This window comes from Schistocerca cancellata, chromosome 1 (genome assembly GCF_023864275.1).
Source record: "Schistocerca cancellata isolate TAMUIC-IGC-003103 chromosome 1, iqSchCanc2.1, whole genome shotgun sequence".
In the NCBI taxonomy this organism is placed as follows: Eukaryota; Metazoa; Arthropoda; class Insecta; order Orthoptera; family Acrididae; genus Schistocerca; species Schistocerca cancellata.
In genome coordinates this window covers 564,582,791-564,726,969 of record NC_064626.1, presented here as the reverse complement: position 1 = coordinate 564,726,969, position 144,179 = coordinate 564,582,791, and the positions used below count along the sequence as shown (strand labels likewise).

The window sequence follows — 144,179 nt, the reverse complement described above, 5'->3', positions numbered from 1 at the left end:
GAATCATCGCCAACATTTACACAACTATATCCCTACTCGATATTGTTATCAAAACCATTGTGCGGTAAGTGTAGTCCTGGCCGTTATGTCTGCACTTGCGTAGGCCGCGGATTAGATTCTCGGTTGTTCTGGCAATATCCAACCTCAGTAAAATATGCCACTGTATTATAAAGTGCAGCATTATGTAAAAGATTAAGCCTACATTTGTTTCCAATTTCTTAAATTATGAATTAACTTGAAATGGACATCATATTTAACCTAAAATTCTAGTTAATAGCATACCACGTTTCATTTTAAAACGCAAAGTTGGTGCCCCACGTGTTCCATATCCAAGCTGGGAATTCATTCCCAGCATTCATTGCGAATCACATTGGCCGTGAAGGCTTGCTTCGTATGCACTGAGCTGCATCATGTTCATGGGCTTTTGTCAGATTTTATTTATATGTCAAGTGATAAGTATACGTAAACATAAAGCTATATTGAATTGTTTACCTTCTTGATTAAGTGTAAATTTTAGGCTGGATTATAATTGTTGAAGACATGCCCAAAGGAAAACGAAAGGGAAAGTCAGGTAAGTGTCCCAGCAGCTTGTGAGGTTTTCTGAGCGCGAACGTAATAACCTCGCAAATTGCTGACGTATGAGATATATGTGTGTAACATATGATCGTACCTGTTATTGTTTATTGATCACGAAGTTTCAGGAAACCATCAAGGATGTATTTAGTGATATTAAAGTTTAAATTTAGAAGTTGCGTAATGCTACTTCTGTGATGTTATTAACTTGAAATTTCAGGGTCCACTCCGAAGCTACGGCCAGACGCTGTTGGCGTAACATCAGATGAAGATTCACTAAATGATAATGCAAGTGTCATCAGTCTCGCCTCAGAAAATCGTAGCATAGCCGAAGAAGGTAAGTTGTGTATACACCCCTTCTAGGTTATGTCACCCAATATCTCGCACATATTGACGACACCTGTTTTCGCTAGCAAGAATCTAACAAATGCAGAAGTTGTTTGGACACATTGTAGAGCAGTGACGACTTGACGTATTTAAGACATTCTGATTTGGCTCTGATGGTTGAACCAAAGTTAGTTCATTCATTTTAAAAAATTTGATGCACTAGATCCTTAATAGTCACATACACAAATATTCTCTCACAGTCCGTATCGATGTTGAACTACAATCTGTGTATGGTAAAATGTAATAAGCTACTCCTGTAAGAGTGACTGAAGGGAGGTATTTTCTGCTGAAGGGGGTAGCCCTCGTTTTAATAAATAGGTTAACAACTATGTTTATAATTCTTGGTTAAGAAAAAACAAACGCTTATTACAAATATTGTGTTTTACTGACCATAACGCCTATGCAAAGGTAAAGGAATTTACAAGCTCTCATTATCTCTTGTGTTTGTGATTAGTGGGGGGAAAAGTCTTAACAACATGCACCCAAAAGAAATATCTTCTTTTTGTACCCCAGTTCCAGGATAAACACTCCATCAGTGTGTCAGCTTCTTTTCTGTGCAATATATTCATTTGTATAGCTCCTAAGATAGGTTCTTGCATGTCGTTGTAGTGTTGCTGAAATGAAATGTTTCTTTTAAAAGATATAATTTACTATTTCTTGTAACTGAGGTATTTCACTGCAGATAACCTGTTCACTAAACTTCTTACAATACTGACAAAGGGATCACCATATACAAATAACCCCAACCACCATAAGTTCTGGAAGGCAGCACATTGAACCTCAAGGGTTGAAACTTCCATGATGTTATTTACTACTTCTGTTTCCCAGTTGTAAACATTGCCTGTTATCATTGCAGTAATTTGTAATAGACAAAGAACTTTTCATTTCTGTTGACACAGGATGCCTAATTGCTACAATACTTTCTGTGCACAATAGACAAAAAAGAAAAGTCACAGGTTTGGGAATAACCAAATAAGGATAGTGCTGGAAGCAAGAAAACAAACAGTCTGAGCAGTGCTTACAGAGTTATATCTAGCAACAGTACTATTTGTTCTGTTTTTGAACATGAAATTGATGAATGTGATATTGATTTATTGCAGGAGATGAAATTGATGAGCAGACACAAGAAGAAATATTTGAAGAAAAATTAGGAGAAGCCATTGATGGTTTAAATCAAAAATCGGCTCAGGGACGAACAGCTTCCCTTGAATCGGTTGCAAAAGCATTCATTAAAAAATGTGTACCTGAATATGTAATTGACAGGTGGGTTTTTCTCCTCTGTGCTTGTTCCTTTTTTCTGGTGTATCAGGTTGTTAACTTTCTTCTTACACTCTTGCTGTGGCTACGGATTTCTTACACCCTTTTGTTTCGAATAATGTAGGCGCTTCACGTTGACTGATGGTGTGGAACGCAGCCTAAAGAAGGGCCGGAGTGCGGAACAGGCAGCTGCAGCACAGTTGGCACCACTTCTTTGTGTACAATTGGGTGCTGGGGAGCATTCTGAAGAAGTTTGTCGAGAGTTATCACCAACGTTAAGTGTTGTTGCTCACGACAACTCTGCTTCTCCATTAGCTAGAGCAAAAGTAAGTTAGCAGCTAGTCTATTCTTCAGATGTATCTGTCTGTTACATTTTCACTTGTTTTTGAACATTCTGATGTGTTGGATACTTCAAAGTCTCCTACCAATAACAAAGGTTTTGGCTGCTGTTAAACTTTCAGCAGTCAAGTTGACCAAATATGGTGTGGTTTACTTTTCCATTTACTTTGTTATACATTTATGACTGAGCAGCTGTTGTGTTGAAACTTAATGATGGGGGAAAGTTGTTTTGATTTTTGACGTTGTCAGACTGTGAAGTAACTAAGATATGCTTTCCCTTATTTGTATATTCTATATACTGTTTTTTATGTCAATAGAAGGGCTTACCCATATCTTAGGCACTGTTTTGAGCAGTATAAATCAACTGCACATCACAATTAGGAAATATGGCAGTGTCAGATTCTGCCAGTCTGTTTCGACGTGCAATGTAAAAAGTCTGACACCCCCATTTGCATCATACTGCAAGATGACCATGACATCATTAAATACACCTGTGAACAAAGATATAAATGAACTGAAATATTTTACTCCAGCAGTGAAATGAAACTAATGGGACCATCATAGGAAGTAAGGCATTCAGAGTGGGAACAAGCTAAATATACGAGAAGAAGAATGTCAGTATTCCAAAACTGAAAATAATGCACACAAATACCTGTAGAATAAACCATACAAAAAGATACTCCCAATTAGAATTGAATATTTCATTTGACCTGTGCAGCTCAGACGAAGACAGTAATACCAAGAATCGACAACTTGTAGAACTAATTTTTAATTGCCGTCAAATGTGTTTCAGAGCTAGTACTCCATTTTCATGGACTGTGTGGCTATACTGGAGAAGTTCCATATTGTTTACTTTTTCACGTAACAGTAACAGAATGAAACACTCATTATTAGGTTTAATGAGATAGACTATACCTTAGTGATATTAATGAAAAAATGCTATATTGAATTTACTATTTAATTTTACAGAATAGTAAATCCAGAACACCATTGTACCACTGTAACATAGATTATATATGCAGCATTTGAGTCATGTAATACTGTCATAAACATGCTAAATAGAGGTCAAGGGAAATGACTGATTCCAATTTTTGTATTTTTATGTGTAGGTATAGGTGTTTTGATACTGTCAGCTGTGGTCAGGGGAAATGTCTGATTCCAATTTCTGTAGTTTTGCAGTAGGCGTTGGTGTTTTGGTATCGTCAGCTGCCGTTGACCTATAAAGGTCAAGGGAAGTGTCAGATTCCTATAGATTTTGTAATTATTTTTTTGTTCGTCATCTTGTGTGTTTTTTTTTTTTTTTTTTTTTTTTTTTTTACTGTTAATGTTTAGCTTGTCCTCTCCCTAAAACCCTCAATCTCCCGCAGTTGTCTCGTTAGTTTGATTGTATTTTTGGAGGGAGGTGTTATTGTCTTATTTATACGTTTTTTTGTGTTTGTTGCCATGTGTATGTAGTGATATCATAGGCGCCATATTGAAAACGCTTAGAATAGCCATTTTCGCCATATTGGTGATGACATGGGTCAAAGCAGACGGGTGGAATCTGACACTTCCGTATTCCCCTAAATAGTTTCAGAAAGTAAGTGCAAAATTGGAAGTTACTCATCAGTGCTGGAGACTGAATTATGTGGTCAAATGCAAGTAATATGTTTCTAGACTTTATTTTGCCCATTTCTAGCATTTTTCATTAATACTGCCTCAGGTGTAGTTTATTTTATTAAAGCTAACAACTGTCATTCTGTTACTATTAGATGATACACTAAAGCAGGTGTAACTGCAGTCTCTGGCTGCTGAGGCCACACTAACATTCTTAAACAAAGTTAAAACCATGGTTACACTGGGGTTGTAACCTTCTGCTGTAATGAAATATTTACTAACATACACTGCATGCCTGTTTTTCTTTTTTCTCACTTTTCTTTTTCTGTTCACTGAAGTATACAATTTGAGTTTCTATTTGCAGTGCTGCTGGGCTCTTGCCATGTGCAGTTTTCTCTCAGGTGGAGAAATGAATGATATAGTGCAACTGATGCGTTCTATGGAAACAATATACAGTGCTTCCTATCTCAAGGGCAATGGCACAGTACCTGTAGTATCAGCTGAAGTGGCTGCTTTACATGCAGCAGCTATTTCTTCATGGAGCCTTCTTTTGACTTTAATGTCACCAGGAGATGTGTATATGTTGTTATCAGACACTGATACAACATTTTCACCGTAAGTTTTAATATCTTTATTTAAATTAAGAACATTGCCACCTTAAATAAGTTATTAATGCAAAATTAATCAGAATTATTATTAAGAAGTTGGATAATGGTGTACAGGTCCACTAAACATTTGTACATTATTATACAAATAACTTGCATGTGGGATGTAATAGAAAATTTTGCAACTGTTCTAAAATATTTGATTGCTTGATCTCTGTTGTTAATTATTGTAGGGATGTGGACATAGGGTGAAATCATGGGATTTGTAGTGTTTGATGCAGCATTGTAGTGGCTAGTGTAAAAGTGAATGAGTCATTACCTGCTTTTAATCTCATCTAGTGAACAAATGCATTCTAAGGAATGGCCCAAAATTGGAAAAGTAGCAAGACAGTTATATTAAAGTTGCAGATTGATCAGCTACATCCTCAGTATATTTGTCAGTATCAGTTGACCAGAGACAACTGCTCTTTCTGGAGACAGTTGATTCTTAAGAAAATGAAATATTGATCTGTTTTGTATAGAAAATATTGAAATTTTTTATTGAGATTGTTTAGCTATGAAAGGAGCAGCAAATAAATTATAGTAACTTGTACTTGTTTGTTGTTAGATTTAATTGTAATATACAAATAATAAACTTTCATATACAGGCAACTTTGGCAGCTAGCTGAACTCTTAGAATCTGCACACTTAGATGTGCGTATGGCGGCAGGTGAAGCAATGGCTCTTGTGTTTGAGATGGGACGCACTCATTCCATAGACTTCCAAGAAGCTGCCACACCTCAGCTTATTGAACGTTTGCGAGAATTGGCAACAGATTCCCATAAATATAGAGCAAAAAAGGATCGTAAGACCCAGCGTTCAAGTTTCAGAGACATTCTGCATTATGTGGAGGTATTTATAATATGTATTATGTTCTATAATAATTTTGTGTTTCCCTCTTTCAAAAAATGCTGATGAAACCACAAAGTTGTTAAAAAATCGCAGCAGACACGTCATACAATATAAGCTTTCATGGCAGGTACTGACATCACTTAAAACTTCGAAGCTGCTAGGTTGTGGTTGATGTATAAAACTTTCTCCTAATGTTTCCTCTCTGACTGTGGGAAACATCTTCAGAGGTTAAATGGTGAACTGCAACCAGAACTTGAGAGAGTGCCGATCTTGTGGACAGTGTAGAGGGCACCACAGTATGTCGTGTGATATTGGCTAAGAGGTTATTGCTGTTAATGCCAACATTCTCCATTGAAAGTAATTGATCGTCATTCTTATGTTGCAGTGTTCACATCCAAATTTTATCTGTTTTAAGACCTTCATCTTTTCTGTTAAAATTGGTATCATTATTGATAAATCTCAGTCTCTCTGTGCACTTGCACATGATAATGTGATGTTTTTGAGATGACACTCGCCTCACTGAATTTTATTTCATGTTCACCCCCTCGATAAAGACGTTCTGCTATGGATGATTTATCCATATGTCCCAGACAACAATTCCTCTTTCATGTTCAACGAGACGGGTGTTAACATTTCTTTTTACAGTACCAGTATAAACCAGTTTACAACTACAAGGAATTTTATATACACCTAGTGTAGCCAAAGGATGTCGTATATCTTTTGCTGATATTAAACATTAATAATGTAGGAAAAGACGGAGTGCTAATTACTGTGAAGAAGAAACATCAAAGTTCCAGACAGGCACAATTAAGACACTTGCGTGTAGCTTTCGGCCAGTCTTCAAGTCTTCATTAGTAACACACACAATTCACACAAGCGTGCGCACGTGTGTGCATGTGTGTGTTTGTTTTATTAATGAAGACATGTGGCCTAAAGCTACATGTGAGTATATTTTAGTTGTGCCTGTCTGCAACTTGATGTGTCTTCTTCACAGTAAGTAGCAATCTGCCTTTTCCTACATTGTTGATATTCCTACCTGGAGTTTTCATTGTTTGATCTTAAACATTCGTTTATCTTTCTGGTGGGTCTGAAGATAGTTTCCACACTACTCGGTCAACATTTTCCCAGTGTGATCTGTGATTGTACCGATCAATTGAAGGAAAACTATCCCTTCGTTTTCCCTTCGGGTAGCGGTCATTCCTCTTCAGTCCTGATTCTCTCCCTAGGGTGAAGTATTCTTATCTAGCTCAGTGTTAGAGTGACCATTCTTCTTGAATGCCAATGTAGATGTTCAGGCTCATCTTTTAAATAAGTTGGTTCACAAATGTTGTGTGCCCCATCTACCAAGGTTTTAATTATTCCACTTTTTTGTCTGGGGTGTTGATTAGAATCTTAATGCTGGTAACAGTAGGCATGGTTTTTCTGTATTCGGTTGGCCTTTATTCTCCATCTCAATAGTAAATTGTATTTTTGAATTGATACCATTGAGATGTATCAGGAAGGCATCAAATTCCTCTGCACCGTATGTCCGTACTACGAAAGTATCATTGACTTAAGAGTACCATCTGGCTGGTCGTTTTCTGGCAATGTGCAATGCCTTTTGTTCAGAGCTCTCCATAAACAAATTGGCAATAGCCGGACTAAGAGGACTGCCCATAGCCACACTGCCAATCTGTTCATAAAAAACATCATATTGAAAATAGGTCGTGGTGATGCAGTGTCTGGATAACTTCACCATGTCTGCTGGAAAAATGTCAGCTATACATGAAATAACTTTGTTCAACAGAACCACGGTAAATAACACAGCGTAGAAAATAACAGGGATATCACTTTGTCCCACATGCATTTCTTTAAATTTGTTGGTGAAATGATATGAATTTTTAATGTGACTATCAGTTCCACCAACATAAGGTTGCAGCAGTGAGTCAATGTCTAGTTAAATCATGGGTGGAAGATGATATAGCACACACAATAGGCCTCAAAGGATTCTGTTGTTTGTGCACCTTGGGTAAACCATAGAACATAGGTGGGTACACTTCCGTAGCTTTGGATATCAACATTGTAACATAAGAATGACATTTGATTACTTTCAATCAAGAATGTTGACATTACCAACAATATTCTCGTAGTAGAAGTCATGCGATAGTGTGTGGAGCCCCCTAGATTGCATATAAATTGGTGGCTCTCTAGAGTTCTGGTTGCAGTTCGCCATTTTACCTCTGAAGATGTCTCCCACAGTTGGAGAGGAAATGTTAGGAGAAAGGTTTATACATTGCCCCTAATAGCCTGGAAGTTTTAAGTGATGACATAGCAAACAGAATTGTAATAACAATCATATTATCACAGTGATCACTGAAGATACTTTAAAATAAAGTTCATATACTCTTATTAAGACTTACATGACAGTCATAAAAGGTGGTATGAACCTGTATAAGTTATAGAAAAATCTTGCTCGCATACAGAGTTATTAAACATTTCATAGTTTGTATCTATAGCATTCCAGGGGGAGCAGGTATTATTTTTATCTGGAAAAATGAACCACACTGTAGAGGGAACTGGCAGTCGCGCGCGCGTGCGCGCGTGTGTGTGTGTGTGTGTGTGTGTGTGTGTGTGTGTGTGTGTGTGTGTAAAAACAAAAAACAAAAAAAAAAACAAAAAAAAATTGTGGATCCAAAGCACTGATGGCTGGTTACAAAAGTCAAGAAACAAGAAAAGTTTTTTGTACTCCTAGGTAATCTGATGAGATGGCATGTGTCAGTAAACGTCTGGAAGTATTGAGTAGGTTAATTTAAAAATACAGAGTTCTTATAATGTATTTCAGAAATAAAAAATGAAAACTGAATTATATAGAGGGGTCCAAAAAAATGTATCCACTGTTCAAAAGTCCATAACTGGCAAACTAATCGACGGAGTTGTCTCATCTTTGGTAGTGTAATAGTTTGTAGTTCCGGCAATCGCCACACAAGCATTGTATTGCATTGTTTTGTTTTGTCAGATGACTGTCACCAGATAGTCAGTGTTTTGTTCTTAGTTGCACCTAGTTACTCGAGTAAACATGGCTGGCGCAAGGCTTGCATTCGATGAAAGGAAGTCAGTTTTGAAGTGGTATTTTAAGTACAAAAATGTTAATGAAGTTAAACGACAATGGGGAAATGAGAGTCAAACAGAGCCACTGACACGTTTGATTCGTCGCATTCGAGACAAATTTGAAGCCGAAGGCTGTGTTAAAGATGTTCATAAACAACGATCTGGATGACCTGTAACAGTAACAAGTCCAGCTAACTCCTGTCATGTGTTACAACAATTCACTCGCTCACAACAGAAGTCTCTGAGACAGTGTGCCTCTGAAACTGGAGCGAGTCGCTCAAATGTTCGGCGAATTTTGAAGACAGCAAAGTGGAAGTGCTACATCCCACGATTGCTACATACAATGAACGAGGATGACACAGATCATAGAATGGAGTACTGTGAGTGGTTTACTAACTTGGTGCGCAACAGTGAAGAGTGTGAAGAGATGATTGTGTGGTCTGATGAGGCATATTTCAAACTCAGTGGTACAGTAAATTGCCACAATTGCATCTACTGGACCGCCGAAAATCCAAATGTCCGTGTAGACAAAGCTGTGAATTTGCCAGGAGTAAATGTGTGTTGTGGATTGTTTTACTGGGGCTTGATTGGGCCATTCTTCTTTGACAGCACAGTTACCGGTGAGGTGTACCTTCAGAAGCTTCAGATATCCATTTTACCTCCTATCCGAGACTTGTATGGAGACGGAAGAGTTTACTTTCAACAAGATGGTTCCCCAGCCCACTACCAAAATGTGTTGGGGAGTATCTTGACGAAAATCTACCAGGAAGATGGATAGGCCGTAGAGGTGCTGTGGAGTATCAACCATGTTCCCCAAACCTAACTCCTCTGGACTTCTACCTGTGGGGGACACTAAGGACGTCATTTATTGACAAAAGCCACGCACATTGGATGAACTTCGAGAATCCATCGTACATTTATGTGCAAATATCCAACTGAACACGTAGCAGTCAGTAGTTCGTGCTGCAGTTTGGCGGTATTATTTGTGTGTGGATGTTAATGGTGACCATTCCAAACACCTACAGTGATATTTTAAGTTAGACTTTAAGCTACACTTTCACACTTTCACCAAAAATGAGAAAACTCCGTCAATTAGTTTGCAAGTTACAGACTTTTTAACAGTGGATACATTTTTTGGATCCCTCTGTATAAATAATGACTAATATGAAAGGCGTTTTGTGTTTTTTTTTTTTTTAATGAATTAACATTGATCTGTGTTTTGGAATGAAACATTATAATATGTATGAGGAACAAATATGTACATAAACCTTATGGAATCACAAGAAAAATTGTGATTTGTCTTAGAGTGGACTAGTTTATTTCTCTACGCGCGCGCGCGCACACACACACACACACACACACACACACACACACACACACACACACCGGGGTGCGCTTACTCTTAGGCTGCTTTGTGATGCTCTTTCATTGTGAAGCCAATCAACGTTTGCTTCAATTTATTCATAGTCTTCTTAATATTTGCAGGATGGTGATCCACCAGATATACAAGTGAGATTTGGTCAAGAGGTGTTAGCATTAGACTCCTGGTGCAGGAAAAAGCAATATGATGCTTTCTGCCAGGTAAACATTCAGCTAATCATTAATATCTCTAAAGTTTGACGTTTTGAAATGCTATGTGATGTGCTAATACTTCCGTTCTGTACAGGTTTTAGGGTCTGGCATGAATCTTCATTTGACAGAAAATGATCTTGTTAGAGAGATATTTGAACTCGGAGAGAGGATATCACCTCTTAATGCAGCACTTCACAAGCAGACAAAGTTAGAAAGGGTAATATGCTTCTGTATTTTATATGAAATTTAATAGAATGTTGGTATTCATACACTTGCAGATAATTTGTAACTTTTGTAGCAACTATTTCCAAATGTAATGATTTCACAGTGATAAAAGTAACATGTAGTCAGTATTAATTTCTATTTTCATAACAAGTACAAAATTTTTAGTAGGTTTGAATACTTACGCAATGCTATTTTACAGCATTTGATGAATGCAGCAGCGTTTAAAGCTAGGACTATTTCGAGGAGTAAAAACAGAGATAAACGTTCCTCTGTAATGGCATGTTGATGGCTGTAATACGCTTACCAAAATAAATTTTCATAGGTAAGTTGATGTAAAAAATTTGTTTATCCAGTGTAATGTAGCTGGATAGGTGAAAAATCTACTATCCATGTGGCAGGAGAACACGTACATATAAAGGTTAAGGAAATTTGCAAACTTAACATTCATGTATGTGTGTTCTCCTGCCGCCACTTGGTGAATAGATTTTTTTATCTATCCAGTTACATTATATTTTAAAAAATAGAAAATTACTTTCGTTGTTCATCCAGTATGAAATTTATTTCAGTTGACAGAATTAAGAATGTAACATTATCTGATTAGTTATCTTTCTAAGCATTTCAGTGAAAGACTTTTCACATTAAAGATTTTTTAAAAACTGACAAATTAGAAGGAAAAACAATCTCTCACTAAGAGGTGTTTTCAAACACACATAGTCTCTCTTACAAGGGCTAATGTAAAGGGTCACCACAGTGTTGAAGACCAGTGACTGGTGTGTTACTGTTTAACCAATGCTCTACAGCTGTCAGTTGGGCCTTAAGACATGTGATATTACTAGCACATAAAACTGAAAAGTATTTAGTAAAATCCTTTTGGACGTTACTATAGTGTTTTGAAATAAAACCGCCATTTTGAGAACCTTTGCAGTGGTCTCTTCTCAACAGTTCAAACAATCAGTTTGAAAATTTTGCAGCCTAATGCCCAGAAGGATTTTACTCGAATTTACACTTGCTGTAAAAGCCTGTGTACTGAAAGCCTATTACTTTTTCTTCTGAGCCTTCAGGGTGTCTTACCTCTTGTGGATTAAGGGTGAGGTTGTAGATCCCACTTGAAATTACAGATTTCGTTGTGAGTGGAGCAGTGGAACAGACATTTATTGTATTTGTGCACTGTATTTGTGTTTTTGCCAAAGAGTGTGCTTGTTCTGAGCATTTTAGCACTGGAATGTTTGTGATGTAAGAGCGGTGTGCATGACAATGTCTGCTGAAAGTTACTGCTACATGGAGGTCACACTACCCAAAGTTCGAGTGGGAATCTTCTTCTGCGTATGAAAATGCCCCAGCACATAAAACTGCCAAAACAATGTACTTCTTGGAGGAGGAAAGAAGTGGGCGTGCTATTGCACCAGCTCCGTTCACCTGACCTGGTCACTTGTGATTTCTTCCTGATCCCAAAGATGAGTGAAAAAAATTGTTGCCATCATTTTTCTTGCGATGAAGAAGCTATCACAGTGTAAAATTGCTGTAAGTGACTTCCTAAAGAAGCTTGGAGTGAGACATTTTTGAAGTGGTTTCAAAGTACGGAAAAATGTATAAGTGCTCATGGAGAGTACCGTATTTACTCGAATCTAAGCCGCACCTGAAAAATGAGACTCGAAATAAAGGAAAAAAAAATTCCCGAATCTAAGCCGCACCTGAAATTTGAGACTCGAAATTCAAGGGGAGAGAAAAGTTTTAGGCCGCACCTCCAAATCGAAACGAAGTTGGTCCATTGTAATATGAGACACAATTTAGGTCGAATGAATGACGATACAGCTACAGTAGTTTGGTTCGCGTCGTAAGCTTAGCAGTTAAGCTTTACCATGTAGCCATTGCTATGCGTCAGGCACTCCGTCCGTATTTTATACGGGTACCCTTCCTTTTTCACGTGATTCGTCTGTTTTGAATCGATTGCTTATTTTGCTTTGATCTGATAAATGCCGTTTTCTTTGTTATAGGTGTTTGCGTCACTCTTAAGCTGAAAATGCATTACTGCACTGTGTCATGCATTGTTTGTCGCATTCTGATAGTGTGTGTTTACAGCCTGTCGCGGCACGCGGCATGGCTTGCTTTTGTATGCGCTACCGCCGCGTACAATTAAAAAAAGAGGAATAGTCTCATTAGCGAAACAATGGCAAGAGACTGGTATTTGTTGTTACTTACACTGCTGCTTTCTTTGATAATGATCAACAAGAATCAAATAATAGACTGCGTATGATAGAACATGTTCTGAACGAGAGTTAGGCGAAAATTTTTCTCCGTTTGAAAATATTTGCGGCCGCTTCTTTATTACATCAAATTCTGCACATAAATTAGAGTCATCTTAGATTTAAAAATCTAGTCACTTGCTGTGCTTCATTTCTGACTGTAAGAATAATACGAATATAAACATGACACGATACGTATATTCTTCCGCGTTTGCTGTTGTCTCACTCTAGTTTCGTAGTTTATTAGGCAGACAGGATTTAAATGAGATAGCAGCAAACACGAAAGAATACATGGCAAAAAGTTTATATTCGTATTATTCTTATGGTGAAGAGAATACTGTATGTGATTCATATTTCATCAGGTTCCTATTAGCAACCATCTCTTCTCACAGATAGGAAAAAATTCAGAACGTAGAGTTGGCCATATTGACAAACATCCCAAACAGTCTTGCCAGTCAGATTTTCGTAATACACTGAAATTGTGCTACATTCAAAAATGAACAATACGGAATTTGTATTTACTTCGTTGGATAATGTATGAAAATGCAGTGGTCGAAACTCGTGGCGGAGAAAAAAAGCTCGTCTTCCACTTTTTTTTTTAAAATTTATTTACTGACGCAGAGGTTTTGGCGCCACTATTTATCTTTGTGCCTACAAAGCATGCCTGCGTAGCGCTACATATATTTGACGGCAGAAGTTAGTTGTGGCGGCACGTACCAACATAACTTCCGCTTGCTTTGCACTCGATTCTAAGCCGCAGGCGGTTTTTTGGATTACGAAAACTGGAAAAAAAGTGCGGCTTAGATTCAAGTAAATACGGTATTCTGAAAACTTGTAACAATTAAATTGTAAGTAAACTTTTTTAAATTCCTGCTAAAAGCTTTTGGCATAACCACTGAACATTGACTGTGCAGTGTGTGTCAAAGATCACAGAGGTGAGATGACCCATATTGGTGAACAAAGTAGTCTCTTCGGGATCGTAATGGCACACCAATGTTTTGCCACTTGCGACGATTTGCAATTACCTGTAGACCATCCTTTGTCGAATTTTTTCAATCATAAAATAACACCAGTTCATTCTTCTGTATTTTTGGACTTGCCAGAGAATGTGGGATTTAACAGGAACATACCTTGGTTAGGCCGAAATAATTGTGAACAGTGGTTTATGCTGCATTCGGTCCAATATTTATGGTCCCTTCAATTTCAGAAAATGTGAGGTGATCATTTCAAACATTTTCCTCACAGCAACAGTGTGTCCACAGCTTGTGGTCCAGTGGCTAGTGTTGCTGCCTCTGGATCACTGGGTCCCAGACTGAATTCCCGACTGGTTTGGGGATTTTCTCTACCCGGACACTAGGTGTTTGTGTCGTCATCATTTCATCATCATCATCATCATTCGTGGCAGTGGCTAGATTGGATTGTGTAAAAACTGGACTGTCAAAATTGGGACTTTGTACATGCACTGATGGCTGCACAGCTGAGTGCCCAACAAACCAAACATCAAACAGCATCAATGTTTCCTTGAGTGACTTTCGTTGTTGGGTGCCTGGGACAAGATTTATATTCAAGAGACTCTGGACCTCCTTGAAAATTGACAAAACAACTTTCCAGTGGTGGCTCTAAAAGGGGCAGTCGCTGAAATGTATACCAGATAGGGTAAATTCTTCTGTATTCAACTCCTCCTTTGCAGCCATAATAACCATTTGATGAAAATGGTGGCTTGACGGATCCACCTTGCACTCTGTCTGACCTAGCACTGCTTGCATCTTCACTTACCATTCACAGCATCGTTTAAATCCAGCAATTGGGAACCACTGAGTGCATGCTCTGATGTTGAAAAACAATGCTCTTTCCAACTGAAATAATCCCATTGTCATCAGACTTCTGGTTTAAGAGCTGCTAAAGCTTGGTGGCATAGCCCTTCTGTTTAAAGGATGATGCTGTGGAGAGGCTCGGTAATTTGCCTCCAGTCATTATATGTGCTACAGGTATTTGTACAACCTATGTTTTACGAACTTATCCTCTTCATTAAAGTCAGAAAAATTACATTGAGAACTATGAAAACTGCTATATTGCTGTTAAACTAGCCAGCTACAATTTTCTATGAGCATGTTCTGAAATGGTTGCTAGTTGACATCTGTGACTTGTGCTTCTGCTAGCCTGCTTAACTGGAGATTAGCATCAGTGCTCCTGTATCACATTGCTCAGTACATTACTACATATATGAAATTTGGGAGGTACCTTAATATTTACAGGATGTAGGAAGCTTTCAGTCTCCAGTAAATAACTTATTTTTATTGTTGAAAGAAAATTGTGGGTTACTTGAAGGGTCTACTTCAGAAATGAATGTGTAACACTTCTTTTTAGTGTGTAGCAGATTTAAAATAAAATCTCTTTTGTTCCAGGGGATGTACAACCATGTTCTTCCGTAAACACAGCAGAATTACCTTGCATTATGAAGTGGTAAACTACAGGAAATAATTTATTGCCGAACTCGTTTCTTATGATAACACAGATGTTGCATTTTAATAGTTTTGGTATTATACTTTGATGACAGAAATATTAATGGTGCTAGACAATGACTGCTGTAATTCTTTTTCTTTGGGCACGAGTCTTCATTTTAGAAGTGATTTTTACAATTTAAGAATGTTTGAAGTTGTTTTGAAATGTATCCAGAATCATATATGTATAGTAAGTATTAGGAACATTGTCAGTGTAGATAAATTGTAAACTTTTTATTGTTGTGGATTGTGGCTGTTCTGTGGTTGTAATTGTCTTGTGAGCTGGTTGATGATTTCTACTGAATTACATTCTCAAGACTAGGCTGTACAGTATGAATTGCTTACATGTTAAGCAACCTGGAATATCTAATACTCTGAACTTTTTTGTGGTGAGAGAATTTTATCTTCCTTGTATTATCTTATTGACAAAACATTCATTATTCTTCATTTTGCTGTTAGAGGAGGCAAGACAGGTCCCTGAAACTGTGGATATGTCTCAGAAAAAATTTATTCTTTCCATGAACTTCTGTCATAGTATATGTGACAGACTATGAAAATTGGGATATTAATGCATTCCAAATTGAAATAAATACTGTACTGTGGGAAGATTGTGAATGTTGAACACAATTAATTTATTTTGTAGACTGGTTTAGTTGAGGTATTTACAGTATTCACTGTTGAAGTGATAAATATTATGTGCTTAGCAGCTTCGTTTTATGCAAGTGTGTCAATGATCAGTGTATAAAATGCATTTACTTCATCACTGACTTTTCCCCCCTTCCCCTATTGAATGATTTACAGAAGAGAAACAATAGATATCATATGAGGAGCATATCACTTCAAACTTGTTTTTTGTTTTTTTAGTAAAAAGCGGAAATGTTTGACAGTAAAGAAACAAATACATTGAAACTGATTGGATTTCTAATGGAATTTTAGGATTAAACAAATTTAAGAAAGGCATGATATACTGTATTTTCATAACACTTGTTTTCTGCAGTCGGAGGTTACTGTTCCAGACAAAAACTTTCAGCCAGGTTAATTTTACTAACATTTGTAATGTAAAGAGTATATTTGATATTTCAAATGGTCTGTTGTGATTTTTATAAATGTAATAACTTAACCACAAAACTTTACAGAAAATAAATTGAAAGAGATTTCATTGAAGCAAATCAAGCATATTTGTTTTACCAGTTTCAAGCAATGAACATAATGGTATCACATCTTATGAAAGTTGAAGTCTTGTTGGCAGAATGGCTTCATATGCTTGTATTTATTATCACGATGAAAATGAGTCATATTTGTTTTACAAAGAAAGGCAAGGAGCCTGCTTCTCATGTTTGTTAGTTGTACTGTGTTGTTCTGTTATCTATGCAAAGTAATTGTACTAGTCCATTTATATAAAAACCATGTTTGTACAGGTGATAGATACTTGGAATAACTTCTCAAAAGAGACAACAGTTTTGAACCTAAATCATTGTATTTAACAAAAGTTTAGTTGAATGTTCTTCCACTATTTTGTTTTGGAATTGTGTAGGCTTTGCTTGTCCTTTGTAAACATAATAATTTTATTAGCCCTTTTGATGGTATTTTCAAATTATTAACTTTGTTACAACTCCTTGACAGAAATCTCCTAAGGAAACAACCCACAGAAAAATTGAGAGATTCTGTTCTGTCTCAATATCTAAAAAGGTAGTGCCTCTTTCGTAAAATGTATATAATAGAAAACGAAACATGGGCAACATTGTGTACAGATTCGCTAGAGTTGGGTTGTGTTCATTTTACTTGTTATTGTTCTGTTTTATATAATACCATTAGTTAATGGTAACACATAATTTATTGTTGGCTTAATTCCACGGAATATATTGTGTACAGTCAAATTTTAGTTCCTGAAACATTGTACTGAATGTTCCACATTTGTTCCAAGCAGACAAATGGAATCTGTTAAGCGTGGTTGTATATTTACATTAAATGCTATTATATTGTACATTTACATTAAATGTTGTACAATCAGTAAATTAATAAATTGTTTCAGGATTCTGGTGTCTTTGAAAATTTATGGATAAGGTCTTGTGGGAGAATAATCAGGTTGAAATTCTACATGGTTACATGCTACATCTGCAGTGCACCTTGGACTGGAAAATAATTGTCCAGAGCTGCATATTTATTTAATCCTAAAGTATTTACATTTCTCATTTATGTTATTTTTTATTCTGTCACTGGCTATGGTCATTATGTAGTTTGTGATCTTTTTAATTTATGGTAGAGCAGAATGTATGTTAAATGTGCCCTCTTTCACATATACTGAGTGAGATGGTTCAAACCTGTGTGTGACCATCCAGATTCAGGTTTTCCGTGATTTCTCAAAATTGCTGCAGGCAGATGCCGTGATGGTTCCCTTGAAAGGGCATGGCAGATTTTCTTCCCTATCCTCTACACAATTGGAGCTTGTACTCGGTCTCCAGTGATCTCGATGGCAATCTTCCTCCTTTTCTTTTTTCCCCCCTCTCGCATACACACTTTATTTGTTAGCACAGTAAAGTGGTTTGCAATTCATGGTTGCTGACAAGTGCAGACAATCGAGATGTGAATTGCTACATCACTCCAGATAGATCTAAGAGATAATTGTGTATATTTAGGCAGGAGTTGCCATATTGCGATGCATGCTTGTGCTGAAAGATATTTAACTTTGCCCATAATTCTTCCATGTCCATCGTACCAGAAGTAAATGGAGTCGATTCATTTACTAAGTGGGATGCTAACAACTTCTTATCTGCTCTTTCCAATAAGAATATTCTCCTAGCCTTCTTGGCCTACTTTTTAACTTTCGTAACCATAGTCGTAATGACAACATCATGATCACTAATCCCTTGTCTCAACACTGACACCGTCGATGAGGTCTGGTCTGTTCGTGGCTACCAGATCTAAAATATTTCCGTTACGCATTGGCTGTCGATTTAGCTGCTCAAGACAGTTTTCAGATAATGTGTTCAAAAGTAATTCACACAACGGCTTGTCTGTACCATCTGTAATGAATCCATAGACATCCCAGTCTATACTAGGTAGGTAGAAATCACCTCGGACTAATATAGCATGATCCAGGTATTCTGCGATACAGAACATAGACTCCCTTTGAATGATTCTAGAACTGTCACGGTGGAACCTGGTGGCCGGTAAGAACACCCAACAATTAACTTTATTTCTCCTAGCCCTGTTAAACGTGCCCAGATAACTTCACAATCACACTCTACTTCGACCTCAGTAGACACAATATTTTTGTCAACTGCAATGGAGACACTACCTCCTATGGTGTCTCATCTGTCTTTCCGATACACGTTCCAACCCTCACGAAATATTTCAGAACTTCCTATCTCAGGGTTCAGCCAGGTCTCTGTCCCGAGAATAATTTGCGCGCCACACGCTTCCTGGAGGGCAGTAAATTCAGGAACTTTATTCTGAACACTCTGAAAATTTACTGCTAATATCTTGATAGCTGAAGTGTCTTTACACTGAGCACGTCCTGATTTCCCTGCCTGCACATTGACTGATGAGTGTTCATCAGGACACCTCGCACTACTGCCTAGCCTGAAAAAAAACCATGTGCACGCCACAAGTACTCTGCTACCCGAGTAGCCGCTTCCTTTGTGTAGTGCACCCCTGACATATCTCGGGGCGTCCTACAATTCCCCACCCAATAGCACAAGTCTACAAATCTGCAGCCAAGACCGTCACAGAGCCGACGAAGCCTCTGGTTGAGACCCTCCACTCGGCTCCAAACCAAAGGACCCCGATCCACTCTGGGGATGATGCTCCAAATAAAGAGCTCTGCTTATATCCCGCGTGTGAGGCCAGCAGTCTTCACCAAACCCGCCAGCCGCCTGTACGAACTGAGGATCGCCTCGGAACCTAAGCGACAGGCATCATTGGTGCCGATGTGAGCAACTACTTGCAGACGACTGCACCCCGTTCGCTCGATAGCCGCAGGCAAGGCTGCCTCCACATCTTGGGTGAGGCCCCCCGGCAGACAGAGTGCATGCTGGAATTCTTTCCAGCTCTGTACGCTATTTCCCTAAGGGGCTCCATCACCCGCCTCACGTTGGAGCTCCCGATAACCTGTAAGCCTTGGCCCCCGTGCACCTGCTCGGGCCCTGCTGAAGGAGCGGCCACCTGCCCACTGACAGGATGAACGGGCGAGGCCAGCCGGTCAGTCTCCACATTGATCCTCTGCCTCGAGTGACGCGAATACGTTGCAGTCCGCCACTCACCCTGAGGTGAGGGCGGCCCCAACGCACTGGGGGCACTAGGTGCCGCCTCGGCGGCTGAGTCAGCGGACGCAGCAAGCGACACCTGGGGTGCGTCAAGCGACGCGCCAGACCCTCCACTGTCGCTTCACCTTGAGGCAGCAGCCTGAAGACGGCTGACTGTGGCCAACAGCTGCTCGCGAACCGCGGCCAGTTCCTCCTGCGCCCACACACAGCATGTACACACCCTATCCACCCCTACTGCTAATATCTGGACTTATAGAGTTGCGACAAATAAAACAGCAACATGCGGCAGTTGTGTCACCAGCGCCAGATTGAGCTGTGATATATGAACAATTACTTACGATCTATGCAGTCAAATGACCACGACTACGCCACTATACAGAAATTACAAGGCGATCCTACCCCTGTCTTAGTACAAATGACAACCGCCTACACCTGCTTTGGCAGCACTGTCTTCGATAGTATATCCATTGCAGAGAAGGCATTGATTGTTTCTTGCTGCTAACATACTTCACATACGACCAGAATCTCTTTGGATTTTCTGCCAGATTTTGAGACATTTTCGTTGTGGAAACTGTTATAGGCATCTTGCATCGACGTCCGCACTAAATTTCGAGCTTCTGTAAAAGATTGTCAACCTTGGGGACTTTGTGCCTGTTTAAATTTGGCATGTTTGTTTCGTTGAATTGTTGTTTCTGCAACAGTGCCCTAACCTGTTTTGTGTACCAGGGAGGATCAGCTCCATCGTTTGTTAATTTATTTGGTATAAATCTTTCAATTGCTGCTGATACTATTTCTTTGAATTTAAGCCACGTCTGGTCTACACTTACATTATTAATTTGGAATGAGTGGAGATTGTCTCTCAGGAAGGCGTCAAGTGAATTTTTATCTGCTTGTTTGAAAAGGTATATTTTTCGCTTATTTTTAAGGGATTTGGGGATTACAATATTCAATCTCGCTACGACAAACCTGTGTTCATTAATCCCTGAATGGGTTTTGATGCTCGTTATTAACTCAGGATTGCTAAGAGATCAAATGTGTTTTCACAACCGTTTACTATTCGGATGGGCTCATGAACTAAATGCTCGAAATAATTTTCAGAAAATGCATTTAGCAAAATTTCAGATAATATTTTATGCGCACCTCCAGAATTAAACATGTTTCCGCCAACATATTGAGGATAAATTAAAGCCACCACCAACTATTATCGTATGAGTCGGGTATGTGTTTGAAATTAAACTCAAGTTTTCTTTGAACCTTTCTGCAACTGTATCATCTGAATTGGGGGGTCGGTAAAATTATCCAATTATTATTTCATTCTGGTTGCCAACAATGACCTCTGCCCATACTAACTCACAGGAAGTATCTACTTCAATTTCGCGACAAGTTAAACTACTTCTGACAGTAACAAACACACCACCACCAACCGTGCTTAGCCTATCTTTTCGGAACACCCTTAGGTTCTTCGCAAAAATTTCGGCTGAGCTTATGTCCAGCTTTAGCCAGCTTTCAGTGCCTATAACAATTTGAGCATCAGTGCTTTCTATTAGCGCTTGGAGCTCTGGTACTTTCCCAACACAGATACGACAATTTACAACTGTTATACCAATGGTTCCTTTATCTACGTTCCTCCGGTGTTCAGCCTGCTCCCTTTGTGACTGAAGCCCTTCTTGTGTTTTCCCAAGACCTAACCTAAAAAAACCGCCCAGTTGATGCCGCACAGGCCTTGCTACCTGTGTTGCCGTCTCCTGCATATAGTGGACACCTGACACATTCAGCGGAACCTGAAACCCTTTGATGCAAGTTGACGAATCTGCAGCCTTCACGGTCGCAGAACCTTCTGAGCCTCTGAATCAGACTCTCCACTTGGCTCTGCACCAGAGGTCCGCAATCAGTCCTGTCGACTATGCTGCAAATGGTTAGCTCTGCTTTCATCTTGCAAGCAAGACTGGCAGCCTTTACCACTTCTGTTAGCTGCTCGAAAGCAGAGAGAATCTCTTCTGATCCAAAATGACACACATCATTGGTACCGACGTGAGCAACCACCTGCAGTTGGCTGCACTCTGTGCTCTTCATGGCATCCGGGAGGACCCTTTCCCCATCTGGAATGACTCCATCCGGTATGCACATGGAGTGCAAATTGGTTTTCTTACCCTTCTTGTCAGCCAAGTCCCTAAGGGGCCCCATAACGCACCTAACGCTGGAACTCCTGACTACCAATAATCCCACCCTCTGCGATTGCCCAGATCTTGCAGGCTGAGTGGTTTCCTCTGAAACAGGAGAGGCGGCAGCATCTGGCTCAGCGACAGTGTCAGCCACAGAGAGCACCTGGAACCTGTTTGTCAGACAAACTGGGGAGGCCTTACGTGCGGCCGCCTGGGAAGTCTTTCACCACCTGATTCTCCCTGGGGCGACCACAGGTGAGGAGTCAGCCTCAGTACGAGCAGTAACTGGGCTGGCCATTGGTGAGGACCGATCGGAGGACTCGGACGTGGTGGACATCCGTTGGATCCCCACGGGCGGCCCACAACAGTGGTGCCCATCCACTGCAGCCTCAAGTTGTGTAACCAAAGCCATCACAGCCTGAAGCAGAGAGCGAAGTGTCACCATCTTGGCTCGCATCCGCACACAATCGTAGTCCCTGTCCATACTAAAGACCATGAAAAACTAAACTATGCAGATAAACGGACTATCAGCACGTCCTGCGCAAATCTACTGTAGACCCTGATGAAAATGCACGAACTGTGTCTAGTAATACGCAGATATTCAAAAACCTAACTACCGAAGCACTCAGGTGAAACTAAATAATTTGCCCCTGATAAGGAACTTGTAATATGTCACAAAATCGGTTTACTTTCTGATGCAAACGAAAACACGAGAACTGTGGCTATTCGATTTTAAATTTACACACAAACTCAAGAAACCAAACTATTAAAGCACACAGATATAATAAAATTCGCTCCTGGTTAGGAACTCGTAAATGTCACAAAAGCAGTTTACTTATGTTGCTGTGTCTGTCGCGGTCGGCTACTGCTGCCTGACTGAGCCGTGGAGTGCCTGGCCACATTCTGGGTCGTTTCCTTCTCACATTTTCTTGCAGGTGTTGCATTATGTCCTGATAGTACTATTGATTAACAGTTTCTCCTTGTCACATGAATTCTTGATGAATTAATCCTTCAAAGTCAAAGAAAACTGTCAGCATGGCTTTGACATTTGACCTGACCTGACGAGCTTTTTTTTTTTTGTCTTGGGGAACCTATCCCGACCCATTGTGAAGATTGAACCATGGTCTCAGCATCATAACAGTAGACCCACGTCTTATCAGCAGTTATGATTCTCATAAGGAACATCTCATTCTCATTTGCACAATCCAAAAGCTCTTCATAAATTGTGAGGCGAATGTCTTTCTGGTCTTGACTCATGAACTGTGGCAACCAATGCATTCCAAGTTGCTGTGTCTGGATTTCATGACATGATCCAGCTGAAATGTTACATTCTTCTGCAATCTCTCAGTCAGTCAGTCTTTGATTGACATGCACAGTTTCATTGATGTTCCTGAGATGAGTGTCGGTAGACACTGAAGGGCATCCAGAACGAGGGTCATCTTTAAACTACTCCCATCCAGTCATTTTAAACAACATGAGTACAGCTTAAGCTCTCAACACTGGAGGCTTCGTGCATCATTTTGCGTATCTCTGTAAAGTTTTTCTTGAGTTTCAAGCAAAATTTAATGCAGATGCGTTGCTTTGCTAGCTCTGCCATCTCGAAATTTGCAAATTGTGCGAAACAACTTCCTATTCAATACAGCACTGAACAATAACTAACAGACACACAACAATGAAACTTCCAGCAATTACATATTAACACAGCCGTGTGCAGGGACACCAACTGCATTTTGCTCTAACACACCACTGGTGTGAAATTCTGAATGTTCCGAAATTTCTCGAACAGATCTTGTACAAGTTATCCTGTAACTATGCGCAGATAACTAGGCATGGAAGATACCAAAAATAAAACGCATAAACAAAATCAAAACACACATATAAAATAGTGCCTCTGGTGCTTGGCATGAAATGTTGGACAACACAGTGTTTGTAAACACATGCATACAGCATGTGAGACACAACACAATGTAATGGCATACAGTCACTACAATGATATGAAGTAGTGTTTGGGTGATCCTGATGATGGTGAGTCTACTGAAGAGAGTGAGCCAGAAGAATTTGTTCCTCTATGCAGTTATTTATATCCCAATGAATCTGAAGGGTTTTGTAGCTTTTTGGTAAGGGGTCTCCTTTAATCTTGAAGTATTTATTCGTGTTAAAGCAGAAAGTGACAATATGCGGTCTGTTGCACGTAACTAGAAGCTTTATGATGGTTATCTTAACCAGTTCCTGTGCACTGTGGTGTCAAACCTATGGCCAAATATAGTTGCCAGTGAATATTTTTGTGGTTCAGCCATATTACAGCCAAACAATATTCTTCTGTAAAAGCAAAGGATCTTCAAATTTGTAGTAGTACTGACCTTTCACTGTTCACCAACTAAGAAGTGGGGTGAATCGCACACTTCCTTCTGTACATGTAGAAGAAGGAGGTACATTCCAGAATTCTCTTTGAAGTACATTATTTAGTGCTACTAAAACGACTGCAAGTAGCTGTAGAAAAACAAGTGTTTTGTTTCAACTGATTGGTATGATGTGTATTAACAGGAAACATTTAACTTCACTTACTACTTTGTGCAATTATTTAACGTGTGTTAAATTCCTGCTAAAATATCAATATTCATTAAAAGAATTTGTATTATTTTGTGGTACGTAACAGATATTAATTTACTTCAGCACTTTGAAACCAACTGACAACAGCAAAGAGGAAAACTGTTGATGACCACTGAAATGTTAAAAAAGTGAGAGATATTATTTTTGTTGGGAACTAAGAAATGAAATAATCTTCATTGCTTAGAAATGTTTTTAACATACTAGAGGGTTTATTTTATTTTATTTCCATAAAGCCATATCTATTATAAAAACAGTACATTTCAAATACACTGAAGTGCCAAAGAAACTGGTATAGGCATGCATATTCAAATACAGATGTATGTAAACAGACAGAATAAGGCACTGTGGTCGGCAACGCCTATATCAGACAAGTGTCTGGCACAGTTATTAGACCAGTTACTACTGCCACAATTGCAGGTTATCAAGATTTAAGTGACTTTGAATGAATGTGGTGTTATAGTCGGTGCATGAGCAATAGGACACATCTCCGAGGTAGCGATGAAGTGCAAATTTTTCCCATATGACCATTTCATGAGTGTGCTGTGAATATAATGAATCCTGTAAAACATCAAATCTCTGACTTTGCTGTGGCCTGAAAAAGATCCTGCAAGAATGGGACCAATGACAACTGAAGAGAATAATTCAATGTGACATAAGTGCAACCCTTCCACAAATTGCTGCAGATTTCAATGCTGGGTGATCAACAAGTGTCGCATGCAAACTATTCAACGAAACATCATCAACATGGGGCTTTCAGAGCTGAAGGCCCACTCGTGTACCTTTGATGACTGCATGACGCAAAGCTTTATGCCTCACCTGGGCCCGTCAGCATGACATTTGACTGTTGATAACTCGAAACATGTTGCCTGGTCAGACAAGTTTCAAATTGTATTGAGCAGATAGACATGTACGGATATGGAAACAATCTTGTAAATCCATAGACCAAGCATGTCAGCAACAGACTCTTCAAGCTGGTGGAGGCTCTGTAATGGTGTGGGGTATGTGCTGTTGGAGTGAAGGGGGACCCCTGATACATCTAGATATGACTCTGACAGCTGACTTGCACATAAGCATACTGTCTGATCGCCTGCCGCCATTCATGTCCATTGTGCATTGTGACGGATTTGGGAAATTCCAGCATGACAATGTGACACCCTGCTCGTCCAGAATTGCTACAGGAACACACTCCTAAGTTTAAACACTTCTGCTGGCCACCAAAGGCCAAGATATGAACATTATTGAGTATATCTGGGATGCCTTGCAACATGCTGTTTAGAACCCCCTCATACTCCAGCCCTGCAGGATTCTTGGTGTCAGCTCCCTCCAGCTCTACTTCAGACATTAGTCAAGTCCATGCCATGTTGTGTTGCAGCACTTCTGTGCGCTCACGGGGGCCTTCATGATATTAGACAGGTGTACCAGGTTTTTTGGCTCTTCTGTGTAGTTATTACAAATACGATCTTAAAAATTCATTTTTGGAATAGCTCAGTTTTACAGAGAGAAGCTATACTGTTATTTTTGAAGAAGTCAATAGTTTAAGTATTGTCTTATATACACGGATGGAGTTGCTATGAAGGACAATCAGAAAACCACAAGGTAGATGTCATACCAATGTTATACAATACATTGTCACTAAGACCAACACAAATCAAAACATGATAGTTTCGGGAGTTTAATCCCTCGACCATGCTCAATGAACTGAGTTCTGGCTGCTTGATGGCAGTGAGCTGCATGATTGTCAAGCTAAGCTTAGGCCCACAGCTGACAGCATTTGCAAAGTCTATAAAGTGTATTTATAGCTTTACACCACTTGCAAGGCTCCATTCCATATTTTAATATTCGTTTGGGTGAACAAATACGATGAACAGTTTGTAAGTTCACATGTGGGTACACTGAAACACCAGCTGCAGGTGCACAGATGCGTACCAACCAACGACTGAGATTTCTTTTTTTCATCTACAATGTTATTCCTACAAGACATAGTTCAGAAACCCAATTTTGAAATATATTACTCAAGGAAAGACTGTCAAAAAAATCAACTGTAATGTGATTATTTTCATAGTACACATTCCTGCTGCCAAAAACTTCATATTGTGGACAGCTTACAATCACAAAAATCACTTGATTTGAGAAAAATGCACCCAAACATGTCAGATTACGCCACACTGCAAGAAAATGAAAAAAGTGCAGTCATGCCCAGACTCTTCAAGTCAGTATGGTGTCGTAAGAAGCAGCAAAGTGAATATATTGGTAACAAATGCAAAGAATTTTGCTTGCAAGGAAAAAATGTGACTAGAGATGACAGCATTGGTTTCATATCTTTAGTACTGTGTCATCTGAAACTAGCTCTCCAAGTGTGCACTAGTGTATTAGGCTTACATATCTACACTGACATTTTTTCCAGCCATCAGCTTGCTCAGGAACAGGATAAAATGAAAATGTATAAAAAAAGGCACAGTTATGTTAAGAAGGAAGATTTTTCATCTGATATGAAAAAGAAACTTCAGCAATATGGACTATGCATCCGTCAGTCTAACATGCAAATGGTGTTTCTGTCTGTCATTGATTAAAGGATGGTAAAAATGCTGAGTACATTCTCTGGTCCTCAGACATGACTGATACCTAGTTACAGAAAGAAATGCCAGTTCAGTTTGAAAAACCAACAGTTATTCTAGAATTAACAGGGGTTTGTGGGAGGACTGAAGAGAACTGATCAGTGTTTGCATCTTATGGACAAACGAAGACGTTCTCATACAACTGACAGAAAAAAAATATTGTTCTGTCTTATAGAAGTTTTTCTATGGCCTTGCCACAGTGGTAACACTGGTTTCCATTAGATCACCAATGTTATGCACTGAAAGACCTGAGTCGAAACAAGGCCCCCGGAGAAGACAACATTCCATTGGAACTACTGACGGCCTTGGGAGAGCCAGTCCTGACAAAACTCTACCATCTGGTGAGCAAGATGTATGAAACAGGCGAAATACCCTCAGACTTCAAGAAGAATATAATAATTCCAATCCCAAAGAAAGCAGGTGTTGACAGATGTGAAATTTACCGAACAATCAGTTTAATAAGCCACAGCTGCAAAGTACTAACACAAATTCTTTACAGACGAATGGAAAAACTAGTAGAAGCCGACCTCGGGGAAGATCAGTTTGGATTCCGTAGAAATACTGGAACACGTGAGGCAATACTGACCTTACGACTTATCTTAGAAGAAAGATTAAGGAAAGGCAAACCTACGTTTCTAGCATTTGTAGACTTAGAGAAAGCTTTTGACAATGTTGACTGGAATACTCTCTTTCAAATTCTAAAGGTGGCAGGGGTAAAATACAGGGAGCGAAAGGCTATTTACAACTTGTACAGAAACCAGATGGCAGTTATAAGAGTTGAGGGACATGAAAGGGAAGCAGTGGTTGGGAAGGGAGTGAGACAGGGTTGTAGCCTCTCCCCGATGTTATTCCGTCTCTATATTGAGCAAGCAGTAAAGGAAACAAAAGAAAAATTCGGAGTAGGTATTAAAATCCATGGAGAAGAAATAAAAACTTTGAGGTTCGCCGATGACATTGTAATTCTGTCAGAGACAGCAAAGGACTTGGAAGAGCAGTTGAACGGAATGGATGGTGTCTTGAAGGGAGGATATAAGATGAAAATCAACAAAAGCAAAACGAGGATAATGGAATGTAGTCGAATTAAGTCGGGTGATGCTGAGGGTATTAGATTAGGAAATGAGACACTTAAAGTAGTAAAGGAGTTTTGCTATTTGGGGAGCAAAATAACTGATGATTGACGAAGTAGAGAGGATATAAAATGTAGACTGGCAATGGCAAGGAAAGCGTTTCTGAAGAAGAGAAGTTTGTTAACATCGATTATAGATTTAAGTGTCAGGAAGTGATTTCTGAAAGTATTTGTATGGAGTGTAGCCATGTATGGAAGTGAAACATGGACGGTAAATAGTTTGGACAAGAAGAGAATAGAAGCTTTTGAAATGTGGTGCTACAGAAGAATGCTGAAGATTAGATGGGTAGATCACATAACTAATGAGGAAGTATTGAATAGGATTGGGGAGAAGAGGAGTTTGTGGCACAACTTGACCAGAAGAAGGGATCGGTTGGTAGGACATGTTCTGAGGCATCAAGGGATCACCAATTTAGTATTGGAGGGCAGCATGGAGGGTAAAAATCATAGGGGGAGACCAAGAGATGAATACACTAAGCAGATTCAGAAGGATGTAGGTTGCAGTAGGTACTGGGAGATGAAGAAGCTTGCACAGGATAGAGTAGCATGGAGAGCTGCATCAAACCAGTCTCAGGACTGAAGACCACAACAACATGCACTGTCAGGCTTGGCTAGCATTTGTATGGGTGACCACTCAGGTCTGCTGAGCTATGTAGGAAAGCCTTGTGAGTCCAGTTGATGAGCTACTTGACTGAGAAGTAGCAAGATATTTTGACACTGAGGAGATGCTGAATGGGAGGATGCATTTTATGATGCCTAAAGGAAAGAAATATTTGCATCCTTCACAATTTTTATTTTTTAGGAGTTTGGCTGTTGTCCAAGCCATGTTTCTGCACCAAACATTTTGTCTGCTAATGCCAGAGACAGGGTCATTAAGAGAGAAAATTTTAGGCACAATAACATGCCTTGGACAATGGCCTAATTCCCATAAAACAAAAATCATCAAGAAGAAGAAATGATGGTTTCTCTTCTTTCACTTTTTTCTTCCTCTGAGATATGTATAAGATTAAGCTTGAACTTCATCCTAGAAACCGCTTTAATAAGTAACACTCACAAAATAATTATGAGGGGAATTTTTAAAGTAAGAACTGATTTGTAATGGAGTAAGAGAAACTTTGTTTATGAATGTAAATTGTATCACAAACTGCAATATCCATATTTTTCACTTTGCAACACAGTCACCATGAACATTTAAATATTTGTCAAGTCGTGGCACCAGCTTTTGGATACCAGCATCAAAAAACTCTGCCACCTGACCATTAAACCAGTTAGTAATAGTGGTCACCATTTTCCAAGTGCTTCCCACCAAGAAGTTTCTTCAGTTTTGGAAACTGATGAAAGCCTGATGGTGCTAAGTCAGGGCTGTCTGGTGAATTATCCACTAACTCCCAATTTGTTACATAGTTTAATTCTTCATTTCTTTGCGTGTTTTTGGTACTTGCATTGTTTAATTCATAAATTTCGGGCGTATTATAGTATTTGAGAGTTGTAGCATCGCGTTTTAGTACCTGAATAGTGTAAAATCGCGCAGTCTCCTTCCGCCGCCAAGCAGTGTGTCAGCAGTGTGCAAGTAGCGGCATTACTGCATTTACTAGGCAATCTTGTATTTTAATAACCGTTTAAATTTTGTGTCGATTTGTTTGCGCTCTCTGTAGATTAGTTCAGACGTTCTTTGCACAACAGTTTTTAGCATGGATAGGGACTGCAACTGCTGTGTTCGGATGCAGGCTGAGGTGGCATCCCTTCGCTCCCAGCTTCAGGCAGTGCTGGCTTCGGTCACACAGCTTGAGGCTGTTGCCAATGGGCATCACTGTGGGGGTCCGGATGGGGTTTGTCGGGGACTGCCAGCTCGTCCCACACATCCCCCGATCGGACCACGACTGTGGTTGCCCAGGATACTGCCCGCATTGAGGCTGATCCCTCACCTGTGGTAGAGTGGGAGGTCGTCTCAAGGTGTGGCAGGGGGCGAAAGACATTCCGGAGGGCTGAACGGAAGGCGTCTCCAGTTTGTCTGACGAACCGGTTTCAGGCTCTGTCTCAGGCTGATACTGATCTTCGGCCTGACATGGCTGCTTGTCCTGTTCCAGAGGTTGCCCCCCAGTCTGCAAGATCCGGGCGGTCGCAGAGGGTGAGCTTACTGGTAGTTGGGAGCTCCAACGACAGGCGCGTAATGGGGCCCCTTAGGGATATGGCAGCAAGAGAGGGGAAGAAAACCAATGTGCACTCCGTGTGCATACCAGGGGGAGTCATTCCAGATGTGGAAAGGGTCCTTCCGGATGCCATGAAGGGTACAGGGTGCACCCATCTGCAGGTGGTCGCTCATGTCGGCACCAATGATGTGTGTCGCTATGGATCGGAGGAAATCCTCTCTGGCTTCCGGTGGCTATCTGATTTGGTGAAGACTGCCAGTCTCGCTAGCGGGATGAAAGCGGAGCTCACCATCTGCAGCATCGTCGACAGGACTGACTCCGGACCTTTGGTACAGAGCCGAGTGGAGGGTCTGAATCAGAGGCTGAGACGGTTCTGCAACCATGTGGGCTGCAGATTCCTCGACTTGCGCCATAGGGTGGTGGGGTTTCGGGTTCCGCTGGATAGGTCAGGAGTCCACTACACGCAACAAGCGGCTACACGGGTAGCAGGGGTTGTGTGGCGTGGGCTGGGCGGTTTTTTAGGTTAGATGGCCTTGGGCAAGTACAGAAAGGGCAACAGCCTCTACGGGTGCGGGGCAAAGTCAGGACATGCGGGGACCAAGCAGCAATCGGTATTGTAATTGTAAACTGTCGAAGCTGCGTTGGTAAAGTACCGGAACTTCAAGCGCTGATAGAAAGCACCGAAGCTGAAATCGTTATAGGTACAGAAAGCTGGCTGAAGCCAGAGATAAATTCTGCTGAAATTTTTACAAATGCACAGACGGTGTTTAGAAAGGATAGATTGCATGCAACCGGTGGTGGAGTGTTCGTCGCTGTTAGTAGTAGTTTATCCTGTAGTGAAGTAGAAGTGGATAGTTCCTGTTAATTATTATGGGTGGAGGTTACACTCAACAACCGAGCTAGGTTAATAATTGGCTCCTTTTACCGACCTCCCAACTCAGCAGCATTAGTGGCAGAACAACTGAGAGAAAATTTGGAATACATTTCACATAAATTTTCTCAGCATGTTATAGTCTTAGGTGGAGATTTCAATTTACCAGATATAGAATGGGACACTCAGATGTTTAGGACGGGTGGTAGGGACAGAGCATCGAGTGACATTATACTGAGTGCACTATCCGAAAATTACCTCGAGCAATTAAACAGAGAACTGACTCGTGGAGATAACATCTTGGATCTACTGATAACAAACAGACCTGAACTTTTCGACTCTGTATGTGCAGAACAGGGAATCAGTGATCATAAGGCCGTTGCAGCATCCCTGAATATGGAAGTTAATAGGAATATAAAAAAAGGGAGGAAGGTTTATCTGTTTAGCAAGAGTAATAGAAGGCAGATTTCAGACTACCTAACAGATCAAAACGAAAATTTCTGTTCCGACACTGACAATGTTGAGTGTTTATGGAAAAAGTTCAAGGCAATCGTAAAATGCGTTTTAGACAGGTACGTGCCGCGTAAAACTGTGAGGGATGGGAAAAACCCACCGTGGTACAACAACAAAGTTAGGAAACTACTGCGAAAGCAAAGAGAGCTTCACTGCAAGTTTAAACGCAGCCAAAACCTCTCAGACAAACAGAAGCTAAACGATGTCAAAGTTAGCGTAATGAGGGCTATGCGTGAAGCGTTCAGTGAATTCGAAAGTAAAATTCTATGTACTGACTTGACAGAAAATCCTAGGAAGTTCTGGTCTTACGTTAAATCAGTAAGTGGCTCGAAACAGCATATCCAGACACTCCGGGATGATGAAGGCATTGAAACAGAGGATGACAAGCGTAAAGCTGAAATACTAAACACCTTTTTCGAAAGCTGTTTCACAGAGGAGGACCGCACTGCAGTTCCTTCTCTAAATCCTCGCACAAACGAAAAAATGGCTGACATCGAAATAAGTGTCCAAGGAATAGAAAAGCAACTGGAATCACTCAACAGAGGAAAGTCCACTGGATGTGACGGGATACCAATTCGATTCTACACAGAGTACGCGAAAGAACTTGCCCCCCTTCTAACAGCCGTGTACCGCAAGTCTCTAGAGGAACGGAAGGTTCCAAATGATTGGAAAAGAGCACAGGTAGTCCCAGTCTTCAAGAAGGGTCGTCGAGCAGATGCGCCAAACTATAGACCTATATCTCTGACGTCGATCTGTTGTAGAATTTTAGAACCTGTTTTTTGCTCGAGTATCATGTCGTTTTTGGAAACCCAGAATCTACTATGTAGGAATCAACATGGATTCCGGAAACAGCGATCGTGTGAGACCCAACTCGCTTTATTTGTTCATGAGACCCAGAAAATATTAGATACAGGCTCCCAGGTACATGCTATTTTTCTTGACTTCCGGAAGGCGTTCGATACGGTTCCGCACTGTCGCCTGATAAACAAAGTAAGAACCTACGGAATATCAGACCAGCTGTGTGGATGGATTGAAGAGTTTTTAGCAAACAGAACACAGCATGTTGTTATCAATGGAGAGACGTCTACAGACGTTAAAGTAACCTCTGGCGTGCCACAGGGGAGTGTTATGGGACCATTGCTTTTCACAATATATATAAATGACCTAGTAGATAGTGTCGGAAGTTCCACGCGGCTTTTCGCGGATGATGCTGTAGTATACAGAGAAGTTGCAGCATTAGAAAATTGTAGCGAAATGCAGGAAGATCTGCAGCGGATAGGCACTTGGTGCAGGGAGTGGCAACTGACCCTTAACATAGACAAATGTAATGTATTGCGAATACATAGAAAGAAGGATCCTTTATTGTATGATTATATGATAGCGGAACAAACACTGGTAGCAGTTACTTCTGTAAAATATCTGGGAGTATGCGTGCGGAACGATTTGAAGTGGAATGATCATATAAAATTAATTGTTGGTAAGGTGGGTACCAGGTTGAGATTCATTGGGAGAGTCCTTAGAAAATGTAGTCCATCAACAAAGTAGGTGGCTTACAAAACATTCGTTCGACCTATACTTGAGTATTGCTCATCAGTGTGGGATCCGTACCAGATCGGGTTGACGGAGGAGATAGAGAAGATCCAAAGAAGAGCGGCGCGTTTCGTCACAGGGTTATTTGGTAACCGTGATAGCGTTACGGAGATGTTTAGCAAACTTAAGTGGCAGACTCTGCAAGAGAGGCGCTCTACATCGCGGTGTAGCTTGCTCGCCAGGTTTCGAGAGGGTGCGTTTCTGGATGAGGTATCGAATATATTGCTTCCCCCTACTTATACCTCCCGAGGAGATCACGAATGTAAAATTAGAGAGATTAGAGCACGCACGGAGGCTTTCAGACAGTTGTTTTTCCCGCGACCCATACGCGACTGGAACAGGAAAGGGAGGTAATGACAGTGGCACGTAAAGTGCCCTCCGCCACACACTGTTGGGTGGCTTGCGGAGTATAAATGTAGATGTAGATGAAACTTGTCCAACTGCCTCTTTGTTCTTGCTGCAATGTGAGGACAAACATTGTTATGAAGCAGAAGAGAGCAGTCCCCGCAGGTGATTTTGAATACTGTGCCTAAGCTTTAATAATGTTTCTCAGTACCTCTCAGCATTTATTGGCATCAAATTTTTGTGTCAAGTCTTCATGTATGACGGTAGGCTGTCCAGATCATTCTTCATCATGAACATTTGACCTTCCTTCATTAAACAGTCTACATCATTTCAGCAGGGTGAACCTTTTTGGCATTAAGAACTGAATAACCAAGTGCACTTCACAATTGCCAGGATTACTGATTGTCATGGCAACAAATGAAGCAGTATGACCATACAAACAACACTGGCAAAGATGTGAAATGTAATGGCAGCATAGTGAGAGAGTGGCCAAGAGTGGCTGACCATGACTGGATGTCATGTGACAGGGTGCGCAGACACAATGCACTATCAGTTCTTACTTAATAATGACCCTCATATAAAAAACTGAACAAAATCAGTTCTTATAGTATGTAAACCAACACAGATAATAAAATTGAGTAAACTCATAATTTTCTTTTTCCTATTTTCACCTGTCAGATTATAAGTAATCCATTAATCCATTTCCCATCCAAAATAAATAATAGCTGGGGAGAAAATGACATAAAAATAGAACGTGTTGAAGTGTTATAGATTGTGATGGTATGTCTAGTAGCTCATTTCTTGCTACCTTCCCTTTCTTAGACAAGTGTCATTAAAGAAGCTCCAGTCATATTACTTCCACTTGATCTTTAGGTTTAATTGGGTCACTTACTTCACTAGGTGTGATGATGAATATAAACCTACTGGAATCAAACATATCAGACAGAGGTGTTCAGGCACCCACCATAAGAGCGTAGGGTGTGCGACCTTTCACCTCGTGTAATTCATACACACATAACAGCGGTCACTGACTCTGTGTGAGGCCACTGGCAGGGAATAAAAGCTGCCTATGCAGAATCTACACTGTCTGATATGATTTTGTCACAGCCAGGATGTCTGCACCTGGTTTAAGTTGGTAGGCCAGCAGGGCATTGACTGGATGCTTGTATGTATATTTTGTGGTAAGAATAAACTCAGGTGCTATTAACTGGACTACAGCTATTAGTTTCAATCACCTGCTCACCCTTCATACCACCACACTCCATCACTGTTCGTCCTGAATGAGATCCCTTACAAAAGGCTACTAGATGTGGGATCCTCAGTGTTCCTGTACCCAATATTGTTCGTGAGGGAAGAAGAAGAAAACATACAGTCTTCCCCGGGATGTAGTAGTGATTGGACTTTTTACAAAAGTCAGTGTGTCATATACAAATGTACACTCGTCTTCAGGAAAAATGGAACACCTTGAATGACAAGAGATAGAACATTAATATTCACAGGACATGTGCATTAGTATGTTCTGCAGAAATAATTATCATTTGAACCATGTCTGTCTATGAGTTCACAGTCAACTTCAATATCACGGTGCAACACCACCTACTGGTAAAATGTGTGGCTCTTGTTGTCACTATAAACTGAAGGTAATAGACCAGTGTGATTTGAGCAGATGTGCAGGATGCCTCGCAGATGTGTGCACAAACCATACTGTCAAATCAGTGAGTGTGAAAGAGGGTGCATTATTGCATGAGAGAATGTGGTGCATCCATCTGGGAAACTGCTGCTCCTGTGGGATGTAGTGTTTTGACACTGCAACAGGTGTGCCCAGAATGGTTCACAGAAGGCCATAGAACAAGCCAAGATGGGTCAGATCGCACCACCCAGACCACCCCCTCAAAAGATCGACACATCATCCGAATGGCGTTGCAAGACAGATCTGCATCTTTCTCAGCTCTGGTGCAACACTGAAACAGTGTAACACATTACACACTTTCAGGGTTGACAGTCCATTGTCGTTTATTATGGCAAAGGTTATGTGCATGTTGTCCACTTCTCTGCCTACCTTTGATGAATGCACAGAAACATGCTAAATGGCAATGGTGTATGGAACAATGTCATTGGGGACAGGAATGGCATTAGATAGTGTTTCTAGATGAATCTAGGTTCTGTGTGTTTGAAAATGATGGCTGCATTTTGGTTCGCCACAGACAGGGGGAGCAGCATCACAGTGACTAAATTTGCACAAGACATACAATCCCAACTCAAGGCCTTATGGTATAGGGTGCTACTGGGTGCAACCACAAATCACAGTTGGTGCGTGTCCAGGGCACTATAACCAGTGTGACCTATGTGAATGACATACTTCAACCCGCTGCCACACCCTTTCTGCATAACACCCTGGACACCATTTTTCAGCACGACAATGCCTGACCATATGATGCTGCATGAACACATACCTTCCTGGTGTCACAGGATGTCAGCCTTTTGCCTGGCCCACCACATCACCAGACTAGTCGCTAATCGAAAATGCGTGGGATATAGTGAAACGACAGGTGTAGCATTGTGACCCATTGCCAACCACCACAGATGAAGTTTCGAACTACATGAATGCAGCATGGATGGCTACAACACAGGATGTCATTCGTGCCTTATATATGCTGATGCTACCATGCATAGAACAAATTACCAGGGTCCATGCAGACCCTGTGCCTGCTAGGCAACAGTACACATGCTGAACCGAGATGACTGAAATGCTGATCATTTCTGCAGAACATACTAATATACATGTCCTGTGAATATGAATTTCCTATCTCTCGTCATTCAAGGTGTTCTATTTTTTCTGAACATGAGTGTAGAACTAGTGCAAGTTTGAAGCAGACAACATTCTTCCATTGGAGCACTTTTCTTCAACGATGCAGCGGAGCAAAACTCAGCACTGAAGGTAGCATTGTTGGAGATGTTGGCTTTGTTTTCCACTGCATACAAACATCAGTGATGGCAAATTATTAATAACTGGATAATCATTCGTGACAGACATGCAGCAAGACACAATTTTCAGGCAGTTATAGAGCCATTGCACTCACATATTTAGAAAGGCAGATTGAGGAAGCTAGGAGGGCCGAGTGTCATGCAAATAGCAGCCATCAGAATACAACCAATGAAAGTGTAATAGACTCAATAACAGTAAAGAACTTTTCTTAGATTCTGATTTTCTGTGGAAGATTGTATGAGAATGTTCAAATGTCTTTTTAGTAGAGTGTGAAAAGGCTGTGAATCCAAGATGATGCATTCAAATTTGTCACATGTGGTACCACATGCAGTCATGCAGCTACTTATGACAAACTTAAACAGTCACTTGTGTAATGGTGCAAGAGGAAAAACAGAGGAAGGTCTTAAAAGGAGTAACTCCACAATGTTTATTTTGTTCAAAGAATCTATCGAGCATTTTGCAGGCAGCATGAGTATGATTATGCTAACATATATGACCTCAGTGAGAATGATTCGCACAAGGCAATATTGTTTGGAGCTAGACAAGGGCCATTAGATATGTTTCTGAACAGATTGTAGGGTAAAGTTGGCCGAACAACAAGATTGGCACTGCGAGACATTTGAAGAAGCAACAGAAATGACAGTTCAGTTTGTTGAAGAGCTACGAAGAACTAAAATTAATCGTAAACCAGATGACCATGTGGTTGAAGATTACTCACCGACCAGCTACCATGAGAACAGGGAAAAAAGTACAACTGATTGTAAGAAAAAAGTTCAGTGTTTTATCACTGGAGTGGGACACACAGTGGGAAAGTGTAAGAATGGGAACATAAGGCTGAAAGTAGAGACTTTGGGAGCAATATGTTAAATGATGAAACATACAGAAAGGCCACCACTACTACTGTCCCCAAGAATCACTGGTCACTATGAGCTCTGCAGATAACAGTTTCAAAGGTCTGCTCATTAACACAATTTACTGTGGGCAAAAGTCTATTTCCTGGTTGACACAGAGGGCTCAGATTTCTTTGATTTGGTGCAATGTAGTTAAGGAAGGAAGTTAGTGGCAGTCAAGCTGTACAATGAAAGGGTTAAATGGTGGCAACTAGGTGCACAATTAAGAAAAAGCTGCAATTGACTTTGTGACAGGTCAAGATGAATAAGTGGCGGAAATGCAAATGACACGGAGCAGAGAAAGACAGTATGAAAGTATACTGAGGTTAGATTTCCTGGCAGCTAACAAAGCTCAGATCAGTGTAGCAGAAAGAGAAATCCAATTCAGTCATGGCTGCAATGGAAACTCTAAAAGATCAGACTCAAAGGTGAAGCACAAGCAGAGTAGTGATGCAGTTTGCTGTTCTGAGTTGATGTACATTTCACTGACTGTTGAACTGAAATATAATTTTTGTGTTGCTCTTGACTTCATGGTTGATATGTAACCCTGTAGCTTCAAGTAATCACATTTACAATTTTAATGTTTATGGTCATCTTCTTCTAGATTTCTTGATGATGTGGACCTTATATGCAGTACCACCAGTTTTGACCCTGTTGACTTCATGAAGGCATGTATGAGAGCCACATCTGTGGCAAATGGCTATGAAATGACGTAAGCTTCTTTCAGTGACTCTTCTATATTTTGCTGCTCCAATATTTAATTACACAGTTAGGTGAACAGATCTCTCATAGACAAGTACAACATAAACGAAGAGACGTTCATAAAACTACATGTCAACTGTCTTTTTAGCTGTTGACATCATAGGCCATGCGTCTTTCTCTCTGCCTCCCAAAACACCGCCAAGCCACGAAGTCAAACTGTAAGTGACAACTTCACAACAGGTGTAGATGCTCGGTCACTGCCATGCTTTGTCGATTTCCCATGTCCTCGCTTCTTTCATCATCTCTGCAGATATTTTAGCACAAAAGTGCACATAGTGGGACATGTTCCATTTACTAGCTACTTAAAAATATGTTACCAACCCTCATTAAAATCTTTTGTCAGTCTAAAAGAATAATAGTGGAACATGCCATCCCAAAGAATCTGAAGTTGCACTATAATGTGAGCACATCCCTCAGGAACAGGAAAAACTATGTACATCGAAATGATGTTTCTCCAGTGCTACTTAACTTCTCTGATAGCTTCTGAGATTGGGATAATCTTCCAGCAACTCTCTTAGTTCAACGTAAGACGCACTGAGAGGAGCAATACCCATTGCTCAATGGCTGTACAGAATTCCACAGTCAATGAGCCTTGGTCAGAGAGATGATTAATGAGCAGCTGGAAACAGGATTCATTGAACCTAGAGAGCTATCAGATCCATCCTGGGCATCAACCATAGTAATATTCAGAAAAGGCATCTAAAAGAGAATGGCAGTACAGGTTTTCTGTTGATTACAGAAAACTGAGTACTGTAACATTACTAGATATTTGCCCATTGCCAAATCTTGTACGCTCATTGAATTATCTTGATTCATGCAAAATCTTCAGTTTTTTTTATCTAACCAAATGGTACAATCAGCTGACTGTACCTCCCGATGACAGGTCTAAAACTTAATTTATTATACCTAAAGGCATACAGATGTAAACTGTCTTTCTTTCGGTCTTTAGAATGCACCAGTGACATTTCAGCAACTGATGGATACTGTTCTCACAGTATTAACACCTACACAACATCTGGTTTACCTTGATGTTGCTATCATTTTCTGCCAAGACATGCCATAACATGCTGAAAGACTATGAACCATATTTGAGAAACTGTTCAATGTAAATCTTTGCCATCCATGTCAAAATGTCATTCTGTTGTACGTGAAGTAGAATATTTCAGACATAGGATAACTAAAGATGGAGTATAACATAATTAAAAACTGGTAGAAACTGTAAAGAACTGTCCATAGCCGATGAATCAGAAAGAACTGCAGGCAGTCCTGGGCCTCACAATTTTTTTACTGAAGATTCATTCAAGGGTCAGCTAAAGCATGACCAATGACTCAACTAATGAAAATAGGAATAGTTTTATATGGAGTTGTGAATGTTCACAATTGATGGAAGCAATGAAAACAGCCCCTATATTTTTGTTTACCTAGATGTCAGAAAACTCTTCATCCCAGATACTGACAAAAGTAATTTTGCATATGGGGCAGTCTTTATCACAAGAAACCAATGGAGAAGAGCATCCACTTTCATTTGCATCTTGCCTTCTAAACAGAGCCAAATGCAATTACTTCCAACAAAAAAGGAATTATGTGAAAGTGCCTGTAGCATGAACTACAACTGATGTTTATTACTCAGCTAAGAATTCACTATAGTTACAGATCAGACAGCATTGAAGTGCCCCAGCAGCAGATCAGCTAGATAGGCCTTACATTTAAGTGATTACCAGTTCAAAGGTAGTTCATCAATCCAGGAAACTACAAAAAGCTATGCAAATTGATTAACTGCAGAGGTCAGAGTATGTTTCACAGTTGGCAGGGAAGAGGAATTAATGAATGCACAAGAGACTGAAACACAGTGTCAATCCTGGAAATAAGATCCTAAATTCAAAGTTCGTTGGTGGAATACTGTACAAGAGCACTGCCAAAGGGAACCATATCACTGTACCTGAAAGTCTACGATAACAAGTATTAAAAAGAGTGCCACAATAGTCAATTGGCAGAACACAGTAGCAAAAGAGCAACTAATGTATGAGTAGCATACATCTGTTGCTGACTAAACCAGAAATCATATGTTTACAGTTATGTTTCATGTTGTGATTCACGCAATAAGCAGATTGATGTGGGCAATGCAAAGCATCTCTGCAAGAACTCCCAGAAAAGAGCAGAACTTTTGAACAAGAGCTTTTATACTGTAGATCCATTACTAAAAACAAAAGATGGAAATCATTGTATCTTGACTATTCTGGACAACTTCTCCAGATATCTCTTAATGACAACAATTTCACATCAAAGTGCTGAGACAGTGGTGTGTGTGTGTGTGTGTGTGTTTGTTAAAAACTGGATTTTGAAATATGGCTCACCAGGGTTCCAATTTTTTTTTCCAAATTGCTACAGAAATTATGGCAACTGCTGAAAATTGACTGACTAAGAATGACATCAGCTCATCCGCAGGGAATGGACAAGTGGAAGGAATTCATCAAAACATCATGAAAATTACATCATCATGTTTGCAGAAAGTGTGATTCATGGGACACACATGTACCATACATGCTTAGCACTTACAACATGAAGAACCACACCAATGTGCAACTCAGCCCTTGCAAAATCATCTACGGCAGGTGAATGACTTCACATCAGCAAGAGACAGCAGCTATGAACTTGTCAGGGGTTTAGGCAGCAAACTACATGAAATATAGAAGCATATAAAGGCTCAAAATCATCAGCAATTTCTCCAGTGGGACACTCAATATGACTGTGGATATGTTCAGTCTAAATACAGTGTTGAAGACTTGAGTAATCCAGCAATGAAGAGGGGTCAGTCACATCAGGAAGTTTAAATTGCATGGGAAAGAACCACATAAAGTCCTTGAAATCAGCTCCCTCATTACATTAAAAGCCCAATTGCCATTTTGCTCTATCAAAGTGTATGTGAACAACATAAAGTCGTATTTGAGGAGGCCAGCAAATGAACCCGAGACAGACCCACGAAGCATCGGTGACAACTGGAGAATGTTTCAGATAGTGACCAACCAATGTCGAGATCTGCTGTTCAATGCTAATGAGCCAGGATTCCGCCAGATGAGCCAAGGGGTGGGCGTGAGCAGCACTATGACATGGTAGCTGCTATGCATGAGGCAGCTCTAAGTGTGTATACATCACCTGCAGATTGTGTATGAACGTCTAAGTGTGCACATGCAATTTACGCAGTTTCTCTCTCATCAGCAACAAGCTGATAAACTGAGTTAGGCTCTTCCCTCTCTTTCTCTCTCTAATTTTTTTTGCCTTCAGAGAACTGATTCACCTTTCTCAATGCCATTACATTAAGGATAAGAATAATGAATCAGTTGTCATCAATCATATGAGGTGCATTCAAGTTCTAAGGCCTCCGATTTTTTTTCTCCGGACTGGAAAGAGATAGAAACATGCACATTGTTTTAAAATGAGGCCGCGTTCATTGTCAAAACGTCCCAGAGATGGCAGCACCGTACGGCAGATGGAATTTTACCGCCAGCGGCGAGAATGAGAACTGTTTTAAATACTTAAAATGGCGACGTTCTCCTTACTTGAACAGCGTGCAATCATTCGTTTTCTGAATTTGCGTGGTGTGAAACCAATTGAAATTCATCAACAGTTGAAGGAGACATGTGGTGATGGAGTTATGGATGTGTCGAAAGTGCGTTCGTGGGTGTGACTGTTTAATGAAGGCAGAACATCATATGACAACAAACCGAAACAACCTCGGGTTCGCACAAGCCGGTCTGACGACATGATCGAGAAAGTGGAGAGAATTGTTTTGGGGGATCGCCGAATGACTGTTGAAGAGATCGCCTCCGGAGTTGGCATTTCTGTGGGTTCTGTGCACACAATCCTGCATGACGACCTGAAAATGCGAAAAGTGTCATCCAGATGGGTGCCATGAATGCTGATGGATGACCAAATGGCTGCCCGTGTGGCATGTTGCCAAGCAATGTTGACGCGCAACGACGGCATGAATGGGACTTTCTTTTCGTCGGTTGTGACAATGGATGAGACGTGGATGCCATTTTTCAATCCAGAAACAAAGCGCCAGTCAGCTCAATGGAAGCACACAGATTCACCGCCACCACAAAAATTTCGGGTAACCGCCAGTGCTGAAAAAATGATGGTGTCCATGTTCTGGGACAGCGAGGGCGTAATCCTTACCCATTGCATTCCAAAGGGCACTACGGTAACAGGTGCATCCTATGAAAATGTTTTGAAGAACAAATTCCTTCCTGCACTGCAACAAAAACGTGCGGGAAGGGCTGCGCGTTTGCTGTTTCACCAAGACAACGCACCCGCATATCGAGCTAACGTTACGCAACAGTTTCTTCGTGATAACAACTTTGAAGTGATTCCTCATGCTCCTTACTCACCTGACCTGGCTCCTAGTGACTTTTGGCTTTTTCCAACAATGAAAGACACTCTCCGTGGCCGCACATTCACCAGCCGTGCTGCTATTGCCTCAACGATTTTCCAGTGGTCAAAACAGACTCCTAAAGAAGCCTTTGCCACTGCCATGGAATCATGGCGTCAGTGTTGTGAAATGTGTACGTCCGCAGGGCGATTACATCGAGAAGTAATGCCAGTTTCATCGAGTTCGGGTGAGTAGTTAATTAGAAAACAAATCGGAGGCCTTAGAACTTGAATGCACCTCGTACATTATGGGCTCCAAAAACCTCATGGTACCACAGTTGGATTACAGCTAAAATGCAAGTGGAAATATTGTTTACGGCCTATAAAAAGGCAGTCAACTGGCTTTTTATAGAGTTTTTCATACATTATGCAATTTTTGAAAACGCAGTAATCAAGTCAAAAGGCACAAAAATAGAAAAAGTCCTTTTTATTTTCCTCTACACACACTCCCATTTAAGTGCACAAAATTATATCAGACATATGTCCGCCTTCATTGTCTCAGCCAGGGAGTTACTCAATCTATGAAGTTTGTGATGACCCTTTCACGTACATCTCTGTTGACACAGTGAATTTCTTCCTGAAGTTGGAGAACTGTTTATGGTTTGTTCTCATAGAGCTTGGGATAACATAACCCCATAAAAAGAAGTCACATGGGGTAAGGTCATAAGATCTGGGAAGCTATGCTGTGTCACCACAAAGCGAGATCACAGGCTAAGGGAGTTTTTCGTGGAGTGGGCTTACTGACTTGTGGGATAAATGACATGTAGCCCCAACCTATTGAAACCACATGCTGACTGTATCCGCCTCATTCGGAGCGGGCCAGCAGTTGTTTCTGAGCATTTCATGATAAAGCTCACTGTTAACAGTTACAGCATTACCGTCAAAATCTTAAAAAAATAAGGGGCCAATCACACCACCTGCCCATAAGCCACACCTGTGGTTCGCAGTGGATGCATGTGGCACTCTTGGATCACCCTTTGGTTATCTTGACCCCAAATACAGCATTTCTGTTGGGTAATGAACCCACACAGATGAAAATGTGCCTCGTCACTGAAGATTATTCTTTTTGCAAAATTGTTGCTGCTCTCTTCTTGTTTTGTGAGAATCCACTTGGCAAAATTTCTCTGTTTCAAATGATCTGTGAGTTTAAGATATTGAATCAACTGAATCCTGTATGGGTCCATAAGATCATTTTTCAAAATTCTTTGCAAAGAGGCTGTTGAAATTCCCAATTGTTGAGAATGAGTTTGAAGCGACTTGTGAGGACTCTCAGCCATACTATCCTGCACCAATGCAATGTTTTGTCTGGGTGATTTTATAGTTGCAACACACCCAATTTCCTCAAATTTCTTTATCAACTGCAGAACTGTTGATGCTGTAGAAGCATTATTACATCTGAAGATCCCACAAAGTCTAAGAGCAGTCTCTCCATAGCACTCGCTTGTTCTGTAATGGGTGTTTGCAATGATAACATGTTTCTCACTTGTTAACTGCTCTATGGCAACTGAGATTCTAAAATAAGCAAGATTTAGGCCGTAATCAGAATGACAATTGTTATTAAATACAGTGCTGTAACACTGAAAACAACATTTTATCACTCAATTTCAAAACTGTGTAATATATGAAAGACCCTGTAGATCCTTTACCCCAAAACAGTCTTATTAGATGTAAATGGGTGTGATTTGATTTTTGTGGCAATATGCTTAAAAGTTGTCTTTGGAACATTAACTAACAAGAAATTGGTTGATGTAGGTAACTAGTGGGAGCAGCTATGAAAAGTACACAATGCTGTAAAATCTTGGGAATGTTTAGTAATATTACACAATATTCAAGAGACAGTTACCAATAACACAATCTTGATTGGTAAGGTTGTTACATAGTTCATGTTCATTTCAGTAATATCTACAACTGGACCACAATGAACCAATAAATTTCAAAATGAAATCAATATTCTGAATGCACATGTAGAATTAAAAACTCTATTTAAAATTACCAATAGTCTGTCCAATGTGTGAAGGGATGCTTGTAATTTGAAGTATGATACTGAAACTAATGTAAGTAATCATATGAGTAGTGTTTTGTTACAGCCTAAAGACTTTTTAACATTCAGTTGGCTATAGAAAGGAAAGTAACTATTCCCATAACTATGGACTTACCTATCAATATGCAAAATCTGTAGGCATCTTACAAATTGAGTGGTGGTGATATCATGATGAACAATGAATTAACTTCAATTGTCACCAACCTCATAGCCGACTGCCAATATCACTTTCAAATTTTCTGTGTGTATGCTTATCCAGTATTTTGAGTGCCATTCCACGCCTTTAGTTAGTAACATCTACAGGAGCACTCTTACTCAGGATGGAAGGTACTTTTTAACTTTGTCACATATGGCTTTAAGTGAATGTGAGAATACAAAAGAAACTGGTGTGTCCTTTGAATATAGTATTTGACAGCTGAATATACAGCTGTGAGAGAGATATTTTCATGAATAACCAACCTTGAACTAATATCCCAAAAAACAGAAAACACTACCTGCAATGGACCGCAGATTGCATAATCTACTCTTTCAACTAAAAATCTGGCCTAATTTTAATGAACAGTCAATGTAATTCCCCCTTTACCAAAGAAATACAAGGTAGTGAACTTCTGTTGATGCAGAAAACCATGAATTGTCAAGTGACTTTTTCCACATACCTCAAATATGACACTCCATCTTATATGCGGTACACAGATGATCTCTCACTCCATTTCTGCTGTATTTCAGTTAAAATGGAACACACAACATGCAGAACCAGATAGTACAAGTGATAAGCACTAGTGGTAAAGTTTTGAATTTAGGTCATGGTTTTAACAGTACTGACCAAAATCAGAAAGTTATTCCGAGTACTATTACTTTTAAGCTTTCAATTGTGTTATCAACAAATTTCTTAATTATTTTGTCATGTTTGATCACTTTCGGTTTCTTTGAGTTAAAGTTAAATTTGTCAAAGCTCTCAATGGATACCGAACTTCAAACCGTTGCTGACAGTGAAATTGTGTTTGATTTGTCACCTATTACAAATGACATGAAAGAAGTCGGGTGTACGAGTGCACCACACTTTCGCCACAATTTTAGAATAAGTATGGTTGACAACTGACTTTAAATGAGCCACTGTGGTAAGTGGTGGTTTAAGGACCGTGGAAGTAGGGTGCAAAAGTGTTCACCTTACAGCACTCAGTTCACACATTTCCAGTCAACAAAATCCCCTATATCATGGAGTATCAATGAATGGTAAGGGAATTGCAGACCATGCTTTTGATACAGTTTGTACAAAAGTCAATGTTGTATTGTGCGAGGCCACCTCAGCTGCCTGTCAGCCACTGACCAGTGCTGTTCAAGTGTTCATAGTGCCACACTGCAGTACCCGAACTCCGAACTGAATGAGCAGGGAGAGTTCTTTATTTAAGCACGTGAGATTATGTGCAATATGGTTAAATTAATGTCACAGGAATACTTGTGAAAAGCTTCAGTTGTTGGCGATAGCCCCCCCCCCCCCCCCTCCTATTGTGTTGTAGCCACTATAGATAGAACACGTATTAGTACCGCTACTCCCTGCTCAATCATCTGTGCTGGCACTCTACATTTTACATACTCTGGTTGAACATTGAGTACAAAGACAATATTCCTTGTCCCATAAACACAGAATCTCTCTACTATAATCCAATATGCTTTACATCTGGGGTCACAGAGATAAACTATAGATAATTTAAATGATTGTTTTCAAACAAAATAACACTATGTACCAGTGTCCCACATATCCTGTGTGACATGAAAGCAAATTTCTTCCTATCTGAACACCTTGAATACAAATATTTCTGAGTGTCTTTGCAATATAAGATACGCTGACCAAACAATGCGCAGGGACAAGTGTGTAGGTCATATGTTTGACAGTAACATATATTTACATTTGTGTGCTACAATGTTCCCAAAAATGAGTTACATCACCCCTTTTCTCCATAATACATATAGTAAAATCACTTTTGCTCATCTATGTCCATAAGACTCAGTTAAAACAGGAAATATGATCATTGCTGTTATACTGAGCTACACAGGATGATTAATGGAAATACCTCAGATTAACATCTCTGGCTGTTCATGAAATGCAGCTCAACAGGATGTAAGAATACATTTTTACAATATGTACAGAAGTGATGTGCATAAATGATAAATACACATGTTTCAATTAGGACAGATTGCTACTCACTTCATGGAGGAGGCCTTGAGCAGCAGCTGGGCACATAGCTAAAAAACATCCATCAGTCTACTTTTAAATGTACCTTTCCACTACTCCATACCTCCTCTATGTGTAGTAATCTATCCTAATTAATACCGATATTCCAGCCCCAAGTTTCCTTTGTTAAATATCTGAGTTCAACATTTTATAGTATTTACTCATTGTTCACTGATATGCTAACATTTTACAGTAAGTCAGGTTAGGTGTATGTGTGTGTAACATAAAAAAAAATAAAAAATAAAATAAAATGAAAATAAAAAAAACTTCATAGCCAAACAAATGTTGCAATCACTGAAATGTTAACTCTTCTTTTCTTTGTCCATGTCTGTACAAAACAATACGGGACATGAGTACAAGACAGAATTCATTACAACTTAGTGCCCACAAAAACTGTATCAAAATCCAGCTGCAAATTCCTTTTGTAATAAAAAAATATGTTTTTAAGTTCACATTTTCACATCTTTGAAAAATGGAAACAAACATATGTCTGGAACCAAACAGTGCACATCCAGTAACATTTATTTTATAATTTAATTGCCACTGTTTTTTCATGTTTCAAACTAAAGAAACCCCATGAATATTATGGGATTTCTATGACACTAGTTTGCATCAAGGCAAATCCACAATCCCATATTAACCACTGTTAAGAGTGATTTGATTTGCTTTGCAACAAGTTGAGGCCTATTTGAAGTAAATTGTGAAAAGGCCTATTGAAAAGCAGTGGTCTTTTTTTACTTATTTACTGTCACAGCAACCTGGCACTGTCCAACTATTTATTTATATTTGTGTCCCTGCCCATACCATGCAGTGTCTGGCCTTGTGCTTAACGTTTATGAGGTTATAATTCCTGAACTATGTGTTGCACAATAACATAAATTGTAGGTACATTCAGTGGTTTATATGGATATTCACTGCAGAATTTATTGCGAATAGAGTCAGCAGTAAAGAAGTAAACAATGTAAACATCTTGCACAATGTGACAGTTTTTTGCCCATCTCACTGTTACTGATGTCGTATCTCCTGAACTATGTGACATACAATGATATAATTTTGCACCTACATTCAGTTGTGTATGTGCATGTTGTTCATAAAATGTGTCACAAATACAGTTAGTACTAAAAAAGTAATAAATTATAATGTCATGCCTCATGCGGTACTTTTACTACATTAACAGCAGAAAAGTTCCTTTTCATCATTTTGTATGATTTGTCAGCAAGAAAAATTTTTCTACAGGTTTTAAATTATGTGTAAACATTCTTGCAAGTTGCAAAGTCCTCTCATTCTCAAATACTGGACAAATGAAGTCACAATTAAGATGTCACAGGCTATGGTTCTTTTTCAACCTCCATCCCCACCCCTTTGATAGGTCGTTGGTTCTCACCCACACAGTAATGGTCACTAGACAGTAAGTTATATGAGTATGAAGTTTGGTTGAAATCAGTCCAGTGGTTTAAGAGGAAATGGTGGAAAACAAACAAACAAACAAACAAACAAACAAACAAACACACACACACACACACACACACACACAATTTATTTATTTTTTCTTTTTTTGCATGACGATGCACATCTACATATTGTTGTTCAAACTCTTCAGAATATGTATTTTGAGGTGTTGGAGAATCCTGCATACAGTCCTGCCTTGCCCTGTTGGATTTACATTTTTATTGTGCACCTAAAGAAAGTTTACGAGGCTACTGATTCATCTCTGATGAGGAGGTAAAGGTAATAGTGCATACTTGGCTTGTGCAACATGGGACCAAAAAAGCAGACTGGCTATTTTGAGAAATAATATATGAAGTCTTCACGGGTTGTCAGCCGAGTAGCATCGTTGTCTCGTAGCAATGTTTCGATGGAATGCGTCTCCATCATCTTCAGGAGAAGTCTGAAATGATGTCATTGTAAATTTTGTACTTTCTGTATTGCCCTCATGCATTATTTGAGACCCAAATCTGGAGATAGAAACACCTGTCATTAACATTCCTAAGTTTCAAGAGACATCAATTATTGGACACATTTCATAGAGTGACACCCTGGATACCTAATGTAAATCTCTAGGAAAGTTATTGACAAATTCAGTGTTAACAGCCATTCATTAATTCAAGATATAAGACAGAGTAGTCATAAGTAGACAATACATCATGGATTTCTGAAACTTCTAACTGTAGAACCATTCACAACCAGCAGCGGGACAGCAATCACCCTGGCTGCTGAGGTAATTGTTATGCAGTGGAGAAGAGTTCATTAAAGGATCTTGTGAGCTCAGGAGCACCGTGGTCCCGTGGTTAGCGTGAGCAGCTGTGGAACGAGAGGTCCTTGGTTCAAATCTTTTTTTATTTTCAGCCAATTATCAAAGTTCAGGCACTCACACATAATCAACTTCGCTCTCCAAAATTCCAAGAGATGCTCAGATTTGCTTGGAGATATGCAGGATTTGACGGTCTACACACGGAAAATTTTGAAAACGTTAAAAGGGAAAACTGTGCGACTGTGAAACTATTGCATTCATTTGTTGCAGTTTATGTGACAAACTCTTATGTTTTCATCACTTTGTTGGGAGAAAGAAAACCTAAATCGGGCAAGGTAGAAGAATCTTTTTACCCATTCGCCAAGTGTACAAGTTAGGTGGGTCGACAACATATTCCTGTCATGTGACGCACATGACATCACCAGTGTCGTATAGAATATGTTGAATGTGTTCTCCTGTGGAGGAATCGGTTGAACTATGACCTTGCGATCAAATGTTTTCGGTTCCCATTGCAGAGGCACGTCCTTTCGTCTACTAATCGCACGGTTTTGCGGTGTGGTCGCAAAACACAGACACTAAACTTATTACAGTGAACAGAGACGTCAATGAACGAACGGACAGATCATAACTTTGCGAAAATAAAGAAAGTAAACTTCTCGCTAGAGGGAAGACTTGAACCGAGGACCTCTCGCTCCGCAGCTGCCCACGCTAACCATGTGACCACGGCGCTCCTGAGCTCACTCTATCATTGATGTTGCCTATCTTGCGCATGGACTACTTAGTTTGTATATTTTGCTTATATTTTTCATAGTTCCACACAACTTCTTCCTGTTTTCTCGATTGATCTATGTTCAGTTTTTCAAGCCCTATCCACTGTGCCAACTTATAACTAAATCTGAGGCGGGTGCGATGGGGAGGTTCCCTTGTTAGTAACTCTACGCTCACTATGCACATACAAAATTAAAATTGTGGCAGTAATCTAAATAAAAGTTTTGCTGAAAACTGTATACACAAAGAGTGTTAATTTTCTAATTATTAATTGTCACTAGGCCCACATTGTTACAAATACTGGCACTTGTGAAACACCAAGACAGTACGTATGACCAAACAAACTTTTATGTTGTTGGGGAATCTCCCTCCGTATATTTACGCCAGCACATTAAGGACTAGCATCATGCTGTATGATTTTATTTAGAAAATTTATTGACCAATCATATCCTACACATCTTCAATTGAAGAATGGCCTTCACCATCACACCTTTCACATATGTTTTTGCCACCCAACAATGCAGGATACATGATTGCTGTCCACAGAGTGTCATTAACATATACAAGGGGTAATAAGAGTTTTAAGTATCAACTCATAAAAAATAAAGTTACATAATTCCACTTTATCAATGGGTTGCCTCATTTTATCATGCTACTGTTCTGTGGTGCTGGAATTGCAGACATGCAGCTGCAAACAAACCAAAATTTACATACATAACTTTATTTTTTCAAGATGATAGTGAAAACTTCAAGACTACCCCATGGCTGTGACAATCACCACAGCACACACTGAAATGGGTACTATTAGAATGATTACACTTTCCCACCAGCAAGCCAAGAATAGCATGTGTAAGATCATTGCTGTCTAAGCTGTTTGTGTTTTCTGGACAATGGAATCTGATGTGATAGCATGTGTGTCATCAAATACTGTTCACAGTAGACAGTGCTAAACCACTGAGACAAGAAGGTCCACATCCAATGCAGTGTTAAGCTAACACTGTGGATAAAGCTGTATATTCCATTACTGGTGTGCAGACAAGATGGTGGTCATCCCGAGTTGTTTAGCATTCCATAGCTCCGCTCCAATCCACTGTTGTGTATGACTCATCCACACACACACACACACACACACACACACACACACACGATCGCACATGTGCACACATTGTAGCAACACATCTTGTAAAACCCAAAATGTTACAATACTTAATAATAATAATAAAAATCTTTCTCAGAGACTGACTGTTCTACCCCAAACTGACCTTAATAACTTGCTGAAATCTTACTCTTTGACGCCGATAGGACATACTGGTACTTGCTTTCGCATTTTCACTTTGTACAATAGCTCTCTACTGGCTGAGCTTGGTGTGATACAATCCTTCTGATCACACAAGGGGCTACACACTGCTGTGGACACTATCAGAGTTTAGTTTCATCTGGGCCATTCTTTCTGGGTATTGCAGCAAACACCAGTGCATATTATAGCATGATTGAATGAAGATGGTTTTAGGTATTGTTTCACATATAAAATTTGTATGTTCACTACTCGATCAAACATACCCAAATACCCCTATACATTTACCTAAGTGACTACTGACATGGGAGAAATGCTTCTTTAATATACTCCAGAAAGGAAATAATGAAGGTAATAACAAAAGGCTGTCCACAGGGATCAGTGTGTGGTCCAGAGTTTTGGGATTTGGTATTGGAGCCCACACTACAGAAGTTACATGACTGCAGTAATGTAAGTGGACTGGCAGCATTTACAAATGACATGCTGTTCATTGCAAGTGGTGACTCCAGAAGAATTACAGGAGACAAATGTGATGCAGTGCTCCCTGAACTTGAAGGATGGTGTTGAAGTGTCAAACTGTCACTAGCATTGCACAAAACTATGTACATCCTGCTGAAAGGGAACTTTGTAAGAAATCCTAAAATAAAATCAAATGATGTAATTATTAGAAGAAACACATTAAAATATCTAATAGAGCAGGCAGGCAATAAGTTACAAACATGCTGAACAAAATTATAGCCATTGCAAATGGCAGTTTCAGTTTCCCTTGAAAACAGAGCATACCACCAGTCCATATTAACATCAGTTGTAGGATATGGTGCAGGCATTTGGGCTCACAGATTGCAGCTCATGAAGCCAGCCTTATTAATGAGAAGAGTTCAATGAGGAGTGCTGCTGAGATTAATGGCTGCCTACTGCACTACCCAGAATGATGCTTTGTTAGAAATTATACAGATATGCCTGCTGGGCTTGGAAATTAGGAAAAAGTGAGTCCTTCATTGGTTAAAGGAAGCAATCAAATGAAAGCATGAAGGATACTTGTAACTGAGGCCAATGTGGAAAAATTAATAAAAGATTGCATATTACAACTGTGAGAAAATGAATGGAACAATTCAGGCACAGGCAAGAGAACATATGAATTTATGCTTGCCATCAGGGAGAGACTAAAAATGAGATACCTCAGCCTAATGAGTTGACTGATACATTAACTGATTGGTCATGGCCTGCATGCTACATATTTATACAAAATCATAAGACAGATGAATGATAGTTACACCTGTGGCAGTGTGGGCACTCTGGAACACATACTGTGGGACTGTGTGCTCTACAACAATATCGTGGGTAATGGCAGTCTGGCATTAAGGATGTTGGATCCCATACTAACACTGAAAAGCAGGTAACAACCTGTCGCATCTTGGACAATACTGCAACCATAGTGTCCATGAAGGCCAAGGAAAACTTCATGAGGCAGTCAACCACACATCATCACACTGCCATCCTCATTAGAAAACATACACTGCAGATGGAAAGAAGATTACTGTGGTTGGTGACCACTGAATGAAATGCTTTCTCAAGTGTTTACATTGCATTGGTGCAAGTGATCACAGAAGTATTAATTCTAAGATTTAACAGTGAATCGTAAAATTGCTTGTTATAGTGGAAATGCTGCTGATGTGCTATCCTATGCCCAAGGAATCCAACAGACAATAGCTGTTGACCAGGGTAGTATGAAGGTGGATCCAGTAGCACAAAAAATCCATCTACAGTTTAAATGCACCGAAACAAAAGAACAAAAACAGAACAGCTTTTGTATTATTAAGAACAGTATTAGCAACTAGGTAATTGATTAAGGATTTTATTGCAATTGTGTAATGGTACATGTAGTTTTAGTATTATCTTTTTCATTAAGTACCAGGAATAAGTAATTAATTTAAAAATTAATTTGATAAATTATTACTATTATCCATGAAATTGTGAGTTTTATGGCCTAAATTAGCTTCTCAGATAATAGGCTGTAATTGCAAAGATAAATAAATAAATAAACTCACTACCTTCTCCGGTTTTGGTTCTGGTGGAAGAATGGACTATCATTCCTCCACAGACATTCAGACACTTCGTTGAAAGTGACCCCATCAGCATTCAAGCCATCATAAGGATGAAGGACACAACCTACATAAATGTCCACTAGTAAGTGTTCACATACTTTTGATCAGATGGTGTAGCCCACATAAGTATCCTTATTAATTTTGCAATGAACTGACACACAAGATTCACAGTGTCACTTCAAGCAACTGCAAGATAATGTTTTCAAAATGTATTACAATGTCTTACAGCTATGACCAAATAGTCCAATAAATAAAGTCATGGGGCATAAATTAATATTACTTAACACCTTGTGTTACTGTGTAATGTGTACATGGCAGCTCTCTTCAGCACCTTTATTAGAATTTGCTGTTTGAAGAGGAATATGAAAATGACCTGAAATAATACATCCAGCAAATAGATTTAAAACTTGTTGCAGATCACATTGTTCATTTTAGTTTGTGGAGTGTCAATATATACTATTTAAAAGTAACATATAACTAAAGTGAAAAAAGAAAGGCTGAAAACACTTTCCTATATTCTTACTCTAATAACAGATAAACACAGAATAGACTACCACATTAATACACTACTGGTGTTTTAGTTCCCACAGATACAATTAATACAACATTTCTCCATGGAACCCAATGAAGATTAAAATAAAGTCTTATGATGCAGTGTGTGAAAGAATACTTAAAATACAGTACAGAAAATAAAAGGGTTCCAGGCTAGATCATCCTGCATTATCAAAAATCTGTTTAAAGCGAGAACACAGGCTTCCACAGCCAGTGTCAGTTTGAATAAAACCCCTTTGGTTGTTTTGCCTCATCATTATGAAACAGCAGAATAACTATAAATCTGACATCTGAGATATTTTAGAATGGTTCTCTTCAGTGTGATTAAACTGAAATTTAGTCAGTATCAAGAGGACCGCTGCAAAGACAAACAAATTTCTGTCCATATCTGTTCTTCACATGGAATGAGTATGTTATTATGAATCACTTCCTGCTTCCCCTTTCTCTCTTTTTTCACTAAGTGATAAAATGTGACCCTTCAAGAATACCACAGCTGTTAACTCTCTCATGGCCCACTCTTTCTCACTGAAATCATTTTACTTAAAAAACAAAATTGATCTTGAACAGTTATATAACTACATCATTTGGAAATATGATAACAAAAAGAATTTTTCTGAATCCGTCCAGAAAATTGAGTCCACAACGCACAATCAGAACACGAGAAGACATGTTTTGCATAAATAAGGTTTAACATTGAACCCATTGTTTATGAAGTATTGACTTCCAGTTTGCTCTGTTTTATGGCTAGAACTGCATAACACCTTGGTGATGTGACCGGATCAAACAGTTGCACTAGATGAGCATCTGCAATTCCCTGCAATTGTACAATGTTTTTCTCATTAGACATGGAGCAACAATGATATTCAAAGAATGTAAGCAATATTAGAAAGAAATGTTCAGTGATTCATCAAGATAATATGGTAAACAAATATATATGACCTCCCTTCTACAAGCAAGGCCTGATGACTAAGGAACAATTGGTAATGCTGATTAGTCCATCCTTAGTAATATCACCTGGTATATTATGCATACAACTTCTGTTGTTTTCAGTCTATAATTTTCTTTTCTATGACTGAATTAAGTATGAAAATAAACAATCCTGCAGTTTGTTAAGTAAACTGCTAAATTCATTGTCAAGAGTGAAATGTAAGCTGGTCCGGTTCAAGAAAATTTTACCGGACAAGTAACATATTATTAGCCCCCACATCAGTTGCCTTTCCTTGTGCTCTTAATAAAAACTTTAAAAATAAATAAAAAATCTAGCAATCATGGAAGTGGGTTGTTTTTTATTTTAAAATAAATAATACACAGAATTTCTTCAGAAACATAAATAAATTTCTAAATCTTATTTCAGTGCTTAATATTAAGAGAAGAAACAATTCATTTCCATTTTAGAAAATTTCTGATATCTTTAAAAGCTTTCAGGAAATTTTTTTTATTCATATACATAGCGTGTTTCACAATTAATAGTGAAAACTGACCTGTAAAAGTATATGACAATAGAAGCAAAAACATCTACTAAACATGGATTTACAAATGAGGCATTTGAAAGACAATTGCAAATGTGTGGTTACAACCTGCCACTAAATCTGTGTGAAGTATTGTCATCATCATCATCATCATCATCATCATCGTTTCCTTCCAGCAAACCAGGTAGGACCTTTGCGAACAATATGTCTCCATTGATTTCTGTCCTTGTACAGCTTTTTTCTCTCCACTGAATCCCATGTTACTCCTCTCAAGATCTTTATCTGTCCATCTCTTCCTAGGCTGCTCAGTCGGTCTTTTTCCTGGTACCTCCACCTACAAACACTGACGTAGAGTTCGAGTCATGTGCATTCACTTCATATGACCTAACCATCTCAATCTTGCAGCACTCATTCTTTCCTCCGTGGTTCACCTGTAGATCCCTCCTTACATATTCGTTCCTGATTCTGTCTCTCCTGGCTTTTTGTAAGGCTGATCTAAGGAACTTCATTTCACATGCCTGTATCTGACTCTCTTCTCCCATATTTATGATACAGACCTCCAGATTATATGACATGATTGGCAGGAGATATGTTTTAGAATGGTTTGTGTAGCTCTGAAAGGTACTACTTTGTTCTAGATTAGATTTTGTACTTGGTGGAAGAAGCTGGATCATTTTGCTACTCTAAAATTTCTTGTTTGGCACTTGTCACTTGAAATGACACTAGTGACGTAATTTAAGCTTTTCAAAGATTCAACCCTCTCTCCTTCCAGTATGATCTTACAAGGCATGGGTGTCTTAACTTGAATTCTTTAATTTTTTTATTCCAGTAATCCAGCCTCCTCTGAATCTCCATTTCCATCTCTCCCCAAATGGTGATGTCATCAGCAAAAGCATAAGCACTGATATTTTCATTTTCTACTTTCTTCGTTTCTTTCATGACTGTATCCGTTAAGTGTAATGAAGAGTAATAGAGAAAGTGAACTGTCTTGCTGAACACCTCTCCTAGTCTTAAACCATTTTTATCTTTCACCTCCTATTTGTACACTGCTTTCACAACCTCCGTATAGCATCTGAACTTTTTTAATTAGTGAATTAGGGACATTATGTTTTCTTGAGCGTTCCCATATTTTACCACTTGGTATGCAGTCATATGCTTTTTCCAAATCCAGGAACACTATTATCAGATGTTTTCCTTTTCCCCAATACTTCCCCTTTAGCTGATGGAGGGGAAAAATGAGGTCTATCATTCCCCTATTACTTCTGAATCCATGTTGTTGTTCCTCAAATTGATGTTCTAAGATTTTTCTCAGTCTCTGTTCTATTATGTTTTCCATAATCTTCAGGCAATGTGATAGCAGTGTGATTCCTCAGTAGTCAGTGCACTTCTTTGTACTTCGTTTCTTAAATGGTGGTATTATAATTCTCTTTTTCCCATCATTCGGGACTGTTCTCTTTCCATATCCACTGTATTCTTTGGATTCAAGCTGCCTTAATCATACCTGCTATCAGCTCACCTACTCTGACCACCTCCCCAAATTTCATCTGTTTCACAGCATTTTCATTTTCTGCCGCAGAAATTGGATGCTGTTTTTCCTCTACTTCAGTTACTTCAGAGTCACTTTCTCGTTCATTTTCCCCATTCATTGAGACTTCAAAATAATTCTTCATCACTTCCCTGATGTGTTCCACATCCTTGATAATATTACCATCACTTGTTTCACTTTTATACCTTCTCTGTCAGATCTTTTACTTTTCAACAACCATGTAACAGTATTTGGTTGCTTTCTATGAAATATTGTTCTAGTTAGCACTTTCTGATTAAGTCGCCATCTAATTGAGCTCAAATCCCTGGCCTACCTTATCTTGTGCAACAACGGGAATGTTGTACCTGCATGATACAGCACGTTTTGCTGCTGATGTAACATCTAACAAGTCAATATGTTCCAAGATCGATAGGCCAAACACAGCCTGTACTATGGTCACCTGAACTCGATCCTTTGGATTTTTATGTCTGGGGCCATCTCTTCGGTGACATGTGCAGCACTCCTACTGATATGGCTGAAGAATTGGAGCAGCGAATTGTAGGCTCTTATCAATATATACAAGATGATACAGGGATGTCTGAAATGATTCGTAACTCACTGTAGAGAAAAATGTTTCAAAATGTGAGGAAGACATGTAAAAACTTATTTAACCAGTTCAAGTGAACAGTAATTTGTAACGTGTAATGTGCTGAAGAAGTATTGTATTTCTTGTTATGGAAGGCCTTGGGCAAAATCTGAGCACAGTTAGAGGGGGATTAATTTGTAGCAAGAGGTCATAATTAAAGTGCAGCTATTCACTGAGGTCCAGTGTGAGTAGTAATTATCGTATGGTAGTGAAACTTGTTAGATAGGCTAATGCATTAATGCAGAACCAATTAACACTCGAAAAAATAGTTCCAATTTTGGGAGTGAGGAGCAAATCTGGCACTATACACTGTTTGTAGAATAGTATGACATCCAAGCTGTCATTTGACAAAGCATAACGTCAATGAACACATGGCTATCGACAAGAGGGACTGTGTGCGGTTAGTGAAACTATTTATGTAAACAGCAGCAATTACGGTGCTACACTGAGAGTGTGTTACTGACCGAGGAGAGGCTCAATGTTATTAAATGGTTTACAGAAGATGATACTGAAGTTCGGAAACGTGGCAGGAGCCTAGTGTGACACCTGGTTGCTGTTGCTGTAACTGACCATGCAGCACATGCCTGGGTAGTGCTAGTGCTCATGCAGTGTCACGAGAATTGTCCATCCTATGTTCAACAGTACCAAAAGTTTTGCAATTTATTTTCCATTGTTAGCCATAATAGATCAGCCATACAAGATATAGACGGTGCAGCAGCTGAAACCTCATGATCAGCAATGTTCTGAATTTGCTCATTGTTTTCTGGCGTGCATTGAAGCTGATGACATGTGGCCAGGCAATATTCTGTGGGGGCACATTTTACACTACAGGGTGCAGCGAATACGCAGAAGTACGGGAGTTGGGGTATTGTTAGACCACATGTTGTGGTCTAACTGCACTCGATGTATGTGACTGCGTGGCGTGGATTCACAAGCGCCTGTATTCTTGGTCCAGTTTTCTTTGAAGAGAATACACCCAGAGGGCCAGTCAGGTGTATCGTGACCTCACTGTACAGTATATGATTACTCATTTGGAAGAGCACAACTGTGTGGAAAACCCTATTTTCATGCAAGGTGGAGCAACACCTCACGTTGCTTGCCAGTGAAAAACCTGTTTAATGCAACCTTCTATGAATTTGTTATCTCCAGAGGTTTTCCAGATGCGTGGTCTGCAAGATCACCTGATCTGAATCCATGTGACTTTTGGCTCTGGGGATATCTAAAAAATGCACTTATCAGGGACACTTTGGTATCTACCTGATCTGAAGGCCAGTATACAAGAAACGTTGCTTACATTCCACCGGAACTGCTGTGAGTAACTGCTGATCATGTCATTTTATGGATGCAGCGTCTTGTCAAAGTCTCCAGTGCCCATACTGAATGAATTGTGAGAGTGAGTGTAAATCAGGTCGGAATTAATGAATTATCATATCTACCAAGTTTTGCTGCCATACGATAATTATGGCCCTCACTGGACTTCAGCGTGTAGCTGCACTGTAATTATAACCACCCAGTACTCACTAGGACAATATTTCACACTCAAATTAGTAGCAGTTCGAAGCCATAAATTCAAAATTATCTTGTAAATGGTTCATTTGTGGCCCCAAGCTTACTGGAATATTTTGTTTTTAAGATTATTATATTATACTTTCACCCATGTCAGCTTTCACTGCTAATTATTTTTCACCCTATGTACAAATGTCACCTCTGGGCACATCCGACACTCCTCTCAGCTTGGCGCCCCAAGGGGCCACTTGTGTCACTTGAGCCTGGAACTGGCCCAGAACATACGAATGCAATTGATGAGTGCAGCTATAGACTGCTGGTGGAGTCATGTGCACAAGGAAACCTGAGCAGGAGTTGAAAACAAATTTTGAGGTGCTACCCAGAATTTCCAAGAATATGAATATTGTGTCCCAGTAATCAGCAGTACAAAGTTCTGCCACATGATGCTTCTAGTTGTGTCTTTCATGTGTCAGTCTGACATGTGCTATCACTGTGAGTGCAGTATGCTGATTTCTTTATACTGTGTTCTACTGTGTCTGCAAATCCTGAAATAGCAAGGATTTGCATTAATGTTTGTTTTCAGTCCTGCAAAACTGCAGCTGAAATGTACCACATGGTATGGGAGCCTTTTGGTGATCAAGCTTTGAGCCAAGACAGAATAATTGAGTGGTTTATATGATCTAAAGATGGCTGGAAGTCTGTGGCAGATGACAAACACTAAGGTCAACTGCAGTCACACACAACTCCAAAACTATCAAGAAAGTGTGTTACTTGATCCACAATGACAGAAGGCAAACAATCTGTGAAACAGTTAAGAGGTGATCCAGATTTCCTGTCCAGGGTCATAACTGCTGATATATCATGGGTGTGCACTTGTGACCCTGAAATAAAACAGCAATATCTGCAGTGCAATACACCGTCCTTTCCATGTCTCAAAAAAGGTGCATCACATCTGCAACAACATAAAGTAAATGGTAATTAATTTTTCTACTATTAATAAAGAATTTCTTCTGTGTGGTCAAAGGAAAATTCTACTGTGATGTTTTGAGGAGAAAGAGAGAAAATGTTAGATGCGAACAGCCTGACAGATGGGAGAACAAAGACTAAAGCATCTGAAGAAGATGGATGGGTCAGTCATTGAAATATTGTGCATAAAATTGAAGCACTAACTTGGCAGAACACCCTGAAAGCACAAAATTCATCAATAATTTAACATTATCAATGATTGATATCAATATAAACTTATCACTTTCTTTCACAGACAATGGCTGAATTTTTTGGAACATGTTGTCACTGATGAAAAATCATGGACCCACACAGCAATGCTGGAATCTATGCTGTCAAGTCAAGGCAGTTCATCCAAACCAAAAATACTTAACCTCATTCACCCTCAAAGGAAAATCATAACATTTGCTTCCTGATTCAAAAGTGTGTGCTTTTGGGGGTTTTACTGGAACTTGGAACAAATATTGAACTGCAAGTCGATTGGCTAACACTTTTGAAGCTGCCATATATATTTGATGAAAATAATTTCTAAAGCTCCTTGACAGCAATGCAAGTCTGCACACTGCTCTCCTCATAATAGAAGTGAAGCTTTAGGAGACTTTTTTTTTTAATAATATCTCATTTGTATTAACTCTTCCTGTACTGCTGCTGAAATACTCTTACTTGTCACAATAGACGTGCAACTGTGTTGTATTTACCATTTATCTTTTATTTCGCTGTCTCAACTGCACATTTATTTTTTAAAATAACTAGCTTCAATCAATATTTGATCATTTTGATATCTACATAGTTGCTTAAGCAACCTGTCAGTCATACCCATACTAAAATACACATCAGAATACTGACAGTATCTTCCTGTAATTACAGAAATGTCTCACACTTCATCAACTGGAGGGAGGAAAAAGGTTGACAACTTCCACAGAAAAGCTGACTATCTCAGAGTGGCAGAGTTTTGTGTAGGGCATTTGACAAAGATTGTTTTATGATATCAAAGCTGTGATCTCTAAGGTTTTTTTGGTGTGACTGGTCAACAATGTGCATCCAGGTGTTCTACCACATTAGAGTATCCATTTGATGCACAATATTTGGATGACTGACCCAGCTATCTTCCTCAGGTCCTGAGAGTTTCACCAGGCTGCAGCTGGGTCAGTCATTGAAATATAGCGCATAAAATGGGAACAATAACTCAGCAGAACAGCTGGAATATCATCACTGATATCAAAGCTATCTGCATCAAATGAGTCATTATATAGGAGGAGACATGACCAGTACCTATCTTTTGAAGGTGAATTATATACAAGCACATAGTGCTACTGACAGGCACACATAAAGAGACACATACTACCCCAGCTTTCAGAATTATTAGTTCCTTCCTCATGGAGAACAGGGGGATACATTGGAGAAGGTTGAAAGAAAGGGCAGGTCACTGAGACCCCAGGATGAAACGGATCCAGCTTGTCATGACATCAACAGGAGGCAAAGATAACTGAGGCATCAGAGAGAGAGAGAGAGAGAGAGAGAGAGAGAGAGAGAGAGAATGTAGGAGGTCAAAATAGTACACTGAAAACAATATGCCAGCTTCTTACCTGAGTTAAGAAAAGAAACACATCAGATTAAATTTTGTATATAGCGATTGCCTCACAGCTTAAAACACAATAAAAAAAATTAAAAAAAAAACAGTATGGCAGACAAGTGGTGAAAAGAAGGAAAAAAAAATCAATCCTACATTGGAGTGAGATGCACAAGGTACTAGAAATAACTAGAAAGTTATAATGGAGTAAAAGCTCAGGGCCAACATTTGGTTGCTTCTAAGTGATAGCTAAAGATGAGAGCTAAACTCAAAATAAACACCAGGCTGCAAATGGAAATGAAAACTAAGTAAATGAAAAAATCTGTGGGGAGAAGATAGGCTGTGGGAGGAAGGTACACAAAAACTTAAAAAAAAAAAAAAAAAAGGTAAAGGAGGAGTCACAAAGAGAATGATTATACAATAAGCAGAAGGAAAATGGGTGGAAAGAAGAGGGGAACCAAGGACAAAGTAAATACAATCATTTAACATGTGGATGGCAACATTTCTCCAGCATTTATGAGTCTTCTTTTTTTCTTATCTCACACGTCAGATTTCTGCATTTGATTTCTCCTGTCTTTCTTTTGGCATGTACAAGAGAACTCTTAATTCTGAAGGCTTATCTTAATATTTTGTTGTTTCATCCTGCTGATGCCAAATCTTCATATTCTCTACACAAAAGTTAATGGACTGTTTGACGTTTAAGGAAATAGTTTCCATATTTTGACACTTCGTTATCATGATTGTTCCACATGCTTTCACTCTTGTACACTAAACTAATACATACAAAATAGAACAAAAGAACAGAAGGAATGAATACACACACACTTGCCAAAACAGGCAGTGTTTGACACATTTTTTATGGTAACTGCAGTCTCTTCACAACAGTCTGGGAAAGACATTCACTCATTCTGTACAGCACTCAATGCGAACCTAACAGATACAAAAACAAGAATTGTATAGTAGCCAAGCAAACAAACTCATAGTTTAGGACACAGGTTCAGACTGGAGAAAGATGAGGAAGGAAATTAGCCATTTTTTACAATGGAAATATGTCATCATTTTCCTTACTTTATTTAGGGAAATCATGGGAAACCTAATTCTCTATGGCTGAGCAGGGAACTTAAGTCTAATGTCTTACTTACAGTGCCACCTTGCTTGGCAGACACACAAACACAGTGATCTGATTCTCCGTGTTGAAAGAATGTTTGTATATCACCAACTCTCTCATATATAAACGTAAGTTTGAAAGCTGTTTGACTTCCAGATTGTGCATCAGCTAATGCCAAACACTTCCTCTGTTCGGTGAGTTTCAGTGTTTATGCAAACTATTGTTTGTATTCCACCCAAGGTTTTCCATCATCATATTATTCTTTTAAGTTACCTGTTCATGGAGGTAAAGGAGACGATCCAGCAAAATTATTGTTTCAATCACAGGAGCTAATACTGCACGGAGCATGAAGAATACTGAGAGCTTCTGTTGGTGTGACTGATGACTCTTATAAAGACTTTCTATTTCATTCAATGAAACCTAAAAAGAAAACTGTAATAAGTACATTTTTGTATATAATATGTTATTAAGTAAATGGGCTGTAAAGCATTAAAAAGTTACCTAAAATGCATTGGAAAAATATGAAACAGTGACAATAATAAACATGCTTTTCTGTTTGTATTGTTACATTAAATGTTGGTAGTAAATTGTATCTTCATTTTAAAAAGTGTTCATTTCAATTCATTAAAAAGCCACCAGTTATGAGTACTGACGTAATATTTAACATATGAATTCTTTAGCCCTTTAGTACTGTTCGATGCGTAAATGGGTAACTACATGAGTATTGTGGAGACATCAGATGTTTGATAAAAACAGTGCAATTGTCTGTGTACAAAACAAACAATTTATACTGAGTAATATTACTTTGTGATTTTACTTTATGAAATCTAATATTGTGCCCACAGTCATTATATTCAAACCATTTTGTAATGATTAAAAATAATTAACGTGAAGAGAAAACATACCCTTGATCAGTGCATCAGTGTAAACGGTATTGGAAGGGCTGTGGAAGGGGGGGCGGGGGGGGGGGGGGGAGGGTCGGGAGAGAGCCATTTACAATCACACATGACTAATGAAGAACAAGTTAATTGTTTGCATTGGAAAAATTTCAGAAAAACAAGGGATTAAAACATTTTAAAGCTGAGAAAACGGCTGAATCCTTATATATGTAAAAGATGTATATCACATTAATGATAGCTGATGTGTATATAATTCAACACAGTCGTGACCAAGCTTATATTAATAACCCAAAAGGAAGTATTAATACCCATTCAAGTTGGACGCAAAAGGAACTGTTGCTTTATACAAAATGCTATGTCAGCTGTACTGGAATGTGTTTTACAGAGAAGAGACAGTGAAATAAAATTTGAAGAGACTAATGTTTTAGGCAACCTTGATCCAGATCATGAAGATGTCGTCAATGAATGTAAACCTGGTGAGGGGCTTGGGATTCTGCATCGTTAGGAAGTTTTCCTCTAGATGGCCCATGTGTAGGTTGGCAAATTATGGTGTCATGTGGATGCCCGTTGTAGGTGACATTGTTATGGGTGAGAATATATCTGGTCAAGGTGCCAGGAAGAAGGTTGTAGGTTTGTAGTTAGTCAGGTACTGGGAAAGGTTGGTAAAGGAACAGGAACTGCGGGGAGGAAATGGTGTCTTCTGTCAGGAGAGTAGGATATGGGTAACAGACTGAAGGTGTTGGTCCATGAGACCATATACTCTCTGTGTGGCAGCAAGTAACTGGCTGCAAAGGGGTGCCCTGGGTGGTTGGGTTTACAGACTTTAGGAAGCATTTAGAGGGTAGGAGTGTGGGGAGTGGTGGGCATAAGGGGTGATGGGAGGGAGGGAGGGGAGTGAGCGAGAGAGAGGGAGGCAGTGAGAGGGAGGGGGAGGGAGGGGGGTGGGAGGGGGGAGGGAGGGAGGAAGGGAGGGGTAGGGGGGGAGGTAGAGGTAGAGGGAGAGGGAGAGGGAGGGGGAGGGGGAGGGGGAGAGAGAGAGAGAGAGAGAGAGAGAGAGAGAGAGAGAGAGAGAGAGAGAGATCAGGGGAGAAATTCTGGAATGGACTTAAGGATTTGAGGACGGACTGGAGATCCTGCTAGATTAGATTGGTATCAGTTTTTAACAGGTGGATTGCTGCTCTTTCTGTAGATGTTAGGTTGGCCTCCATGTTGTCGGATTTGGGGGGGATGATGGTGAGGCGAAGTTTGAAGCTAGGAAATTCTCACTACGGATAGGACAACTTCTATGTACTGGCACAGATGAAAAGAGCAAGGATCCACAGTGAAAGATAAAAAAATACATAGAAATACAAAAATCACAAAAAGGATAAAAATGGATGAAGAATAGGAAAAAAGGTGACATCTAAGAGACAATGACCTCTAGTAAAAGGTGAAAACAAACTAAAATCAATGTGAAAACATAATGAGATCAATAAGGAAAATAAATAAAAAGATGATACAGTGGAATGTAGATTGGCGGGTGGATATGTGTGAAGGGAGGAGGCAACAGGCGTAACTTCATTAGGTGAAGTCAGTATGTGTGTGCTGGAATAATGGAAGAGAGAGGATAGGGAGAGGTTAGCAGGTTGTTAGGTACAGGGTTCATATGAAGTATATGTTGCACAGGAAGTTATAGAAAACCATGTGAGGGTGAGGGAGAATGTGTGATCAATTTCAAATCCATAAAATAATTACATCGGTGGTAAGAATGTGGGACAAGCTGTAGCTACAGTCCATGAAGTAACATAACTGTGTGTTGTATGCAGGTGTGGCCGTTGATACAGGGTGGCTGAGAAGTCAACAACAAAACACAGGAAAGAAGAGACAGAAAGATCAGACATTGAGTAAAGTAATGTGTTAGAGAACAGTAACAAGGAAAAACAGCAATGGGTTGGGATGAAGGGAGAGCTGTTAGGCAAAATCATACTATGGGAAGACATCAACCATTTCCTCCACCAACTCTCCATAGTTCCTGTTCCTTTATTATCCAGCACTCTGCTCATTACTGGCACTGCCACTTACATCTACACTAACATCCCCACTGCCCATGGGCTTGACACTACTGAACACTACCTGTTCCAAAGCCTGACTGACTACAAACCTATATACTCTTTCCCAGTTGCTATGACCAACTATATCCCCATCTACAATTACTTCTCCTTTGAAGATGTGGTGTCACCGCCAGACACCACACTTGCTACGTGGTAGCCTTTAAATCGGCCGCCGTCCATTAGTATACGTCAGACGCGCGTGTCGCCACTGTCAGTGATTGCAGACTGAGCACCGCCACACAGCAGGTCTAGAGAGATGTCCTAGCACTCGCCCCAGTTGTACAGCCGACTTTGCTAGCGATGCTACACTGACAAATACGCTCTCATTTGCCGAGACGATAGTTAGCATAGCCTTCAGCTACGTCATTTGCTACGACCTAGCAAGGCGCCATTACCAGTTTATATTGAGATTGTAAAACATGTACCGTCAAGAGCGATGTACACCAATTATGGATTAAAGTTGAGTATTCCAGAAGCTATGTACTAATTTTTGGCTACTATAATTCCTTGTCATTTTCCAGACCTCACGCCAGCCTGCGTGAGCTTAAACGCATGCCTTTCGGCTTCCTCCAAACTCCGTGAATTGGCTCCTGCCAATTCACTACAGAAGGCATCACTTACAAACATATACATGGTATAGCAATGGGCACCTGCATGGCAACCCATTCATCTGTCATTTGGAGGAATACTTCCTATCCACCCAGAATTCCAAACCCTTCACCTGAGTCAGATTTATTGATAACATCATTATGATATGGACCAAGGGTGCAGACACCGTATCCACTTTACTGCAGAACCTTAACATCTTCTTCCTCCTCCTATTTCAATTGGTCCTCTTCCACCCAACAAGCCACCTTCTCTGATGTCGACCTCCACCTCAAGGATGGCTACATCAGTACCTCTGTAGCTGTAGCAGTGAACAGTCCCTCTCCAAATATGCCAAGGGTGTCACTGACACCTCCAAGGTCAAAATACCCTCCCAACCTTGTCCAGAAATAGATATCCCATGCCTTTTGTCTCCAGTCACCTACAACCTCCCACATACCTACTGTCCGACCACAAAGCAGCACTCTTTTCATGGCTCAGTGCCACCCAAAACTGGAGCAACAGAATCACATTTTCCATCGGGGTTTCAACCACATCTCATCGTACCCTAAAATGAGGAATATCCTCCCTTCTACGCCCTACACCCCTCTCACAGTGGTATTTTGCCACCCACCAAACCTACATAATATCCTCATCCATCTGTACTCTGCCCCTGCTCTCCTCAAGGCTCATATCCCTGCAACAGACCTAGATGCAAAACCTGTCCCATACATTCTCCCACTACCACCTACGTCAGTCCTGTCACAGGCACCCCATACCTCATCAAAGCAGGGCTAGCTGTGAAAACACCCATGTGATCTACAAACTCAGCTGCAATCAATGCACCACTTTCTACAAGGCCATGACAGCTAACAAACTGTCTCTCCATGTAAATGGCTGCTGCCAGAGTGTGGCCAAGAAACAGCTGGACCACTCAGTGGCAGAACATGCTGCTCAGCACAATATGCTTCCTTATAATGACTGCTTCACAGCCTGCACCATCTATATTCTTCCTACCAACACTAGCTTTTCTGAACTGCACAGGTGGGAACTCTCTCTACAAACACATCCAGCACAGCATCTTCCTTCAGCCCCGGCCTGATATCCTTCCCACCGTCCTTTTGCTGCTCATGCCAGACTCAGTTGCAGTCAGGCTCCAGCAACCAGATAGTGGCCATTTGTGTATGAGTTATGAATGTGTGTGTGTGTTTTCTGTTTCAGAAGACTTTGTCCAAAAGCTTTATATTTTAGCAATCTTCTTCACTGACCCTGTCGGCGACTAAATGTCTCCTCTATATGGAGAGTAACTATCTATCCATCCCATATTATTGTTAGTTGTTAGTATGTATACTATCTAATTCACTTTCCTTTATGTCTTTACCTTAACAAGTCATTAGGTTTCCCTGTGAAAATCAGCCATAAGAATGGGCTGTGTTAACTCACTGGTAGAACTTAAGTAACATATACAATTACTTTCTGAAAGCTTCAACACTGCTTCACGAGTTTTGCATCCCACAGTATGTTCTTGAAGAACCAATAAAACGTACTGGCCTGCAGAACAATATCCTTGTCGTATATGATACGTGAGAAAACGCATTTCTTTGTTTTTAGATTCCTAGTGAAACTATTTTATGATAAAGATTCACACCAGATGTATGGCTTGATTAAATGTAAAGTAGTTACCCTCTCTGCAGCACTAATTTTCTGAAAAAATAAATAAATAAATAAAAACAGAACCAGATGAGGAGACAATCAGAGTTAGTACATTGGATCAATATGATAAAAAATTGAGTTCTGGGATAAATGATCAAGGACTATGGAAAGTACTGACCCTAGTGCTGTTAAAGCATCTTTTGATATGTTTTAAGAGCACAACTAAAAATCTAAATCTTTACAGGCATTTAAATCCTACTCTGATCACTTACAATCCAAATATTTTAAACACGGCTTCACTCACTCTATCAAAAACAATCATAACTCGTAGATAAATAAAATCAGAATGTTTCCACCAAATGAAAAAATAGCTTGCAGGTCTTCAAAGCTCAAGATTTGACATTGCTACAGCAAATGGGTTGTCCACAAGGTGTGGTGTTAGGGGTAATGCATGGTGATGTCCAAGTTCCAGGTTGAATTATAGCCTCCAGCCAATGATAGTAATTTAGTATTAAGAGTATTGAAAAATTCAACAACCTTCTCATTAGTAAAATTTTGTAATATTCAAGATCATTTTATGTTTACGATTATAAGTGTTCCCCACTCATGATGCAGTTAAGCTCCATTCACATTATGGGTTATTTTTGTGTGATAAAAGACACTTTCAGTATTAAGTGTTCATTCTCAGTGACAACCCTGCTCTACGATTTGGTATGCAATAGTTGTCATATACAGTACACTACGGTTTGTTTTATTTTGGCAAGCAACCTTGCCACAAGTGTCTTTACCCTGTGGAAGACCCAGGTGCAACTTCTGTCTGGTACACTCACCCAGCACATTCCTACTCCATAAAAAATACCAGCTCTGCTGTAGTTTCTGCACAGCATTTTATGTGGGCATAACCATCAACCGCACCATCGAACTTGGCTTATTGCAAAGTTGACCAACAAGTGACATAACACACTTTTGAAATGAGGAATCATACTCGATTTCATTGGTTGTTTCAAAATATGTGCTATAAAGATTCTTTCTCCAAACATCAAATTCTATTAATTATGTAGGTTGGAACTGTCACTGCAATTAATACTTTTATCCCATACTCCTCCTGGTCTCAATCTCCACTAGCCCCTACACCATGGTCCTAACTTCTCTCGTCATGCACTACCATCATCCATTCTGCAGTCTCCTCCTTCCTCAGTTCTATCTCAGCTTCCCAATCCACTCTTTCACACTATTATGTGCTCTACACATTCCTATCCCACGTGCCCAGTCAACAACCAGACTTCAACCCTCCCTCCTGCTACCTACTTCCTTTCTCCCCTAGCCCATTCCATCCTTCGCTCTAGTCTAGCTGCAGTTCCAACAGATTTTAGACAGATGGGACAATACAGCCATGCAGAGGTTTTTTGTTGCAGTGTTTACTGGCTTCTGAAGAAAAATTCATACAAAAGCTACCAATGTTCTCACACTTTTCTAAGTGCCTACTGATGACTTGCCACCTCAATTAGTTGGTATCTTGTTACCTTTACTCCTTAAATTATTTATATTTCACTTAACATTTGTCTACATAGTACAGTAGGCATAGCGTAAACATGAAAATACATACTAACCTCAGACGCTACTCCTAGTTTTGTCAATGCTTTGGACACATACTCTGGAAAGCTATTACATTTCGCTGCTAAACGGCCCACTTGCCCTTCTGGCAGATTGTGTCTACATTTTTCCACCAACAGTACTTGTAAGAGAGAGCGATACCACAAAGGCTCAACTGGTACCTGAAAGCAACTTAGGCATTACTCTTTAAATGTACTGTTCATATTATAAATAATTAAATTTTGTTATCCCCAGTAAAGATTTGGTAAATAATAGTTGAAATACCTATTATCTGAAATGTACACAATGGGATAAAATATATACAAAAAAAGTAAAGTATGCAGCCTGTAAAGAGTGCAGCTGCCCATGGTCAGCGGTAATGTGTGTCCGGGAAAAAAGGGGTACTGTCCTACCAGTAGACTTCAATGCTTGCCCTGTGGGGGCATGTTCATTCTTTGACATGTAAGTTCTCCAATTTTCTTTCATTATATTTTGTAGTTATTTATTTCTATGTTGCTATGTTGTTTTGTTACATAACTATCCCTCATTTGCAAAGAAAACTGCTTGATTGAGTCACTGCTGATTTAGTAGTCTGCCTCGATATTATTCAACGGGGGCTGTTATATTAGACACTATAAGACATTTCTACTTACTGGACAAGAGAGTCCTACTGCGCCAAAGCAAACAGGTTGGTTGGGTAGGGTTAAGAGAGAGTAAATCATGGGCCCTCAGCCAAGGGGTAACTCACCCGGAGCTCATCACAACTGTCAAAAATTTGATTGGATTATGGAATTATGAAGGACAGGTAAAACTAAGACACTGAAAGCAATATTGATGCCAGAGCTGAGTGATAACTGGACAAGTCAAAGTATGTGGGTCAGGCTGGTACAGAGGTCAGAGCAGACAAGGGATATACCAGGGCTCATCTGTGGGAAGAGAACCTCCACCTGATCTGACCCCCTGCCAGTCCGATTATGGGCAAAGACAGTTATTGAGTAAACAATGCCATCTAGCAGGGAGACTGGTATCAGTAAAAGTAAGAATGCTAAAAATATAATGGAATCTTTTGGGCCAGCAACAACGAAACAAGATGAGAGAAATAATTAGGTCCTGCACAGTGCTGCATGCACCAAGGACTATCCTGTCTACAGTTGTCCCACCCCTGATTCATTATAGTCAAAGTGTTAAAGAGGGGAACAACGCCCCTTACTCACTGGTTCATTGGAGTGCTATCCATAAAACAAAAAATAGGGTGCAGCTAACTGCTACCTAATAGCAATTAAAACAGAGTGGAAGAGGGATGACTGAGGCAGCTGGCAAAGGAGGTAGGGTCAAGGGCAGGAAATGCCCCATCGCCAACCACCCTACTCTGCCTCAAAAGCAATTTAAAAGGTTATATCTGAAATAACAATGACTTTCACAGAGAAAATAGAAAATCAGTTCAACTGTCCATGAGTCGTCCACCAGCACTGAGGCAAATAATCTAGAAGACCAAGCTTAGCCTGGAGAGTCAGAAGAAGGGTTCATCCTATCCTGATGCGAGCAACTGTCTGCAAAGCTGGGGAATCATAACATGGGTGTAGCTCATTACATAAAACAATGAGTTATTCTGGTATGACCGATACCGTTTCTCCTGGATTCCTTCCCCTTGGGAAATACAGAAACATCTGATACTGGCTCTCAGCTTCAACCAGTGACATCATCAAGATGGCACACAGGTCAGATCACTTCTATCAAATATGGCAACCGTAACATCAAAGCCTTACAGACTTTTGTGTGAGGAGAAACAAAACTAATAATATTCTAACCTAACATGTGCAGAAAAACAAAAAAATATATAAAAATCAATCATGCCAACATTCTACATCTACAGCTACATGGACTACTCTGCAATTCACATTTAAGTGCTTGGCAGAGGGTTCATCGAACCACAATCATACTATCTCTCTACCATTCCACTCCCAAACAGCGCGCAGGAGAAACGAACACCTAAACCTTTCTGTTCAAGCTCTGATTTCTCTCATTTTATTTTGATGATCAGTCCTACCTATGTGTACCGGTTAGGATGGCATGAAAGGTGTTTAACCCCTGATGCGAGTATGTATGTTGGGCTCAACAAAATATTTTCGCATTCGGAAGAGAAAGTTGGTGACTGAAATTTCCTAAATAGATCTCGCCGCGACGAAAAACATCTTTGCTTTAATGACTTCCATCCCAACTCGCGTATTATATTTGCCACACTCTCTCGCCTATTACGTGATAATACAAAACGAGCTGCCCTTTTTTGCACCCTTTCGATGTCCTCCGTCAATCCCAACTGGTAAGGATCCCACACCGTGCAGCAATATTCTAACAGAGGACGAACGAGTGTAGTGTAAGCTGTCTCTTTAGTGGACTTGTTGCATCTTCTAAGTGTTCTGCCAATGAAACGCAACCTTTGGCTCGCCTTCCCCACAATATTATCTATGTGGTCTTTCCAACTGAAGTTGTTCGTAATTTTAATACCCAGGTACTTAGCTGAATTGACAGCCTTGAGAATTGTACTATTTATCGAGTAATCGAATTCCAACGGATTTCTTTTGGAACTCATGTGGATCACCTCACACTTTTCGTTATTTAGCGTCAACTGCCACCTGCCACACCATACAGCAATCTTTTCTAAATCACTTTGCAACTGATACTGGTCTTCGGATGACCTTAGTAGACGGTAAATTACAGCATCATCTGCGAACAACCTACGAGAACTGCTCAGATTGTCCCCCAGGTCATTTATATAGATCAGGAACAGCAGAAGTCCCAGGATGCTTCCCTGGGGAACACCTGATATCACTTCAGTTTTACTTGATGATTTGCCGTCTATTACTACGAACTGCGACCTTCCTGACAGGAAATCACGAATCCAGTTGCACAACTGAGACGATACCCCATAGGCCCGCAGCTTGATTAGAAGTCGTTTGTGAGGAATGGTGTCAAAAGCTTTCTGGAAATCTAGAAATACGGAATCAACTTGAGAGCCCCTGTCGATAGCGGCCATTACTTCGTGGGAATAAAGAGCTAGCTGCGTTGCACAAGAACGATGTTTTCTGAAACCATGCTGATTACGTATCAATAGAGCGTTTCCTTCGAGGTGATTCATAATGTTTGAATACAGTATATGCTCCAAAACCCTACTGCAAACGGACGTCAATAATATAGGTCTGTAGTTCGACGGATTACTCCTACTACCCTTCTTAAACACTGGTGCGACCTTCGCAATTTTCCAATCTGTAGGTACAGATCTATCGGTGAGCGAGCAGTTGTATATGATTGCTAAGTAGGGAGCTATTGTATCAGCGTAATCTGAAAGGACCCTAATCGGTATACAATCTGGACCTGAAGACTTGCCCGTATCAAGCGATTTGAGTTGCTTCGCAACCCCTGAGGTATCTACTTCCAAGAAACACATGCTAGCAGCTGTTCATGTTTCAAATTCTGGAATATTCCATTCGTCTTCCCTGGTGAAGGAATTTCAGAAAACTGCGTTCAATAACTCCACTTTAGCGGCACAGTCGTCGGTAACAGTACCATCGGCACTGCGCAGTGAAGGTACTGACTGTGTCTTGCCGCTTGTGTACTTTACATGCGACCAGAATTTCTTCGGATTTTCTACCAAATAGCGAGACAATGTTTCGTTGTGGAACCTATTAAAGACATCTCGTATTGAATTCCGTGCCAAATTTCGCGCGTCTGTAAATTTTAGCCAATCTTCGGGATTTCGCGTTCTTCTGAACTTCGCATGCTTTTTCCGTTGCCTCTGCAACAGCGTTCGGACCTGTTTTGTGTACCATGAGGGATCAGTTCTATCTCTTACCAATTTATGAGGTATAAATCTCTCAATTGCTGTTGCTACTATATCTTTGAATTTGAGCCACATCTCGTCTACATTTGCATAGTCAGTTCAGAAGGAATGGAGATTTTCTTTTAGGAAGGCTTCTAGTTACACTTTATCCACTTTTTTAAATAAAATTATTTTGCGTTTGTTTCTGGTGGATTTGGAAGAAACGGTATTGAGCCTAGCTACAACGACCTTGTGATCACTAATCCCTGTATCAGTCATGATGCTCTCTATCAGCGCTGGATTGTTTGTGGCTAAGAGGTCAAGTGTGTTTCCACAACCATTTACAATTCGCGTGGGTTCGTGGACTAACTGCTCGAAATAATTTTCGGAGAAAGCATTTAGGACAATCTCGGAAGATGTTTTCTGCCTACCACCGGTTTTGAACAAGTATTTTTGCCAACGTATCGAGGGAAGGTTGAAGTCCCCACCAACTATAACCATATGAGTGGGGTATTTATTTGTACGAGACTCAAATTTTCTCTGAACTGTTCAGCAACTATATCATCGGAGTCTGGGGGTCGGTAGAAGGAGCCAATTATTAACTTAATTCGGCTGTTAAGTATAACCTCCACCCATACCAATTCGCACGGAGTATCTACTTTGACTTCACTACAAGATAAACCACTACTGACAGACACAAACACTCCACCACTAATTCTGCCTAGTCTATCTTTCCTGAACACCGTCTGAGACTTCGTAAAAATTTCTGCAGAACTTATTTCAGGCTTTAGCCAGCTTTCTGTACCTATAACGATTTCAGCTTCTGTGCTTTCTATTAGCGCTTGAAGCTCAGGGACTTTCCCAGCACAACTACAACAATTTACAACCACATTACTGACTATTCCTTAATTCAAGCACGTCCTGTATTTGCCATGCACTCTTTGACATTGCAGCCCACCTTGTACTTTCCCGAGGCATTCTAATTACATAAAAAACCCCAAAAAAACACACAATTCAATATTGTCACCTTCAATTAACTTTTTTACAGAAATGGAACTTTATGATATCAATGAATGAGTATATCTACAAAACATGATATGGAAAAAGTCACTACTCATTGCAGATTCATGCATCAAAAACTTAAATTGATCTATGTAACTACAACAATAAAATAGAATTAACACAAATGAAATCATAAACTCCTCTTAAATAAAGAAGAATAAAACAAAATCAGGCACCAACTTTAGTGAACTTCACGTACTTGCCACACATGTGGCACTGTATAAATTTAGTCAGTAAGCTATTCAGTTGTATAAACTTAATGGTGCTCGTCATATCATAACTCATTGTGATATTTGATGATCAACTGTTGAATTTCTTTGGCATATTCAAGACCATTATTAACAATTCCAAACCACTAAACACTGTACTTACCACTACCTATCTGCAATTGCAATTACTCGCTAATAACAACATAATGAACAAGTTTCAAAACATTGAAATTCAACATTACAGAATGCCACCACACACTGCTAAATGCCCTCTTCAAATACAGTACCCATCCATGATGCCACATAATACAACATCACTGCATCATGCATCAAAGCAGAGGCCTGGAACCATATGTTTTGGTTGACCCTCTCCTCGATAGTGCGGAGTTTATTACAAGAGGCAAGTAGCCCCCAGATGTTGTTCCATCTCTGAGTGAGGAGAGGTTTTTTTAGCATCTGCAAATCTTCATCCGTGGTCATCAAAGCAAATGCTGGGTGAGTAATTGTTATATTGCTTTTGGCAGTTCATTCCCTATGATATTCACATAGCCTGAGACCCAGAGAAAGACAACTGAGCAGGCAGGACAACTAACATTAGAGAGGGGCCCATGAGTAGCAGATATCACAGGGTGATAAGAGTCTCAATAGCCTTGAGACTGCTCACTGAATTCCAACAAATTAAAATGCAGTGAGGGAGGTCTGTTGGATTAAATACGGGACTCTGTTAATGTCTATCAGCTCTGTAGTAAAAACACTAAATGTTCCAGCAACAAATGTTATTCCTGACTCTCAGGTGGTGTAAAAGCAGATCCTGTTCTGCCCATGGTTTTAGAGCCATCAATGTAAATACAGACAGCGAAAGGTCATGGGAGTAACTGAAATTTACTTTAGGTCCCTGAAATGGAGGAAGGTGGGGATGCAAAAAACATGGGGAACACATTCTAGGGAGATTATGTAGGCCCAGTAGAGGGCCTCAGGCACCTTATAATTGGTAATCCTAACCAAGGATGGGTGTCAGGATGTTCATGCCCCCTGTATACAAAAAGCATTTATTAAGTTGGATGATCAGTATTTTGTCAAATGGTGATTGCATCAGTGAATAAGAGTTGGTACCATCAGAAATGAAGAGAAGATCTCCACTTTGGCAAGGAGATTGTCTGTGTGACTAGTCCAGAAGGTGCAAGTGGCCAGTCTTACTCCATGATAATTAACTGGGTCTAATAGCTTCAAAGTTGATAGTATAGCTGAACCCTAAACTTAGGAATCATAATCCAGCTGGGACGGGACAAGGGCCCAGTAAAAATGGAGGAGAGGTGTGTGATCTACACTCCAAGAGGCATGGGCAAGGAAGCAGACAGCATTAAACTTTCACATGCAGCAAGCCTTTAGTTGATGAATACTTGGCAGACATCAGCTTTTTATAAATGAGGAATCCCAAATTTTGGGACAATGTTCTGAAGTCCAATCCAAGGAGAGTTCTGGATCAGGATGGACCATGGCACAGTGATGGAAATGCATGACTTGTGCTTTTGTGGGAGAGAATTGGCAGCTGTGAGAAAAGATTCAAGTAGTAGCTCTTTGGATGGCACTTTGGAGCTGGCATTCAGCTAAGGCTAGAGACTGAGAGCATACCAAATGCAAATGTCATCAACATAGAGCACAGGGGTGACAAGTGGTCCAACAGATGCTACTGGTACATTGATAGCTATCAACAATCTGAGATGAACAAGCACGTGCATAGTATGCTAGCATATCGAAGATATATATTGTAGCAACTGGCAGCAAATGAATGTATATATATGTATATATATATATACTACTGACCATTAAAATTGCTACACCACGAAGATGACATGCTACAGATGCGAAATTTAACCGACAGGAAGAAGATGCTGTGATATGCAAATGATTAGCTTTTCAGAGCATTCACACAAGGTTGGTGCCGGTGGCGACACCTGTTACATGCTGACATGAGGAACGTTTCCAAGCGATTTCTCATACACAAACAGCAGCTGACTGGCTTTGTCTGGTGAAATTTTCTTGTGATGCCTCGTGTAAGGAGGAGGAATGTGTACCATCACGTTTCCGACTTTCATAAAGGCCGGATTGTAGTCTATCACGATTGTGGTTTATCATATCACATCATTGCTGCTCGCGTTGGTTGAGATCCAATGACTGTTAGCAAAATATGCAATCGGTGGGCTCAGGAGGGTAATACGGAATGTCGTGCTGGATCCTAACAGCCTCGTATCACTAGCAGTCGAGATGACAGGCTTCTTATCCGCATGGCTGTAATGGATCGTGCAGCCATGTCTCAATCCCTGAGTCAACAGATGGGGACATTTGCGAGACAACAACCATCTGCATGAATGGTTCGACGACGTTTGCAGCAGCATGGACTATCAGCTTGGAGACCATGGCTGCGGTTACCCTTGATGCTGCATCACAGACAGGAGTGCCTGCGATGGTGTACTCAATGACGAACCTGGGTGCACGAATGGCAAAACGTCATTTTTTTGGATGAATCCAGGTTCTGTTTACAGCATCATGACGGTCGCATCTGTGTCTGGCGACATCACGGTGAACGCACACTGGAAGCGTGTATTCGTCATCACCATACTGGCGCATCACCCAGCGTGATGGTATGGGGTACCATTGGATACACGTCTCAGTCACCTCTTGTTTGCATTGACGGAACTTTGAACAGTGGATGTCACATTTCAAATGTGTTACGACCCGTGGCTCTACCCTTCATTCGTTCCCTGCGAAACCCTGTGGGTCCGTCCACATCAAACCCACCAACAAGCAACAGTACCTCCATTATGACAGCTGCCACCCTTACCACATCAAACGGTCCCTTCTCTACAGCATAGGTCTTTGTGGCAAACGAATCTGCTCCAGTCCGGAATCCCTGAACACTTACACCAACAATCTGAAAACAGCTTTCGCATCCCGCAACTACCCTCCCGACCTGGTACAGAAGCAAATAACCAGAGCCACTTCCTCATCCCCTCAAGCCCAGAACCTCCCACAGAAGAATCACAAAAGTGCTCCACTTGTGACAGTATACTTTCCGGGACTGGATCAGACTCTGAATGTGGCTCTCCAGCAGGGATACGACTTCCTCAAATCCTGCCCTGAAATGAGATCCATCCTTCATGAAATCCTCCCCACTCCACCAAGAGTGTCTTTCCGCCGTCCACCTAACCTTCGTAACCTCTTAGTTCATTCCTATGAAATCCCCAAACTACCTTCCCTACCCTCTGGCTCTTACCCTTGTAACCGCGCCCGGTGTAAAACCTGTCCCATGCACCCTCCCACCACCACCTACTCCAGTCCTGTAACCCGGAAGGTGTACACGATCAAAGGCAGAGCCACGTGTGAAAGCACCCACGTGATTTACCAACTGACCTGCCTACACTGTGAAGCTTTCTATGTGGGAATGACCAGCAACAAACTGTCCATTTGCATGAATGGACACAGGCAGACAGTGTTTGTTGGTAATGAGGATCACCCTGTGGCTAAACATGCGGCCAGCACATCTTGGCACAGTGTTACACCGTCCGGGTTATCTGGATACTTCCCACTAACACCAACCTGTCAGAACTCCGGAGATGGGAACTTGCCCTTCAGTATATCCTCTCTTCTCATTATCCACCAGGCCTCAACCTCCGCTAATTTCAAGTTGCCGCCGCTCATACCTCACCTGTCTTTCAACAACATCTTTTCCTCTGCACTTCTGCCTCGACTGACATCTCTGCCGAAACTCTTTGCCTTTACAAATGTCTGCTTGTGTCTGTGTATGTGCGGTTGGATATGGGTGTGTGTGCGAGTGTATACCTGTCCTTTTTTCCCCCTAAGGTAAGTCTTTCTGCTACCGGGATTGATATATATATATATATATATATATATATATAAAATCAAAGTTGAGAGCACAGCTCCCCCCATTGCCATGGTTCCCCCCTCTGAGATGTCAGTGTCTGTTGGTGAGTCAGTATCTGGATGACTTGGGATGGGTCGTTTACACACAGACTAGTTAAGCTGCATTATTTTAGGAGGAGAAGGCGTTCACGCTTTACAGTTTATAAAGCTTTTGCGGATGTATCTATTACTACGAAGAGCGGAGTAGGTGCGCAAGTTATTCTTCATGGTCCTTCAGTGGTTTGTGGATGCATACTGAATTTTACACTTACTAATGCTGATACTAGTGCACATGGTAATGGTTGGGTAACTGTCTCTCTAATTCATGGTGGTAAAGTGGAGACTGTATCGGGGCTGGAGACTTTTAACAGCCAGGAAGTAATTGCTTATTGTACATTTCAGATATGTGAAGTGTATAACAGAGATCGTGGTTCATCTTACTGTTTGTCTTAGTGTCTGGTGCACTCTCTCAGCATGACCTTGAGTGAGACTTAGTCTCTGGCGTGCATTCTTGGCCGCCTGGGGGGACGGGGCCTCTAGTTTTACTAGGCCCCGGCTGCGCTATAACTCCCATCCAGGAGCGCATGACGTCAGAATAAGGCGTTGTGAGTGCCTGTGGCTCGCTGGAGGGGGAGCGATAAGCTTGTCACTTCTGGTCTGCCAGGAGTGCTCTACGCTGCAGCATGGAGCATCATTCGCTCTGCGAACATCGAGGAATGTGGAAGCTATGCTCTGGGCATTCACTGGGTGTTGGCTTGCTACGTTGGCTGTGTGTTAATGTGCCTCTGCAATGCCCCTGCGACGTGTTTCTCGTCGCCGATGGTGGCGCAGTGCTCCTGAGTATAAATCTCTGAGAGCAATAGAGATTGACTTGGCTGGTCAATTCATGGGTGGTGCAAATGTTTTTCATGGACTCCGAATGATACTAGTGCGCATGGTAATGGATGGGTAACTGTGGCTCTAGTTCATGGTGGTAAAGTGGAGATTGTATCAGGTCTGGAGACTTTTAACAGCTGTGAAGTTATTGCTTATTGTACGTTTCAGATATGTGAAGTGTAGAACAGAGATCATGGTTCATCTTACTATATGTGTACGATGCTGTTGGTTCTTAGGGCAAGGAATCGTCGTAAAGTAAATGAATCAGAGTCTCTGTCCGTATGGGTTAAAGGTACACTGAATCGTGCCAAGATTAAAGTCTTAGGTGATGTAACACATTACTATAGAAACTGAAATAAGGTACCTGTCCTTTCTTTGAGAAAATAAAAAAAATAATAATAAATATTACACAACAGCAAAAAAGAAACCTATTGGGTCATGGTAAATGACCCATCCCAAGTCATCCAGATACTGATCTACCAACAGACACTGACATCTCAGAGGGGGGAACCATGGCAATGAGGGAAGATGTACTCCCATCTTATGTGACTTACCAAACAAAAGCGCTGGCAGGTTGATAGACACACAAACAAACACACAAAATTCAAGCTTTCGCAACCAACAGTTGCTTCGTCAGGAAAGAGGGAAGGAGAGGAAAAGACGAAAGGATGTAGGTTTTAAGGGAGAGGGTAAGGAGTCATTCCAATTCTCACGTGGAATGTTTCCCTCTATTTTTTATATATATATATATATATATATATATATATATATATATATATATATATAGTTATAATAGAAGGAAACATTCCACGAAGGAAAAATATATCTAAAGACAAAGATGATGTGACTTACCAAATGAAAGTGCTGGCAGGTCGACAGACACACAAATGAACACAAACATACACACAAAATTCAAGCTTTCGCAACAAACTGTTGCCTCATCAGGAAAGAGGGAAGGAGAGGGAAAGACGAAAGGATGTGGGTTTTAAGGGAGAGGGTAAGGAGTCATTCCAGTCCCAGGAGCGGAAAGACTTACCTTAGGGGGAAAAAAGGACGGGTATACACTCGCGCGCACACACACATATCCATCCACACATATACAGACACAAGCAGACATATTTAAAGACAAAGAGTTTGGGCAGAGATGTCAGTCGAGGCAGAAGTGCAGAGGCAAAGATGTTGATGAATGACAGGTGAGGTATGAGTGGCGGAAATTTGAAATTAGCGGAGATTGAGGCCTGGTGGATAACGGGAAGAGAGGATATATTGAAGAGCAAGTTCCCATCTCCGGAGTTCGGATAGGTTGGTGTTAGTAGGAAGTATCCAGATAACCCGGACGGTGTAACACTGCGCCAAGATGTGCTGGTCGTGCACCAAGGCATGTTTAGCCACAGGGTGATCCTCATTACCAACAAACACTGTCTGCCTGTGTCCATTCATGCGAATGGACAGTTTGTTGCTGGTCATTCCCACATAGAATGCATCACAGTGTAGGCAGGTCAGTTGGTAGATCACGTGGGTGCTTTCACACGTGGCTCTGCCTTTGATTGTGTACACCTTCCGGGTTACAGGACTGGAGTAGGTGGTGGTGGGAGGGTGCATGGGACAGGTTTTACACCGGGGGCGGTTACAAGGGTAGGAGCCAGTGGGTAGGGAAGGTGGTTTGGGGATTTCATAGGGATGAACTAAGAGGTTACGAAGGTTAGGTGGACGGCGGAAAGACACTCTTGGTGGAGTGGGGAGGATCCTTCATGAAATCCTCCCCACTCCACCAAGAGTGTCTTTCCGCCGTCCACCTAACCTTCGTAACCTCTTAGTTCATCCCTATGAAATCCCCAAACCACCTTCCCTACCCACTGGCTCCTACCCTTGTAACCGCCCCCGGTGTAAAACCTGTCCCATGCACCCTCCCACCACCACCTACTCCAGTCCTGTAACCCGGAAGGTGTACACAATCAAAGGCAGAGCCACGTGTGAAAGCACCCACGTGATCTACCAACTGACCTGCCTACACTGTGATGCATTCTATGTGGGAATGACCAGCAACAAACTGTCCATTCGCATGAATGGACACAGGCAGACAGTGTTTGTTGGTAATGAGGATCACCCTGTGGCTAAACATGCCTTGGTGCACGACCAGCACATCTTGGCGCAGTGTTACACCGTCCGGGTTATCTGGATACTTCCTACTAACACCAACCTATCCGAACTCCGGAGATGGGAACTTGCTCTTCAATATATCCTCTCTTCCCGTTATCCACCAGGCCTCAATCTCCGCTAATTTCAAATTTCCGCCACTCATACCTCACCTGTCATTCATCAACATCTTTGCCTCTGCACTTCTGCCTCGACTGACATCTCTGCCCAAACTCTTTGTCTTTAAATATGTCTGCTTGTGTCTGTATATGTGTGGATGGATATGTGTGTGTGTGCGCGCGAGTGTATACCCGTCCTTTTTTCCCCCTAAGGTAAGTCTTTCCGCTCCTGGGACTGGAATGACTCCTTACCCTCTCCCTTAAAACCCACATCCTTTCGTCTTTCCCTCTCCTTCCCTCTTTCCTGATGAGGCAACAGTTTGTTGCGAAAGCTTGAATTTTGTGTGTATGTTTGTGTTCATTTGTGTGTCTGTCGACCTGCCAGCACTTTCATTTGGTAAGTCACATCATCTTTGTCTTTAGAAACAAAGGTGATGTGACTTACCAAATGAAAGTGCTGGCAGGTCGACAGACACACAAACGAACACAAACATACACACAAAATTCAAGCTTTCGCAACAAACTGTTGCCTCATCAGGAAAGAGGGAAGGAGAGGGAAAGACGAAAGGATGTGGGTTTTAAGGGAGAGGGTAAGGAGTCATTCCAGTCCCGGGAGCGGAAAGACTTACCTTAGGGGGAAAAAAGGACGGGTACACACTCGCACACACACACATATCCATCCACACATATACAGACACAAGCAGACATATTTAAAGATATATATATAATAGAGGGAAACATTCCACGTGGGAAAAATATATTTAAAAAGAAAGATGATGAGACTTACCCAACAAAAGCGCTGGCAGGTCGATAGACACACAAATAAACACAAACATACACACAAAACTCTAGCTTTCGCAACCAACGGTTGCCTCGTCAGGAAAGAGGGAAGGAGAAGGAAAGACAAAAGGATTGGGTTTTAAGGGAGAGGGTAAGGAGTCATTCCAATCCCGGGAGCAGAAAGACTTACCTTAGGGGGAAAAAAGGACAGGTTTACACTCGCACACACACACACATATCCATCCACACATACACAGACACAAGCAGACATTTGTATATATATAATCATTTGTCTACAATAATTGTAAAATAAAGATTACTGGTGACTGTATGTTCTATTACAGACACTAAAATGCATTATCTCCTTTCCTTATCTCCTCCATGTATATTTTTTATTTTTTTAAAATTCACTTATTTATGCTTTTAGTGCATGGTTATGCACTAGGCGTAGCGTAACCTTGAGCGGGACTTAGTGTCTGGCGTGCTTTCTCAGTGTGACCTTGAGCGGGACTTAGTCTGGCGTGCATTCTTTGCCACCTGGGGTCCGCGGCCTCTAGTTTTACTAGGCCCCGGCCGCACTTTAACTCCCACCCAGGTGCGCGTGACCGTGTGTTAACATGCCTCTGCAATGCCCGTGCGACGTGTTTCTTGTCGCTGATGGTGCGCAGTGCTCCTGTGTATAAGTCACTGAGAGCAACAGAGATTGACTTGGCTGGTCAATTCAATAAGCAGCAGCTCATGGGTGGTCCAAATGTTTTTTGTGGACTCCGAATGCAGTTAACGTGTGATATTTCTGCTGTGTTTGGTGGGCAGTACGTGGCTGACCTTGGCTGTTGTATGGGGCAAGCATTCTGATTATGGTGGCCTTGAAGCTTTCCCTGATGCAAACATCTTGGCTTGGAACACTTTGAGTATAACTGAGTCTACAGGACTGCTTGCTAAGGTTCCCTATGAGACCAACAGACACTGACATCTCAGAGGAGGGAATCATGGCAATGGTTTTTATATGTACACACACACACACACACACACACACACACACACACACACACACATATATATATATATATATATATATATATATATATATATATATATATAAAATAGAGGGAAACATTCCATGTGGGAAAAACATATCTAAAAAGAAAGATGATGAGACTTACCAAACGAAAACGCTGGCAGGTCGATACACACACAAACAAACACAAACATACACACAAAATTCAAGCTTTCGCAACAAACAGTTGCTTCGTCAGGAAAGAGGGAAGGAGAGGGAAAGACGAAAGGATGTGGGTTTTAAGGGAGAGGGTAAGGAGTCATTCCAATCCCGGGAATGGAAAGACTTACCTTAGGGGGAAAAAAGGACAGGTATACACTCGCGCACACACACACATATGTGTGTGCTTTGCAGCAGGATATTGTGTGTTGCCAGTATACACCCTCTGCCTATGGCCATTCATTTTGATTGGTAACTGGGTGGTAGTCATGCTGACGTAAAAAGCTGAACAGTGCTTATATAACAGTTGGTTATAATGTGCTGTTTCATTGGTGGCACTCCCTTTGAAAGTATATGTTCTACCAGTTACAGGGTTGGAATAGATGGTGGTAGAGGAGTGCATAGGACCAGTCTTGAAGCGGGGACAGTCACAGGGGTGGGAGCCATAGGATAGGAAGATGGGTGCAGAAGGAGCGCAGGGTCTGACAAGGATATTGTGGAGATTTAGAGGGTGATGAAACGCTATTCTAGGTGTGGTGGGCAAAATTTCAAACAGAAAGGATCTCATTTCAGGGCATGATTTTAGGAAGTCAAGGTCTTGTTGAAGTAGTTGACTAACACATTCAAGATTTGGATAATACTGGGTGACAATTGGTGATCTCCAAAGTTGTTTTTTGGAGGGTTCAACAGTACCAGGATTGGATGTGATGGCCTAGGAAATCTGGTTTTGAACTAGGCTGGTGAGTAATTACATCCATTGAAGGCTGAGGTGAGAGTGGTGGTGTATCGTTGTAAAGAGTCTGCATCTGAACAAATACATTTGCCTCGAATGCCAAGGCTGTATGGAGAGAATATTTGGTGTGGAAAGGATGGCAACTGTAAGTACTGTTGTTTGTTAGTAGGGTTAATGTGAACGGGAGTGTGTAGCTGGCCTTCGGTGAGGATGAGATCAACATGGAGGAAAGTGAAATGGGATTCAGAATAGGACCATGTGAAATTTAATTGGAATAAGTTATTTAGAGATTCCAGGAATTTTAACATGTCACCCTGAACACTTATGGATCCCAAGAAAGGTCCCTCCAAACTACCCATGAAAAGGTTAGCTTAGGGAGGAGCCATCTTGGCTCCCACGGCCATATCCATGATCTGCTTGTATAATGGGCATTCAAAAAGAAACAAGCTGGAGTTTGGAATGCGCAAACCGGTAACAGGAGGGTAATATCGTGGCGTGTGTTACAAGGTGTGGTTCCGAACAGAGCGTGGAAGTTCACAGCCCATCACTAGAGGGCACGCGTGCATGTCACGTGACTGCACAGAGCTAGCAGCAGCATGCATCAATCGTCCAACACTGCCAGTCGCAATTCAAACAGTGACATGGAGGCATCAACAGAAGAGCAAAGAGGTGCTGTTTGTTTTCTGACAGCAGAAGGAGTAGGAGGAACGAACATTAATCGACAAATGTCACAAGTGTACAGCAAACACTGCATGTCCCTTGCAAGGGTCAAGGTATGGCACAAGTGCTTCAGGGAAGGACGGGTGCCGTTAGCCAACGATGCACGGTCTGGAGCACCACACTGCATTACTGATAACATTGTCCAGCTGGTGGATGCACTCATTACCCAGGACTGCTGAGTGACAGTGAAAGCCTTAGCCCCATGGTTGGATTGAGTGTCGGAAGTGTTCACACCATTGTGAAGGAAAGACTACACATGCGCAAAGTGTGTGCCCCACAGTCTTCAACAACACCAGGAAGCATGTCAAATGGCCCACTGTCTTGCTCATCTGCAGCACTATACTAAGGAAGGGAATGTGTTCCTGGCATGAGTGGTGGCTGGAGATGAGTCACCTTTCCAAGGGTATGCATACTTCTTCATCTGTCTGCTGGGTTAGGCCCTGGTGAAAAATTAATCCCTGCATGTTATCAAGGTTCTTAAGGGTCGTGATGGTAACATGTACACCACCACATTGTTTACAAGACAGTAATGCCAGAACTGGATAGGATTTGCAGAAGAGAGTCGGTCATCCCATCTCAAGAGATCATGGGCCTCCTGCTCCTTGAGCTTCAATTTTCCTGTAATTTGCTGTGTGTGTGTGTGTAGACTTATCCTAAAAATGAATCTATGCAAAATTTTAAATCTTGAGCTTCAGTGTATGAGAAACAATGGCCTTCTATTTGGATGGCTTATTGATAAATGTGCCTTAAAACGAACAAAACTGATGTTTGAAGCTATTTTTATTTTCTTACATTTTATGGCCTTCATTGGACCACTCTAGCCAACTTTAGACAAAGAATTTTTCAGTTTCCTGTCAGCCCAGTACTTCTTCATTCTCTCAGATCTCATCCTTCTTTCTTCATCGGAAATGGCCCTTCCTATTGTCTTTTGCTGATTCTCATTTGCAGTCTCGTTTGTTTGTCTGTGAGTTTTCTGACTTTGTCAGTTTTGTCTTAGGGCTTCCAATGTAATCTGTAGCTCATCCATATCTTCCTTCATTTCTGTAATCCATGTAATGTTGCACTTACTATTCCAGAATTTTCCTATTATTCTCCTGATGATCCTGTTCTCTGGTGTTCTGATTAGATGTCCAAAAAATGAAATGCATTTCTCCTTGATTGTACTCATTACCGGTTCTATTTCCTTGTAGACTGTGTCATTTGTAGCTACTCTCCAGTGTCCAGTGAAGCTCTTTTATTACAAGACAAAAACAAGTAGGAAACTCTTACTTTCAGGTCCTGGGTAACTTTTGCCTATGAATCAGAAAAGTACTGTGTGACAGAATATAAAGCCTTTTGTGAACCAGCATGATGCATTAAAGTGACTCAAAAAACCTGCAGAGAAAAATGCACAGATTTTTTGACCCTTCTTGGGGCCAGATATCTAAGGAAGAAAAAATGCAAAGGATCTATAGCTTGGCATATTTGTTGACAATGCCCGGGACATGATTCTGTTAGCATATTTATGTGCTTAGCCAATCATTTTCAATTATACTTGATCACAAACAAGACATCAAATTTATAATTACAATAAATGAGCAAAATTTAGACAAATATGGCACACAAGTATCATTTCAGAAATTTTTCTTTCCAGCACCAGTGCAAAGAACACAACTTCCTGCACTAGCAACATCCTGTTGGATCTCAGAGTCATTTCACCAAATGGACCAAATATGAGCTGGGACTCCAGCAAATGTCATGTTCAATATGTTATGAGTGCAACGTGGTACATGTTGCTGAACCCCTAACTTCAAGACAAGCCAGAATGACAACTGGTAGGTTAATGATGGTGTTCCAGCTAACCATAAAAACCACAGAAATTTGATGACTCAACCAGTTCAAAACCATTAGTTGAGTCAGTTTCTGTTCCTATGTTAGTAGTGAGCATGTATGGTTGCAATGGCAAGTTATCAATCTTTGCTTATCCTGTTACATATAGATGGCCATGTTTGCTGGTTTCTTCACTGAGGTTCCAAAACCTCAGTTCCGTTTCTAGCCTTCATTCTCAAGCCGTGTTTGTTGGTTTCTTCATCGAGGTTCCAAAGCCTCATTTGGGCTTCTCACCTTGGTTCCCTAGATGTGTTTGTTGGTTTCTTCATGAAGATTGCAAAGCTTCAGTTGGTTTTTTTGTCACAGTTCCCAAGCCAATCTATGGGTACCTTCATGTTTGTTCCCAAGCCTGTGCTATTTAAAATTACTGCTTCATGGAATTAAATTTTTCTTCAATACTGTTCAATATGGCTTCTGGAAAATTATACTGATCTCCTGCTCCAGTTGCTGAAGGTGCTGCAACTTTCATGATAACGGAGTGTTAAGGAATCCAACATTTATCTTCTCTTTCAGGCCAATAGAATGACCAAGGTGGACCAAAAGTGACCACAGCATTGCATCTTCAATACCACCTTCATGTTACCAATCCACCAGTGATTGCCGTAGATGCAGGCATTGTATTGGCCTGGAATAAGGCTTAAAACTGACACAAAAGCCACACTGGTGTCAGCTGATTGATAAATAGAGGTCAAAAAAGAATTTGTATCACTTGAAATCTGACTAACATGAACATTGGTTCAAATCCATTGGTAAAAATTGGCAATTTTTGCAAGATCCGACTAAATTATGGCCATTTTAAAATTATTCTTCCTGTAACTTTCTATCGTGATCTATTTCTTGACATCAGTTTGCCAATCACCACTGTTGCCTGACCTGGCACTGTGTGAATAGCAAGCTGTACCATCTTGTGATGGTAGCATACTGTGCACGATTTTTGTTGAAGTTCAATCTTGCTTTTCATCCCTTTGCTGAATCAATGCTAAGGTACAAAAAAATGTTTCCAGTAGAGAAAAGTGTGCTCTTTCCAGTGATGCTGGAAGGAAGAACTCCTGAACTGACCTCTTTGCAGTATTTGTTCTTGAACTTAGCTCACTTTCTGCAGTTTTATATTTGGCACAATGTTACTATGATCCACAAAAATTGCTTAGTCAGGAAGTGTATTGACAGTTCTGTTAATACATATGCCAAGTTGTAGTTCTTTCGCATTTTTTCTTCCAGAGATATATGACTTCAAAGAAGGCTAAAAAAATCAAATTATTTTTCTCTGCAGGTTTTTTGGGGTATTTAGATGCATTATACTGGCTCACAAAGTGTTTTACACACTGATACACTGTCTTCTTCTGATTCAGGGTCACAAGTTGTGTAGGATCTGAAAACAAGAGATACTGGTTGTTGTTCCCTTGTATTAATAAATGTTCAAACAATGGGGTTTGCTCATTTTCACCACATCCTTGTCGAAGAGCTTCTCAGATATAGGGCCACAGTTTCCAACATATTGGGTATTACGAGCTAAAATTTTGCATAAGTTCATTTCCACGGTACATCTGAACTCATGGTAAGTTAACAAAATCAGAAATGGAAGAGTGGGAAACTTCTGAAAAATGTGGTCACTTGGGTTGGAATGATCCAGTTATCCAGATAAGTTTTCAACGTTCTCCATAAAAAACATTAGTTTAGTAGAGGGAAAGGACCCACCATCTGTTCAGGTGCAAACCAGAAACTGAGGAGGATGAGTTTAGGCCCTGGTGGTCCAGCAAACAAGAAAAGAATCAAATTTCTGTGATATGTCAGCACATTAAGAAGACAATTACTTACACAGCGGCTAGCAAGCACCTGGCCACACAAATAATGAATTTGACCATTATTATTCCAGAAGTATCAGTATTCTGAAAATGTGTGTTGATTTAATATGTTTACATTGCTTGTATGTAAACAATGTCACTCACACAATGTTGATACAATTATATTAATGACATTTTTAGAACAGCACATACTATTCTGCTGTAGATTGCAACCTGTGTCTATATTTCTGCTTCTCAGTTGTGGACAGCATTGTTCACCAAATAGTACATATTGTGAAAAAAATTGCGCCCTTTTATGTCTTTTGAAGTACTGAAGTGCATTTATGTCATTCACCTGTACAGGTATATGCTTAGGATGATACAGATGAGACTGTTCCATTATAGTACAAACTATGGATTTAAAATTAGGAAATAAGTTTCATCTTGGTGATTTGCAAGGAAATAAAGTTCCGAGTTTTACATTTCATTGATAGAGGGGACCTTAAATTTGAGAGATGCACCACAGTTGAATAAGGATGAGAAAGGAATAATGATGTGGCCTAATCAACATGATCCACCTGGCAATCAACTTTTGTAGGGAACTCATGGAAAACATAAATTAGGTTGATCAGCCCAGAATATGAACTATTTTGGGTAAAATCTTCTGGGTGGCTAAGACATATTACTCCTTTTTAGAATTTTCCAAAACCCAACATTTCAGCCCTTCTGTTGGACTCTTTCTAGGGAGTCTTTTGGTCTTCTTGGGTGACTGAACAAAATCAAAAACCAGTGTTGCATTTACTTATAAAAGATGTTATTTGAAAATTTTCCTGAAGAAGTGGAGTTATTGCGTGAAATTATTCAGGCTTCTTTCAATAGTGGGCCATTGCTACAGAGTAGGTTCTGACAGCTAGTAGAGAAGAAGAGTGGGAATGTTAGCACAACACTATTGTTGTCATGCCACTGTGATGGCTACCTGAGAGTTGTTTATATTTCTTCCATGCCATGGCTGGGCAGTGGGAAGCCTTGCGGAAGGAAACAGCCTACAATACACCTCTTGCAGTCGACTCACCCCTCTCCCAATAATACGCCAATGTCCAGGCTGCATACCTCCCACTTAGGTCAAAGTAAAACAAATAAAAAAATTGCTATAAAAAGAAACAGACTGCACACTTTTATTGTGGTCTTCAGGAGGGGAGGGGGGGGGGGGGGGGAGGAGAAGAAAGAAAGAAAAAAAACCCTTATTTGATGCAGCTATCCACATTAGTCTGATCTGTGGAGGTTTCTTCTTTTATTCATAACTACTGCAACTTAGCACCATTTGACCATTTGTACCTCATTATTGGAATTAGTGAAACCATCTCCTTTCTCTCATTACCACCACCACCACCACCACCACCACCACCACCACCCAACACAAACATGGCACCATACTATACACACACACACACACACACACACACACACACACACACACACACATTACACTCACCTACACTTAACATATACACATAAGACTCACCTCTCACACATACGCAAGGAAAGGGGACGATTGTACACAGTGGAAGAAAACTTTTTCTGTCTAGGGAGATCTGGGATCTCCCAGTGACTTTACTTTGGTGAAAGTATCATCACATATCAGACAGAATTGTGACTGGATTGAGCATTATGTGGTAGGGGAAACACAGCATGTAATCTTGGATGGGGAGTCACTAAAAGGTGTAAAAGTAATTTCACATGTGCCTAGGGACATATCTTACATGGCAGACATTTTGCAGATGATGTTAACAACGTAATATGTGATAAAAAGCTGAGCAAATATCCAACCAGATAATATCAAAAAATTTTCAGAAATATAAAATTGTTAATTTCATAAAGCATGACTACAACATCAATGACTCACAATTGGAACCAGTCAAAGGCAGCAATTCATTGGTAGGATACTGGGAAGATGCTGTCAATCTACAAAGGAGATATCTACAAAATACTAGTGCAACCTATCCTAGAACTTTTGCCCAATGCGTGGGACTGATGCCCATGGGACTAACAGATATACAGAACTTATGCAAAGAAGGGCAGTATAAATGGTCATTGGTTTGTTTGACTCAAGAGAGCGCACCACGGAAATGCTGTAAAATGTGAAGATACTTGAAGATAGATGCCAACTACAATGCAAAAGCCTATTTACAATGTTCCAAGAACAGTACTAAGTGAGGAATCTAGGAATACACTACAGCCTGCAACCTTTCACTTGCATAGGGACTGCAAAGATGAGATTAGAATAATTAATGTGCACACAGATGCATTTAAGTAGTCATTATTCCTGTGGTATGTGACGAAGCAAGCTGGGATAATTTTAATTCCCTTCTTGTTTTTCCATCTGCCTCCTTAAATTCATTTTGTTACTTTTAACTATTTACCATTAACATATGTGAATATAATCTACATTTTCATAAAAGAGAAAAACTGGCCCTTAGTTTTAAAGAATATAAAACCAGATCTAATTTTGTGCTTATTTTTAGGTATGTAATTGATTTTCTAATTTATTTTGACTATTCCTAGTTGGTATCTTTCAGTATAGGGTGAAATCAGTAATTGTTTCGTAATTTAAATTCTATTGTTGATGTATAAACAAATATAAATTCTGTACTAATTACAAACATTTGAAGGAACAACTAATAGTATTACTCAACAATTTATTTGGCTCTATTTCAAAACATGTTAGCAAAGTCAGCCCTTAATTAATTCCAAAGTAATTAACAGTTTTGTCCAAAGTACTGTTTGCATACTTATATTTGTTAATTTCATGATTTAAACAAATAATTCGGCCTAACTCTTGCAGTAGAAGAAACTGTTAAAAAGAATCAATGTTTCAATGTATTCAGTTTATTTAATGAGTTAAGTTTTAATTATTATATCTGTAAATTAAACATCAAACAATGTGAAGTTTCAGTACCTATTATTGTGAGGAAACCTAAGGGCCTGATTTTTGGTCACGAGACAGTCAGTCCATAGCTGAGTTTCAGACGAGAAATCTGTGTTGGTTAGAGCAACAACAATGCTTCAACTTAACAGTGAAATAAGTGTTACACCGATAGACCGTGTGTTAAAACACTGACAGTGTCTGCACCAATACATACTTTTCTATTCTTCAAGAACTGTGAACTTTGTGGATAGGTTTTACTGCTTGTAGATGTTCAATAGCAAACTATTGTAGCAGTATGTGGAGGTTTACCTGCAAACTATTAATGAGGGTTATCGAAAGTTAAACAACTGTGTACTGGCCAAATAACTGTGTATTATTGGGGGGTTGTGAACAGTGAAAGTCAAAGAGAGAGTAATGCAACTGTGCACCTGTCGGCTACATTATTTTCATTAGTCAGTGTCGGAATTACAAATCCCATTTTTCAGCCAGTGTAGCAATGCAGGACATCGACACCGATGGCAATCAATGAAGAGATAAACAGAGAAGGTGGAACTGCTACAGGTACATATACAAATGGAACAGGAAGACACCCTAAGATGTGGTACAATGTGAAGTAGCCTCTGCCATGAAATTCACAGCAATTTGCAGAATATAGATATAGACCTGTTTGCAATCTTTGCCTGCTCCCCCACCCTACAATTTCTATCCCTACCTCCTTGACTGACTGCACCTCTCTCCTCCTCCATTTCTATTATCAAATGAGTTTCTTGGTGCCCTAGAATATGACATTTCAGCTTATCTCTCCTTTTAGTCAAACAGTGCAATAAATTTCTTTCCTCCCCAGTTCAATAACACTGCCTAAAATAGCAATGAAATACAAAATTCAAACTTCTTTCATGAAAACCTTTTTTAAAGTCATAAAACAGCCTTCTTACAGTCCTATTTGGTATGGATCTCACACACTAGAACAATATTCTAGAACAGGTTTCATGAGTGATTTGTAAATGATCTCCTTTGTAGACTGATTGCACTTCCCCAGTATTCTACCAATAAACCAAAGTCTGACTGAGCCCTTGTGATCATTCCATTTCATATCCCTACAAAGTGTTACATCTAGGTATTTGTATGAGTTGGCCAATTCCAACAGTGACGCATTGGTATTGTAGTCATAGGATACTACATTTTTTCATTTTGTGAAGTTCACAATTTTACATTTTTGGACATTTTAAGCAATTTGCCAATCTTTGCACCACTTTGAAATCTTATCAAGATCTGATGATATTTATGCAGCTTCTTGGATCGCTTCCACTATCCTGTGCTTCACTAACTATTTGTCTCTAGCATGGAGCATGGATCCAATTCACCAACAGTCTTTTCTAATTTATTTTTTTTCATCTGGTTCACAGTGAGCTTTGTTATTCACCTTGGAATGTTGTACATTATCCAGATTTGAATTATTTGTCATTACATGCTTTATCATTACATGGATACTATAATGACAGTTAGTTAGTGGATATTTTATACTAGAGTGACAGTAATTAAAAACTTTCGCTGCAACACTGTGCACTCATTTCTGTGGTAAAGGCAACCTTAATGTGGAATAATGAATATCTTTTTCCTTCTGGTATTGTAACTATGTACACTGTTGTTTCTTTTGAACTGAAGGGGATTATTTACAAAAAGTTTAACAATGGAATAAATATACTGTGATGCAGTAGTAAGAATGTCCATCTCCGCAAACAGATGTCTACAAGATGATAGTGGGTGAGAACCACATGCCACGCGGGATTAGCCGAGCGGTCTAAGGCGCTGCAGTCATGGACTGTGCAGCTGGTCCCAGCAGAGGTTCGAGTCCTCCCTCGGGCATGGGTGTGTGTGTTGGTCCTTAGGATAATTTAGGTTAAGTAGTGTGTAAGCTTAGGGACTGATGACCTTAGCAGTTAAGTCCCATAAGATTTCACACACATTTGTACATTTGAGAACCACACATTATTCTTACAGCAAGGTTTTTACCAATGAAGACTTTCTTTTTTAAAGTGAGTTACCCCTGGACATATTCCATATGATATTACTGAATGAAAATATACAAAATATGTCAACTTACTGATTTCTCTCTCCCCAAGATCTGCGATGATTCTAAGTGCAAATGTGGCCGAACTAAGCTGTTTTAGAAGTTCCATCCAATTTATTATTTCTCATCATATGATGTGTTACACTTATCATTGTGCAGTACTCCTAGGTATGCAGAATTGAATATGTGGAGTCTTTTTAAAATTGAGAGTGAGCCCTTTCACAGAAAAATAGACAATGACAGTTTTAAAAACTTTGTTACCATTTCTTCTGTTATTGTATGTATGATTAGATTGATTACAATACTGGTGTCATATGCAAAAAGAACTAATTTTGCATGTTGTGTATTAGACAGGAGATCATTTACATGCATAAGGAACAGTAGTGGGTCTAAGACTGAGCCTTGGAGAACCCCATACATGATTTCTGTCCCATCAGAACTATGCCCCTGGACTGTCTTAGTTGAATTACTAAGTACAACTTTCTGAATTCTTTTGGTTAGACATTACATTATACATTGGTTGGCATACCATCCCTCCTATGTAATTTTTGTGAATATCTCACTGAAATAAGTGCTTATTGTACTTTGACCGCCAAAATGCCACTTGCAGTTCCCTACTGAAAAGGTTCTAGCATTTCAGTTACTAATCAAAAATGTTCTTTCCACCATAATTTCTGCTTTTAATAACAGACTAACAGATTGGCAAAATGCTTTCACTAAAATCCTTACTGGTACTGCAGAACTGGGCCTTTTTTGAAAAAAAGAGAGAGACAAAAGAACAGAGGAAAAGTAAAACACATAAATGTGATATTAAGATCAAAGGAAAAAGAAATCTATTAGCACCAGAAAAACTCCTCAGAATCACAAGTGTTGATGGGCAACTACTGCACAGATAGTTTTCTGGAGAAAATTTATTCTTACAATATCATGCCTTCTGTTTATAATGTCTTCTGAAATATACTGGAGACACTTAGTCCATGTGAAAAACTGACTCTTGAAAACTGAGGCTTAATTGTGTATTTCCTATTAGGCAATGAAATGACGTGTATACTGATCTTCTTTCCTCTACACCCTTTTGTAAGTTTAAAATTATAGCATTCCATCATTAATCAGAACATACAAATATACCTCTCTTTTTACTGAGATCCTTTGCACGCTCTGCGCTGACAGCATCCTGGCATTGCGCCCCAGAACAAATTTTTTTCTTATCAAATATTGGCTCAATGGAAACCCATGGTACAGTTTGTGTTCGCTATCACACAAAAGTCTTTTTGGAAATGGATTTTCACAAAAGTGTTCCTCAAGAAGATGATAACAGCAACCAACATTGCACACTGCACTTACATTATTCTCCCTTACAAACAACTGTAGGCAAGCAGGTGCCAGATTACCACAAGTGTGCAGCCCTGTTAAAAGAATATTACTGCAAGAATCATAGCTACCAAAATGTTCTGTCACAAGGGCAGCTAAATCAGTTTCTTCAGAGATATATGCTGTTGCTTGCTTGTACAAAGCAAATACACCCTCACTGGACTCAAGATTTTCAGTCTCACTCAGTTGCTGATTTTGAGAAGTTGAGGCATCAGCTTGCATCTTAGCTTTCCAATGCTTTCCATGACGAATTTGAGTCTTCTCTGTTTGAGGCTTCTCCACTTTTATTAAGGCTGGTCTCCAAGCTTTCTGTAAAGATCAGTTCAGAGTAATTACTTTTATATCGAGAATAAATTCAAAATATGATGGTCAACAATAAAACTAACATAGTATTAATGTTGAAAATCAGCTGTGAAGCTACAAAACAAACATGAGCATGTTATTTCTTCACCGAACAAGAACAGTGGAAAAAATAATAATGAAATGGATAGCACAGAATAAAGACAACATGTCACAGATGAGGAAGAATTTAAATTTAAAATCTGAAAGGCAAATATGCAGACTGACTTGATAAATAATAATAATGGAACATAACCACTTATTTTTGAGATGGTATGTTTCACTACATACAGGGTGCCCCTGCAGGAATGGTCAGTGTTCAGGGATATGACAGGAATGACCATTAGAAGCAAAAATGTCAAGTAAATGGTCTAAAATGCATACTTTAAGAGCTATGAGCACTTCTTCGTCTTTGATACTGTGAAACAAACCTCTTCTACTGCAAGCTCTTTGCTTTCCATATTTTTGGAGGATGTAGTATGTGCCAAAACAAGGAAAAAGGTCCAAAAAACTTAGGCCCTAAACTGCATACCTTAAAAGATATGAGCACTTGTCTATCTTTGCTACTGTGAAAATATATCTCTTCTATCGAACAAGTGCTTATAACTCTTAAGGTATGCATTTTACGGTCCATGTTTACTAGGCTATTTGGTTCAAATGATGGTTCCTATCATATTCCTGAAATTGACAGTTTCTTCTGGGACACACTGTAAATGCACAAGAAAGGTAATGATAAATTTCTGACTTTCGAACAATATATGTTCTTCAACACAGATGCAACACTGCATTAACTGATAATTAACTCTACTGCTTCCTCATCCACATGGCAGTTAGGTTGAATTCTACCCCTGACTCGGTTCCAATTTCAACTTGCTGCAGTTGCTAAATGAAAGTCGGGTGTGGCTGAAGTGAAGTAGTGTTTTCAAAGGTATTATAAATATGGACAGACACAAGTATGAGCAATGCTGCACCATCAAATTTGTGTACAGCTTGGTGGAATTGTTAGACCAGTATAGCACTCTGGTTATGAGGACAGAAACTGTCACACAGCAAATCTAAATCCAAAGACACTGATCAATATATATATAATCATTCTGGAAAATAATCAAAACTTCATGGAGATAACCACCGAATGGTATGTGAAACTAGAAAATTGAAGCTCTTTCAGTTGTTGTTGTTGTTGTTGTTGTTGTTGTTGTTGTTGTAGTCTTCAGTCCTGAGACTGGTTTGATGCAGCTCTCCATGCTACTCTATCCTGTGCAAGCTTCTTCATCTCCCAGTACCTACTGCAGCCTACATCCTTCTGAATCTGCTTAGTGTATTCATCTCTTGGTCTCCCTCTATGATTTTTACCCTCCACGCTGCCCCCCCAATACTAAATTGGTGATCCCTCCATGTCTCAGAACATGTCCTACCAACCGATCCCTCCTTCTAGTCAAGTTGTGCCACATGCTCCTCTTCTCCCCAATTCTATTCAATACCTCCTCATTAGTTATGTGACCTACCCATCTAATCTTCAGCATTCTTCTGTAGCACCACATTTCGAAAGCTTCTATTCTCTTCTTGTCCAAACTATTTATCGTCCATGTTCCACTTCCATACATGGCTACACTCCATACAAATACTTTCAGAAACGACTTCCTGACACTTAAATCAATACTCGATGTTAACAAATTTCTCTTCTTCAGAAACGCTTTCCTTGCCATTGCCAGTCTACATTTTATATCCTCTCTACTTCGACCATCATCAGTTATTCTGCTACCCAAACAGCAAAACTCCTTTACTACTTTAAGTGTCTCATTCCCTAATCTAATTTCCTCAGCATCACCCGACTTAATTCGACTACATTCCATTATCCTCGTTTTGCTTTTGTTGATGTTCATCTTATATCCTTCTTTCAAGACTATCCATTCCGTTCAACTGCTCTTGCAAGTCCTTAGCTGTCTCTGACAGAATTACAATGTCATCAGCGAACCTCAAAGTTTTATTTCTTCTCCATGGATTTTAATACCTACTCCGAACTTTTCTTTTGTTTCCTTTATTGCTTGCTCAACATACAGATTGAATAACATCGGGGATAGGCTACAACCCTGTCTCACTCCCTTCCCAACCACTGCTTCCCTTTCGTGTCCCTCGACTCTTATAACTGCCATTTGCTTTCTGTACAAATTGTAAATAGCCTTTTGCTCTCTGTATTTTACCCCTGCCACCTTCAGAATTTGAGAGAGAGTATTCCAATCAACATTGTCAAAAGCTTTCTCGAAGTCTACAAATGCTAGAAACGTAGGTTTGCCTTTCCTTAATCTTTCTTCTAAGATAAGTATTAGGGTCAGTATTGCCTCATGTGTTCCAACATTCCTATGGAATCCCAACCAATCTTCCCCGATGTTGGCTTCTACCAGTTTTTCCATTTGTCTCTACAGGGGGAGGACAATGCATATTTCGCCTGTTTCATACATCTTGCTCACCAGATGGTAGAGTTTCGTCAGGACTGGCTCTCCCAAGGCCGTCAGTAGTTCTAATGGAATGTTGTCCGCTCTGGGGGTCTTGTTTCGACTCAGGTCTTTCAGTGCTCTGTCAAACTCTTCACGCAATATCATATCTCCCATTTCATCTTCATCTACATCCTCTTCCATTTCCATAATATTGTCCTCAAGTACATCGCCCTTGTATAGACCTTCTATATACTCCTTCCACCTTTCTGCTTTCCATTCTTTGCTTAGAACTGGGTTTCATTCTGAGCTCTTGATATTCATGCAAGTGGTTCTCCTTTCTCCAAAGGTCTCTTTCATTATCCTGTAGGCAGTATCTATCTTACCCCTAGTGAGATAAGCCTCTACATCCTTACATTTGCCCTCTAGCCATCCCTGCTTAGCCATTTTGCACTTCCTGTCGATCTCATTTTTCAGACGTTTGTATTTCTTTTTGCCTGCTTCATTTACTGCATTTTTATATTTTCTCCTTTCATCAATTAAATTCAATATTTCTTCTGCTACCCAAGGGTTTCTACTAGCCTCGTCTTTCTACCTATTTGATCCTCTGCTGCCTTCACTATTTCATCCCTCAAAGCTACCCATTCTTCTTCTACTGTATTTCTTTCCCCCATTCCTGTCAGTTGTTCCCTTATGCTCTCCCTGAAACTCTGTACAACCTCTGGTTCTTTCAGTTTATCCAGGTCCCATCTCCTTAAATTCCCACCTTTTTGCAGTTTCTTCAGTTTTAATCTACAGTTCATAACCAATAGATTATGGTCAGAGTCCACATCTTGCCCCTGGAAATGTCTTACAATTTAAAACCTGGTTCCTAAATCTCTGTCTTACCATTATATAATCTATCTGATACCTAGAATGAGATTTTCACTCTGCAGCGGAGTGTGCGCTGATATGAAACTTCCTGGCAGATTAAAACTGTGTGCCCGACCGAGACTCGAACTCGGGAGTTCGAGTCTCGGTCGGGCACACAGTTTTATCTGATACCTACTAGTATCTCCAGGGTTCTTCCATGTATACAACCTTCTTTCATGATTCTTAAACCAAGTGTTAGCTATGATTAAGTTATGCTCTGCGCAGAAATCTACCAGGCGGCTTCCTCTTGCATTTCTTAGCCCCAATCCATATTCGGCTACTATGTTTCCTTCTCTTCCTTTTCCTACTCTCGAATTCCAGTCACCCATCACTATTAAATTTTCATCTCCCTTCACTACCTGAATAATTTCTTTTATCTCATCATACATTCCATCAATTTCTTCTCTTTCAGTACACTGTTGAAAATTATAACAGATTAGATTGGACGCCATTGGTGTGCAACTCAAGATGATTGCAGAATACGTCAATACTGTCATTCACATAATTTCTTACATAAACAGAGTCTGGGTGCTCCATTTCTTCCACATTCTTTGTGTAGCAAAAATGTGACATCAATATTTGCATCTTGATTGTTTTCCACACTCTAACACAAAAAGGGCATGAAGGGATAGTTAATGGAATTCTAATGCACAACTTTTATCTGTTTTTTACCTTCATAGCCTGTAATACTGACTACATGAATGAACTGCATTCAAAAATGCGTTGTCCTCCCCCTGTAGAGAAATGGAAAAACTGGTAGTAGCCAACATCAGGGAAGATTGGTTTGGATTCCGTCGAAATGTTGGAACGCGCGAGCAATACTGACCCTACGACTTATCTTAGAAGATAGATTAAGGAAAGGCAAACCTACATTTCTAGCATTTGTAGACTTAGAGAAAGCTTTTGACAATGTTGATTGGAATACTCTCTTTCAAATTCTGAAGGTGGCAGGGGTAAAATATAGAGCGCGAAAGGCTATTTACAATTTGTACAGAAAGCAGATGGCAGTTATAAGAGTTGAGGGACACGAAAGGGAAGCAGTGGTTGGGAAGGGAATGAGACAGGGTTGTAGCCTATCCCCGATGTTATTCAATCTGCATATTGAGCAAGCAATAAAGGAAACAAAAGAAAAGGTCGGAGTAGGAATTAAAATCCATGGAGAAGAATTAAAAACTTTGAGGTTTGCCGATGACATTGTAATTCTGTCAGAGACAGCAAAGGACTTGCAAGAGCAGTTGAACGGAATGGATAGTGTCTTGAAAGGAGGATATAAGATGAACATCAACAAAAACAAAATGGGGATAATGGAATGTAATCACATTAAATCAGGTGATGCTGAGGGAATTAGATTAGGAAATGAGACACTTAAAGTAGTAGATGAGTTTTGTTATTTGGGGAGCAAAATAACTCATGATTGTCGAAGTAGAGAGAACATTAAATGTAGTCTGGCAACAAGAAGGAAAGTGTTTCTGAAGAAGAGAAATTTGTTAACTTTGAGTATAGATTTGAGTTTCAGGAAGTCCTTTCTGAAAGTATTTGTATGGAGTGTAGCCATGTATGGAAGTGAAACATGGATGATAAATAGTTTAGACAAGAAGAGAATAGAAGCTTTCAAAATGTGGAGCTACAGAAGAATGCAGAAGATTAGATGGGTAGATCATGTAACTAATGAGGAGGTACTGAACAGAAGTGGGCAGAAGATGAATTTATGGCACATCTTGACTAGAAGAAGGGATTGGTTGGTAGGATACATTCTGAGGCATGAAGGGATCACTGATTTAGTATTGTAGGGAAGCGTGGCAGATAAAAAGTGCAAAGGGAGACCAAGGGATGAATAAACTAAGCAGATTCAGAAGGATGTAGGTTGCAGTAGTTACTCAGAGATGAAGAACCTTGCACAAGATAGGGTAGCATGGGGAGCTGCATCAGAACAATATCTGGATTGAACACCATAACACAACTACTACTACCACTACTACTTTGCATCACTGCTTTGTGGCAAATTAAGCCAGTCTCAAAGCCTTTTCCTCTGTCATCATCTTTAAATTCATTGCAAACACAATCAAACAATGATAGGGCTACAAAATGTCTCCTTTTCTGTGCCTCAATTATATTAAACTTTAATGGGTGTCATATGTGTGTGAGATGGCAGTCGAACTTTCTGGCAGCAATCTCCTCCCCTTTCCTTCTGAAATCATTTTGTCTTTTCCCTCTATGTATCATTTCTTTGGAGTGCTGGCTTCCTGCAGTGAAGGTGGAGTGCTATTCACACTAATTCATCTTCAGTAACTGTATAGTAAAGTCACAATAATATCTCACAGATGTATAATACTAACAAAGTGACTGTCATTCATCAGATGTGTTTAGCAACATGTTGTGTTTATTGTGATAATTATTGTATATTACAGCTATTACTGACAGTGTCTAATAATTAATTCGCACAACATTGAGCCACAACCACATCCGTCTTACCATTCAAAACCAACCTGAACAGAAAGGTTATTCTTGACTTCTGAAAGTAAATTAATGAAACTTTGAAATACATTTGGAAGAATTATTGATTTAATTTTTGATGATAGTATTATTGATCCAAATCATGGGACAGAAAGTGATGATGATATGAACAGAACAGGAAATGGATGTTGATGATGATTATGACACAATGGTTGACAGACTGTTAACTTTAGAAATTTTTGATGAGATTCTACAGTGGATAAACAATAAAATGAGTAAAACAAGACTTAAGTACTCTTGGAAGAACATTTCTTTTGTAAATGATATAGATGTTCTTGAACTGAAAGCTTTCATAGGTTAACTTGTATGCATAGAAATATATAAATTCAGCAATGAATCCATAGATTACCATTTGTCAATGGTTAGCACTGGAAGCAATATTTTTCACAACACTATCACTAAGAAAAGGTTTTATGTTTACACTGACAGTTCTTTGATTTGACAATCTAAATCACAAGGAAGAAAGTAACAATGAAGATGCTAACATTTTTTACATTGATAAAATTTACTTACCATGTAGCGGTAGAAGAAACACACATAAAAGACTGTTGTGATTGGCAAGCTTTTGGAGCCAGTGGCTCCTTTTTCCAGCAGAAGGGTTGATGAGGAAGGAAGAATGGTGAAGAAAATGGGCTAGATAGGTCTAGGATAAAGAGTAGATTTTGGGAAAGTCACCCAGAACTAGGGGAGACTTACCATACGGGATGAGAAGGAGAGACTATTTTAACAGATTTATTAAGATCTATCAGCAGTTTGACTCTCAAGGCCTTACTGTGTGTGTTGAGATTTATTTTTCAGGTGAACATGCCAAGACAATTAGTGATTATATGTATGTCAATGCCAGTAAACAGAACTTAATATAATGCCCATATTTATTCAGGGAAAAACAGAGTCAAAATCTCACCACAGAACAGAAACTGAGTATTCTCACACAGGCTGTACTGATACTTACCAAACCAGTCCACAAGACATGCTGAAATATCACAGCAGACAAATGGATTGTCTCAACTGAAACTGTCAATGACTTTCTAAAAACAACTCATTTATATAGGAATTATGAAGAAAAATAGAAATAAGATCCCACTACAGTTTCAACCAAGTAAGACATGCACAGAAAGTCTTCTGTTTATGATGGCACAGAGACCATAACTTATCTATCTTATATAAGGCCGAAGTCAAAAGCAGTGATTTTGGCAACTTACTTGTAGCACTCCACAACTCAATTCAGACACTGGTAAGCCAGAGATAATTTCTTTTTCTAATTTCAATAAATATGGTACTAACAGACTTTATATGAAGAGTGAAAACTATACATTGAGCAGAACAACTCATAAGAATCTAATGGCAATATTTTTTACCAACGTTGACGTGGGGTGTGGTGTCAGTGCTTTCACTCTTCATCAATCCTACTCTAATGTTCAGAAAAGCTCCAGACTCAGTTTTCTGCTTGAGGATTTATAAATTGGGAGACTGTGGAAGAGGGAGAGGGGGTAAAATGGGGAGTGGGAAAGAAAGAAGCAGAGAAGGGGAAAAGATCAGTGGGTGCACCAGTGAAGAACAACACACAATGAGGGGAGGCGGTCTGTGAGGTGGTGACAAGGCAGAGGAGGTGGAAACAGTTGGGGTTGGGTTGTTTGGGGAAGGAGAGCAGACAGCGAGGTCATCGGTCTCATCAGATTAGGGAAGGACGGGGAAGCAAGTCGGCCGTGCCATTTGAAAGGAACCATCCCGGCATTTGCCTGGAGTGATTTAGGGAAATCACGGAAAACCTAAATCAGGATGGCCGGACGCGGGATTGAACCGTCGTCCTCCCGAATGCGAGTCCGGTGTCTAACCACTGCGCCACCTTGCTTGGTGAAACAGTTGAGTGGAAGGTTTGGGAACAGCAGACTACCATAGGTTGACGTTGGGATGATTTTGGAGGTAGAGAATGTGTTGTAAGGATAACTCCCATCTGAAGGGTTACGAAAAACTGGTGGTGGAGGGGTGTGGATCCAGATGACCCAGGTTGTGAAGCAGCCACTGAAATCAATCATGTTACGTACACTTTGTCCTTGGCCACTGTTTGGCAGTGGCCATTATCCTGATGGCAAGATGGTTGGTAGTCATACCTATACAAAATGCTGAGCAATGATTGCAGCAGAGCTGTAATATGGTGTGGCTGCTTTCACGGGTGACGCGGCCTCTGATGGGGTAGGATAAGCCTGTGACAGAACTGGAATAGGAAGTGTTGGAGGCGGGGGGATTGGGCAGATCTTGCACATGGATCTTCCAGAGGGATACAATCCCTGTGGCAAGGGGTTCAGACTGGGAGTAGTATAGGCATGGACTGGGCTGGGCGGACAACAGGAGGGGTGTGAAGGATCTTGGGTAGATGTCTCTCATTTCAAGGCATGATGACAGATAATCAAAGCCCTGGTAAAGTATTTGGTTCAGTTGTTCCAGTCTGGTGTGATATCTGGTGATAATTCTGGTTCTGGTTCCTGGGGGTTGTGGGAGGATTGGGAGTGTGTGGGAATATGGCATCGGAAATTTGTTTGCAGACTAGATCAGGGGGATATGGCCTGTCTATGAAGGACTTTGTGAGATCTCCAGCATACTGGGCAAGGGAGCTCCTGTCACTGCAGATATACCATCCCCAGGTGGGCAGCAGATTTGGGAGGGATTTTCTGGTGCATAAGGGGTGACAGCTGCCAAAATGCAAGTACTGTTGGTTGCTGGTGGTTTAATGTGGACACAGGTGTGGATGGAGCCTTCAGAGAGAAAGAGGTCAATGTCCAGGAAGGTGACACACTGTGTTGAGGAGGATCAAGTGAAGTGGATGGGAAAGCAGGTGTTGAAGCCGTGAAGGAATGGGGATAGGGTATCCTGGCCCTGAATCCAATGGACCAAGAGTTCGTGGTTTTTGGATGCTAGGAAGATTTCCTAGGTAGTCCGTAAACAGGTTGGCATAGGAGAGCGCCACGCAAGAGCCCTTGGCTGGGTAGCAGATTTTTATGCTAACCTGTTTATGGGTTGTCTAGGGAAAGCTACCTAGCCTTTCAAAACCCCAAATCCCTGGTCTGGTCTGGCTTCACTGACTGTATCTTCATGATTTTGACTCAGAGTCAGGAAACATACAAAAAATACACATTTTTTTGGATCATCATCTAACATTTCACTGTTTCCCTTCTTCTTTTTCTTGCTGTTATATGGCTGTAAACATATGTTGTATCTAGCTGCATCTCAATAAACAACAAAAAAGTTAAAACAATATGGTATAATTCAATAGTAAACTTCTGGAGCCTGACAGACACCAAATACCAGTTACATTACAAAATTGTATAATACCATTTAAGGATTAAGTCTTGATGAGTATAGGTGGTTTTTTTATTGTTACCATTATACAGACTGCTCCAGATCTCCCAACCATTTCTAGGACACTATTTTTCGGTCTCTTTATTGCAGGTAATCAGAAAGATGTTGACCACGAAACAATGAATCAGTGTCGTAAGTTGGAAACTTAATGGACTGTCCTTTGCTGAGGTTCAAGAATGGTTTTTTCAGTGTTACTGTACAGAAGTGCCAATGTGGACAACCATTAGAGGTTTGGTTAGCAAACTAGGAATGTTCCTGATGAGAAATTTTCTGGGGAGTTGCCAACATCACAGGAAACTGTGGACACCATATGAAGTCCACTGTGTGGCAAACCTTGTGCTTCATACTGGAAAAAAAGAGGCTTTCACATCCAGCTGCCTCATGATCTTGGAACATAGTACAATGCGGCAGGCATGGTCATGTGCCCTACATTGGGGTAGTAAATGACGAACATTTGTTGGCGCATATCCTGTTCCAGGATGAGGCCACCTTTCATACCTGTGGCTTCATTGATCACCATAACAGCAGGATATGGGCTAATGAGTGAGCACACAATGCCATGGAATTATAATGTAACACTACAAAGGCAAATACATGGCTGTGCCTCATCCAACAGCAAAAGTATGGTCAATTCTTTTTTGCTGGAACAACAGTCACATCAACATAATACCTGGACATGCTTGAAGAATTCCTGCAGCCCCAATTGTCTCCTGAGAACATTCTGGATTCAGTGGCATTTCAACAAGACAGTGCCCCATGGCACTTTGCATATGTTGTGCATAATTACCTCAATGAGACATTCCAAGAACTCTGGATTGGACATGGCTCACAATGGTTCTGGACAGTACGCTCACCTGATCTAACAAACTTCGACTTCTTTGCATGCAGTCACATCAAGAACCACATGTACAATGTGAAGATTAGGGACTGCAGCACCTGCCTGAACACATTTCAGCAGTGGCGCATACTATGACCCCAGCAATGTTGCAGCATGTGTTCAGGTGCACTGAGGACAGGTGGCAACTCTTCTTGGATACAGAAGGCAATCATTTTGAAAGGCAGTGATTTCATTGAAATATGGTGTCTCCCTCCACATTAAAGTACATTCATGTTGTAAATATTTCATTTCAATTAAAGTACTCCCTTCCAGAAATGGTTAGGGAGTTTTCAGGCAACCTGTATTTATGAACAATGATGTTCTTTTCAAATTCCACATGCTACTTAATGACAAGTCTCTTATGAAATAAATTTATCGACAATATACTATTAGTTTGCTTGTTACTTAAGCAGTTATCTACAGCAGGCTTAAAGATGCATAAATGATATCTACATCTACATCTACATTTATACTCCGCAAGCCACCCAACGGTGTGTGGCGGAGGGCACTTTACGTGCCACTGTCATTACCTCCCTTTCCTGTTCCACTCGCGTATGGTTCGCGGGAAGAACGACTGTCTGAAAGCCTCTGTGCGCGCTCTAATCTCTCTAATTTTACATTTGTTATCTCCTCGGGAGGTATAAGTAGGGGGAAGCAATATATTCGATACCTCATCCAGAAACGCACCCTCTCGAAACCTGGCGAGCAAGCTACACCGCGATGCAGAGCGCCTCTCTTGCAGAGTCTGCCACTTGAGTTTGTTAAACATCTCCGTAACGCTATCACGGTTACCAAATAACCCTGTGACGAAACGCGCCGCTCTTCTTTGGATCTTCTCTATCTCCTCCGTCAACCCGACCTGGTACGGATCCCACACTGATGAGCAATACTCAAGTATAGGTCGAACGAGTGTTTTGTAAGCCACCTCCTTTGTTGATGGACTACATTTTCTAAGGACTCTCCCAATGAATCTCAACCTGGTACCCGCCTTACCAACAATTAATTTTATATGATCATTCCACTTCAAATCGTTCCGCACGCATACTCCCAGATATTTTACAGAAGTAACTGCTACCAGTGTTTGTTCCGCTATCATATAATGATACAACAAAGGATCCTTCTTTCTATGTATTCGCAATACATTACATTTGTCTATGTTAAGGGTCAGTTGCCACTCCCTGCACCAAGTGCCTATCCGCTGCAGATCTTCCTGCATTTCGCTACAATTTTCTAATGCTGCAACTTCTCTGTATACTACAGCATCATCCGCGAAAAGCCGCATGGAACTTCCGACACTATCTACTAGGTCATTTATATATATTGTGAAAAGCAATGGTCCCATAACACTCTCCTGTGGCACGCCAGAGGTTACTTTAATGTCTGTAGACGTCTCTCCGTTGATAACAACATGCTGTGTTCTGTCTGCTAAAAACTCTTCAATCCAGCCACACAGCTGGTCTGATATTCCGTAGGCTCTTACTTTGTTTATCAGGCGACAGTGCGGGACTGTGATTGTGTAATGAATGCCTCACTTCTAAACTTATAATAGCACCACAATATTGTTCCATACAACACTAATGGACAGAAATATTAGAAATAAACCAACTTCTGACACTCTTAGCACCAGAAATAGTGACTACTGAAAGATCACAAGTTGCTGAATGTAATTTTGTAAGGTTATCTACAACTTGCACAGAAACCAGACTGAAGATATAAGAATCAAAGGACATGAATGAAAGACAATAATTGAAAGGGAATGAGGTAGGGTTATAACATATCCCTTGTGTTATTCAATCTATAAACTGAGCAAAGAGCAAAGCAAACGATGGAAAAATTTGGAAAAGGAATTAAAGTTTAGAGAGAAGAAATAAAAACAATTAAATTTGCCGCTGACAAAGCAATTCTGTCAAAGATAGCAGAGGACTTGGAACATCAGTTGAACAGAATAGATGTGTTGTCATTGTAGTCTTTAGTCCAAAGACAGATCCGATGCAACACTCCACACTAACTATCCTGTGCAAGCCTCTGAATAACTACTGCAATCTGCATCCACTTGAACCCTCTTACTGTATTCATCTCTCTCTACCCTTCTTTTAGACAAGTTGTGCCACTAGCTCCTTTTCTCCCCAGTTCAATTTAGTACCACCTAATTAGCTATTTGATCTACCAACCTTATCTACAGCATTCTTCTGTAGCACCACATTTTGAAAGCTTCCTTCTCTTCTTGTCTGAAACATTTCTTGTCCATGTTTCACTTCTTTAAAGGCTACACTCCACACAAATATTTAAATTTTTATTCAACATTAACAAATTTATGTTTTTCTGCAATATTTTTCTTGTCACTGCCAGTTTAAATTTTATATTCTCTCTACTTCTGCCATCATCAGTTATTTTACTGCCTAAATAGCAAAACTCTCCTACTGATTTTAGTGTCTCATTTCCTTATCTAGTTCCTTCATTTGACAATTGCTTTGTGCATTAACTCCACTTGTCACCAACTGAGATGTTGCTGGTCTGAAGATTATCCATGTATGGTTACCCAATCATAAAAAGAAACACAATTTACAATCTGACTACTGTTTCTCGTTATTATTTAATGCAAAGAAAAATTGAAAGGGGTGCTATATCTAGCATTGGTTGTCACAAAGCTGATGACTATGACAATATTAACTAAAAGCAGATGATGTGACAACTGAATCTGATCTGGGATGGTCCATCTAGATATGAAAGGTTTGTAAAAGCTTGTACCAAGTTGAGTTGAAACGGCTCCAGCCAATCAAGTCATTCTGCAAAGTATGAGGTTCATTAAAATGAAACCTGACCAGTGTGTCTACCTTTGCCTTACACATAAGGTGGCACCACATAACTGTGAGTATGGTGGCACCACCTACTGGTAGAGAGACTGACACGTGCACACCATTTGGTGTTGCATAGCACCAGTGCAGTTTCACGCCAAAGAGAAGGTGGTCACACAAGTTATCATCCACTACCGAAAATGCAGGTGAGTAAGCAGGAACAATGATGAGTGATTTGATTTTTGGTGGAGGAGGGAGTTGGAGGCCATGAAATGTATCGACGGATGAAGGCTATGTACGGTGAGTGCAGTCTGAGTCGTTCAAATGTTGTGGAATGGTGCAAATGATTCCTTGAGGGCTGTGAATCATTGGAAGATGATGCTCGTCCTGGACAGGCTCATCATGTCATCATACTGGAAATGGTTGTGGAAGTAAATGCTTTAGTCTTAGACAACTGCAGAATCAACATGGACCTCTAAAACAAGCTATTTTCAGACATCGATTTGCAAAGGACAACGAAGTGTGTGACTGAGTCCAGGCCTGGATCTGACTGCAGCCTACTAACTTCTTCAAGGATGGAATCGACTGGTCAATTTGCAAAGGACAATGAAGTGTGTGACTGAGTCCAGGCCTGGATCTGACTGCAGCCTACTAACTTCTTCAAGGATGGAATCAACTGGCTAGTGCCGCAATGGGATAAATGTGCCAACAGTTTTGGCGACTATTTTTGAGTATGTGTACTGTGTATAACTACACTTTTGAGTTAGTAAAATCATTACCGCTACTTTAACTACTGACCAGGTTTCATTTGAATGCCCCTTAAACATTCACATTTAATTTTATTTATAGACTTACAGAATTAGTGAAGTTTGGTGGCAGGAGGAACAAGACTTCTGGTCAGGTGACTACAGGGTTATAAATACAAAATCAAATAGGGGTAATGCAGGAGTAGGTTTAATAATGAATAGGAAAATAGGAATGCGGGTAAGCTACTACAAACAGCATAGTGAACACATTATTGTGGCAAAGATAGATACGAAGCCCACGTCTACTACAGTAGTACAAGTTTATATGTCAACTAGCTCTGCAGATGACGAAGAAATTGAAGAAATGTATGATGAAATAAAAGAAATTATTCAGATAGTGAAGGGTGACGAAAATTTAATAGTCATGTGTGACTGGAATTTGGTAGTAGGAAAAGGGAGAGAAGGAAACGTAGTAGGTGAATATGGATTGGGGCTAAGAAATGAAAGAGGAAGCCACCTGGTAGAATTTTGCACAGAGCACAACTTAATCATAGCTAACACTTGGTTCAAGAATCATAAAAGAAGGCTGTACATATGGAAGAAGCCTGGAGATACTGACAGGTTTCAGATAGATTATATAATGGTAAGACAGAGATTTAGGAACCAGGTATTAAATTGTAAGACATTTCCGGGGACAGATGTGGACTCTGACCACAATTTATTGGTTATGATCTGTAGATTAAAACTGAAGAAACTGCAAAAAGGTGGGAATTTAAGGAGATAGGACCTGGATAAACTGAAAGAACCAGAGGTTGTACAGAGTTTCAGGGAGAGCATAAGGGAACAACTGACAGGAAAGGGAGAAAGAAATACAGTAGAAAAAGGATGGGTGGCTTTGAGGGATGAAATAGTGAAGGCAGCAGAGGATCAAATACGTAAAAAGACGAGGGCTAGTAGAAACCCTTGGGTAACAGAAGAAATATTGAATTTAACTGATGAAAGGAGAAAATATAAAAATGCAGTAAATGAAGCAGGCAAAAAGGAATACAAACGTCTGAAAAATGAGATTGACAGGAAGTGCAAAATGGCTAAGCAGGGATGGCTAGAGGGCAAATGTAAGGATGTAGAGGCTTATCTCACTAGGGGTAAGATAGATACTGCCTACAGGAAAATTAAAGAGACCTTTGTAGAAAGGAGAACCACTTGCATGAATATCAAGAGCTCAGAATGAAACCCAGTTCTAAGCAAACAAGGGAAAGCAGAAAGGTGGAAGGAGTATATAGAGGGTCTATACAAGGGCGATGTACTTGAGGACAATATTATGGAAATGGAAGAGGATGTAGATGAAGATGAAATGGGAGATGTGATATTGCGTGAAGAGTTTGACAGAGCACTGAAAGACCTGAGTCGAAACAAGGCCCCCTGAGTAGACAACATTCCATTAGAACTACTGACGGGCTTGGGAGAGCCAGTCCTGACGAAACTCTACCATCTGGTGGGCAAGATGTATGAAACAGGCGAAATATGCGTTGTCCTCCCCCTGCAGAGACAAATGGAAAAACTGGTAGAAGCCAACATTGGGGAAGATTGGTTTGGATTCCATAGAAATGTTGGAACACATGAGGCAATACTGACCCTAATACTTACCTTAGAAGAAAGATTAAGGAAAGGCAAACCTACGTTTCTAGCATTTGTAGACTTCGAGAAAGCTTTTGACAATGTTGATTGGAATACCCTCTTTCAAATTCTGAAGGTGGCAGGGGTAAAATACAGAGAGCGAAAGGCTATTTACAATTTGTACAGAAAGCAGATGGCAGTTATAAGAGTCGAGGGACACGAAAGGGAAGCAGTGTTTGGGAAGGGAATGAGACAGGGTTGTAGCCTATCCCTGATGTTATTCAATCTGTATATTGAGCAAGCAATAAAGGAAACAAAAGAAAAGTTCAGAGTAGGTGTTAAAATCCATGGAGAAGAAATAAAAACTTTGAGGTTCGCCGATGACATTGTAATTCTGTCAGAGACAGCAAAGGACTTGCAAGAGCAGTTGAACGGAATGGATAGTGTCTTGAAAGGAGGATATAAGATGAACATCAACAAAAGCAAAACGAGGATAATGGAATGTAGTCGAATTAAGTCGGGTGATGCTGAGGGAGTTAGATTAGGAAATGAGACACTTAAAGTAGTAAAGGAGTTTTGCTATTTGGGTAGCAGAATAACTGATGATGGTCGAAGTAGAGAGGATATAAAATGTAGACTGGCAATGGCAAGGAAAGCATTTCTGAAGAAGAGAAATTTGTTAACATCAAGTATTGATTTAAGTGTCAGGAAGTTGTTTCTGAAAGTATTTGTATGGAGTGTAGCCATGTATGGAAGTGAAACATGGACGATAAATAGTTTGGACAAGAAGAGAATAGAAGCTTTTGAAATGTGGTGCTACAGAAGAATGCTGAAGATTAGATGGGTAGATCACATAACTAATGAGGAAGTATTGAATAGGATTGGGGAGAACAGAAGTATGTGGCACAACTTGACTAGAAGAAGGGATCGGTTGGTAGGACATGTTCTGAGGCATCAAGGGATCATCAATTTAGTATTGGAGGGCAGCATGGAGGGTAAAAATCGTAGAGGGAGACCAAGAGATGAATACGCTAAGCAGATTCAGAAGGATGTAGGTTGCGGTAGGTACTGGGAGATGAAGAAGCTTACACAGGATAGAGTAGCATGGAGAGCTGCATCAAACCAGTCTCAGGACTAAAGACCACCACCACAACAACAACAACAACAACAACAACAATTGAAAAAGCTTCAATTTTCTAGTTTCACATACCATTCGGTGGTTATCTCCATGAAGTTTTGATTATTTTCCAGAATGATTATACATATATTGATCAGTGTCTTTGGCTATTAGATTTGCTGTGTGACAGTTTCTATCCTCATAACCAGAGTGCTATACTGGACTGATATACTGCACATTTCTGTAGTAACATTAATCCGATTGATAATACAAGATGTCTCCATTAAGAGTCCTCAAGCACATTTTCTTGGGTGTTTCAGCAGATATTTGCAATTTTGTTTTTGCATTGTGTAGCTGGGATCAGCCATTAGACATAGTGTTCAGTTATATCTTTCATGCGACATCCATTGTCAATGGAAAGCAAAATTTTATGTGCCCATCTGATACAGCAGTCCCAGATTAGTCTAGTGCAATATTTGTTTTATCAATATGTATTGACACGGGCAAAACTGGAAGAATAATCAGAACTCCAGCAGTGACAGCACTGCCCAGGCCTATGCTGATTGCTGCTACAAAGCATGCAGTGCTACTGAGTTGCTGGCAGACTCCTTTTATTCTTCGTGTTTTACTGTCCTGTTAATACATACCGATAGAACAAATATTGGACTAGATTAATTTGAGGGCGCTTTATTTAATGGGCGCATAAGATTCCGATTCAAAAATAATTTTGTTTATAATGGGAAACAAGCTGATGCTTTCTGTTGACACAGGGTGTCACATAAAGGATGCACCAAGCAGTAACTGATTGGGCTGGCTCCAGCTACTCAATGCGGAAACAAAATTGCAAACATCTGCCAAAAAACCAGAGAAAATATGCCTGATGACTCTTAGGACAAATACCCAGTATACGAAGATGCTGTCTATTAAGGTGTTGATTTATTTATCCATCCAGGGATTGTCTCACTATGGTACAGGACTTGGCATAATACAATTAAAATAAGTAGCTCAAAACATATACACACATATAAAATATGTTTTTATGACGATAGAATGGGTAGTCAGTCATGGTTTACTGAAGAAACCATCCTGGTATTTGCCTGACATGATTTAAGAAAAGCACGGAAAACCAAAAACAGGATGATTGGAGAGAGCAAACTCCATCCTCCTGAGTATGAGATAAGTGTCTTGACAACTGCACTGCTTCATTCCATCAGTTCCTATTGTACAATGCTCTTTGTTGAAATGCAATATGCACTATATAATTTAGAATATACACTCCTGGAAATGGAAAAAAGAACACATTGACACCGGTGTGTCAGACCCACCATACTTGCTCCGGACACTGCGAGAGGGCTGTACAAGCAATGATCACACGCACGGCACAGCGGACACACCAGGAACCGCGGTGTTGGCCATCGAATGGCGCTAGCTGCGCAGCATTTGTGCACCGCCGCTGTCAGTGTCAGCCAGTTTGCCGTGGCATACGGAGCTCCATTGCAGTCTTTAACACTGGTAGCATGCCGCGACAGCGTGGACGTGAACCATATGTGCAGTTGACGGACTTTGAGCGAGGGCGTATAGTGGGCATGCGGGAGGCCGGGTGGACGTACCGCCGAATTGCTCAACACGTGGGGCGTGAGGTCTCCACAGTACATCGATGTTGTCGCCAGTGGTCGGCGGAAGGTGCACGTGCCCGTCGACCTGGGACCGGACTGCAGCGACGCACGGATGCACGCCAAGACCGTAGGATCCTACGCAGTGCCGTAGGGGACCGCACCGCCACTTCCCAGCAAATTAGGGACACTGTTGCTCCTGGGGTATCGGCGAGGACCATTCGCAACCGTCTCCATGAAGCTGGGCTACGGTCCCGCACACCGTTAGGCCGTCTTCCGCTCACGCCCCAACATCGTGCAGCCCGCCTCCAGTGGTGTCGCGACAGGCGTGAATGGAGGGACGAATGGAGACGTGTCGTCTTCAGCGATGAGAGTCGCTTCTGCCTTGGTGCCAATGATGGTCGTATGCGTGTTTGGCGCCGTGCAGGTGAGCGCCACAATCAGGACTGCATACGACCGAGGCACACAGGGCCAACACCCGGCATCATGGTGTGGGGAGCGATCTCCTACACTGGCCGTACACCACTGGTGATCGTCGAGGGGACACTGAATAGTGCACGGTACATCCAAACCGTCATCGAACCCATCGTTCTACCATTCCTAGACCAGCAAGGGAACTTGCTGTTCCAACAGGACTGAGGTGCCAGGTGGAAATGGCATGGCAAGCCGTTCCACAGGACTACATCCAGCATCTCTATGATCGTCTCCATGGGAGAATAGCAGCCTGCATTGCTGCGAAAGGTGGATATACACTGTACTAGTGCCGACATTGTGCATGCTCTGTTGCCTGTGTCTATGTGCCTGTGGTTCTGTCAGTGTGATCATGTGATGTATCTGACCCCAGGAATGTGTCAATAAAGTTTCCCCTTCCTGGGACAATGAATTCACGGTGTTCTTATTTCAATTTCCAGGAGTGTAAAACACCATTCTGCACTGCACTACTGCACACACTAAGGACACACGCAGATTATTCCTGGACGATGAACATGCTGCTAGGCCCCTTGCACGCTCCCCAGTCTGTTTGGAAAACTTACTCCAGGCCTGATATGTATGAGCCCTACACATGTTCATGGCCTCCAATTCGTCTGCCTGAAAAACAAAGTCAGCATCCCTCAATAATTAGGGAGATGATGTGCTGAAGAGAATGACGAGATTACTTTTCACATTGCAGATGTTGATACGTGGTTTTCTTGTAAAATCATTAATTACATTGTTATCATATTTAATTATATAATATACATTACTTGGGAGGAATTTTCAGCTACTTTTTTACACAGATGCAGTTTTCTGTTCTTTTTCATCTCCTTTGGCAGTTTATTATACAATTTTATTCCCTGACAGAAAATTCTGTTTTTAGATTTGTCTTTGTTTTTCCTTAGTGAATGTCTCAATTGGCTCTTTTTCCATGATTATACATGGAACTACTAGTGAAATAGTAATGTTTCCCCTGATTTGCACAACAGATTGGTACTCACATGGCGCAGCAAGGATACCCAGCTTTTAAATAATTCTCTACACTATGCCTGACTACAACTACTACTACTATTAGTAGTAGTAGTAGTAGTAGTAGTAGTAGTAGTAGTAATTCTTTGAGCAGTTTTCTGCAGTTTAAAATTGTGACCATGTTTTATGCTTCTGATCCCAAAAGAGTCCTATAGCTAAGGACTGGGTGCATATAGGAATAGTATGACACAAGTCATTGGTGGTTACAAACTGATGACAGAACTCTTGAGAGTATAACATAATGACATTCTTTTTGCCAGTATCTTTGTTTGTTCATTCCTTACCAAGTGACAATCAATATTCATCCCTAAAACTTTGTGTTTTTTAGGCACTCTATTGATTTATCATCTGTCATCGAGAAGAGATGTGCAGTTTATGTTGAAGTGCATCCTGTTTGTTTTCTTTATGTTCTGTGTTGATTTATTACGAACTGCCCAATTGTAAACATCCCTGACAGTTTCCTTTGCTTTCTCTAATAGGAGTTCTGGTATTTCATCAGTGACTACATTGTTGCTGTTATCAACAAAGAGGAATTTTATACTGACTGAAACCTGGTTGATATAAACGGCATGGGCAACATAAAATTGGTCTGGAAAATATTTCATGCACCTTAACATATACAATCCAAATTACACCACCGCCACTAAGCCCAGAGGTCGTAAGTTGGGTTGCCTATGATAAGGTCCACAAAATATTTTCTGGGCCCGTTCCATTTTGCCTACCCCATATTAAGAGCAGAGCTGGACCCAATACACTACACTGAGGCAAATCTTTGTTTACATGTTTCTTGCCTAACAATTGTTTAACTAAAAATTTATTGCCAGTAGACATCTGAACTATGTCTATGTCCATCTTGGTAGCTGCATAGTTAACTGCTAACCAAAGGGTCTTACAACTAGTGCCTGTAGGTTGTTTTGTAGTATTTTATGATCAAGATGGTCAGAAGCCTTGAATTAGTCTAAGAAAATGTCTGTAACACAGTCATCATTGTCAGAGCTTCAAGTAACACTTTTGTGAACTCTGTAATAGCCAATATTGAAGCTCACCACACACCACATAGGAGACCAAACTGAGCTCTGTTAAAAAGGTTATTTTTATTGATTCATTTATTTTTGAGAAGGCGCACAGCAGTGAAGCTGGCCTATAGTTATCAAAAAAATGGCTCTGAGCACTATGCGACTTAACTTCTGAGGTCATCAGTCGCCTAGAACTTAGAACTAATTAAACCTAACTAACCTAAGGACATCACACACATCCATGCCCAAGGCAGGATTCGAACCTGCGACCGGAGTGGTCGCTTGGTTCCAGACTGTAGCGCCTAGAACCACACGGCCACTCCGGCCGGCTTATAGTTTTCAGTAATCTCCACTAAGTGTGTGCTTAAGGTACTACGGAAAACCAAAGGACTCATTCATTATATCTGTAAATGAACCTTGTACATTCTCTTTGCAACTTTCAGAACAGAGACAGGAACCTCATCTATGCCCGCTGATTTCCTACTTTTTTTAAATTTCTGTATTGTCTTCCTGACTAAAAGCTCTGTTGTGAGAAATATGTTTGCAGTGTAAGCCACTGTGGATGCTACATATTTATCATATTTTGTTGCAACTTCTCCACAGTACCAGACAAATAGTCGTTTCCAAACTTTGCCAGTTCCTGAGGATTTTTCTGTTATTCTACCCCCCCCACCCCCCCTCCAATTTATAAGTGTCTGCCTTTTTCAGTTTCATGATGCCCTATACAATGCTTTATTTTCTGCATTATATATTATTTTATTATTGAATGACTTTTTTTGTAGCAAGCACTACCCTCCTGTTTATCTTTTGGTACCTTTGACAGTGATGCAGGAACCCCAGATTAGTGTAAATAAATGAAAGACTTTCTAATACCCACAGGAATTCATCTATTTTTCTTAGTTTCTGCTGAAGTGGCTACTTTTGGCAGTATCTCCTCAAACAGTTTATTTACACATACTGCAGAATGTAGAGATCTTGGCATCTACATTGTTTTCCATGTACAACTCGTCCCAAGTTGGATTTGACAATACCTTATAAAAAGTATGTATTTTACATTTCAAACATCTTTCTGTATACCTGCAATGTTGTTGGTTTTACCAAGCTTGTCTTTAGCTTTATTATCTGACAGTAATCACTAGAGAGATGAATAATTTTTTAATAAATACTTTCCACTTTTTCCTGTTGATATCTGGAAGTACAGTGTCCAAGACTGATCTGTACTTTTTGATGCCCTAGTAACAGTGTTTACTATTTGTGCCACACCATCAGTGTTCAAAATGGCTGGGAAGTTGCTATTAATTTCACTGTGAACATGCATGTCCACATATTATTATGTTAGTTTTGGGGACTGAGATTCTTTCCAGGACTTCACTAATCTGTTGAAGAAAATGTTTACATTACTACCAGGTGATCAGCAGATGCACATAATAATATTAACTTCTTATGGGTGTTGAGCTTTATTAGTTCAATGGCTGCCAAATCAAAATGGTTATCTACATGAGTTGTGATCATATCTTCTCTAATTTTAAAATGTGTGCCACTTCTCATATAAATGTATGGATTCCAACACTTTAAGCTACTTCTACAGTAGCAACTTGCACTTTTAGATGACAGCAGCAGTATATGCTGTATTTCATTGTCTCCACACTAGTGCTCTGTAATGCACATCACCATGCTATTCAAAGACTGTAATTCAACTTCAAGCTGGTGTAAATTATTTTTAATAGACTGCAAATTCTGATGAATATATAATTCTGGGCAAATTTCTATGGTCAATGAAAGTCACACTCACCCTGCATATGCCTCTCGTGGATCCTTATGTGGTGCCTCGTTAGAGTGCATGCTTTACAAAAACTGGGCTCCCTCAGCTCTGTCTCTGCTGCGCAAAGTGTGTGGTGGGCCTTAATAAAGGGGAGCCTGTTATTTATCATAAAAAAAGTTAGTCTTCCTACCCATTACAACAAGTATTTGACCATGTGTGGCTCTGCCATCCACCTGCTTTACTCTCACTAATCAACTCCACCAACCTCCCTTTCACAGTTCTCTTGAGATGCAGACCATGCCTAGTGTAGTCCACCTCTTGATAGTTCCCCCTGCATCAGTGCAGTGCGTATTCAGCCAGCAGTCAACAGCGACATCTCTAGCTCTGCATTGAGTGACCATACAGCACTGCCGAGGCAACGTGTTACTAACTTATTCTACTGAGAAAGTTATAACATACCAAATTATAGGTGCCAAGTAGTATTTGACCTATTTTCTTCATCACTGCAAATGATTATTTGTCTCCTCTTAAATGTGTACAAAATCTTTTGCATTAACTTTTGAAAATCTCCCACTTATTTACATTTGTTGGACAAGTAGGTGTAGGTATAACACCACACCAGATTAGTCAAAGCAGTGAGCACTGGCGTATTAAAATCATAAGTTTTAGATGTATAAAATATAAGGGTCAATTATGGTGTATTACACTCACAGTTCCTCTTTTAGCCACTACTCCATTTATGGCCACTTTCATGTAAGTAGTGAATTTTTAAGCTTCTTTCGAATACCAACAAATCTTATAATAGCTTACTATAAACAACAAATAGATACAGATGCATTTTTTTACTACTTCTTGTTAGGGGTTATAATTTTGTGCAAAAGGCCAGTGCTGAAAAAGTTGAGTTTCATAGAGTTATTCTTTAAGCACCACACAATTGCTTTTTCATATTCTCCACATTTAATAAAACACCAGAAGAAACTTAATTTGCTATGAGGTAAGGTTAAGCATTACAGTTTCATTTCTTAAAAGCTAAATATGGTACAACCCAAAAACATACCATCAAACTTCTGTGACCATTAACAGACCCATATTTAGTGTTTGTTCCCTATTATCACCATGCTTGCAGGTATATGCAGGGACATATACTCATCAGCCAGAACATTATGACCACTGACCTACTATTGATATAAACCTGTCCAAGCGAAAGCAGCATCACCTGGCGAGGAATGGCTGCTAGCCAGACACAGCATGGTGCATGTAGAATCAGTGAGCATGCAGTCCGTGTGTAGAATGGTGGAAGGCACGCAATGTATCTCAGTTTGACTGAGGGTAGATTGTGATAGCCCAGAGTCTTGGCACAAGCAGTTCGAAAACTGCGTGACATGTCGGCTGTTCGAGTACTGTGGTGAATGTCTTCAACAGATGCTGAAACCACGTTTAGACATTGTTGGGTTGTAGGTTGGGCAGACTGGTAAAACAGGAAAGGTGGTGAACTGTGGCAGAATGAACATCAGACTTTAATGCTGGGCAGAGTACAAGTGCGTCTGAACACACACTGCACCAAACATTCCTAACAATGGGCCTCTGCAGTAGATGACCCACGCATGTGCCAATGTTAAGACCATGATATTGGCAACTACAACTGAAATTGGCACGTGACCATCAGCACTTGACACTGGCAGAGCTTTGCGTGGTCTAATGAATCCTGATACCTTCTTCAGCATGCCAATGGGAGGGCGTAAATCCATTGACTTCCAGGGGACCATCTCCACCGGCTATTAGGTGGATGGTCATAATGTCTTTTATACAGGCTTGGTTTGCATTCTAGCTATGCTAATTTTATTTAAGTAAGCTCCTTTGAAATATTTCTGGTATTTTTATATCAAATAGATGTAATTAATAGTCTGGCCCAAGGATCTCATATTAATTAATCTACCCTTGTAATATAGTAAAATATGCAATAGAAATTAAGAAAACATAACATCTTTTAACACAAGGTTTTTGAGTCAACCAAAAAATAATAAATTTAAGTATATTTAAGTATTCTCCCAGTAAAGTTGAAAAGGCAATGGAGGCCACTGTTGATGAAATGAAGGTTGGTACTGCAAGGAAGTTGTACAATGCTCAAAGAACATTAGGAAATAAAATTTCTGGTCTAAACCCTCAAGAATCTATTGGGCACTGTAGTCCACATTACGTCTTGGGGACGGCAGTGGAGGGGGAGGGAGGATGCGGGAAAGGGGGGGATGTTGAATGGACTTAGTTCTGGGGTGTTCCATCATCGGCTTTTCAGTTAATAAAGAAAATCTTTGTGCGTCTACGCAAAAATTTATCGAAAAGGCAAATTTGTAAATTTCTGAGGCTGCATTGCAAACAATCAACCTGGAAAAAGTGATATCATGGTTTTTTCCAATTTTTGTCACAAAAAGATATTGAACGTTAATAGGGGTAAGAGGTTCTTTTACATGGGGCAAACATTAATTGATTCCAGAAAGTAGCTGAAATTTTGTATGAAAAGATATGTTTAGTAACCCTAATAGAGTTGTTAACATGGGTAAAACCTCTTTTTTTCCAGCTCCCAAAGAGAAATTAATTGTAGATTGTTTCTAGGCCTGTCATTACAACAGTTTTTGTTATTTTTTTCTACTCCACTCAATTGCTGTAACTTTCCTCTACTTCATGGATATTTGTTTCCTTACGTGCTTGTATAATGAACAAATTAGTTTCTAGTTAACTGCTTCTACAATTACTTAACTCACCAGAATAATTATAAAAGGCTGTGGCCAAAAGTGGAGAAATGACTAGTCACAGCTAGAGTTAATGTGACCAAAACTGGTGAAAGAAATCATTAGGGGGTCACTGGAAGTGCTCAATTTCACTTGTCAGCTTTGACCCTTGACATAATGGTGTTGTGGAGTACAACGCCACTGTGGCATGGTGTTTTCGAGTTCGTTTGTGTTTGTAGATGTCGTGTTGTTGTATTTGGTGTCATGTTCTGGTTGTGGATGTTGACGTGTTGAGCTGCCTGTGTAATAGATGGTATTGGGTTCATTTGAGTCTTGGTTATCAGTGTGATAACATGAGTTTATTAGAGCCTGGGTAGTCAGTGCTGTAACATGGATTAGGAAGTGTTAGCTTTTTTTCAGTGAGTTATGATTTCTATTATTTCTTTTTTCCCTTGTTGTTTACACTTCGGGCGTTTTCGTGTTTCTCATGTGGAATGAAATTTAATACTTTTTTAATTTTTTTGTTAGGTATGGATATGACTGATAAGTTTACCAGCTTTTCATTACTTGCTCCTTTCGATGATCATACATTATCGATAATGTTTCTGCGGTGTTTTGGAGTAATAGCAGAATATGTTAGGTGCCATACCTGTGGACAGTGCGTGAAGTTTATGATAGTTCCAGTGTCTCAGACCCGGGACCTAAACATGAAGAGTCAGCACGACAACATCTAGCATTTGATACGCCATAGTACCTTTTTCGAGAAATCTAGGTTGGTCATTAAGGAGAATGTTTTGCTAACATATTACTTTTGTTACAGGTCATCTTTAAGTTTTTGTGCATGATTCTGATGTGAGTGCTGGAACTGTTTTACACTGATTTTCTTTTTGTTGCGAGGTGTGTTCACAGTATGTTAACTATAGGAGGAAATTGGGTGGGCCAGGGGTCATCGCTGAAACTGAAGAGTTGCATTTCAGTTAGAGCAAGTATGGGAGAGGCTGTCCTCGGGTGTGGAGGTTGTTATTTCAGGACGGCCGATTGTGATTTTTCAGAGTTATAGTAAGAGGGAACCTGTGGACTTGTTGAGGAATATCCTGAGGGTGGTGGTATGGTTATGTTTTTGGGAGGTCTGTAGAGAGGATGTGTAGGCTGAGGGTGGTGAGTTGAGTGTGTTGGGAGGGGAGGGGGGGAGGTTGTGGAAACTTGTAGGATTGATGGGGCAGGTTTTGGGTCTGAGGAAGTATTTAGAGGTTGTTGGAGAGGATCACAAGTTTTTTTAAAGGCATGATTGATTTTGGTTTAGTTTAGTTTGTTCCCCTTTTTTTTAATTACTTTTGTGTTTGAGTCGTTGGGGTTTTGGTCACTTTTAATAGAATTATGTAGGTGTGTGAAGCCTGTGGTTTTTTTACTTGTGGTTTGCCAGTAGGTCTAGAGAAATTTCTGATTCTGCTTTTTGGAGTTGCAAGTGTGAGTTTTCATGACAAAAATTGGAGAAGGCCATGATATCACTTTTTTCCCAGTTGTTTGTTTGCAATGCAGCCTTAGAACATCATAAATCTGCCTTTTTAAGTTGTTCTTAGGATGGCTATAAGTGATGCCTCACCCCTCTCTCTTCTTCCTTTCAAATACAAGTATCTTCCAATTCCACTTAGCAAATGTTCATAGGATGCCACAGCAAACTTTATGAATAAAACTTTTCACAAGAAGAAAAGTGGGAGGCAGAGGGCAGTTGTGTAATTACATAAATAAAGACCTGAGTAGTTCCCAGTATGTTGAGAAAATTGTTATTTTTCAGCACAGTATAAAGCAAATCATTGCAGACTATATAGCTTCATATTCTATTCATCTATGATAATCTTTGACGTCCCTATTTTACCAAGACAAATAAGAATATCCATTACCAAAGGTGTGATCTAGAACTAAAAGGAAATAATAATATGATAGCATAAAATGTCATAACAGCCAATTCAAAAGCAGCTTAATCTGTTTCAGTTAGAGAAATAGGCTATATGGGAAATTTGTTTTAGAGCTTGGGTACTAGCATTTACATTGCAAATACTGTTGATCGAGACACTTATCTTCAAGGATGTGCTCTGTGTTTAAATGGATCTGGAGACCAACTTAACAGTATATAATATCCTCCTACAAAATTCTCCAATACTTTATGAGAAAAGCAATTAGCAAGTTCATGTCAAATCATAACACTGTCTTTGATACCAAGATGGACAAGAACACTGGTAAGGAATCATTTTTGGTGTTACTGGTATTGGGCATTTGCCTGAACTGATTTAAATTAATATAAAATATTTTTCCCAGTAAAACAGGGTGATTAGACAAATACATTACTTGAGAATTGCAGTTTCAAAATTTATTTATAACAGGTTAACTATTGTTTCACTTCACTCAATATCTACATCAAAGATCTGTGTACAACATCCTAAAATAAAAGTTTTTATACAAACACAATTATTGGGATATGCACATTTAATTTTTTGTCACACAAATGGCAGTTACTGATATACCTGTAATTTCTGGGTCCGTTTAGTTGCCCCATGTGTATTGACTGAAGAAGAATCAACTCCTAACACTTTCAGACTGTGATGTAATGCAAGCAGAGAGGTCAAGTAGCCTTTCCCACTACCAACATCAACAATGTGGCTTGTACCAGCCACTTTTGAAAGTGCAGCAACCAGTTCACTCATTATTTCAACTTCATGTGCCTTTTTGGGGGACATAAACTGATTAAGCTGTGGAATACTCTGAGAACTAGTTCCCCAAGATATAATCTTGCTCCTAAGATCAGAAGGTGATAAGCAAATATCGTTCAAAATACCAGTTGACATCTTGTTGGCTTCCATCAAGTATTTACTGAGATGGAACATGCTTGATACAGAGTCTCTTTTCGAGTCCCAAAACAAACTCAATGCACTGTCTATTCCCACATACTCGATCTCACTCTTTAATTCCTCTGGTACACATGTGTCCCAAAGATCTTCAGTGATGAAATTTACCAAATGACAATTTGCTAATTGCGAGAACCTATTAAAAAACTCTATAACTTCACCTAATTTCGCTCGAAGCGCCATTTTAAAAATGTAGGTTTATCAGAATGACAGTTTCGCCGAAGTTGTAATAATAGTATTAAATTTGTACAAAGCACACAGTTTCCTATACTTTGCTCTTATGGAACTCAAGAGATCCAGGATGTCCTCGTTTTCTGAATTGCTGGTTGGGAAAGATCGGCACAACTCCATAAACTTTTCTAAGTCCTTCTCTCCTTTGAAATTATTTCCTGGCGTTCTGCTGATGATAAGCCAGGCCTGAATAACTCCTTTATAGAAACCAATCTCTGCGCCTATTTCTGCACCTCTGTGATATCCCAAATGGAAACCTTCGCATAACCCATCTACAGAACCTTTCTTCAACCCCTCCTGAAAACCTTCTGCACTTAATTTTTCTTCGCTTAGCAGCAGCGATTCGAAGACATCATTTATGTCATTTTCATTTACTTGAGTGTCATGCACAATGGGAACCTCCATTGCGACGGTTATCAAATCACCTTTCGTTTTTGAACCAAAATTATTAACTGCAGCTTTTTAAACTTCATTTTACACAACTTTTACGTTACCAAACATATCTCATCATACGACATGCACCATGCATTGAACAACTAAGTCTCAAAGAACATGGTTGAAGTTAAAATGACTTAGTGTTCGAACGTGGAAAGTGATAAAAAATACGCTGTAAAATTAAAACTTGATGTAAAAGTCGTAACGAATTTTGAACACTGTAATAATATGGATTACAGAAGCAATCATGCAATCGATTTGTTGTAAATGTACAGTAGACTTCACAGTAACCAGTCTGTGACGTCAATACCACAGGCTTCTCTATCTATTGAATTCACTGTGCATGATATGTACATATCTTTGGCATAGCAAGATCTTTGTGTGCTACACTGTACAAGGTCTTTGGTATGATATTTTCAAATTTCGATGTCAAAATTTAAGGTCGAAGCAAAGACCTTGTAAAATATAACTAGACTCACTGATGGCGCTGCAGTCGCGGGATAATTTGAACCTTCGGCTGGACGCCATTATAGTGGTTGTAGCCTGATGTGTGGTGTAGTATTGTTGTTTATGAAGACCCTGATTCAACGTTGCATATTTGTTGGGACGTACATACAGTATTTGTTACTCGTAATTCTACTGTCTGTACGTTCCAATCAAAAGAAGTACGATGTGAAGAGTCGTGCAGCGATTAATTGTGCAAATAAATTCGAGAAAGGAACGAATATTAGATTTCACAGGTAAGTGAATATTTTAAGTTGTTTTCTATGTCAGTGCACTCGGTTAATAAATGTTTTTGTAACACGGTATTAGCATAATGTCTGTGCATCTATTTGCAGGTTTCCTTTCTCAAAACCACAGCTGTTACAAAAATGGTTACACGCTGTCAGTAGGCAACATTTCCGACCGACAAAAAACCATTTTATATGTTCTGATCATTTTGAAGAAAGTTGGCTGATCGGTAGTGTTTTCATGGTCTAGGTTAGGTTGAAACTTGATAATTTGGTCGTGAGTTGCCAAAGCACTATGCCATATATAACGCACCTCTCGTCATAAAATCTAAAGCAAGGTAGAGTCAGAAAATATCTATTAATATAGTGGGCAAATCTTCGAGTATGTTGATGCATTTTGCGTACATCTATCGTAAACGAACTACGAAAAGTGCTAGGGGTCCAGTACATAATTTTTAGCTACGGCAGATTCCATGTAGTACGTAAGATAAATTCATAAACAGTGACTATTTGGTGTTTGTTCATAAATTAAAAAGTATATTGTAGTAACGTATTTAAATGAGGCATTATGTTTGTGACCTAACTCAAGGGAAGGCATTTTATAACCAAAAGCGATGTATAAACATCCGAACTCCGCGCGTTAGTTTACCACTCTAATGGCCGCCGCCCAGCTATTCAATTTGTCCGCTCTTCACAGTCGACCACCCGTGCGGTTGTGGGGGCCTGGGTCGAAGACTGGAAGGTATGTACTCAGTTACTTAGTAGTCCTTAGCTGTTCTTTTTGTTCTGTGATACGTATTCCGCAGTGTCTGTCTTGTTGGTCTGTGCGCCGTCGTTCGTTCTACGTAGAATGCTAAGTATGGGGTGCATTAATGTGTCATGTCCGTTGAACGTTTGTTAGCGTGTTATGTAGAAGGTAAGTTGAATATTATAATCCCCAAGGATCGTAATTTGCAAGAGGAACCAATTTCATTATTTCATAATTCAACACATAATTCTTTACCTTTTCTATAATAGAAAGAGGGCGGCGCGTTCTTGTTGACATGATGGAAGTCTCCTGCGATGCAACGAGACTATACGCACAATGCTAATTCATACAGTTTCCGTTTTATTGAGATAACTTATGTTTTTAGTTTATTGAATTATAGTTTCTTATTTTTACTACTAAATAAAAAATATATATCCCATTTTTAGGATTATCTTCTGCCGTTATCTTTGCATTTTTCTCCACTGAGTGAAGGTGGGTGAGTTAGGTGCGATGTTATGGAAGTGAAAAAAGCACCTTTTACCGTATTGCCGGACAGGATATTGCGTGAACAGTGCTATGTGTAAAAACGAACTCGTACCTGTGATTAGCCCATTTGCAAGGTGTTGTTTCTGGAAATATATTTTATTATTAAATGTGAAATAGAACTGCACGTGTTCATTGGTTACCGCTACATAGATTTTGTAGAGTCAGTAGATATTGTATCGTTACAGTGGCTTTGTTTGCAGGGCTGTCAGGTCAGCTGATGGCTGCGATTCCACGGTCGGCTGTGACTCTTGACCATGACCATGAACGTCAGAATAAACGGGGAGGGCGCTACACACTTACAGGCTATTTGTTGTTTTGGAGCCAGTGCCATCAAGCTAGATACCCCAAAACATTAGCAGACTTTCAGATTGTATTTTTTTTCCTAATCTCTGTCATGTTCACACATAAGATATTTTAAGTAGTAATTATTACAGTGCTTACGCCAATAAGTGTCAGGAAGGCATTTTCAGAGTATTTCTGGTGTTAAATGCTTATTTGATCCAGTAATGCTGCGCATTTACCCTAGTAAATGTAACATTGTTTTGGTGCCTACATGTAAAATGACCAAGAAAAGTATGGTGTGGAAAGGATGCTTCCGTAATCCGTGTCAATCCTTTAGCCCATAAATGTGTGAAATGGTGAAAGAAGTAAGCAGGACATGGTTAACTTGTGGAAGTCAACAAGTGAAAGATTGTGGAAATGTCGAAGGAACACCTCCATGCTGAACTGAGTTGTATTAGGTCAGTGCATCAGTATCATTGTGGTTTTCACATCCTCTCCCTTTGAACTCATACCGATGGAGGGTTATTCAATGTCTGTACAATAACAAAGAAAGAAAAATTTTTGAAACTGTGTTCCAGGAATTGGCAAGCCAATAAATGTCACCAGATGGCAGTTCTGGTGATAATGAACATTAAAAATGATACCTCCTATGTTAGTGCAAAAGACTGCATTGTGAAAAAAGGGATGGTTTAATAGCCTAAACACTGTACATGATATTTTTCGGTAGCCCAACCTCTGTAACACGTAAATGCTTTGTAAACAAGTTTTAATGATGACTTAATAGCAAGTATTTCACATTTCATTTTAACACTAAATTATTGTATCTTTTTAACAAAAGTGTATCTGTTTTATCTCCCAGATATTTCTAGCCATTTTGACTTTGAGGTTTTCGCAGTACATCATGTTACACCAAGCTTTATGATAAACCAGTAATATCAAGGTGCCCTGAAACGGTTTGTTTATTCATTTGTTCATCATGCAGGAGATCAAATTTGGCACAATGTATTGAGAGATAGTCAGGAACATAAGTGTGGATAATAAGAAACATTATGTATAAATGAAGGGTACATGTAACAAAGGTCCATCAAAATTTAGTTCACAATGTCATCTTATAGAGGAACTGGCGTCCAACAGGCTAATGTGGCAGGGTCTGTTTTCCGTAAAAATGGTCGAGGTGGTAGAGAATCTGTGCTAAAGATTTGTTGTGCTTGAAACAGATGAAACAGACGAAGGTCCACGTGATGAGGAAGTATGGTGAGGATTAATTTTCTACTTAGTTTTAGTCTCCTTTTGTTTCAATTTATGATGCTGTAGCTTCGTGTTACTGGCTTACCAGCAATACTTGCCAGTCACTCCCAAATTATAAACGAAATTCGAGCTGTTACAATGTTCAGTAATAAATCAAAAACTAATATAGTAATGTGCCACATTGTGCATCCATAGTAGGCTGGAAAAGGCATTTTTCTTGGTAAGTTGAGCAGGACAACACCTTAAGTTCACTGGTATTATGCAAAGCTATTTCATAAATGGAATTAAGACACCTGGAATGTCAGATGATGTGAATATTCCAGTCCTGTGCAGAATTCAATGAAAAGTGTTCATGTATTTCTGATTCTTCTAAAAGATTATAGGGCATATCATGTTACAGGTGATGATTGTAAGTACCTGACTACTTATCAATGTAAATCCTATGATGCGAAAAAGCCCAAATAAGTCTACATGAAGCTGCATGACATTCATGATGTTCTGAACATGTCGACCAGCATTCTTGGCATTGCATAGCATCACCAACAAATGTTTTATTACTCTTGGCTTCTAAAGTGAAAGCACATGTGGAGACCAGAGGAAAACATAAAACTATACCAAACACACCTAAAGAAGGATCTGTATCAGGAGTGCATCAACATGTAGTCATGAGAGGCCCCAAATCACTTTAGAGCGTTCATGATAGCAAAGGGTTATAATTAACAGAAGAACTTAAGATTTGAAAGTTATATTCAGAGGAAAAATCTTGTAAATCCTGTGTTATACAAGTAACAACTGATTTTAGTGATTGACTAAAACACAAATTTTGAGTACCTTATGAATGACACGTTCTGTATGTGACAATATAGAGCCGACTGATCTAAACTTGATTTACAGATAAACAAGATAGATGCAACTCTAATATAAACTGGATAAGCATAAACAACATATGACTTAAAATAAACTACCTAAGAGAAAAGCAGACAAGTTTCATCAGATGAAATGTTTTGAATGTTTGAAGTCCAAAAAATCTGATTAAAAAAGCAGTCTGGCTGAATGGAAATTAGTTTTATACATATGACCAAATATGTTCCAACAAAGGACTATGATCAGAACAAATAGTAAACTTGTGACAAAAGCTGGTATTTTTGATCTAACAATTTTTTAAACTTGAAACAAGCAAAACAAATGGAAGTGTTTTGGGGCAACTAAGATGATGGATGTCTGTTTAGTTTTTGATATCATGATGGCTCTCCTTATTGTTACCGTTGTGCCTGTGACATAACTTTGGTGAAGACATTTAGGCCCATCCTGATAGAGGATGGCAATGACCCACTCTGGTGTGGGACATTTTTCTCATTAGATTGTGAGTGATGGTATCTTGAAATGGAGTTTTAGCTGTACAGTACTTGTTTTTTGTAAGTTGTTGGCTTGCCAGTGAGTTACTTTTATGTGGGACACGGTCTACCAATTTGAATAAAATGTATGTTTGTTGAATTTAATTTTGCTTGCCATTTGTTTCTAGGTGTGGATCTAATTGTTTCTACTTCTCAAATCACAGACCTGTACATTTGGCGATGTCTTAACAAGGTAGGGAGGTCCATTAGGAATGGTTCCTGTATAATGGCTTTTTGGGAGATGGGTCTGGTTGTGGAAATTGATGAATCAGGCTAAGAATGGGAGGAGTTACTTCCTGTGGGAACATGGCTCAAGGGAGTGGGCTACTGTTTCTGGGTGTGGGTACTAGGATAATTTTAGCATGGGGAAGACATACTGAACAGTTTTTGGTTGGCTTAATAGAGGCGTATGTTGTGCAGGTTGTGCTACCTAGTTGTTTTTCTTCAGATAGAGATGTGTGTAGTTGGGGTTTTCAGTATTTAAGGATAAATCAGTATGTATAGTTTAATGATTATTCAGCAGGGGGTTGCAGTGAATACCTAAGGTTATCGGGGGCCGTTAGTTTGTTTTAGGGATGAGGAAGAGCTGCACTACAAAATCGCAACATTCAGTAATCCCACTTGAGACTAAAGATTAATGACTTCTTGATTGCCAAATGGCACCATCAAGAATGGTTATATCTGCAAGATGGTTTCAAGTTTGCACTCGCCACCTTTTAGTGTGCAATTATGGCGTTTCCCGTTATTTTCAGTAGGTTGGATGGGGTTGCCATTCACTTGAGATACTGGTGTTCATGTGTGTAAAAATGTAGATGTAGCTGTAGCAGTTTTTTTTCTCCATAATTTCACTTCAAATTTTTTTAGTAGTATCCTTATGCAGCTCAGTAATACAGCTTTTTTCCCAGAAAAAGTGTTTATTATTCAAACAAGATAAGAACTAAGTACTTAAAGCTTCTTAACGTCTATTTAACAGTTGTATGTAAAAGAGAGATTGTCAAATTAGCCATCCAAACCCAAAATAACTCACTGACATTTAAAGTATAGATTTTAGCTATAGTGTGTGTTTTTGATTTGGTACTGTTTACAAAATTCTTAAGTGTGGCCAGAATTGTAACTGGGCAGAAGTTCATTCTGTTTAGTTATAATGCAGTTTTGTATCTGGCCAATAGTAAGACAGCAAAACAGGTGTGTGTAGTTAATAGTGATAACTACACATGTATATTTTTGCTGACAATCAGAACCTCCTTTAATCCTGCAGTAGAACTTTAGAATTAATTATTACTTTATGTATATAGCCGATTGACTTCTTTCTTTTAAGTGATGATAGAGTTACTGCTGATATTGCCCCGAATTCCACTAAAAATAGTCATTTTGTGTCCAGTTGGGCAGACTTAAAATGTTTTCAAGTTAGGATTCACATGAACTATATTTTAAGTATTTTTTTGTCAGCTACTATTACAGAAGTATGGACCAACTGTTTATTTTTTCAGTAGCCGTGTGGCACATATTATGTACTCTATATTGCAGTGAAACAGAAGTGGCTGCAGCAGCTCTGCATGATACTGGTAACACCAAAATTGCAACAATTTACTTACATAGTGGCAAATTTATTGCTTTGTCAGACAGAAGTGAAAGCATGTTTTGAATTTCCAAATGTGTTACTTGTAAGACATGCCTCAGGATATTTTTGAATATAAGCATTCTTTTGATGCCATTATATTTTGCCACTCTGATGCTGGTAGGCTTGAATGACTTTTGAATTGGACCAAAAAAAGATGTTAACTTCTGTTCATGGCGAATGTGTGCAACATATTGGGAGGGGGGTGGGCAAAAGTCACAATGCTGTTAAAGCTGTGAATAACTTTATTCTTTTCACTTTTCTTTTGTTTCAGATTCTGACAAAGGAAGTGCAGAAGATCGAATATGGAAAAAATTCAGCACTGCCTAACAAATCAAAATTATGAAGCTTTACTGTAGAAACCAGAGGTCAGTTGTGTGTGGGCGCACACAAGTGCCCCACCCCCCCTCCCCCTCCCACACACACACACACACACACACACACACACACACACACACACACACACACAAAGGATATTGCCACTATTTCAACATCAGGGCTGAACCATTGGAACCATGATCTGATGCTTGATTCTTCAGTGCTGCAGACAAGAGGGTTACAGCCATCCTGATTTAGGTTTTTGTGGTTTCCCTAAATCACTTCAGGCAAATGTCAGATGGTTCCTTTGACAGGGCATGGCAGACTTCGTACCCTATTCCTCCCTAATACGATGAGACAGATGACCTCGCTGTTTGGTATTCTCCCCCAGATCAACCCAACCCAGCAAGGGTGTTAATTGTGAGGTTTACCTTTACCTTGGTGTGGGAGATAAAGGTCAACCTGTGCAGAGGATGACATCCAAAGAGTGCAAGATTGTTTATGAGCGTGTGGAAACTTCAGTACAAAGATGTTCTTGGAAACTAGTTACGAAGGACGTGGCTCTGGTGATGTCTGAAACTCTGCACCTGTACTTTTACAAAATTCAACTGGCGCAACTATTAACACAGATTACTGTCAGACATGCATATGAATTCTGAACACAAGAGTTGGCTACAGAAATAAATTTTGTATGTAAGTTGTTGAACGACAAAGTGCATTTTACACTTAATGACTTTAACAGACAAAATTGTCAGTTTTGGGGCAGTAAAAACTTGCATGCAGTGAATGGGTGTGAACTGCATCCTCTGAAGTGCACTGTGTGGTGTGGCATAATGTTAGAAACTATAAGTTGAAGTGTAGATCAGGACCAGCGGCAGTCTTAGCGTTTCTGTGCTTCTCATAGGTTGACAATACGTCAGTTTTATGTAGCCAATAGGATGACAGTCCACATAACCAGGAAAACTTGCAACTGTAGCTCTACTGTACAGTTAAATGATTGCATCCTCTTGAGTAAAATATTCTGGAGGTAAAATAGTCCCTCATTCGGATCGCCAGGTGGGGCTACTTAGGATGTCATCTGGAGAAGCAAAATGGGTGTTCTGTGGATCAGTGTGGAATGTTCGATCCCTTAATCAAGCAGGCAGCTTAGAAAATTTAAAAAGGGAAATATGCATGTTGAAGTAGATAGGACTCACTGAAGTTTGGTGGTAGAACTAACAGGTCTTTTGATCAGGTGAGTACAGGGTTATAAATACAAAATCAGATAGGGACAATGCAGGAGTAGGTTTAATAATGAATAAGAAAATAGGAGTGTGGGTAAGCTACTATAAACAGCATAGTGACTACATTATAGTAGCAAAGATGTAAAAGTTGGTGCCAAATAAATCCACGGAAGAGATTGTAGAAATTTGATGAGATGTAAGAATTTACACCAGTTACGGGAGAGGATAATTTGTAAGGGTGGCTGGAGTTAGGTATTAGGAAAAGTAAAAGAAGGAAAAATAGGTGAATGTGTGTTTGGGGAAGGGTTGAAAGAGGGAGCTGCATGGTAGAATTTTGCACGGACCATAATTTAATCATTTCTAACAATTGGTTTAAGAATAATGGAAGAAGGTAGTATATGTAATTCGGCACAGAGGCACTGGAAGGTTTCAGATTAATTATGTAATGGTAAAATAGATATTTTGGAACCAGGTTTTGAATTGCAAGACATTTCCAGAGGCAGATGTGGACTCTGACCACAATTTGTTGTTTATGAACTGCAGATTAAAACTTAAGAAATCGCTAAAAGATGTGAAATTTAGCAGATGGGATCTGGCTAAGTTAAAAGAACCATAGGTTTTTGAGAGTTTCAGAGGAAGCATTAGGCAGCGATTGATTAGAACGGGGAAAGGGAATACAGAAGAAGATGAACAGATAGCTTTGAGTAGAGAAATGATTGTCAGTAACTAGGCCAGGAGCACGACCTGTGATAAGTCCAGCTGCCTGATGCAAGTCTTCAGAGTTGACACCACATTGGTGACTTGGGTATCAGTGGGGATGAAATTATGATCTAGACAACTTAACACCCAGTCCCCAAGCAGAGAAAATCTCCGACCCGGCCGGGAATCAAAACCCGGCCCCTCACATGGCGTTCATCTGTACTGACCACTCGGCTTTGGAGATATAGATGTAATAGTGACGGCAGCAGAGTATGAAATGGGTAAAAAGACACCGCCTAGGATAACTCAGGAGACACTGAATTTGATGAAAGGAGAAAATATAAAAATGCAGCAAATGAAGCAGGAGAAATGGAATACAAACATCTAAACAATAATTTGACAGTGAAAATGGCTAAGCAGAAATGGCTAAAGGGCAAATGTAAGGATTTAAAAGCTTATTTCATTAGGGGAAAGGTAGATACCACCAACAAGAAAATTAGAGGCCTTTGGGGATAAGATAAGCAGCTATATCAAGGAAGAAAGTGTTCATGGGTGAACAGGCAGGTGTTATTGTCAAACGGGCACAATATTTCGGCAAGTGACTGTCGCCATCAGGTGGGCTGATGAACTGACTGCCAAGGCACTGGTGCCAGGCTTTTATCTGAACGCAGTCTGTGCCCAGTAGCGGAACGGCCATCTGTTCCATTTGTGTTCCACGCGGGGTGCTTGCTGGCATCCTCTTAATCTCTCTGCCTGTTCTCAGTCAGTTCATGGTGGGAAGTCTTCTTTCTCCCTTTAATCAGATTCAAAGCAGGTTCCCAGTCCTTACTAAGGATGTAACTGCTATCTTGATTGATCAGCAGTTCCCATACTCTAATCTTGATAGATTCTTTAATGACACAGTCCCGTTGTTTGGACATCTGTGTCAGAACCCTGGTCTGGTTGTCATTCATTCTGTGTAATTCTGAGAGGCAGAGTTCAGCAATCGCCGACTTATTAGGCTGCTGCAGTCCAGTGTGCGTTGATGTTCTTGGCAACGATCTTTGATAGTGTGCAATGTTTGACCTACATTAAGTCATGTCACATTTGCAGGGGATCTAGTAGACTCCAGATTTCTGTAGTCCTAGATCAACTGTGACATTACAAATCAGTGCCTGTCTCTTAATTGATAGGCAAAGACAGTCTTCACATGAAGTTTTGAAGAATTCGGCCTGTCTTTAATGATAAAATGGCACAGAATGGAATAAATGCTATGCCCCATCCTGATTAGGTTCCTCTTCTGCTTCCTCCAGTTGTACAGTCAGTGTGGTATGTAGAGCTTTCCAAATTTGCTTCTTTGTGTAGCTGATTTTCCAGATAACTGACCTCAGATGTTAAAGTTCTCGGTTAAGGTTCACATTGTGTGACAGGATACGGACTCTATCAACGAATGTTTTGAGGACGCCGTTCCTCTGTGCTGGGTGGTGGCAACTGTTTGTATCAGTGTCTTCTTAGAGTACACGCTGTGGCCCAATGTGCCATCTGCTTTTTTAGCCAGGGCATCCAGAAACGGGAGTACTCCATCCACTTTGACTTCCATGGTAAACTTGATATTCTGGTGTATGGAATCGAGATGTATGAGGATACCGTTCAGCTTCTCTCTACCATGTGGCCATATGACAAAGGTGTCGTCAACATAGTGGAAGAAACAGGTAGGTTTCCACTGTGCTGGGAATCCATGGCTGCTTCCTCGAAATGTTCTGTGTACAAGTTGCTGACAACTGGTGAATATGGACTCCCCATGGCTACTCCTTCCATCTGATTGTACTATCCACTGTAGAAGAGAAAGTATGTCGACATCAGGATATGCCAAAAAGGTTGGTCTCTGTCAAATTTCTGGCCAATAACTTCAAAGGATTCCTGCAAAGGCACCATCGTGAAGAGAGAGACAACATCGAAACTTGCAAGGCTGTCTGAATCACAGTCTGAACTTGTCAAGATGCCTAACAAAATCAACTGAGTTACTGGTGTGCACATTATCTGATGTAAGGGGCAAGCGTATCCTTCAGGTATTTTGCGTGTGAGTATGTCTGGCTGCTGAGAATTGGGTGTAAAGGCACTCCTTTGTGTACCTTCGGGAGTCCGTAAAGTCTCGGCGGAACACGTGCTCTGTTATAGCTTTTTCACACCATTGTCTAGTAAGCTGGATTTTTTGAGAAGACATCGTATTTCTCTCCACTCTCCAGGTGGAATTAGTGTTAATCTTCTGATACCAGGGTTGCCACAAATTCTGTAAATTGGAGAATTTCAAATGTCGGGGAAATTTGAAGGAAAAAAAAACCACTGCAATATCTAGTTTTTGTCTTTAATAGATAAAATGGTTTGTTTACTCAGATGTCGTGCATCGTTGCTGGCTGGGTGCAGCTGAGAAAGTATTTAACTAGCATTTTCCGGAAAGTAGTGTAAAGTTTAAGTTGTTGTTTCAGAAACTTTGTACTTTTGTTTTTGTTTGCACACAGTTGCGTGTAGATCAAATTTGTGGAACCATATTTTCTTGTTCATCTGTAATTTAACTGACTTGTTTATCATAAGTGAAAAGTGCTTTGACTTGCTGTAGGATTGTTAGGTCGGAGCTTTGGTGTGATGGGCGCTGTAGTTTGTTTCCATGTGGGCGACTAGTGGTGTGGGAATAGGGCAAGTAAATGACTCATCAGTGGTTTTGTAGGATTTGTAGTAGAGATAGGAAGATACTAGAACAGGAGGGGAAAATTGCCGCCCTTCAGGCTGAGTTAGACAAGGCCAGGGGAGATCTTGACAGGTTAAGGAGGGAGAAGAGTAAAGAGAGGTGGGAAGTGACAACAGGAGGAACAGGTCTAGAACTGTCACAGCTTCGTGGTGAATGTGGAAAATAGATTTGACCTGTTGCTTCAGTTAGAAGCTGGTGTGCCTCAAGCAGTTGCAGGTGTAGACAGGGCACAACAAACTTTCAGCAGCAAATTGAAAAGTAAGAATGTAGGGAAATCAGTAAAGAGAAAGAGTGTTGTCGGATAGTTCCCGTGGAAGAGGTGTTGGCCAACTTTTGCAGGATGAACTAGGATCAGAATACCAGGTCACCAATTTTTTTAAACCTAGTGCTCGTCTGGAGCAGGTGACAGAGGATTTAGAATCACTTTGCAAAGATTTCACTAAGGAAGACACTGTGGTTATAGTGGGTGGGGCAGATAACAGTATGGGTACAGTATAGAGTGTGACTTGGCAAAGATTGCATCAGCATCGAAGCATACTAGTGTTGAGTTTGTATCTGTTCTTAGGCACCATGACCAACCGCATTTGAACTCTTCTGTTAAGAGAGTTAATTTGGAGCTGGAACAGCTGCTTATGTCGGGTGCAGGGTCACACATTGGTGTGGTTCCTGTTGATTCTCTCAATAGGTGGGATTATACTAGGCATGGCCTTCATCTCAACAGGAAGGGGAATGGTAAATTGGCTGGGAAAATAGCAGGAAAGTTAAAGGGGAGGCACTGTCATGAGTGGTAAAATACCAGTGGTTATAGGGTTCAGAAAAGACCCTTTTTTACGGTAGGGAGGACAGAAAGAAACCAAATTTTAAGAGAGGTTAGACCTGAGACAAACCTTCAGTTTGAGAAAGAAACAAAAAAACATAATTCTAGCTTATTACATCAGCATAAACAACTATTGGTTAAGAATTTTCAACAGTCAGTAGATATTTTAACTCTACCCAATTTGAACTCAGTCAATGTGAAATGTCAGCTATCTTTATTGCATCAAAATGTTCAAGGACTGAGAAATTAAATTAATGAATTAACTATCTGCATAGATGAATTAGTCTTCAAGCCCAGCTGACATAATCTGCCTATCTGAACATCATGTGACCACTGGTTTAGAACTTTTAAGTGTTATAGGGTTTAGCTTAGCATCTCACTTTTGTAGATCAGAAATGGAGAAAGGAGGAGTTGCCACATTCATCAGGAACTGTCATAAATTTAAGAACATAGACATTCATAAATTTTGCCTAGAACAACAGCATATGGAAGCATGTGCAACAGAAGTAGAATTTCACAAAAAATCCTTCATAATATCAAGTGTATATCGAATACCTGGGGGTAACTGTAATCTGTTCGTAAACCACCTTGAAGCTGTACTCTTCCATGCCAAGGCGGTTTCTGCTAGGGTCATTCTACCGTTGATCATATAGTTTCCCTTGAGTCTGCCATCCGCTCAGCCTTTCCCAGACACCAACACCTGGTTCCTGTTTCTTTTTTATGTACGAAAACCTTAAGACGTGACCTGGCGATATCATATCCTTGCCACATTATGAGAGTGGGGTCTCCGGGTCCCGTTCCAGATTTCTATCCAAAATTTCCTGTTGCTCCGTACTTTCTGTGTTCAAGTTGGTGCCTCCCATAGTACCCCTCATATCCAGAAGAATGGGGTCCCACAGGGCTCTGTATCGAGTGTATCTCTATTTTTAGTGGCAATTAACAGTCTAGCAGCAGCTGTCAGGCCGTTGGTCTCACCTTCTCTGTACGCAGACAACTTCTGCATTTCGTACTGCTCCTCCAGTACTGGTGTTGCCGAGCAGCGCCTACATACAGGGAGCCATCGACAAGGCGCAGTCATGGGCTCTAGCCCACGGCTTCCAGTTTTCAGCCACAAAAGTCATGTCAAGCACTTCTGTCAGCGTTGTACCATTCATCCAGAACCAGAACTTCACCTTAATGACAACCCACTCACCGTAATGGAGATATATTGGTTCTTAGGACTGCTTTTCGACATCCTATTGATGTGGTTTCCTCATCTTTGAAAGCGGAAGTACATGCAGCATCTCAATGCCCTCTGCTGCCTGAGCAACACCAACTGAGGTGCAGATCTCTCTATGCTGCTACTGCTGTACAGAACCTTTGTTCAATCCCGCCTTGACTATGGGAGTCTTGTTTATGGTTTGGCAGCGCCCTCAGCATTGCGTTTACTCGTCATAGTGCACCACTGTGGCTTTAGACTGGCAACAGGAGCTTTTTGGAAGAGACCGGTGACCAGCGTCCTGGTGGAGGCAGGAGTCCCACCATTGAAGGTTAGGTGTGCACAGTTGCTCACCATTTACGTTGCACCCATTTGTAGGTCTCCTGAGCATCCAAATTACTGTCTCATTTTTCCATCCATGGCAGTTCATCTCCTGCATCGGAGGCCCAGGTCAGGGCTAAAGATTGCAGTTCGTGTGCGATCGCCTCTGTCTGAACTGGAGTCCTTGCCTTTACCATCTCTCCTTGAGATCAATTCACGCATACCTCCATGGTGTAGCCCTAGGCTGAAGCTTGTCCTGGACCTTTCACATGGCCCTAAGGACTCCATTAACCCTGCGGCTCTCCTCTCACTTCCACTCTATTTTCGACATGTTCTGGGGCTCTGAAGTGGCTCAATGGCTGATGGTCGCATTGGCTTCGCCTGTGTTCATGGCAGCAATATTGATCAGCATTCCTTACCTGTGGCTGCAGTGTATTCACTGCAGAGCTGGTGGCCATATCTCATGCACTTCAGTATATCCATTCATGCCCTGGGAGTCTTTTCTTTTATATACTGACTCCTTGAGTAGCCTGAAAGCTATTGACCGGTGCTACCCTCGTCATCTTTTGGTAACGTCCATCCAGGCTATGCCCTGGAACGGTCCAGTTGTTCAGTGTTGTTCATCTGGACCCCTTGTCATGTCAGAATCCCAGGAAATGAACTTGCCAAACAGGCTACATGGGAACCACTTCTGGAGATCGGCCTCCCTGCAACTGACCTGCATTCGTTATTATGCCACAAGGTTTTTCGGCTTTGGGAGATGGAATGGCAAACTCTCAATACACAAAATAAACTGCAGCCCATTAATGAGATGACAAATGTGTGGAAGTCCTAGATGAGGACCTCTTGCATGGACTCCATGGTTCTCTGCTGGCTCTGCATTGGCCATACGTGGCTACCTCCTCCATTGCGAGGACCCATCTAGGTGTCACTGTGGCTCACATGGCTGTCGTCCACATCTTGCTGGGCTGCCCACTTTTAGCCACTCTGCGGAAGACTTTAACCTTCCCAGCACTGTACCTTCGGTGTTGGGCAACAATGCCTCAACAGCAGATTTAGTTTTATGTTTTGTGAGGGGGGGGGGGGGGGTTATCGTGCCATCTAACGGTGGGGCATTTAGCTTTCTGAGGGTGCCACCCTTCCTCCATTTTAATTCTGTCACACTTTCTTTGCATTTGTTTGTCTTAGTGGTCATCTTTTCTTTCATCTTCTACTTTTCCTTGTAGTGTGTGTTTTCCCCATTTTTTGTTCCATTTTTCTTTTTAGGTGTGGTTTTGGGTGGTACATTGAGCCTTGTTCGTCAGGAAAAAGGGACTGATGACCCTGTAGTTTGGTCCCTTTATACCATAAATCAACACAGGCGTAACTGATAATATTGAACATAGTAGAACCAACATTTTATTGGCAGTCGCATATAGTGTTGGTTTACACAACTCTTCTCTGCCTTATACACTTCTTTCAAGAGGCCTATTTTTCTCTGAGGTTCTTCCTGGAATCAGTGAAGGTATGTTAAATCTGTCTTGCGACTCCTAGGAAATGTGTGTTTTTGTCTCAGAATGTTTTGTTTTATTGAAATAAAATATCGGTAGTCTTAATTAAACAGGCATACCATTTGGCTGGTTTTCTCCATCTAAACACAGTTCATTACAAAATATGTTGAAGTAAGTACTTAAGATTTTTGCTCACATGTTTAGAAATACAGAAGTTCTTACTTTTTGTCAACTTATACCTTTACTCACTCTTGAGATCTCAAAATTTGTCGTGGAAAAATGCTAAAACTTGTCTGGAAATTAGGGAAAATATCAGAGAATTTCACTTGAGACTTGTGGCAACCCTGGATATGTGCTGTCTTCTAGTAAGTCCCACATTTTTCAGTGTAATCCTGATAAGATCAGTTGCTTTGCCTTTGTCTGCTGGTAAGACCAGGCTATGTTGATCTTCTCGTAGCTCCTGTACGGCCACCCTCTCCCTGCTAGAGATGTTAGATTTCACAAGTTTAGTCTGCATGAGAGCACGACAGGTTTTGTGACACATTTCTTCAGCTGCTTCAGATGGAAGTTGTGCAGCTGCCTGTTCCACTGCACTGATGATATTTGTGATAGGTATGGATTTAGGAGTTGGTGCAAAGTTGAGTCCTCTTTAGAACTGAGAGCGCATCCTCATCAAGTTGCCTGGCTGTGAGATTGATGATAGTCTTGCAGTGAGCCTTAGAAGGTTGTTATTGTGATACACACTCGAATTTTGATGTCTGGCATCCAGTGGCCTTTCTTTGTGCAGAGTCAATTGTGGCCCATGTGACACCATCAATCCATTCCCACGTCCAAGAGTTGACCTGGTTGGCCAGCTGTAGACGTAGTTTGAGAAGTTCTCTGTTAGTCGAGTCTAGGCACCAGTGAGTAAAACGTATTCTTTCACAACCGTATTCTGGGCATGGACTGTGAATGGAACAGATGCTGGATGCTCTGTGCCTGGGTGCAGACCGCATTCAGAAAGTACACTGGGAGAAATTGAAGAATCATGAGCTATATGAATATTTAGAGCTTATGTGGAAAACCAGTCCTAAGCAAAAAACAAAAAGCTGAAAGGTGTAGTAGTATATAGAGGGTCTGTACAAGGGAGATGAACTTGAAGGCAATATTAGAAATGGAGGAAGATGTAGATGGAGGTGAGATGGAAGTATGATACTATGAAAACAATTTGACAGAGCAATGAAAGACCTAAGTTGAACCAAGGCTGTGGGAGTAGACTACATTTAGTCAGAACTACTGATAACCTTGGGAGAGCCAGCCATGACAAAATTCTTCCAATCTGATGTGCAAGATGCACAACAGAAGCGAAAAACTTCAGACTTATAGTAGAATATAATAATTCCAAATCCAAAGAAAGCAGTTGCTTACAGGTGTGAATATTACCAATATATCACTTTAATAAGCCATGGTTGCAAAATGCTAGCAAGAATTCTTTAGCAGAAGAATGGGAAAACTGGTAGATGATGATCTCAGGAAAGATCAGTATGGATTCCAGAGAAATGTAGCAACATGCAAGGCAGTACTGACAGTATAACTTGTCTTAAAGTTAGGTTAAGGAAACGCAAACCTTTGTTTGTGGCATTTGTAGACTTAGAGAAAGCTTTTGACAATGTCGACTGAAATACTCTGTTTGAAATTCTGATCTTAGCAAGTGTAAAATACAGGGACCGAAAGGCTATTTACAAGTTGTCCAGAAGCCAGACAGTGTTTTTTAGTTGAGGGACATTAAAGGTAAGCAGCAGTTCATAATGGTGAGACAGAGTTGTAGCCTATCCCCAATGTTATTCAACCTGTACGTTAAGTAGTAAAGAAAACCAAGAAAAATTTGGAGTAGAAATTAAAGTTCACAGAGATAGAGATAGAGAAAACTTGGTCTGATGCTGACTTTGTAATTGTCAGGCAGCAAAGGACTTCAAAGAGCAGTAGCAATGGACAGTGTCTTTTCAGAAAGTATTTGAATGCAGTGTAGCCATGTGTGGAAGTGAATCATCAATACAAAATAGTTTAGATAAGAAGAGAATAGAAGCTTTCGAAGTGTGGTGCTGCAAAAGAATGCTAAAGATTAGATGGGTACATCATGTGACTAATTAGGAGGTACTGAATAGAATTGGGGAGAAAAGAAATTTGACACACAACCTTAGTAGGAGAAAGGAAGGGTTGACCACACATTCTGAGACATCAAGGAATCAGCCATTTAGTGTGTGTGTGTGTGTGTGTGTGTGTGTGTGTGTGTGTGTGTGTGTGTGTGTGTGTGTGTGTGTGTGTTGGGGGGGGGGGGGTAAAATTGTAGCAGGAGACCAAGAAAAGAAAACTGTAACCAGTTTCAGAAGGATGTAAGTTGGCAGTAGTTATTTGGAGATGAGGCTTACACAGGATAAAGTAGCATAGAGAGCTGTATCAGGCCAGTCTTTGGACTGAAGACCAAGACAACAAACAGCAAACGATTGTATGTGAAACAAGCAGGAATTACATTAATAATCATTTTCACAAGTATGTCATTGCTTTTTTCTGAGAGATACTAATTATGTGGTTGTGGTTAGGACTGGAGCTAAAAGTGCCATTTAAATTGGTGTGAGCAATGCAAGCAGAAATGAAGTTGAAACTCTTGATTATAAAAAATGTTTCTATGTTCTTTTTGAACATATGGATTACAAGGTTACTCTTAAGTCAGGACACACTAGCACAGTTTGAATAGCTGTTAGTCAAATAAGGAGCAATTAAATTTATAATTGTCATTCACAGCAATCTTTCACTCTGCCGAATGTATCATTGTGGTACATTCATCTGATATGTGATATTTCTTCATGGCTTTGAAACACATTTGCTTGCTGCCACCTCATCTGCATAGAACAAATAGTTGACACACCCTATTTCATCCCATCATACCTCACAGCAAGTGCCGACAGCATTCCTGCACAAAGCGCTTAAATATGCTATATGCTGCTGGCCCTATTCTAGGCTTTCATCAATGTCAACACATGCTTAACCCTTTGAATGTCAAGGTAACAATCTATAGTCATCCCCTACTGACGCCAATACTGTCAGGGTGCCGATTTGTCGGTACTCTGATTCGTCTTGTTTAGCCTACAGAATCGGGTGCTAGGTGGTGTTGGCCTGCTGGTTAGATGCTCTTTTCCTTGAGCTACTTGTAGGTTGATAGCTATCGACAATTGAGAATTGTTTCAGTGAAACATTAGCGTTCGGTTATTCCGCTTTTGCATAGTTTGTTTATTGACGTCGTGTTTTGCAGTACATGTTTATATTCTGTTATTGCATTCTACGTTCTTGTTGTTGCGCAGTACTGTTACTTATCATTGTTTCTGTGTGTTTTTCTTCATGTTAAGAGTTTAGTTTATTTTCTCCATTTTTGTGAAAAGTGCGACCTACACAAGGCCACAGCAGAGGACTTACCGGCGAAGAAATTTGTGAACTTTTAGAATATACTAGTGATCCAGAGTGTTTTAGCGAAAGTAGCAACAGTTCAGAAAGAGACAGTGATGTACTTGACGATATTGTGAACGAAAGTGAAGACGAAATGGAAGATGTTAAATACTCTGAAGTAATTACACCTGAAACACTACAGCCGTGACCACATCCATTTCAAGAGCTGCCAGGACCAAAACGTATGCCGCCAGCAGTATCTCCTGTGATAGAATATTTCAATCTGTTCTTTACTACAACGATGCTGCAGCTTATTGTAACTGAAACAAATTGCTCAGCTAAACAGTTTATAACTGTCTAAGAAATGGAAGAATGTGACAAGTACCGAGGTAAGAGGTGTTATTGCATGCTTACTGAATATGGGACTCAATAAAAGGCCCACAATGCTCTCATACTGGAGCACAAAACCGTCACAGGCATTTCCATGGTTTGGTAAAATGTTTTCTGCTCACTGACTTAAGCATCTTATGAAATTCTTTCACCTTGTGGATAGCAAGAACTGTCCAGCACCAGGCCATCCTGATTATGACCCATGTATCAAATACCAGCCATTGGTAGATCATGCTACTAATATATTTAGACATCATTATACACCTCATGAACTACTTAGTATTGATGAGTCTAGTTGGCACTATATGTCACACTTCCATACAAACACCACCACCAATGGGAAATCAAATTCTTGATGCTGTGTGACACTATGACACACTGTTGTCTTGGGTTTTATACTTAGAGGTGCCATAAGCCAAGAAGATAAGGCTGAGATTGCAAGACATGGCTTAGGTTACTGTGTTGTCCAGAAGTTACTGCATTTGGGCAATTATTTGAACAAGGGATATCATATCTTTGTGGACAACTTTTTCATGTCAGTGCCACTTGTAAAAAGTCTTTATAAATTAGGTACATACATTACTGGCACTGTAAGAAAAAACAGGAAATATTTGCCATAGCAATTTAGAAAGAAATTTGCAATTGGGAAAAAAGATGTATTGTAAGTCGGGTGTGGTACTAGCATGTGTGTACAGAGATAAAAAATCTCAGTGTACCCCTGTTCTCTTATTGTCAATTAAAGTTGGTGCTGGTGACATTAAAGTCCAAAATAAAAATAAAACAGTAAAAAAGCCAGAAATAATAAGCCAGTATATGGCTAAATACACACAACCAACATGATTCTGTATGCGTATTTGAATGAGAGGCGAACTCTTTGTTACTGGAAGAAGGTAGCTTTTAATGTAATGTCAAGAATGGTGCTGAACTCTTACAAATTATACAAAGATCATAATAAAGGAAGGAAAGTTGTTTCCAGATATGTGTATACTGTAATGATTATTGAAGCCTTGTTAGATGAATGGCTGCA

At 40.1% G+C, this 144,179-nt stretch overlaps 3 protein-coding genes across 4 annotated transcripts; 1 reads left to right on the top strand and 2 right to left on the bottom strand.

Moving 5' to 3' along the window:
• The first annotated feature begins 351 nt into the window (after positions 1–351).
• On the top strand, positions 352–17,312 carry LOC126181274 (interferon-related developmental regulator 2). Its single transcript, XM_049924757.1, has 10 exons — positions 352–571; positions 794–910; positions 2,061–2,223; positions 2,342–2,543; positions 4,517–4,767; positions 5,405–5,648; positions 10,221–10,316; positions 10,402–10,524; positions 10,732–10,854; positions 15,181–17,312. Exons 1-9 carry the CDS (start codon positions 541–543, stop codon positions 10,816–10,818), a joined length of 1,314 nt encoding a protein of 437 aa, XP_049780714.1. The 5' UTR covers positions 352–540; the 3' UTR covers positions 10,819–10,854; positions 15,181–17,312.
• Positions 17,313–53,904: 36,592 nt separating this feature from the next.
• Positions 53,905–123,653, bottom strand: LOC126181248 (probable methyltransferase-like protein 25). 2 transcript variants are annotated; one of them, XM_049924755.1, is made up of 5 exons: positions 122,938–123,653; positions 94,847–95,398; positions 69,500–69,664; positions 62,936–63,082; positions 53,905–54,647 (listed from the first exon to the last, which is right to left on the bottom strand). In XM_049924755.1, exons 1-5 carry the CDS (start codon positions 123,499–123,501, stop codon positions 54,540–54,542), a joined length of 1,536 nt encoding a protein of 511 aa, XP_049780712.1. In that variant the 5' UTR covers positions 123,502–123,653; the 3' UTR covers positions 53,905–54,539. The 2 variants fall into 2 exon arrangements, with proteins under 2 accessions (XP_049780712.1, XP_049780713.1); XM_049924756.1 differs by lacking the exon at positions 69,500–69,664.
• LOC126191179 (protein LTO1 homolog) lies at positions 123,520–123,954 on the bottom strand. The gene has a single exon (XM_049931996.1). It carries the CDS (start codon positions 123,952–123,954, stop codon positions 123,520–123,522), a length of 435 nt encoding a protein of 144 aa, XP_049787953.1.
• Positions 123,955–144,179: the final 20,225 nt, after the last annotated feature.

Bases quoted from the DNA above. Each gene is read 5' to 3' on its own strand.
- LOC126181274 (XM_049924757.1), top strand. From the start codon at position 541: ATGCCCAAAGGAAAACGAAAGGGAAAGTCAG. The intron at 572-793 runs GTAAGTGTCCCA...TTGAAATTTCAG, and splicing joins AAAACGAAAGGGAAAGTCAG to GGTCCACTCCGAAGCTACGG. The intron at 10,317-10,401 runs GTAAACATTCAG...CGTTCTGTACAG, and splicing joins AATATGATGCTTTCTGCCAG to GTTTTAGGGTCTGGCATGAA.
- LOC126181248 (XM_049924755.1), bottom strand. From the start codon at position 123,501: ATGGCGCTTCGAGCGAAATTAGGTGAAGTTATAGAGTTTTTTAATAGG. The intron at 95,399-122,937 runs GTATATCAGTAA...TGATCTTTACAG, and splicing joins AACGGACCCAGAAATTACAG to AAAGCTTGGAGACCAGCCTT. The intron at 54,648-62,935 runs GTAACTTAAAAG...GTACAATTGCAG, and splicing joins TCCTTTACCTCCATGAACAG to GGAATTGCAGATGCTCATCT.
- LOC126191179 (XM_049931996.1), bottom strand. From the start codon at position 123,954: ATGGAGGTTCCCATTGTGCATGACACTCAAGTAAATGAAAATGACATA.